This window comes from Hylobates moloch, unplaced genomic scaffold (genome assembly GCF_009828535.3).
Source record: "Hylobates moloch isolate HMO894 unplaced genomic scaffold, HMol_V3 SCAFFOLD_13, whole genome shotgun sequence".
Lineage (NCBI taxonomy): Eukaryota > Metazoa > Chordata > Mammalia > Primates > Hylobatidae > Hylobates > Hylobates moloch.
The window spans coordinates 9,351,811-9,470,840 of record NW_026652288.1 but is presented as its reverse complement, the minus strand read 5'-3'; the positions used below and the strand labels follow the sequence as shown (position 1 = coordinate 9,470,840).

At 40.2% G+C, this 119,030-nt stretch overlaps 1 protein-coding gene across 3 annotated transcripts; it reads right to left on the bottom strand.

The window, feature by feature from the left end:
• Positions 1-7,318: 7,318 nt before the first annotated feature.
• On the bottom strand, positions 7,319-100,566 carry TAF1B (TATA-box binding protein associated factor, RNA polymerase I subunit B). Of its 3 annotated transcripts, XR_009209366.1 has the most exons (16): positions 100,467-100,546; positions 98,703-98,801; positions 94,543-94,630; positions 92,374-92,471; positions 89,620-89,715; positions 75,317-75,470; positions 67,398-67,551; positions 60,599-60,698; positions 38,078-38,225; positions 32,120-32,297; positions 31,476-31,522; positions 29,352-29,442; positions 23,795-23,865; positions 23,086-23,308; positions 11,901-12,063; positions 7,837-7,923 (listed from the first exon to the last, which is right to left on the bottom strand). XR_009209366.1 is itself a non-coding variant. In XM_032172193.2 (15 exons), the coding sequence occupies exons 1-15, from the start codon at positions 100,482-100,484 to the stop codon at positions 7,722-7,724; spliced, it is 1,767 nt and encodes a 588-aa protein (XP_032028084.1). In that variant the 5' UTR covers positions 100,485-100,566; the 3' UTR covers positions 7,319-7,721. The 3 variants fall into 3 exon arrangements, 2 of the variants coding, with proteins under 2 accessions (XP_032028084.1, XP_058282653.1); XM_032172193.2 differs by lacking the exon at positions 11,901-12,063 and having other exon boundaries at positions 7,319-7,923; positions 100,467-100,566; XM_058426670.1 differs by lacking the exons at positions 11,901-12,063; positions 100,467-100,546 and adding an exon at positions 100,330-100,436 and having other exon boundaries at positions 7,319-7,923.
• Between the last annotated feature and the right edge of the window lie 18,464 nt (positions 100,567-119,030).

The following is a 119,030-nucleotide window of genomic DNA, read 5'->3' as shown; positions in this document are numbered from 1 at the left end:
TGCTAGTTGTAAATGCTCTAGTTTTCTTCCGAGCAGCTTTTGGGCTCCTTAGGTTCCAAACTGACATCACCAGGGGTTGAGTCTTGGTGAGGCAGCACAGTAGGCTGGCCAAGCCCACAGACTTCAGCCAACAGCCTGGAATCAGAGCCCGGCTCCATGCTTGCCAACACGGCCCTAAGCATGTAACTGAACCTCTCTGTGTCTCCACGTCCTCCTTTGTACAATATTACAGGACCATAGGGCTGCTAAAAGTATGGATAAAAGAGTCCATACATGTGAAGTGCCTGGCCCACTCTAAGCACTATATAAATATTTGATATGGCCACAGGAATGCCAGGGGCGAAACTTAGGCCCATTTCCTCCTTCTGTCTTCAAATAACTTCAGTTTGACTCAAAACCAACATTTGTAGGCAGACAAGTGAGCCCATTCACAGAAAACAGTACAGCAGTAGCTGATCAGAAAGTGGGAAGCTTTTTGTAATTTTCCCCTTTCTCCTCACTACTTTCATCAAAGCATTTACTGAATATCTGTTGGATTTAGGGTTCTGTAGGAGCCGTGTCTCATGAAAGCCTGTCTAGTTAGTAAACCAGGACACACATAAGCAGGCTATGATAATGTCAAAAATAGGCTGTGCTGTAGGTGCGGAGGAACTGAAGAAAGTGAGTGGAGACACAGAATGATCTGAGGGGTGCAGGAGCCTGGGTCCCTACCCTTCCTGGGCAGCAGCAGGAGATGGGAGGGCGTGATAGAGCTGGGTTCTAAGAGGCCATTCCACAGCTCTGCCCCTCGGGCTGTGGTGAGGAGGGGCAGGAGAAACCAACATTCCTGACTTTACTACCTGATTCCCATTCCACATGAGGGCCGTGGGCTGCACTTAGCATGGGGGCAATTGCAACAAAACAAAACCACAGCAAAAAACAAAACCAGTTTTAGAGCGGAAGAGCTGACCCTGCAAACTGCTGTGGCAGGATGGACAGTGGAGGGGGAAGAGGCACAGAGCCCACCTCCCTACCCCCGGGGGCTCTGAGGCCCGAGCAGGTGACCGCTTGGGACCAGAGGAACCTTTCCAGGGAGATTTTTATTCTGGTGTCAATTGCTAAGGAGAGAAAGGTAAAAATAAGTATTCATGTTTTACAACATTTTCTTATCCTCGAACATGGCAAAGAATACATTTTTTTCCTACTTTAAACCTTGGGGGGGGGTTTCAAAATTCAGAGACCACCTTTTTCATTGTAGGTAATGTTTTACTTACTTAATTTAAATTAATGTGGACAACAATGGTGACAAAAGGCAACTGCGTTTAAGTGGTATTCTAACTAAAAATTCCTTTGGGAGTGTCTGCAAGTCACCCAGTTCAACGCAAATATCCATAAAACATGTACTAATTGTCCCAGAAGGGAATGATTGTTTCAGAAGGGCAGAAGGCCAACTGAGCTGAAATACCAGGTTCTTAATTTATAAAGTCAATAAAAGCACTCTTTTGTAAGCTCTCTGAAGTCATAGCATATTATCAGGTAAGTCTGGCACTAAAGCCCTTTATGCTTAAATACTTCACAAGGGCACAAAACAAGGGAACATACACTTAGAGCTGCTTGAGTTCGTTTTGTGAGAGACTTAATACTGTGTGAATTTACTCAGCTTTCAGGAACACAGAGGCATTTTAATTTTTTTAAAAAGTCACCAGCTACATACTCAAGATAAAAACACACACTCTTAACTATCTGCAGTTTACAATAATCCACAGACCTTTTACGGCAGGCATACTTTGGAAACTCTATTCAAGGTCTTGCTGAAGATTCAGGAAATCATGCTTCTTTCTTATTTAAACAATATGTCTTCTCGTGTGAATAGAGGGATGAATTAATACTCCTTTTTTTTTTCTAGGTGGCTTTGCGCCAATGGAGGGAAAAAGAAAGATAACAAAGAACTAGACACTGTGGGTGAACTCCCGGCCTCCTGCTGCGAGGCGCCTGAGGACCCTGGGCTCTCCCTCCTCGGTTTGGGCTTCAGACGGTGGCTCCACTTCTGGGTGGCAGTGACAGGCAGACCTGGTGAGAGCCCAGAGAGAAATGCTACCCTGCAGGGAGATAAGGTCATCAACCTGCCACCATTGGTATATTCCCATAATAATGTCCACTGGTCCCAGTCGAGAGGCACCCACTCCTTTTCCTCTTAAGTCTAACACAGGAGTCTCAAGCTGCCTAAGGAAACCCATTTTTGGGAAGAAGATTAAAAACAAACAAACAAACAACAAAACTGTGCTCCAAATTTATATAACCCTGTAGATTAATGAATATTTGGGCCAAAGTTCTGTATTCTCATAGGCAAAGACTCTCATAGTATTAATATATTCACTGATTTTAACATTATTTTTAACTTAAAGGTTTTGTTTTAATCTGCTATGACCAAATCTTGGATCACTATAGCTGTAAATGAGTAGATTTATCTAGACATGTTAAATGAACAAACGTAAAATGTTCAATACAGCACAGGTGCTTAATAAGTGGGCTTCAGAGCCATGTTTTTCTGACATGTTCTGATGATCCAAGTTTGATACTTAAGACAATTAAAAACAAGAAATTTAACTTAGTTTCAGCACATGTATGGTATATATATTTGTATGGCTATGAGCTTAGGCTGGTCACAGACACAAGACAATTGAAGCACTTTTTTCCACAGGTATCGACCGCATTCTGTTTCACTCCCTTATAAGCATTTGATTTTGCACTACAGGTATTACAGTAGTTACTAAATCTGAGACCATGTGGAATCTTAGTTTTATTTCCCTTTAGGGTAGTTGCCTAAATCATAAAATTATGCTTCACTGTAGTGGTAAGAAATCTTATTTATTTATTTATTTATAAGATGGAGTCTCATTCTGTTGCCCAGGCTAGAGTGCAGTGGCATGATCTCGGCTCTCTGCAACCTCTGCCTCCCGGGTTCAAGCGATTCTCCTGCCTCAGCCTCCCAAGTAGCTGGGATTACAGACACCTGCCACAACACTCAGCGAATTTTTGTATTTTTAGTAGAGATGGGGTTTCACCATGTTGGCCAGGCTGATCTTGAATTCCTGACCTCAAGTGATGCACCCATCTTGGCCTCCCAAATTGCTGGGATAACAGGCGTGAGCCACCCTGTGCCCACACCTGGCCAAGGAATAATATAATTTTTTTAAAAAAAACATAGAATGTGTTCATGAAAGAGATTCCACCCAAATCAACACATAAATCACTCTAGTGGCAAAGTAGTTTATTTATTATGTTTCCTTAAAAGAGATTAAGACTCGACTCCTCTCCCAGCCGGGGCAGCCTGGGAACTGAGTGCCTCCCTCCAGTGGCCCCCAGAGCCTCCCAGCGCCATGTCCATCTCTCTTCCTCTTGGCATCCATTGTGGCACTCAGCCCACCTCTGCCTCATTTCATGATTGTGTGCTTTTGTAGTTTAGAAACAGCTGAGGAAAGCATTTAGGTAGAGGCCTCAAGCAGACAACCTACAGGGTGCTCCATGTCAGTGCAGGTGCCTGGGCAGAGGAGCTGCGGCGCGGCTGCAGAGGTGGCCCTGGGGGTGGCGGGGACCTCTGCTATCAGGAGGATGTGGAAGGCCACTGTGGGGCAGCCCTGCAGGGGACGGAGGGCTTTTGGGACCATGGGAACTGAGAGGAGCCGTTAGGAGGGGGTCACGGGCTGCAAGTTCCACAGTGGGGCCCTGTTGTCCCAGTTGGCAGAAGCACCAGTGACTGTCCCACCCTGGAGCCTGGAGCAAACCAGAGGACTTGTTAAAACAGATTGTTGGACCCACACTGCGTTTCTGGATTGGGAGTCAGGAGTAGGCCTGAGAATGTGCATTTCTAACAAGTGCCCAGGTAATGCTGATGTCACTGGTCCAGGGACCACACTTTGAGAACCAATGTGATAAATAATCAAGAAATGTCTTTTGAATCAAATTTACTAAAATATTCATAAACCTTTCTCCACCCGAAGGATGCGAATGAAAGGGAGACATAGAGACTGTCAAAGCTATAGGCAGTCTGCAGGTGATGATTTTTTTTTTTTAAACGTGGTATGGAATCTGGAGTCTGAGACCTGGATCCAAATCTCACCACAGCTTTGTGCTGGCTGAGCACCCTGGGAAGGAAGGTTACTTCACAGCGGAACCCCTAGCTCCACACCTATTATCTAAGGACGATTGCATGGCCCCCAGAGCAGTGGAGACTGAATTTCGTATGGCAGGACCTCATCTGAATATACAGTAGGTGCTCAATACGTGCTATTACCCTCTTCCCTTTTTGGCAGTAGACAGATAAGCTTTTTCTATGACTGATACTATTTTTAGATGTGAAAACACTGACTCCTAGAGAGTAATATTTCATCACTAGCCTTCAATGGTAATTCATACAATTTGAAATGCATGGAAAGCCATATTTTTCACTTCCTTCTCCTCCCTTGTTAATCTTATCTCATATTCATGGGTGGCCCAAAACTTTTCATAGCTTTGAGTGCTCTGTCCCAATATTTTTAAGTACATGGAACTTGTTAGCAACTTCGATTTTTTTATTCAAATGAAGTGTCATAACACTTCAAATCATGTCAATTCCATGACACTCATCTTCAAAAAAGATCTTTCAGTTCAAATCTTAGAAAGCAAGTTTTTAAATTATAGAAGATACGCTTCTTAGATCCTCCTCCAAATCCTGCTCCTCAGTAGGGTTATTGTTTTCAACAGTTTGTTCCTTTTTCACAGCTAAATAGTGTTTCATTGTATGGATATACCATCATGTGTTTATCCATTCACCTGCTGATGGCTGTTTGGGTTGTTTTCCCTTTTTTTTGCTATTCCAAATAAAGTTGCTATGAATATTTCTATACAAGTCTTTGTGTGGAAACATGCTTTTATTTTTCTTGGGTAGATACCTAGTAGTGGAATGGCTGGATCACATGGTAGGTCTAATTTTCACTTTTAAAAAACTACCAGACCAGGCTGGGCACAGTGGCTCACATCTGTAATTCCAGCACTTTGGGAGACAGAGGTGGGAGGATCACTTGAGGTCAGGAGTTCAAGACCAGCCTGAGCAGCACAGCAAGACCCTATCATCTTTACAAAAAAATGTCTATTGAATCAAATTTACTAAATATTCACAAACTTTTCTCCACCATAAGGATGTGAATGAAGGGGACACAGAGACTGTTAAAGCTATAGGCAGTCCGCAGGTGATTTTTTTTTTTTAATGTGGTTTGGAATCTGGAGTTGGAGACCTGGGCCCAAATCTCACCACAGCTTTCTGCTGGCTGAGTACCCTGTATATAATTTAAATCATTCTATAAGTCTCATTATAAAAAGTTACAAAAATTAGGCCAGGCACGGTGGCTTATGCCTGTAATCCCAGCACTTTGGGAGGCCGAGGTGGGTGGATCATGAGGTCAGGAGATAAGAGACCATCCTGGCTAACATGGTGAAACCCCGTCTCTACTAAAAATTCAAAAATTAGCCGGTGTGGTGGTGGGCTCCTGTAGTCCCAGCTACTGGGGAGGCTGAGGCAGGAGAATGGCGTGAAGCTGGGAGGCAGAGCTTGCAGTGAGCCGAGATCGCGCCACTGCACTCCAGCCTGAGCGAAAGAGCGAGACTCTGTCTCAAAAAAAAAAAAAAAAAAAAGTTACAAAAATTAAAAAATATTAAAAGTTGTAGTCAGCCAGGCGTGGTGGCTCATACCTGTAATCCCAGCACTTTGGGAGGCTGAGGCGGGAGGATCACTTGAGCCGAGAATTTCAAGACTAGCCTAGGCAACACAGTGAGACCTCTGTCTCTACGAAAAATAAAAAATTTAGCTGGATATGACGGCACATGCCTGTGGCCTCAGCTACTTAGCCTCAGGAGGAGCATTTGAGCCGGGGAGTCAAAGCTGCAGTGAGCCAAGGTCACACCACTGCACTCCAGCCTGGGCGACACAGTGAGACCCTGTCTCCAAAAAAAAAAAAAAAAAAAAAAAGAAAAGAAAAAAGAAAACCTTACAATAAGTGAAACAAGTAGAGAGTAACAAAATATATTCAATTCAAAATGAGCTCTCTAACCACTGCCCACATCCCCACTACAGTGTACTCATCAGAGTAGTCAGTGATACTTTTATGATATACATTGGATCACATCATTCTTTTGTTTAAAAATTTCCAGTGGCTTCCTGTGACATTTGAGATAAAAGTCAACCATGGTAAGGTCATCCTTACCATGACCTCAGAGCAACCTCTACCATCCCATCTGCCCATCTGCTCTCCCTCTCTCCTTTAACCACAGCGCTCCAGCCACTCTGGACACCTTGCCAGTCCTTGACTGCATCCAGCATGCCCCTGCTCAGAGCCTCTGCACGTCTTTCCTCTGCCTGGGCTGATCTCCCCCTGGATGGCTGCATGGCTGCTCATGCTACTGTGTTCCAGGCAAGTTGGTCTCTGCTCGAACGCCACTACCCCAGAGGATCCTCCCTCAGCCGCCCTTTATAAAATGGCCTACCTTGCCATTTATCTTTTCCTGCTTTTTCTTCATTGTACTTAATTCCCCCCAAAATTATATATATTTTTACTATCAGCTTCCACCCAGTTGGAACCTACGATCTTTAAAGGTGGGGGTCTTGTTCAGTGCTGTATCCCCAGTGCTCAGAATATGCCTGAGTTGCTATCTGTTGCATGCATAAATGAACTCAGAACAAGGATGCCTGATTTTCCAATGTCCATACCAGGTTTTATACATCTTTATAATCTTTGCCAATCCAATATGTGGGCAACAGTATTCATTTCAATTTGTATTTCTTGAGTATAAGTGAGGTCGAGTATCCTATCATGTTTTTTGGCTTGGCCTTCAGAAAACTAATTTTTCTCTTTTTGTTTTTTTTTTTTTGAGACGGAGCCTTGCTCTGTCACCCAGGCTGGAGTGCAGTGGCGCAATCTTGGCTCACTGCAAGCTCCACCTCCCGGGTTCACGCCATTCTCCTGCCTCAGCCGCCCGAGTAGCTGGGACTACAGGCGCCCGCCACCGTGCCCGGCTAATTTTTTGTATTTTTTTTTTTTTAGTAGAGACAGGGTTTCACCATGTTAGCCAGGATGGCCTCGATCTCCTGACCTCATGATCTGCCCGTCTCGGCCTCCCAAAGTGCTGGGATTACAAGCGTGAGCCACCGCGCCCGGACAGAAAACTAATTTTTCATATTCCTTACTCAGTTTGCTTTTTTCCTTTGCTTTGCAAGAGCTATTGATACATTAAAGAAATTATTCCTTTGTCCACCATATGCTGCAAAAATTGACTTTGCCATTCCAAGATCATCAAAGCATTCATATTTGTTTTCTACTAATACTTTTATATTTTTACATATGAAAGATTATGTTTAGATCTTTGATCCATCTGGGATTTACTCTGGGGTATAAAGAATAAGGAAGGGATCTAGTTTCAAAAATAAATTTAGCTTTAAAATACAATGAGTATACATTTCTGCATACAATTATACAATTTACTATTGTTTTAACTTTCTCTTAGAATATTCATACTCTGAAAAATAAAATGAAAGCTCACTTGCTTTACAATATACATTTTTCTAAGCACACTTGATATATATGTAAATATGTGTCAGAGTCTATACATATATATGCAGTATTTTCCACAATTCTCTGGAATGTTACATTAAAATCTGACGTTACTATCACTATTAAAATATTTTTCCGGAAAGTTTCTATTTCATTTTCTCAATGTCGTCTCACTTTCTTGGATCTTGATTTCTTTTTTGTTACACTGTATTTTTTCTCAAAAAGTTTCTTCTCAACTAAGCTCACTTCTTCATGGAGAAGGGAAGTCTTTATTCTGAGCAGGAAGGAGAAGAGACTTAGTATAAACTGATAACTCAGAGAATAATTTGATTCTTCATAAGTTGTCACGTGTGTACAATAGCTAGAAGGGAAAAAGAAAAAAGAATTTCTCTTTAGATGGTAACCAAGAAATGCACACACTAACCCCTGAACATCCCCCCAAATAACTTAGCAAATATATATGGTTAGGCTTAAAACAGGACCCTGAGCTGGAAGGAAACTTAGAATAATTTGTTAACTCCTTAACTGCACAAAGGAAAGCATGTTCACACTGTCCATGGCCACCACACAAGGGCCACATGTGGTGCTAGGAGCTGGTCCTTCAACTCTCTGCTCAAAGTTTCTTCACTCCAGACGGGCCACCACTCCACCTTCTTACCATGGTCAAGGCAAACAAAAGCACACAGGGAGAGATTCTGAACATATTTCTAAAACAAACTAAAGAAAACAAATAATCCCCGACTTCCACCCAAAATAAGACACTAGACTTTATAATGTAGCTTGCAATACTATATGTATTGTGAAAGAAGAGTTTACCAAGCCATTTCCATTATTTTAAAATAGTAAAGGCTTCCGTTACAAGATGGCTGAACAGGAACAGTTCTGGTCTGCAGCTCCCAGCATGATCGATGCAGAAGATGGGCAATTTCTGCATTTCCAACTGAGGTACCTGGTTCATCTCATTGGGACTGGTTGGACAGTGGGTGCAGCACATGGAGGGCAAGCCAAAGCAGGGCGGGGCATTGCCTCACCTGGGAAGGGATTTCCCTTTCCTAGCCAAGGGAAGCCGTGACAGACTGTACCTGGAAAATTGGGACGCTCTTGCCCAAATACTGCGCTTTTTCAACGGTCTTAGCAAACGGCACACCAGGAGATTATATCCCAAGCCTGGCTCAGCTGGTCCCTCGCCCACAGAGCCTTGCTCACTGCTAGTGCAGCAGTCTGAGATCAACCTGGGAGGCAGCAGCCTGGCAGGGGGAGGGGCATCCGCCATTGCTGAGGCTTAGGTAGGTAAACAAAGTGGCCAGGAAGCTTGAACTGGGCAGATCCCACTGCAGCTCAGCAAGGCCTGCTGCCTCTGTAAACTCCACCTCTGGGGGCAGTGCATAGCTGAACAAAAGGCAGCAGAAACTTCTGCAGACTTAAATGTCCCTGTCTGACAGCTCTGAAGAAAGCAGTGGTTCTCCCAGCATGGTGTTTGAGCTCTGAGAACGGACAGACTGCCTCCTCAGGTGGGTCCTTGACCCCTGTGTAGCCTAACTGGGAGACACCTCCCAGTAGGGGCTGACACCTCATATAGGTAGGTGCCCCCTGGGACAAAGCTTCCAGAGGAAGGATCAGACAGCCGTATTTGCTGCTCTGGCAATATTTGCTGCTCTGCAATATTTGCTGTTCTGCAGCCTCCACTGGTGACACCCAGGCAAACAGAGTCTGGAGTGGACCTCCAGCAAACTCCAACAGACCTGCAGCTCAGGGACCTGACTGTTAGAAGGAAAACTAACAAACAGAAAGGAGTAGCATCAACATCAACAAAAAGGACATCCACACCAAAACCTCATCTGTAGGTCACCAACATCAAAGACCAAAGGTAGATAAAACCACAAAGGTGGGGAGAAACCAGAGCAGAAAAGCTGAAAATTCTAAAAACTGGAGCACTTCTTCTCCTCCAAAGGATTACAGCTCCTCGCCAGCAACGGAACAAAGCTGGATGGAGAATGACTTTGATGAGCTGACAGAAGTAGGCTTCAGAAGGTCGGTAATAAACTTTTCTGAGCTAAAGGAAGATGTTCGAACCCATCGCAGGGAAGCTAAAAACCTTGAAAAAAGATTAGATGAATGGCTAACTAGCATAAACAGTGTAGAGAAGACCTTAAATGACCAGATGGAGCTGAAAACCATGGCACGAGAACTACGTGACGCATGCACAAGCTTCAAAAGCCGATTCGATCAAGTGCAAGAAAGGGTATCAGTGATTGAAGATCAAATTAATGAAATAAAGTGAGAAGAGAAGTTTAGAGAAAAAAGAGTAAAAAGAAACAAAGCCTCCAAGAAATATAGGACTATGTGAAAAGACCAAATCTACATTTGATTAGTGTACCTGAAAGTGACAGGGAGAATGGAACCAAGTTGGAAAACACTCTGCAGGATATTATCCAGGAGAACTTCCCCAACCTAGCAAGGCAGGCCAACATTCAACTTCAGGAAATACAGAGAACACCACAAAGATACTCCTCGAGAAGAGCAACCCCAAGACACAAAATTGTCAGATTCACCAAAGTTGAAATGAAGGAAAAAATGTTAAGGGCAGTCAGAGAGAAAGGTTGGGTTACCCACAAAGGGAAGCCCATCACACTAATAGTGGATCTCTCAGCAGAAACTCTACAAGCCAGAAGACAGTGGGGGCCAATATTCAACATTCTTAAAGAATTTTCAACCCAGAATTTCATATCCAGCCAAACTAAGCTTCGTAAGTGAAGGAGAAATAAAATCCTTTACAGACAAGCAAATGCTGAGAGATTTTGTCACCACCAGGCCTGCCCTACAAGAGCTCCTGAAGGAAGCACTAAACATGGAAAGGAACAACCGGTACCAGCCACTGCAAAAACATGCCAAATTGTAAAGACCATCAATGCTAGGAAGAAACTGCATCAACTAATAGGCAAAATAACCAGCTAACATCATAATGGCAGGATCAAATTCACACATAACAATATTAACCTTAAATGTAAATGGGCTAAATGCCCCAATTAAAAGATAAAGACTGGCAAATTGGATAAAGAGTCAAGACCCATCAGTGTGCTGTGTTCAGGAGACCCATCTCACGTGCAGAGACACACATGGGCTCAAAAAAAAGGGATGGAGGAAGATCTACCAAGCAAATGGAAGGCAAAAATAGCATGGGTTGCAATCCTAGTCTCTGATAAAACAGACTTTAAACCAACAAAGATCAAAAGAGACAAAGAAGGCCATTACACAATGGTAAAGGGATCAATTCAACAAGAAGAGCTAACTATCCTAAATATATATACCCAATACAGGAGCACCCAGATTCATAAAGCAAGTCCTTAATGACCTACAAAGACTTAGACAATAATAATGGGAGACTTTAACACCCCACTGTCAATATTAGATTAACAAGACAGAAGGTTAACAAGGATAGATATCCAGGACTTGTACTCAGCTCTGCACCAAGTGGACCTAATAGACATCTACAGAACTCTCCACCCCAAATCAACAGAATATACATTCTTCTCAGCACCACATCACACTTACTCCAAAATTGATCACATAGTTGGAAGTAAAGCACTCCTCAGCAAATGTAAAAGAACAGAAATGAAAACAAACTGTCTCTCAGACCACAGTGCAATCAAATTAGAACTCAGGATTAAGAAACTCACTCAAAACCGCACAACTACTTGGAAATTGAACAACCTGCTCCTGAATGACTACTGGGTAAATAACGAAATGAAGGCAGAAATAAAGATGTTCTTTGAAACCAATGAGAACAAAGACACAACATACCAGAATCTCTGGGACACATTTAAAGCAGTGTGTAGAGGTAAGTTTACAGTACTAAATGCCCACAAGAGAAAGCAGGAAAGACCTAAAATCGACATCTTAACATCACAATTAAAAGAATTAGAGAAGCAAGAGCAAACAAATTCAAAAGCTAGCAGAAGGCAAGACATAACTAAGATCAGAGCAGAACTGAAGGAGATAAAGACACAAAAAAACCCTTAAAAAAATCAATGAATCCGGGAGCTGGTTTTTTGAAAAGATGAGCAAAATTGATAGACCACTAACAAGACTAATAAAGAAGAAAAGAGAAGAATCAAATAGATGCAACGATAAAGGGGATATCACCACCGATCCCACAGAAATACAAACTACCATCAGAGAATACTATAAACAACTCTATGCAAATAAACTAGAAAATCTAGAAGAAATGGATAAATTCCTAGACACATACACCCTTCCAAGACTAAACCAGGAAGAAGTTGAATCTCTGAATAGACCAATTAACAGGCTCTGAAATTGAGGCAATAATTAATAGCTTACCAACCAAAAAAAGTCCAGGACCAGACGGATTCACAGCTGAATTCTACCACAGGTACAAAGAGGAGCTGGTACCATTCCTTCTGAAACTATTCCAATCAATAGAAAAAGAGGGAATCCTCTCTAACTCATTTTTATGAGGCCAGCATCATCCTGATACCAAAGCCTGGCAGAGACACAACGAAAAAAGAGAATTTTAGATCAATATCCTTGAGGAACATCGATGCAAAAATCCTCAATTAAAATACTGGCAAACCGAATCCAGCAGCACATCAAAAAGCTTATCCACCATGATCAAGTTGGCTTCAACCCTGGGATGCAAGGCTGGTTCAACATACGCAAATCAATAAACGTAATCCATCATATAAACAGAACCAAAGGCCGGGCATGGTGGCTCATGCCTGTAAACCCAGCACTTTGGGAGACTGACGTGGGTGGATCACGAGGTCAGGAGATCGAGATCATCCTGGCTAACATGGTGAAACTCCGTCTCTACTAAAAACACAAAAAATTAGCTGGGTGTGGTGGTGGGCGCCTGTAGTCCCAGCTACTCAGGAGGCTGAGGCCGGAGAATGGCGTGAACCCGGGAGGTGGAGGCTGCAGTCAGCCGAGATCATGCCACTGCACTCCAGCCTAGGCGACAGAGCGAGACTCCATCTCAAAAAAAACAAAAAACAAACAACAACAACAACAACAACAACAACAACAACATCAAAAAACAGAACCAATGACAAAACCATATGATTATCTCAACAGATGCAGAAAAGGCCTTCGACAAAATTCAACAGCCCTTCATGCTAAAAAATCCGAATAAACTAGGTACTGATGGAACATATCTCAAAACAATAAGAGCTATTTATGAGAAACCCACAGCCAATATCATACCAAATGGGCAAAAACTGGAAACATTCCCTTTGAAAACTGGCACAAGACAGGGATGCCCTCTCTCATCACTCTTATTCAACATAGTGTTGGAAGTTCTGGCCAGGGCAATCGGGCAGGAGAAAGAAATAAAAGGTATTCAATTAGGAAAAGAGGAAGTCAAATTGTCCCTGTTTGCAGATGACATGATTGTATATTCAGAAAACCCCATCATCTCAGCCCAAAATCTCCTTAAGCTGATAAGCAACTTCAGCAAAGTCTCAGGATACAAAATCAATGTGCAAAAATCACAAGCACTCCTTTACACCAATAGCAGACAAACAGAGAGCTAAATCATGAGTGAACTCCCATTCACAATTGCTACAAAAAGAATAAAACACCTAGGAATCCAACTTACAAGAGATGTGAAGGACCTCTTCAAGGAGAACTACAAACCACTGCTCAACGAAATAAAAGAGGACACAAACAAATGGAAGAACATTCCATGGTCATGTATAGGAACAATCAATATCGTGAAAATGGCCATGCTGCTTAAGGTAATTTATAGATTCAACGCCAATGACTTTCTTCACAGAATTGGAAAAAATTAAAGTTCATATGGAACCAAAAAAGAGCCCGCATTGCCAAAACAATTCTAAGCAAAAAGAACAAAGCTGGAGGCATTACACTACCTGACTTCAAATTATACTACAAGGCTACAGGAACCAAAACAGCATGGTACTGGTACCAAAACAGAGATACAGACCAATGGAACAAAACAGAGCCCTCAGAAATAACACCACACATCTACAACCATCTGATCTTTGACAAACCTGACAAAAACAAGAAATGGAGAAAGGAGTCCCTATTTAATAAACGGTGCTGGAAAAACTGGCTATCCATATGTAGAAAGCTGAAACTGGATTCCTTCCTTACACCTTATACAAAAATTAATTCAAGATGGGTTAAAGACTTAAATGTTAGACCTAAAACCATAAAAACCCTAGAAGAAAGCCTAGGCAATACCATTCAGGACATAGAGGCATGGGCAAGGACTTCATGTCTAAAACACGAAAAGCAATAGCAATGAAAGCCAAAATAGACAAATGAGATCTAATTAAACTAATGAGCTTCTGCACAGCAAAAGAAACTACCATCAGAGTGAACAACCTACAGAATGGGAGAAAATTTTTTCAATCTACCTATCTGACAAAGGGCTAATATCCAGAATCTACAAAGAACTTAAACAAATTTACAAGAAAAAAAACAACCCCATCAAAAAGTGAGCAAAGGATATGAACAGACACTTCTCAAAAGAAGACATTTATGCAGCCAAGAGACACATGAAAAAATGCTCATCATCACTGGTCATCAGAGAAATGCAAATCAAAACCACAATGAGATACCACCTCACACCAGTTAGAATGGCAATCATTAAAAAGTCAGGGAACAACAGGTGCTGGAGAGGATGTGAAAAAACAGGAACGCTTTTACACTGTTGGTGGGAGTGTAAACTAGTTCAACCATTGTGAAAGTCAGTGTGGCAATTCCTCAAGGATCTAGAACTAGAAATACTGTTTGACCCAGTGACCCCCTTACTGAGTGTATACCCATAGGATTATAAATCATGCTACTATAGAGACATACACACACATATGTTTGCTGTGGCACTATTCACAATAGCAAAGACTTGGAACCAACCCAAATGTCCATCAATGATAGACTGGATTAAGAAAATGTGGCACATATACACCATGGAATACTATGCAGCTATAAAAAAGGATGAGTTCATGTCCTTTGCAGGGACATGGATGAAGCTAGAAACCATCATTCTGAGCAAACTATCACAAGGACAGAAAACCAAACACCATATGTTCTCACTCATAAGTGGGAATTGAACAACGAGAACACTTGGACACAGGGCAGGGAACATCACACACTGGGGCCTGTCGTGGGGTGGGGGGCAGGGGGAGCAACGACATTAGGAGAAATACCTAAATGACCAGTTGATGGGTACAGCAAACCAACATGGCACATGTATCTATGTAACAAGCCTGTACGTTGTGGACATGTACCCTAGAACTTAAAGTATATAAAAAAATAAGTTAAACCTGAATCTGATCAAATCTCTAATGCTAACTGCCAATCTCTTTTTTTTTTTTTGAGACAGAATCTCACCCTGCTGACTGCAACCTCCGCCTCCCAGGTTCAAGCGATTCTCCTGCTCAGCCTCCCAAGTAGCTGGGACTACAGTCATGCACCACCATGCCCAGCCAATTTTTGTATTTTTAGTAGAGATGGGGTTTCACCATGTTGGCCAGTCTGGTCTCGAACTCCTGACCCCAGGTGATCCACCCACCTCGGCCTCCCAAAGTGTTCAGATTACAGGCATGAGCCATTGTGCCCGGCCATAACTGCCAATCTCAAACTAACTACGTCAACATATAGGCTATCCAGGGATAGAAGAAGAGGTTAGATGGCATCATATGGCACTGTCTATATGCAAAATCCGGACTACAAGAAATTGTATGGGACACATGACCAGGATTACTCAATAAGTACATTGTAAGAAGAAAAAAGAGAGAGAGATAAAGAGGGGGGGGGCCTTAAGAACTGAAACACTTACGAGCCATGTCAACCACTTGCAATATATGGGCCTGATTTGGATTCTGAGTTAAACTTGTTTAAGAAATTACATGACAATTGGGAAAATCTAATCACTGACTGCATATTGGATAATATTAAGAAATTACTATTCATTTTTTATATCTGATTAATGGTATTACAGTTTTACTTTAAAAAATATGATGTTTGAGATCTGCTTCCAAATAATGGGGGGCAGAGGGGTAGAGTAAGCTGGAGCCTGGGTGAAGCAAGTCTTGCCATGTCACAGTTGCTGAGGTTGAGGGACAGAGGCGGGGGGGTTCTTTATACTACTCTACTTCTGAGTATACCAGAAATTTCCCATTATAAACTTTAAAAAGCAAGTAAAGAAGTAACATATAGAAGCTATAAACATTGAGATATTATGACTTACATAACATATATGGTCCTAAATTCCTGAATGTCTATGTTTGCACCATAAAACTCTGCCACTTGGTTGGGCACAGTGGTTCATGCCTGTAATCCCAGCACTTGAGAAGGCCGAGGCGGGCGGATCATGAGGTCAGGAGTTCGAGACCAGCCTGAGTAACATGATGAAACCCCGTCTCTACTAAAAATACAAAAATTAGCCAGGGGTGGCAGCGCATGTCTGTAGCAGCAGCCACTTGGGAGGCTGAAGCACAAGAATCACTTGAACCGGGGGAGGTCGGAGTGAGCCAAGATTGTGTCACTGCACTCCAGCCTGTGCGACAGAACGAGCTTCTGTCTCAAAAACCAAACAAACAAACAAACACCCCAAAACAAAAAAACCCAAAACCAATCAACCAACCAAACAAAACCCTCTGCCACCCATCAGCTGCGACTATGGATAACTACTCTTGGTTCTCTCATCTGTAAAATGGAAAAAAATAACAGTACTTACACTGTTTTTTTTTTTTTTTTTGAGACGGAGTCTCACTCTGTCACCCAGGCTGGAGTGCAGTGGCACAATCTCGGCTCACTGCAAGCTCCGCCTCCCAGGTTCATGCCATTCTCCTGCCTCAGCCTCCTGAGTAGCTGGGACTACAGGCGCCCATGCCCGGCTAATTTTTTGTATTTTTAGTAGAGACGGGGTTTCACCATGTTAGCCAGGATGGTCTCGATCTCCTGACCTCATGATCTACCCGCCTCGGCCTCCCAAAGTGCTGGGATTACAGGTGTGAGCCACTGTTCCCAGCCAACAGTACTCACACTTGACAGAGTTGACAAGATTAAATAAGAATGTATATTAAACACTTAACCCAATTCTTGGTACACAGCAAGGGCTCAAAAATGTTCACTTCCTCTACAGTCGTTTAAAATTAATTTTTTTGTATTCACTTAAAATCTTAAGGCTATTTTAATACTACACACAGTAAACCCAATGCCCTATTACTAGTAGGAAATATAAAAGCCTCAAATGTTTGTTCATTGATTGGTTTAATAAAGATAAAAAATAAGCCATTTACAGTAATTCTTGCAAAAATGGCCTCTTGCTTTTATATATATATATATATATATATATTTTTTTTTTTTTTTTTTTTTTTTTTGAGATGGAGTCTCACTCTGTCACCCAGGCTGGAGTGCAGTGATGCGATCTCAGCTCACTGCAACTTCCGTCTCCCAGGTTCAAGCGATTCTTGTGCCTTAGTCTCCCAAGTAGCTGGGTCCCAGGTTCAAGCGATTCTTGTGCCTTAGTCTCCCAAGTAGCTGGGAGGTGTGCACCTCCACACCAGGCTAATTTTTGTATTTTTAGTAGAGATGGTGATTCGCCATGTTGGCCAGGCCGGTCTTGAATTCCTGACTTCAACTGATCTGCCCGCCTCGGCCTCCCAAAGTGCTGGGATTACAGGCGTGAGCCACTGCGCCCGGCTTAGAGATATGTATTTTTAAGAGACAGGGTCTCACTATGCCCAGGCTGGAGTGCTGTGGCTATACACAGTCACAGTCATTGCACATCACAGACTCAAACTCCTGGCCTCAAGTGATTCTCCCACCTCAGACTTTCAAGTCGCCGGGACTACAGACATGTTCCACCACACCTGCCTAAGCTAAGCATATGACATATTTGAGTACTTTTTATTTATTTATTTATTTTTGAGACTGAGTCTCGCTCTGTCACCAGGCTGGGGTGCAGTGCTGCAATCTCGGCTGATGGCAACCTCCAACTCCCGAGTTCAAGTGATTGCCCTGCCTCAGCCTCCTGAGTAGCTGGGACTACAGGCATGCACCACCACGCCCGGCTAATTTTTTGTATTTTAGTAGAGACGGGGTTTCACCATGTTGGCCAGGATGGTCTCGATCTCCTGACCTCGTAATCCACCCATCTCGGCCTCCCAAAGTGCTGGGATTACAGGTGTGAGCCACCCTGCCCGGCCTGAGTACTGTTTTTTCACTAAAGTTTAAAAAAATAGTTAAAAATAAGTTTTTAAAAATTAAAATCACATTTTTGTGGGGCAGCCAAAGCACCTCCATTTCCTGTGGAATACAACTAAAGACCACTGCTCTGCCTCATCTGTGGGACTCCCAGGGAGGTCACGGCCACCACCTACAGGAAGTCAGGTCTTCTGACCTAGCCAACTGTTACAACAATTGGAGGAATAGTAAGGGCATTTCAATTCATTGAAATCGTTAACTCTGCCTCAGCTAGGAAGAATAAACAGCCTCCCATACCTGAAGTACTCTTGTGGCCTTTCTCTGCTTAGTTCCCAAGCTCTGAGTGTTCTCACAATTTTACAGCAAATGTTTTGTTTCTTCTGAACCCTCAGAAATGGGTCCTTCTGCCTAACAAAATTCTCTACATAGCTAAATATTTGCTCTCATAAGCATCACTTTTCATTGTAACCATTTTCAATGGTTGTCTTAGAGCATATTCAGCATATTTTAGCCTTTACAATGATATTATTACAGTTGCCTGTTTTTATTGTAGAAACATTAGAAAACATGCTAATAAAACCCACCACGAAGGCACACAGCCTTCGTGTCTTGGGACACGTGCTGTGCTGAAGCAGGGATGTGGTCCCCTTATTTAGTGGCATGGAGCCATGAACTTCAGGCTCTGCGACTGGAGCTGTCTGCTTTGGATTCTGATGCTGGCTCCCCTATTGTTGTCAAAGGGTGTCATTTATGTTTGCCGTCAAGATGCCTATCAGCAGAGAGCTTCTCAGACCTCTCCTTTTGTTTCTTTGATGATGAGGAGTTTGGAAATCAGAAAACTCAGCCTAAGGGCAGAATCAGGGGCTCTGAGCAGGGGCTAAGGGGCTCTCTGAGAAAAAAGGCCGAGTTTTAGTCACGGTCTCTGTGGCATTTTTACTGCCCAGCTGAAGCCTTTTTTGCTTCCTCTGCAGTTCTAGGCTCTGGTCTTGAACAGGTAAGGTTGACAGATAAGTTTGGTGCCTAAAGTCATGGTATCACTGAAACTTCATACAGTTAGAATTCAGTTTTATACTTCATGCAGAGAAAAAAATCTCAGCAGTTGCATCGCTGACTATACTAAACTCTGTGTAAAACTCACTGCATTATACTGCAGTATTAAATCTGAGATAATCCACAATCCACCCTCATGCCCTGTGAAAAAGCACAAAGGTAGGGATCACGACATAAGCTGCTCAGGACCAACTCTGCAGCTGGAGGAGGCAGGGCGTCGCACACCATGTCTTCACTTGGAGTTGTGGGCAAGCATTCTTCACTGGGGACTACAACTCTTTCTTCTCTTCAGGATAAAATCTGAAAATCATTGACATGACCAATGCAAAGTAATCGATTACCTCAGACATGCAGCTGACCCTGGGTTGGGGTTCTGGCCTTTCCCTGTGGCTGCTATTAAGCAGTGCCACTCTTAAATCAATTTTTTTTTTTTTTTTTGAGACAGAGTTTCGCTCTTGTTGCCCAGGCTGGAGTGCAATGGCGTGATCTCGGCTCACTGCAACCTCCACCTCCTGGGTTCAAGTGATTGTCCTGCCTCAGCCTGCCAAGTAGCTGGGATTATAGGCATGTGCCACCACATCCGGCTAATTTTGTATTTTTAGTAGAGACGGGGGTTTCTCCATGTTGGTCAGGCTGGTCTCGAACTCCAGACCTCAGGTGATCTGCCCGCCTTGGCCTCCAAAAGTGCTGGGATTACAAGTGTGAGCCACCATGCCCGGCCAACAGTGCCACTCCTTAATCACTGTAGATGCAGCTCAACTTTTTTTTAAAGCAGCAAATCTTAATATAGACAACTTCATTTTATCATCTCACTGTATTTTCTACAGTTCAATGATCTTTGATTGATACCAACTTAAGAAATAATTTTTTTTTTTTTTTGAGATGGGGTCTTTCTCTGTCGCCCAGGCTAGAGTGCAGTGGTGTGCTCTCAGCTCACTGCAACCAATGCCTCCCGGGTTCAAGTGATTCTCATGCCTCAGCCTCCTGAGTAGATTATAGATGTGCACCACCACATCCGGCTAATTTTGTATTTTTAGTAGAGGCAGGGTTTTGCCATGTTGGCTAGGTTGGTCTCGAACTCCTGGCCTCAAGTGATCCGCCTGCCTCAGCCTCCGTAAGTGCTAGGATTACAGGTGGAGCCACCAAGCCCAGACCAGGAAACAACATTTGTTAACAGAAAATTAACTTTGTTTAAAATAATAATGGTCATACTTATGTTTGAGTACTTATTGTGTGACACACATCAAATACCTCATTCAATTCTCACAAGAACTTGGGGCAGGCCCTATTTTCCATTCATTCATTCAATAAATACTTGGTGGGCACCTAGTCTGTGCTAGGCCCTGGTCTAGCCGCTGGGATTTTTCATTAAATAAAACAGAGTCCTTACATTCTAGTAGTCCTTACATTCTCAAGGCCCTTACATTCTAGTGTGGGGAGATGGATGAATAAGCAAAATAAATATATAATAATATATTCCATTAAATAGTGATGAAAACTACAAAGAAAAATGAAATAGGCCAGGGGACACAGAATAATGAGGGGTGTTGGGGGAATGACTGGAGCTATTTTAGGCAGAATGGCTAAGAAAAACCTCTCCAAGGAAGTGAAATTTGAGCAAAACCCTGAAAGAAGTGAGCCCATGTGGACACAAGGGGGAAAAAGCATTCTAGGCAGGAGGCACAGCAGGTACAAAGGCCCATGTGGGGAGTGTCTGGTAAGTTCAAGGAGCAGCTGGGAGGTCACTCTGAACACAGGGTGACAGCAGGGAGGTCAGGGGACAGCAGAGGGAAGGTCAAGAGGGCCGTGGTGGCTCCACAATGTTTTTTGGGTCTTCCTTTCAATGAGATGGGAGCCACTGAAGGTTTTGAGAAGAGGAAAAGATCAGTATTATCCCCACATATACAACTGGGTCAGCACAGTTGTAGAGAAGTGAGTAACTTTCCTACAATTAGCAAGTGGCAGACTTAGGATAGAAACAGCCCGATTCTATGATTCTATAGCAAGGCCTCTTAGCTACTAGAAAATTTCCTCGTGGACAATTTCTATGTCAATATGGGGATGAGATTACTTTAAATATAGTCACAATGAGAAAAGCCTTTATGCTTTTATTTTTCACACGTTAATTACTGAGAACTTTAGTGAGGGAATATTAGTCTAGTCTTTTTATTTTTAACAGGAAGACACTGAAAGATAAAGTAACTTAAGAGTCACAGAACTATTTTATTGAATGGCCTTTTCGCTATTATTATATAAAACAGAACTAAAAGTTAAAATAGGCAAGGAGGAAAAAAATTTATGGCATAGCCTGAATCTCTTTAGTTTTTCTCTTCAACTTTATTATAAAAAATTTCAATCATGCAGCAAAGTTGAAAGAATTTTATAGTAAACACCTGTATACCCCACTGATTATCTCTGTAATTTTTAATCCATATACTCCTCTCTACAGCTATTAAGACACTACAGAAGGAAAGTGGGGAAAACATACTCTTATTAAAAAAGTCTTCTCTTCAAGTGGACTTGGAAAACAAACTTCCTGAGTTACCTTTGTATCTATCTAGGACTTAGGATAATGACTTATTTTTTTCAAGTACTCAAAAAATACTTTTGGAGTTGATTTTCAGTACAATTAAAGAAAAACGAATGTGCTCTGGGGAGTAATATGTTCTTCACTATCTATTGCCTGAGGAAATTTTCTGAGTCATATGAAAATAGATGGCTGGGCGCAGTGGCTCACACCTGTAATCCCAGCACTTTGGGAGGCTGGGGCAGGAGGACTGCTTGAGCTCAGGCATTTGAGACCAACTTGGGCAGCACAGGGAGACCCTCGTCTCTGCAAAAAATAAAAAATTAGCTGGGTGTGGTGGTGCACACCTGTAGTTCCAGCTACTTGGAAGGCTGAGGTGGGAGGATTGCTCGAGCCCAGAAGTTGAGGCTGCGGTGAGCCATTATCGTGCCACTGCACTCCAGCCTGGGTGACACAGCAAGACCTCATAAATTACTTAAACAAGAATTTACACTGTATTATTCCAATATCTACCTTTCATAGGGAATATATAACTCTTCTGAAAAAATAAAGCAAAAATAAGAAGGCAGCCTATCACTAAGCCAGAAGTCTAAGAGCCAGTATGCCAGAGAGCCGATCATTAATTAAACCTGATGAAGTCAAAAGCCTGTGTCTTACTATTTAGACACACAAGTTTTCCACTATGTCCTACACAGATTCCTCTCCTTAATGCAGCTTCCCATCTTTAGTCCTACTTTATCCAGACCCAATAACGATAAAAGCGCGTGTTGTTTTCTAGACTTCACATGCCCACACTCGACAGATACGAGGACAGAACATAAAACATGAAATCAAGGGGACAATGTTGAATGAAGATCAGAGTATTTCACTGGCCCAGTATCTCCCTGCAGATTTTTTATTAGTTGTAAGGGGAAACATAGTAACTACACTGTGGAAGAACCACACAGCACCTTGACTGGGTGATCACTATTAACACCTGAGGGGCAAATGGATCCCCAGTCTCCAGACGCCATACCCTGAGAAATGATACCCTGAGGAGGACACAGCACTTGTTTTGGCCAGAGATGCAGAACCTGAATCTAAACATGAGGAACCATCACAACCATACTCAGAAACATTGTGTAACATCACTGACATTTCTAAAAAATACAGGCCAATGTCATGAAAGACAAAGAAAGGCTGAGGGACAATCAGATTAAAGGAGACCAAAGAGATAAAATCAATCAATGCCATACCTATTCCTGAACTTGATCCTGCTATAAAAGGACACTGGGGGTCTAATGAGAAAATTGGAATATGGACTGTGGGTGAGATAAAGGTATCGTATCAATATTAAGTTTCCTGAGTTTGATAACTGTACTGTGGTCACTTAAGAGAATATCCTTATTTTTAGGAAATACTTAAGGAAGTATTAAGAGGTAGAAAGACATGATAAAGGTAACTGACTCAGAGAAGTGACATGTACTAAAAAATACAGCACATTCTCCTGATCAGCATTTACAGCCGCTTCTATTGCCTGCCTGCCACACTGCAGGTTAATTTAGCTAGAGGGGATAGTTTGTGCTAATTGCCCTGCATCCTCTTTCTTGATTTTTACCAGCTTTCCTAGAACTCTTACACAAGACTCAATGTATAATTCCGATTTTCGTGACTTTAAGCTCACCAGCTTCTAATTCCAACAAAAAACCTATCTGGCTCTTATACAGTCAACTACTTCAATTATATGTGACTTTTTCTAAAAGCATTGATTACCATCTGCAGAATTTCTGTGTACTAAGCCAATATAATGAATTCTTAGTTAGCAGTGATTGGCCTTTCTCTTTCAGGACTCCCTGAAGGCTGTGTCCATGGAAACACGTTCTATCAGTGTCTTCTTCAGTCCAGTTGAACTGAAAACTTGAAGGGTTTTTTTTTCCAGCAGTTGCTGTTGAATCAACCAGTGTGCTAAATTGTTTCTGTAGATTCACCACCATTTCTGGAAATGGAGAAAAAAAAGGAAACAAAATAACAAGTAATGTTAAATCACAAATAAAGCCTGGAATTTACTTGATAGGAATGTACCAATATTGGTTCCTTAGTTTTGGCAGATGTACCACGGTAATGTAACATGATAACGTTAAGGGAAAATGAAACTGGATGAGGTGCATGGGGGAACCCTACTTCAAAAAGAATGTACAGTCTAAAAGGAATTCTATAAGCAAAGAATTCCCAAAATCGTAACAATTTAGGATTTTAGATTTTGGCAGGAACTGAGGCTCTGTTTTGAAGAATGGCATGTTCCTGAAGTAGATTCCTGCAGAGATTTCTTGCAGAGCATGATGCTCCTTTGGATGTACATGTGCCCTGGAACATTTGTTTAAAAAAAGTAAAAAACTTAAGCATTCAACATTTCAAGTCCAGATATTTACTTTTTCTACAACTGTGTTGCTACTTGGTATTAACAAGACAAAATTTGACTTACCTCTTTTTTTATATGCTACTGGTTTGTCAACAAATGAGTAGTAGAGTGGCTTTTCACTTTTCCACAGGTACCTGTACAAGGTAAAGAAACAGCTGGAGCAGGATGGAGATGAAACGGACATAAACACATTGTCTGAAGCACTATCTGAGATTTCTGATATTTCGTGATAGTTCTGGGTTAGAATGGCCTATTGGCACATGTCTATATTGTCTATTGAACTGAGGCCCTAGAAGGAACCACTGACCAAGAGCCCAGCCAAGAGAATGGTGTGCTCCTCTCAAAAGCCACCCAGATGCTGTGACATCTTGAAGATGCTATTAATTATACAAGAAACATAGAAACGGTTTCCTTCACCATAAATTTCCCTTGCTGCTCATTCTCATAAAGTGAAGCCACCTCAGAAATGACTGTTCCTCATTGCCTTTGTCCCAATGCCTTTTTACTGAGAGTTGTTAGTAGTACTTCTGATTCTGATAACTTACACAGAGTGAACAGTAAATGCGTCTCTCTGGCACCTAATGCCAGGAAATCTATTCTATTCCTGGTGTAAAGGAGAGGAAAAGACTGGATTCCAGGATGACACAGTCCCAGTAGTCCCTGTCCCGACTCAGCCTATTCTTGCCAAGAGAAGGGCGGCCAGGGAGTTTCCACTGTAAAATGGGGATCCTGGATTGCTCTGGCTCTTGAGGTTTCCTCCAGGACAAACACTAAGAGCCATCTAAGGTTCCTACAGATTAGGGTGATCAGTTCCAGAATCCAAAAGGAAGTGACATGTTCTATTTCTGGTTCTAGTGGCTGTTGCTAAACTTTGCCAAGCAGACACTGCTGCTCTGGAACAAAGACAACAATGTTCATTCTTAGTCTCATTTTCATTATTTCTGTGTTCCCTAGAGCAGAGGACTTTCACAACTTATAATAATTTTAAAAATCCACCTTCTTCTTGATCCCAGGCCGTTTTCTTATTTTGAAAGACATTGTGGCAACAAGAAAGAGTATTGAATCAGAAGACCTGGCTCCACCACTTTCTGGTGGTATGACCTTGAATGACAAATTATGGAGGTTCTCAAAGGCAGAGACTGTCTCAGCCATCCTTAGGCCCCTAGTGTTGTTAGGGAGTGGTAGATAGTAGGAACTCACTTAAACATTTGTTGAAGAATAATTGGATGAATAAATGAACAAAGAAATGAATTTAGCATCTCTAAACTTATCCTCTACTTTCACAGGGTTATTCTGAGAATCAGATAATGTATGTACTGGTTCTTTAAACCCTATACAATAATTAGAATTATTATTTAGTACTTGACAAAGTGCCTCGCTAGTACATACTCAAGAAATATCTGTGAACTTTCCAGAAAAACAGATTAAAAATAGGAAGCCAGAAATACAAATATTTTTAAAATCTGTAGTACCTATAATAATTTCTCACCATTTATTTTTAATACTAGGAAGTAATACGTATATAAAAGCACACATTTTTAACAATATTTTAGTATATCATTTAGCAAGTAATCATTTTAACCGATTTAAGAACTGAGTTTTTCAAGAATTTTAAAAAATACTTGATCAAGTCAGTAAAATCATGACTATACATAAAACAGACATTGACTTTTTATTTTGAATTTCTGCAATGATATTAAATGTTAAGAACAGAAAGGAGTCGGGCACGGTGACTCATGCCTGTAATCCCAGCAGTTTGGGAGGCTGAGGCGGGAGGATCACCTGAGGTTGGGAGTTTGAGACCAGCCTGACCAACATGGAGAAACCCCGTCTCTTTAGTAAATACAAAATTAGTCAGGCATGGTGGCACATGCCTGTAATCTCAGCTACCTGGGAGGCTGAGGCAGAACTGCTTGAACCCGGGAGGCGGAAGTTGCGGTGAGCCGAGATTGTGTCATTGCACTCCAGCACTCCAGCCTGGGCAACAAGAGCAAAAATCCATCTCAAAAAAAAAAAAAAAAAAAAAAAAAAAGAAAAAAAGGAAATTTTTCTAATCATTAGGTAGCAGTAGAGATGTAATTAATGTTATACAGGAGACGGTTTCCTGAAAATCATGTGAAACTAAACTTTAGTGAACCATACATACCACATTTAAAATATATCAGAGAGTTTGTCATTTAATGTTATGGTAAATGAGTTAGCGATTCTTTAAAATATATTTTTTTGCTATTAATTTTCTTAAATAATAAAATCTCAAAGGATAAAGAAGTTCCCTAAACAGTCTAATCCCAATCCCTGGGCACACTCACTGTTAAACATTCCTTGTGAATACCTAATCTAAATAGAAGTTTCTTATGCGTTTACAGTAAATGCCTATACAAGTGGCAATCATGCCACAGATCAAGAAAGCACTATGATGTCCTTGGGGTGATACACCCCAAGAATGGGAAAGGTGATCCAAAATAAAAATACTCTAAGTGTTTAGATACCTGAAATGAAAGCTTCTTCCAAAATTGACTTTACCTTGCCTGCCTTTTCTCATTACATAAAACTACAAAAAGAGACACATCACAAACCATGTTTTCCAGCTAGATGTTATCCATATACTTCTCTCTTGTCTGTCTGCATGTTTCCTCGTTTTTAAAAATTAAGCTATAATTTACATTCAGTAAAATTTACTCTTTTCAGTTAGTTCTGCTAGCACTGACAAACACATACAGTGTTGCATGTGTGTACTCATCACGATTACTATGCAGGACAGTTCCATTACTCCAAAATATCTCCCACATCCTTTGACAGTCAACCCTTGATCTCAGGCAACTACTGGTCTGTTTTTCTGTCCTTATAGTTTAGCTTTTTCCAGAATGTCATATAAATGGAATCATAGCATAAGTAACCTTTTGAGTCTTTCACGTAGCATAATGCATTTAAGATTCACTCATATTGCTGGATGCATCAGAAGTCTGTACTGCTAAATGGTATTCCACTGTACGGATATAACAGTTTAGCCAGTCACCAGTTGAAGAACATGTGGTTTGTTGCTAGTTTTTGGCAATTATGAATGAAACCATTAGAAACATTCCTATGCAGATTTTTGTGTGAGCTTGTTTCCATTTCACTAGGGTAAATATCTAGGAGTGAAAAACACTGGATAACATAATAAATGTATGTTTAACTTTGAGAAACTGCCAACTTTTCAAACTAGCTGCACCATTTTGAATTCCCACACTTGGAATGATCAGTTTTTGTTTTTGTTTTGTTTTGAACCATTCTAATTGGTATATAATGATATGTCATTGTCGTTTTAATTTGCATTTCCCTATTAATGATGTTAAACATCTTTTCGCATGTCATCTTGATATCATCTTTGATAAAACGTCTTTTCAAATATTTTGCCCATTTAAAAAAATGGAGGTTTTTCTTATTGCCTAAGAATTCTTTATATACTCTAGATACAAATCGTTTAATGGATATGTGATTTGCATTTAATTTCTCCTAGTCTGTAGCTTCTTATTCTTTTAAGTTCTTTTGTGGAGCAGAGGTTCTTACTTCTGATGAAATCCAATTTACCAATTTTTTTTCTCTTATAGATCATGCTTTTGGTGTCACATGTAAGAAATTTCTGCCTAACCCAAAAGGGAAGGCAAAAATTAGCAGTGAACTCAAATTAAAACCACAATGAGATATCACTATACACCAATTAGGGCATAGGGATTTTCTGCACAGGCTTAAATTTTTCTCCATGTTCTTCTTAACATCTTCTATAACAGCTAGAAGTCATCAAAGTAGCCTCTTATGCTGTTTTAGGTTTTCAACTATTGTTTATTAGTGGTTTTCATAATCTCATGCATAGGAACTCATGCTTAGATACAGAAAATGTTTTAATAATCTTCATCTGACAACATGGATGATAATATTCAGAGAAACAAAGAGAAAAATTAGAAATTATGTCAACATGGGGGTAGGGAAGGGTGAAACCGACAGGTGACCATCACACACCGGAGCTCTGTGCCTCAGCAGCAGTTGGTAGTGCTTCACATATTACTCAGCAGTGACTCACATTGCACGTGTGTGTCAGCCCTCAGCACATACTCTAGGAAGAAGGACCTTGGAAAGGGGTCCCCTCGACAGCCTCCACCTTGGGGCCCGGTACCTCCCTGGAAAGTGCCATTTTATAACCAGACTTACTTTCTTTGGCTGATAAATTATTCCCTAAAGTAGCTAAAAGCTGGTAAGTCTTAAATGTGCAACTGATACAACACTGCAATAATGAACTGGGCCTCCAAGAGCTATGTTTAAAGCGTAGGCTGGTGTCTGGCTTGGGGTAAGGAAAGCCCTGTCACCACTGAGACACCAGGGTGGAATGGCCCCTAGGCACCCAGTCCTCAGGATCCATCAGGACTAACCCCAGCTAGCACCACAGAAAGGAAGGCTGATTCTCCAAGATGACCTAAGACACATAACAAACTCTTATTGCTGCTGCTATTCTTGTGCCCACTGAGAGCCACTGACTGAAGAGCCACTCCTTCTCTGATGAGGAGGAGGGGGGCCTGGTTCCCTGGGAATCCATGGGCTGTTGGGATAAATTGACCTCCACCCCTCTTTTTCATTGTGCATCAATCCTGCCTACTGAGAGGGAATCTGTCACACTTCCCTGCTTTGGAAAGGATCATCTCCACAGTGCCTTTTCCACCCCAAGAGTCTGTTTTTCTATTTAAAAGCCGTCTGAAATTTAGAGGAAAAATAATCTAGTTCTACTTTCATACTGGAAAATTGGGTCTTAATTACAGTATATAAGTGGGCATTATTATGTCTATTTTACTGATGAAGAAATAGGAGCTGAACAAATTCTCATTTCAACTAATTTGGGGAACCTTGATTTTTCTCAAAGGATATAAAATTACTGAGTTGACTTAGTATTACTGTAAATTTACATTAAATACAGAGATGTCACCTTTTTCTTCAAACCCTCAAAGAGACTCAGACTCAACAAAAGGTTAAGTAACTGGCCCACGGGCACACAGCTAGCTTGTAATGCAGACAGGATTCAAACTTAGCACTGCTTATGCTCTCTCTACTCTACCACAATGAGCCCACATCAGAATGACAGTTCAAAGAAAGGCAGTGACACTGGCTGAATCAAATGGACGTGCTATTTGCTTTCCTGTGTTTTAATTTTCACAGGGATCTTTGTTTTGGGGGAACATTCCAATTACATATGTTGCAAGGTAACATTTGTAATCTTTCTAATATTGGGAAGCACAGATGAGAAATGACTAAATTTGAGAAAGGGAAAGAGGGAGGAGTATTAGAAATACAGGCAAGTCTCATGCAAATTATAAAAAGTTAAATTATAAAAAGTATACTGTGGTATACTGCATTGGATCATGGAACAGAAAGAGGACATTAATAAAAACACTGGTGAAATCCACATCAAATCTAAACTTTGATTAATAGTAATGTAAAAAAGAGAAAAGTTAATTAGAGTGTAGGGCTAATATTTCCAGAAAAAAAAGTCCCAATGCAGATCAGTGTATACTGATGAAGCTTCAGCTTTCAAATGTAAAGTAACAGACACAGAAGTAAAGCAGGTGCATCTAAACCAGAAAAGAGAACATACTTGGCCCTTGCTTCTTCCCATTTTTGTTTTTTCTCATCAAAAGCTTTCTTCATAATTTGGTACCACTTTCTGAAATCAAACCATGGCTTATCTGAAAGAAATAAAATCCAAGATTATTAACCAAATAAACCACACTATAATAATACACATTGCTCATTTGAGTTTCATTAATTGACATAGCTAAACATTTATATACTAGCTCTTGGAATCTATGGATGGAGTCATTGTCTCTCTACTCTAACAGGACTCTCCTGAGGAATCTGTCAATCCCTCCTCCAAGATCCTACCTATATTGTAGCCCCAACTAAATTATACTGAAATCATCTTTTTACATGTCTGCTTTTCCTAGACTTGACTATTACCTCCTTGAGAACAGAACACATATTTTGTTTGCCACTACAAAGAAGGCCTGCTCCTCCTCTCAAACCCAACACCCAGCACAGTGCCTGGCACACGGTGGTGTTCCAATATGATGAATACATTTATAAAGGAACAAATGATGGATAAATGTGTAAAATGGTACTATAGTAGCTGAACCCAGACTTCCAGTTTCACCAGCTCCTATTCCCATTCTTCATAATCTTAATTCAAAGAATCTAGAGACAAGTAAGAAAGTGGACTGCATTGGACAGTTGGTGTGAGTGTGTGATCAAGATGTAGACGTCAGAGAGACAACAGAACTGAATGCAGTAAAGTATAAAAACTCACTCCTCACTCTTTCACTCCATATAGGGATTATTCTCCATCATTTGCTGGCCAAGGCAGTCTTTCCATGCCTAACTAAAAATCTTTTCAACTGGTCAATATAATAATTGTTTAATCCAATATGACCTTGTAGACCATACAGCCACAGAGGAGAGGAAACTACCGAAAGAATTATAAGAATAGAGGAAAACTATAGTAATCAATAGAACTCATGGTTCTTTGACCTGGAGTAAATCACAACTTTTCTAAACCTCAATCTCCCCATCAACAATGCTGGGGGCAGGGGACGGTGATTAGCACACAGAGCAGAGAGAAATGACAGTGATCTTTGCCCTGCCGACAGCATGGATTTATTTTGAGGCTTACAGGGAGACAGGTCAAAGTGCTCTGTTTATTCTACATGTCTACATAGTAAATTATCACCTTTTAGCATTAGAGGGGATATTAGAAGACAGCTAGTTCAACCTTTCACTCTACATAGAAGCCAACATCAGCAATGTACAGAAAGTAGTATTTTATTTTGCACATATTCTGGAAAGAACACCCAAACTGATTGCTTCCAATAAATTCAAGCCTCTAAAACCAATGAACATAAATCCTAATGAGAACATTAAGAAACTGGAATTGAATTTAATAATTCACATATTCACCACACTTCACTGAGTTGCTCTTAGGCTAGTCACTATGTTAGGCACTAAAGATACAGTAAAAGAAAAAAAAAAGATATGATCCCTCCCTCCAGAAGCTCACACTTCACTTATCTGTATATCACTTATAAAATACTTATTAGATGCCAGATACTCTTCTAAGCACTTTACAAATATTGGCAATCTAATAGGGACAGATGTACTTAGGCCATTAGTTACACCTCAATGCACTAAACATCTAGAAGAAGTCTGAACAAGAGTGACTGTGGCAGGAGTTATTAGTTCTGATTTGGGAAGAGGTGAAGCATTGTGAAGTGGATAGGTGTGAAGACCAGACAGAAGAGTGGTGTTTATGCTGCATCTTCAAGAATAAAGAGGCATTTGCCAGGGACTGAACAGGAGTTGGGGATAAGAAGGAAAGAGCATTTGAAATAGAGGGACCAGCAAGAGCAAAGGCTGAAAGCATCAGAATAGACAGGATGGTCACAAAGCTTCCTATATATTCATGATCTAGCATGGCTGGTGAGTAGAAGTTGGGAATACAAAGCAGGCTGGTCTTACATATAATACGGACTCACTGATATTTTTTAGTATCCTAGAGATACAAGTAGGTAATTATGAAAAAACAATACTGGTACAATATACAATTTGTATACATGTGTTTGTTTATGTGTATATGTATATTTTTCAAAGTTGTTTGCCTACGTTTATTCCATCTTTTAATCTATCATCTATAACCACTTTGAATTTGAATGATAAAAAATTAAAATACCTTTTTTGTTCTTTTCATTATGTTTTTCAGCAAGATTAGACAAAGACCTGGAGATAACAATAAACAAATCAATTTATTTAGAAGTCATGTATTTGGAAAGATAAATTCTGAATTCTTCTGAGAGAAAAGTATAGAACAGTATTTGAAATTGATACCAAGTTTTAATGGAGAAGCCAACACTGAAACAGAGGAGGAGACACTATAAATACTGTCACTCTTTGTTGGCATCTGGGAGGGGTGACATATTAAGATTCCTTTACTTTCTAAAATAATCTTTGAGAACACATATTGCCAGGAGCCTAAAGGGATATACATAGAGATTTATGAAGATACTTTAAAACTAGGAAATCAGTGGAGCAATGAGGAACATTGCTACCTAAAGAATAACAGGTATAAAACATGATCAAACAACTGACAACCAGCTGAGTCAAAGTACTGTGTAAGAAATAATTGTGACTACTAGTCAAGGTTCTGTAACAATTGAGAGTCTCCATTTTTTGAGATAACATAGAATTAGGTAAATACAGTACAAATTTTTTCTTTAGCTCTTTTTTTAAAGTGTCTTCATGACATTTAAAGCTTCCTTAAAAAACTAAGATCAGCACCATAAAATGTTACTTGTCATAAAATTGATGTACACTTACCACTCTAAATTGTCATCCAATAGAAAGAGCAGTTTCAATACCACCACAATGATAGCTACAGCTTGTACATCGTACTTAACAGTTTTTGCCATTTTAGCTATAGGATCAAATGTCAGAAAATCCACTTCTCCCATTCCAGTCATTTTTACCACGTGGCAAGTTAAGCTATGCATTTCATCTGAAAAACAAAACAGTAAAATGTAAAATAAATTATTTGGCAACTAGACCATCCCCAATGTATATATCCATAAAATAACCTTTATCTTAAAACATGACACTATGCAAGAACTCAGAGACACACATTTTGTGAATAAAACATCAAAACATGGCATCCGTACAGAAAAATGAATGGTAGAATCTTAAAACGGCGTATCATTCCCTATTCCGACTTCCTAAAACATCAACTATTTCTAGGACACATCCTGGCATCTGGCAGCCACATACCAGTTGTTTCATCTACGTCTCTTGTCTGTGTTTCTACAGCAGTGTTTGCTCACCTAAAACTAACTCCCTTTAAGACCAAAAGCTTCTCTAGCAATGGATGTGCACTGGCTGGCATCCTGGCTAGCACACTGGAAGCCCTCAACAACTGTTTAACTAGATATATTGCTTTCCTAAAGAAATTACATGTTCAGCATAGACTACACCTATTACTCAAGACTGAATAATGTGGGACTTGGAACCAGAAAACCTAGGACCTATATTTAAGCTTTCCAATCATTAGTTTTGTGACTCTTGGATCAGAGTCACTTAGCCTCAGTTTCTTCACTTGTAAAATGGGTTATAATGAGAATAAACTGAGGTTATGCTCAAGTGAATAGACTTTGAAAACTAAACAAAAAATTTCTGTACTTCCCAATCTAAGTATGTAAGCTGTGACCACACCCTACTCTAATCAATTTCAAGTATGATAGCCATTTTTTATAAGAGATAATGAGCTTGCATGGAACTGAACTGAATCTCCTACATGCATTCAGTTACCATGTCCTGTTAATTCCATTCTCTCAATGTGGCATATGGTACCATGGTTGAGAAGAGGCTACGGAACCAAACTGCTGGGACTACAGTCCCTGCTCCATCACTTACTAGCTCTGTGACCGTGGACATGTTATACAACCTTTCTGTGCCTCAGTTTTTAAACAATCTATCTAAAATAGGAATAAGAATAGTAACTGCTTCATAGCTATTGTGAAGACTGAATTAATGAATACACCTAAGGCACTTGGATCAGCGCTGACTGCATTCCAATCCATCCCCTTTCTTTCCTTCACTGTTGCTCCTTAGGCCACCCTTATAACTGCTCTCCCTCTCTATAGTCTTACTCTCCTGTGGCCCAATCATCGTATTCCCCTGCTCTCATGAACTCACTAAAGCTTTTAGCTCCCAGACTAATCTCCATAGTTCCCCCAAACAAGCCATATTCTCACTTGCCTCTCTGCTTTGCACAGCTACTTTTGCCCCTTTGCCTAGAAAGCCAGTTTCTTTCCCCCATTCCTCATCTTAGGCTCTGCCTGGCTGACGCTCACTCATCTTAGAGAACTTAGTTACACCAGTGACTTCCTCTAAGAACAGACATGGTACCACAGCCTCCTGTGACTGGCCCTCTTCTGAGTGCTAAAGCAGATGTCCTGACATGTACCCTTCTACTGCACACAGTTAAGGGTTTATCTTTCTGTTTCCCTCTTAAACTTGAGGGTGACTCAATCTTGTTTTATTTGTCTTCCTAACTGCTACAACCCACACATAATTCATACTAATTACATGTTTATGATAAAGAATAAATAAAACACAAAATTAATTTCTTTCTTGAAACATTTAAGTAAAAAAATTTGGTTGATTAAAAAATGCTTTGTTAACATAGAAACAGAACACATATAACAATGATAATTCAAAATATTGCATCAAAGTATTTTTATGTCTCCAGATTCTGATAGCTTGGCTCAAGTTTTCACTTGGCTTTTATTCTTCCAACAAACATTTATTGAGCAACTAGTGTGTTCTAGGTACTTAAGACACAGACACAGTCCTTTTCCTCAAGTCCTTTTCCTAATGATAATGCAGTATGGTACAGGCTATGACAAAGATGGGATGGTGCTTTCAGGAAATGCAAATAGTCCAACAAGGCTTTAGTGTTGAATGTGAAGAGGCTGGCACGGCCAGACAGTGAAGGTCTTTGTGAGGCAGAGAATTTGGACTATTATACTATTAGGATAATTACAATTTACAGGTTTCACCTGAATTTACTCCTGGGTTCATTCAGATGCAAAAAGATTAGGAGACAGAAAATTAAGCTCAATTCAACAAGCATTTACTGAGTGTCCACTAGGTACAAGACATTGTGCATTAATATAACGGAGGAAATTAGAGAAATGAATGATAGGACTCTTGCACTCAAACATGTACACTTCAAACATAGAAAAGATTAATTTTAAAATACATTCACTAAAATTTTAACCATTATCTATATTGGGTTGTAGAAGCTATAGTCTCTTCTCAGATAATTTAAAAATCAAAACCATATTAGTATTATTATTCTAAAAAATGACATTTCTTGAAATATTTCTCTTCTTTTAAAATTAATATCTTGGCCAGGCGTGGTGGCTCATGCCTGTAATCCCAGCACTTTGGGAGGCCAAGGTGGGCAGATCACCTGAGGTCAGGAGATCCAGACCATCCTGGCTAACACAGTGAAACCCTGTCTCTACTAAAGATACAAAAAATTAGCCCGGCGTGGTGGTGGGCGCCTGTAGTCCCAGCTACACTGGAGGCTGAGGCAGGAGAATGGCGTGAACCCGGGAGGCGGAGCTTGCAGTGAGTGGAGATCACGCCACTGCACTCTAGCCTGGGTGACAGAGTGAGACTTCGTCTCAAAAAAAAAAAAAAAAAAAAAAAAAGAAGATCTTGAACTGCTCCCCTTATGCCAAAAGTACAGACTAATAAAAAAAGCAACTGGAAGAAATAATGAGAATGGTAGCAAGGGCAGTATAGGTCTTGGAAGGGAGCAGAGGGTGGGAAGACCACAGGCTTTGGAAGGGGAAGACTGGGTTGTAGGAATCTACTCTGCCATCTACCAGCTGGGTGTCCCTGAACTGCCCTAAGTCTCATCTGTCAAGGGGAAGCCTGCTTGCCCTCCCTTTCCACCTTCACAAAGGAGAGAATTTATATATGGGCACTTTGGAAACTTCAGAAATTACATATATGAAACAGAAATTACATAAATGATCACGAACGCCGTCAGAAACTCTATCCAGCAGGCTCGTGGGTGACAATGGGAGGAACCACAGTAGAGGGTGGAGAGTGCATCTGAGCTCATTCATGGCCATCAAAGGGGCAGTGCTTACTCAGGCAGCGTGTGTGTGACATACTTGCCCAAACCTTTCCCTGAGCCCCAGAGGCTACCTGGTCACCTTTAAAGGCGTTGAGGAGGGGCAGCTATTGTCCCAGCATGTTTAAAACCACTTTTAGCTTTCTGGGAACCCTAAACCCTCTCTTTGTAAAAGTACCACATACATATATCTCTTCTTTTTGATCAATGGCACCACACAACTGATGGCATTACCGGGAGCAATATTTGTAATTACAAATGGCACATTCTGGAAATACTCTTATAATCTTATGTATGGGTGGTTTGCAAACCAACTGTAAACATTTTAGAATCTACATCCTAAGGTATAGGGACTATCATAACTTAATTTGTAGATCTATTTTTTGTTTTAAAAAAAATAGGCCAGGCTTGGTGGCTTATGCCTGTAATCCCAGCACTTTGGGAGGTCAAGGCAGGAAGATGGCTTGAGCCTGGAGGTTCAAGACCAGCCTGGGGAACATGGCAAGACCTCGTCTCTATTAAAAATAATAACAATAAAAAAAACTAGCCAGGTATGGTGGTATGTGCCTGTAGTCTCAGCTACTCGGGAGGCTGAGGTGGGAGGATCACTTAAGCCCAGGAGTTCAAGGTTGTAATAAGCTACGATCACGCCACTGCACTTCAGCCTGGTCAACAGAGCAAGATCTTGTCTTCAAGAAAAAAGAAAAAGCTTATTGCACTCCCCGTGCCCACTAATAAGTAATACAACTCAATATAGGATATTTGTAAGATACATAAAGGTAGGAGAAGAAAAAAATAACATGTGTTACCCTAACGTAGAAATAGCCACTTTAACATTTTGGTATATTTACTTCTAATCTTTCCACGAATGTCTTCATTTTCTGTAGCTGTGGTTATGTTATACATAATTTTGTAATTTGGCTTGTTTGACTTTTTATTATAACAAACATTTTCCATGCTTTTATGAACTCTTCATAAACATTATTTTAAAAGCTACATACCTAATGTTCCACTGAATGTACACACCACTGTTTACATAACCCTTCCCTTTCTTTTGGATATTTAAGTTGTTTCTGATTTTTCAATATTATAAATAAAGAGACTAATGACATTTATGTGTAATTTTTTTCTATATTTCACATTATTTCTATTGAACAGACTGTGAGAAGTGAAATTTTTCTACCTCCATTTTTTATAATACTGCCTCCAAAAAGTCACTTAATAAATATCAAATGACAATAATGTCTCTCTGCATATTATAACAGATTTATTTCTACTCCTTACAGGAAATGTTAGGCAAGAAATACAGTTAAACTATGATATCAGACAGAAAACCTATCATCCCCTCTCTGTCCAATAATAAACACGTGAGATAGATGATTGCTTGCTATTAACCAGGCTGCATCAGTTACAGACGCTTGCTTGCTATTAACCAGGATGCATCAGTTATATTTTGATAATCCCTGGTATTCCTTCCATAACCCAGTATTCTCTCTATAAACTCAGGATTTAGAACATAAGACAGCATACAGGAACTTTCCGCACTTCAGAGACCCATCAAAGAAGCAGAAAGAAAAAAAAATCCAAAATAGTAATTCTGATCTATACAACATATCCAAATGCAGAAATAAGATCTTCCAAATTCTGGAATCTTAAATAACTACTGATTTCTGGAATCTCAATAAGAGCCATGTTCCTTAGCTTTAAAAATGTTACATTTGAAAAATTTAAATTATTTTTGTTCCTGTTTTAAAAAATATTTTTAAATTATGACAATACTTACATTTTTATACGTTACTACATATTTCTATTCATATTTATAGTTACTGTACATACAATTTTGTATATTGCTTTTTTCACATAACACATGTATTTTACTCTCCTATTAACAATACATTCAATCACATTTTTTACATTGCTTCAGCAATGGTATGGTCACACCATGTTTGTATTTTCTCTTAAGAATATAAGTCCAAAATTTCTCACATTTCTAGTCTAACAAGAAATTCAGGACTGGATTCCACCAGCAGATTCCATTGAGGTTGCCTGTGTGTTGGTATACTATGAACCAGGTATAGTGAGGCTCTTTTTACATTCTATGTTTCACTGCCTTAAAGAGTTCAATATGATCTGACCAGATTTTGATCTCCATTTGTTTTATGCACTGGATATATTATCAAACAACAAAAATGTTACCATAGATTAGCTTCTAGGATTTTTTTAAAAATTAGAATTCATTATGTAATAATAATGCCTCATGCAAATTAAAAAGTGCCATTTTGGGATGGGGGACAGGTCATTAAAAACATATACTGAAACATTTGGTACTTTACTTGCACTTAGCAAACTTACCATAAAAATCAAACATATTCTCTCAAGCATAAATCCCTCACACCAAAACAGAACTCTCATTTCTGAAAACTCTATTTCTGAAAACTCTATTTCTGAATATTGACCCTTTAATGATTTTAAAAGGTCTGAATTATTTTAAGAAAGGATTCTGACATTAAGTTTCATGTTACCATGGACCTTTTCAGGTGGTTCTAATAGTCTGTGATTTGAAAAGATTCTATACTCTGCTTATTATAACTCTACTAGTTAAAGTGTCCCCACAATATATGCCACACACTTACCAGGGAGGTTGACTTCCATCAAGTATTTCATACACAGTATGTTGGGATGAAGATAGCAGTCTTCAGTTATGTCTGGAAAACGAGGCAAATCTAAAAATGTGCCAACTTCTATTGTTTTTTTATAGATATCCTCGTAGTCAGGCCAAGACTGAAATAAAAGAGAGACCATTGTAGTTGCGATTTCTGCAACAAAAATTATTTTTAAAAGTATGTTCTGATTTAGAATGGCGATTATTAAAAAGTAAAAAAATAACAGATGCTAGCTAGTGAAGTTGTGCAGAAAAAGGAACACTTATGCACTGCTGGCAGGAATGTAAATTAGTTCAGCCACTGTAGAAAGCAGTTTGGAGATTTCTCAAATAACTTAAAACAGAGCTGCCATTCAAGCCAGCAAACCTATTACTGGATATACACCCAAAGGAATATAAGTCATTGACACATGCATGTGTGTGTTCATCACAGCACTATTTACAATAGCAAAGACATGGAATCAACCTAAATGCCTCCCAACAGTGGACCAGATGAAGAAATTGTCGTCTATATACACCATGGAATATTACACAGTCCTAAGAACAAGATCATGTCCTTTGCAGTGACATGGATGGAGCTGGAGGCCATTATCCTAAGCAAATTAATGCAGTAACAAAAATCCAAATACTGCATTTCTCACTTATAAGTGGGAGCTAAACACTGAGTACACATGGACACAAAGAAGGGAACAACAGACACAAGGGCCTACTTCAGGGTGGAGAGTGGAGGATCAAAAAACTACCTTTACCATGCTTATTACCTGGGTGACAAAATAATCTGTACACCAAACCCCCATGACACGCAATTTACCCATGTAACAAACCTGAATGTGTGCCCCTTGAACCTAAAATCAAAGTTGGAAAGAAAAAAAAAATTTCTGATTTAGCAAGTAATATGTTCCAAGCCAGAGTATTTGGAATGCTTAAGAAAGAAAAACGAACAGGTAAAACTAATATGCACTCACTGAATAAAATTTGGAATTTGGAGAAAAGCATGAAGGGAGAAAACCCCCATAAATCCTTAATATTTTAACTCAGCAATTTTAAATCATAAATACTAAATGTTAAAAGCCACTAAAATTCTATTTGGCTCTTAAAACTCTTACTGGGTTTTCCCATGATATGGTAAAATCACTGCTTCTTGCCTTAGAAGAATCTGGAGAAAGGATGAAAGCTACAACCCAGAGTTATAATGTTGTCATGACTGCTCTGATACACAACTTCCCTCTCACCTTTCCCACCTGCACTCTCTCATTACTCTTCAAATTCATAGCTAACAAATGCGGCTCATTGTTACATAATATTCAGGTGTTTCCATATGGGAGTAACGCCAGGCTTTAAGTCTAGTAGTTAAAAATCCACAATTCAACTTTATACTAAATTCGCACATATAAAAGTATGTAAGATTCTCTTACAAAGTTCAGAAAAGCTATGAACAAACATGAATATATTAATTCTGTCTAGCACTTACTTTAAGAACTCAAAGTTTTTGCATATACCATTTGCATTTTTGCAATTTATAAACATTCCTAATATTAATACTGCATGTAATTTTTCACTTACTCATCTATTCACATAAAAAATTTAGTTTAGAGTGGCCAGGTACGGTGGCCCACGCCTGTAATCCTAGCACTTTGGGAGGCCGAGCTGGGCGGATCATGAGGTCAGGAGATTGAGACCATCCTGGCTAACACAGTGAAACCCCATCTGCACTAAAAATACAAAAAATGAACTGGGCATGGTGGCGGGCACCTGTAGTCCCAGCTACTTGGGAGGCTGAGGCAGGAGAATGGCGTGAACCCAGGAGGCGGAGCTTACAGTGAGCCGAGATCGCACCACTGCACTCCAGCCTGGGTGACAGAGCCAGACTCCGTCTCAAAAAAAAAATAAAATAAAATAAAATTTAGTTTAGAGCCTATTCTATGCAAGGAATTGTGCAAAGTACTTTGGGAAATAAAACATGAATAAGATAATCTCAAAAATAAAAAGATGAATAAGACAATCTCCTTAAGGAGTTGACAATTGAGAAAGGAGATAAGGCTTGGATAAATAACTATAGTACAACACACATGCGCATGTGGGATTTCAGAAAACTAACATTTCTGATATGGTAGAACACTATTAAAATTGAGCCTAATACAAAAATTCTGAAAATCCATTTTGCAGTATCTATTAAAGTTGAGCATATGTACCTCCTAGGTCAAGGGAATTCTACTCCTAGCTATGTATACCCAGCAGAAATGTGTACACATGCCCATAAAAGACATGTACTAGGATGTTCATAACAACACTATTTGTGAAAACTCTAAGCTGGAAATTACTCAAATGTCCATAAATTACTTATCCAGAATAGATAAGTGAATTGTGATATAATCTCACAATGGAACAGTATTCAGTAAGTGAATGTGCTACATGCAACAATGAATCAATCTTCAAAACATAATGTTCAAAGAAAAAAGCCAGATGCAAAAGAGAATGATTCCATTTACATAAAATATAAAACTCAGTAACTCTGTCCCCAGCTTCTGTACTGTCAGAAGTCAGGATTTGATTACTCTAAGGGTGGGCAGGACATGACTGGAAGGGAGCACCCAGCAGAGCTCCTGGGGCGCTAGTAACGCTTCTCCATGAAGCTGGGTGCTGTGACTGTGTTCAGGTTGTGAAAATTCATCACACTGTATATACATTTATGATGTGTAGAATTTCCTATGTGTCTATTTTACCTCAATAAAAAGTAAAAAAAAAAATGCTTCATACATCACCTTTGTGAGAGAAATCATTGCTCAAATACAAAGGTGGAAAGACCTTAATGGTACAGGGGTATATGCTTATACAGAGACAATTATACTGTTAATTTTTAGAATTTATAACTATGCTTGATTTTACTTTGCCTGAAGCTAAAATCTTCTCTGTATTATATTTAGTTTGGTACAACTATTTCAATAGCTAAACTCTTACATTTCCTTAGGAAAAATGCCTTCAGTTTATGTTATATTATCAACATATGATTGATCTGTAGCTCAAGAATACAAAGTAATTTTCTGTTAATCCAAAGTAGCAATGTGGCATTTTAAGGTTTTTTTTTAATGTTGGGATACAGTTATTCTACTTGTACACTAAAATACTATTAATTGTATTTTAATCTGTGAATTTTAAAGAGAGAAAAGAAAAACATAAGTTCTCAGCGACCTTTGAAAAGAAAGTATCTTCCTTTTTATTTATAAAATTCATTAATTCAGACCTCTGGTTCGTTCTGCACAGAATTTGAAGCATCTTTTCAAGCTGAGACAATTTAACATTACTAATAAGAGTTATGGCAATCTTAATCCTTTTAAATAATGCAGGTAAGAGATGCAATTAAGTACTTTTATCTGCAAACAAAACACTAGAGCAGTAAATGTTCCCCTTAGAAAAAAAATCATCTACAAAATGATTTAATGGATGATAAATTCATGACAAGTATGTGTAAGGTCATTAATGAAAAGCAATTTGGTAGGCTAAAAGGATTTAGCATATTTTCAAAACTTCCACAGTAAAAGCTGATACATGAAACTCAACATCTGGTGACAAAGAGGCCACTATTCTTTCAAATATGAATTGAGGAGAAAATAATTATTAAGTGTGCATATCTGCCTATTTATCCTATAGATTAGATTCTAGATTCTGCTAGTCTCAATTCAGTATTATAGATTTCACTTCTTAAAATTTCTTTTATTTTTAAACAGAACTAACTTTTCCTTTTTGAGTAACACTCAAAATATTTTTTTAAAGGTGGCTAAAGGGTTTTCAATCCTATCCCATTTTCTTTTAACCATTGTCTCATTGTTATGCATTTAGGTCACTTCCCATTTTTAAACTAGTATAAATAATGCCACGATGAATATGTTAGCAACATTTCAATTTGATTATAAAAATAACACACCAACATTATAGAAAATTAAGGAAATATAAAATTCTATATTAAAAGATAATAAAAATCTCCGACAACTTAGGGAAACCCTCTGTTAGGATCTGGGTGGACTTTTCTCTCAGCTCATTTGGGCACATCCATATTTATAACACTGGGATTTAAATTCAACAGCCTATTTGACATCTCTACTTGGATTATCTCTCTAGTATGTCAAACTTATATATCCCAACATCTTCCATATCCCTAAATTTTAATCCCTCCAGCAGTGTTCCTTACCCAGTCGCAAAAAGCAACATTTAGGAACATCCTTGACACCTCCCTTTCCTCACACACCACGTTCATTCCATTGCACAGACTGTTTACTCCATCTCCAAGCCTGGCCTTCAGTGACAGTCTTTCTCATCACTTTAACAACTCTACCCCAGGCCCGAACTATCAAAAACCTCCTGACAGCCCTATATCTGCTTCTAGCTCTTTGCAACTGGGAGCCAGGGTAAGATTTTATTTTATTTTATTTTTTTTTTGAGACAGGGGCTCACTCTATTGCCCAGGCTGGAGTGCTGTGGCATGATCACAGCTCACTACAGCCTTGACCTCCCGGCCTCAGCCTTCTGGGTAGGCTGGGACTACAGGCATGCGCCACCACACCCAGCTAATTTTTTGTATTTTTTGTAGAGATGGAGTTTTGTCATATTGCCCAGGCTGGTCTTGAACTCCTAGGGTCAAGCAATCTGCCTGCCTTGGCCTCCCAAAGTGTTGGGATTACAGGCATGAGCCACTGCACCCAGCCCAGGGTAAGATTATAAAATGAAAATCTGGTATGTCATTCCCCTACTAAAATCCCTCCAATAGTTTACACTGCTCTTAGGCTAAGCTCCTGCCTGTCTGAGAGCTTTTGTACAAACTGGATTAGGAATATAGTTTTGTCTCCTGAATTTTGACCTAACATTATGTTTTGTGAGAATTTTCTAATGCCATGAGACAGCCTGTGAGAACATAATTTTGAGTGACTGGAAAACATTCTTCTTTATGAATCCATCATTTCCTTATTACTGGATATTTATGTTAGATATACATATCATGCATCATATTAAGCAGCTAAGAAAACGTGCTTTGATAGGCTGTTTTATGATTTAGGAAAATTCCCATAGTACAATACTCAATTTTTAATATGCAGGAGACAAATTTGTATACATACTTCAATCCTAATTTTGCAAATATGTTTATGTATGTTAAACAAGACAATCAAAAATAGCAAATGTTAATGGCATTCATGAGAAATCAGACTGTGATTTTCATCTCCTTCTTCATCCTTCTCATTATTTTCTACATTCCTTCTAATTCTGAATACATTACTTTTGTAATAAGAAAAAAATAACATTCAAAAATATATTATGGTTGTCTAAAAAATTAAATATAGACTTATTATATGATCCACTAATTGCACTTCTGGAACTGAAAGCAGGGACGCGAACAAATATTTGTATACCAATGTTCCTACTGGCACTGCTCACAATAGCCAAAAGGTAGAAACGACCCAAATGTACACCAATGAGTGGATGAACAAAATGTAGTATGTATGTACGTAAACGTATATATATTTTATGTAAGACAAAGCTGGATATTAGCAAGTAGTACAGATTTTGAATGTTTTATATATATATCATAGAATATTATCCAGCCTGAAAAGGAATGAAATTCTGACACGAACTACAATATAGGTGATCCTTAAAGATATTATGCTAAGTGAAATAAGCCAGACACCAGACACAAAAGGTCAAATGTTGTATGATTCCACACGTTATGAGATACCTAGAGAAGTCAAATTCCTAGAGACAGAAAGTAGAATGGTGGTTACCAGAGGCTGGAACAAGTGGGGAATGGGAAGTTGGTGTTTAATGGGTATGAGTTTCAACGTGGGAAGATGAAACAATTCTAGAGATGGATGGTGGTGATGGATGCACAAAAATGTAAATACATTTAATACCACTGAGCTGCACACTTACAAATGGCTAAAACAGTAACTTTTATGTACATTTTGCCACCAAAAAAAGTATAAAATGGAACCTAAGTTCTCAGACAAGGTGGCAGGTGAAAAAAAAAAAGAAAAAAGGAATGTAAGTAATGTCTGTCTAAAGGAAAAAAAAAAACACAACATGTTAAAGAGGTCATAATTAGAAGTGTAATAAAGCTGAAAATTTAAAAAATTCAGCATTTCAGATATGAAATCTACAGACATTCAAAATCTATACCACTTGCTAATATCTACTTTTATCTTACACAAAACCTCTTATAAACAGAAATATACTTTTGGGGAAATATGGAGTTATTAAACTATAATTATTAAAAATGTAACACCAAGATACGTGTCCACATTTCCCAGAATAAGAAGCCTGCCTGAATCTTCTCCATTAGATACAATGTACTCTGTCAATGACTTACAGAGAGAGTAGGGGGGATACTTCTATCTTTTCAGCCTTGATTTTCACTATTTTCATATATGTTAAACTCATAGACCAGTTTCTCAATAGATATAGTTCCCAAACAGTTTTAAACAGAATCCTGTTTAAAACAACACATACTTAATAAGGTATAACAGCATTTTGTTTTATACTGACCCTTTGGTTATCTGCTAATTCTACCTCAAATCTTCTGTGGAAGAAGGTGGAATAACAAAAGACAGACATAGAGATAAGGCTTATATAATGCACTGCTCAAAGCACAATCTCCATCAGAATCACTTGCAAGATGCTTACAAAAAGCATCTTCTTAGAGCCCACACTATACTTACTGAATCAATTTCTGACACTGGGTCTAAGAATCTGCAGTTTACCAAGCTCTCCAGGATATTCTTATGCATACTAAAGCCTGAGAGCCTCTAGAGATTAATGAAATTGCTATGGATCCCCAGAAAACAGAATATGCCGGTTGTAGGAAACAAAAAATAAAACATGCAGAGGCTATTTTTCTTGTAGACAGGAGGAAGTGCTCAGATAGTTTTACTCTCCAAGTTTGGAAAGAGAAGCACACATACATACACATTCCAGTGAGGCTGAGATGATGGTAGCCAGGGGCGGGGCGGGGGGTGGGGGGAAGTGGGCCAGGAACACAAGAAAACACCAGCTGGCTTCTCTCCCTCATGCTGTCTGGGAGGGAAGAGTAGAAATGAGGGAACCTGATCATTATGCTCACCTCAACTTCCCTCAAGTAGATTTGAAACCTGTCAGGTTATTATTCTAACAAAGATTGTACAAAAAATCCCAAGCATTACATGTGGCCTACAGAGTAAGAAGGTGAACAAATCTAGAGTCAGGTTTGAAGACTCTGGGCAGATCAAAACAATCCAATAAGGCCTTCATTTGAAGGTGCTTAAGAAGTGACTGACAGCTCTGGAGGAGTCTTTTTCTTCCTTCAACCAAAAGAAACCCAGTTTCACAAAGGGTGTAAGATTGCTCCAAGGCAAAATGAATCATTCTGGCTAAGTGCCACGCAGTGGGTTTGGCTGACCCAGTATTACATCTTTTCTTTTTACTCATTCAGGGAGAAGATCAGAATGCTGTTGATCAACATTCAAAATATTGGAGATGTACTTCAGAATAAATTTCCAGTTTCCTCTTTATCCCTTCTTGCTGAGTCTAGTGAGGGATGATGAAATGACTAATTATTGAGAGGATTGAGAAACACTGCCAAGGACTGTGGTAGAATAGCATCTATGTTACATATTATCTATTTTTAAACTGATCTGTAGGTTTAAAATATATAAAGAAAATCAAGGCTGAAAAGATAGAAGTAGCCCTATTTTAAGTCACTGACAGAATAAATTGTATCTAATATAGACAAGTATATCTAGACCCAGTACTTTGGTTCAATCAATGATCTGATTATTTGGTATGCTGTGAAGAGATGGTGCCCCTGAAAGATACTAGATTTTCAGTTTATTCTACCAGGTAAACTGAAAGATTTTTGCTAGAAGTAAATAGGGCTTCAAGTCAGCACCATACTCCAGAAAGTTGAGTCACAAATGAAGTAGCAGAAGAGACAGAGGCAGAAAAAGGAGAAGAGGGTTAACTCCAAATTAATTTAAGTAAATGAAATGAACTAGCTATCTACCTGGGCTCAGGAATCACAACTCAGAAAAAGGAGATGGCTGGAAAGACTAAAATTTAATTTGCACACCTATCTCCTCTCCTGAGCTCTGCTCTTAAGTCAGGGTAATGGGAGGAAGACTCAGACTCTCACCGCCTGCTTAGAACAAGAAAACAAACCACATCAACACTCTGCATTCCATGTCCCTCTGCTTTAAGTGAGTTTTGCCAGATTTGTTGTTACTAAGACAGAGGGGCCACTGAAATACTAACAGAACAACTTAATGGAAAGAAACAGCTCAGCTGGGATAAAGGTTTGAAAAGGTTTTTAAAACTTTTTTTTTTGTTGTTGTTTTTAGATGTGCTCTCAACTTTCTGGAATAACAAAAATAAAACAAAACCAAACACAGAAGGAAAACCGTCCCCAGCAGCCCACACACAAAACCCCACTGGCATATCTTCATCGCCATCTCCTAGCACAATTGCACCTTTTGTCATTTCTGGTGGAGGTACAGCTGCTGAAGAAGCCAAGACTTAGTGGAGAAAGCTAAGGCATGGAAGGGGGGAAGAAAATGCTTCCTTTGTTAATGAAAAGCCGTTTCCATTTAAAAGTTTCAACATACTATAGAATTGTGAATGCACTTTTGTGAGCAAAAGCAAAAAGCACACAATGAAGAAAAGCTGCCTGTCAATTAAATCAACAGTCATCTCAAGGCAACACAAACCTCCTCTTCTTGAAAAAAGAGGGAAGGAAGGGAGGGAAGTAGGGAGGGAGTGTGGACATTTACTACACTTGGCTGAGGATGTGTCTAAAAGGTATAATAAATGTGACATACAGGGCTTCTAGAGTGATACAGGTCCATTTCATTACAATAGTAAGAAATCACAAGTTTAACATGTTTTTTAAAAGACCACAAAGCTACAATAAATTGTTCCAGCATGCATTAAAAACGAAGTGCTTGGGAAAGCATTTTATTGAATTTCACAAATATTACAGCGAGTTTATTTTCCTTCGTGAAGCAATACTTTAAGACAGGTAAGGACAGGCTAGAGTTTCTGTTACACAACAGCAGGCTCCTGTGATAAACCTGATTACAATACCCTGTCAGAGGCAAACTTCCTGCTCAGCTATTTAAAAAAAAAAAAAGAGTGCAGTGCCTCACCCTTACTTATTCTTATTGTTGTTTTGAGGCAGATTCAGCTGAGAAAAAGCTAATGCTAAGTGCACCTGTTAATCCAAACTGATATCAAGACTCTCCATAACAAAGGAAAATTAACAAGGAATAAAACTATCAGAAGCAATGACAAAGCACTGTACTTATGGAAAAAGAATAAAATGAATTCCACATGTATCATGATGCATAAATAGTTCACCTTGCATTTTTAATCTGCTAGACTTTTGTTAATGACAGTAAACCTACCATGTAGTAGAAAAAAATACTTTTTTTATTTTGAGAGAGGATCTCACTCTTGTCGCCCAGGCTGTAGTGCAGTGGCACAATCACAGCTCACTGCGGCTTCCACTTTCTGGGCTCAAGTGATCCTCCCACCTCAGCCTCCTGAGTAGCTGGGACCACAGGCAGGTGCTGCCACACCCAGCTAATTTTTGTATTTTTTGTAGATCCAGGGTTTCACCATGTTGCCCAGGCTGGTCTCAAACTCCAGGGCTTAAGGGATACTCCCGCCTCAGCTTCCCAAAGTGCTGGGATTATAGGCGTAAGCCACCATGCCTAACCACAAAAAATATTTTTTTGTGTTCAAAATCTAGTCTTCTGGGAGTTTGTGGTGAACATATTGCTTTATGTGAAATATAGTCTTGGTCCTGAGGATGAGGCCTTTTTAGAAACGTGTTGTCAACTTGTACAGACAAACACAAACCTTATGAACAAACACAAAATTATGAACTGCTGACCAATGAGGATTTGCCAACTGAACAGGAGATAATAATTTGTTTTGGCCCCAGGATCAGAGCTGGTAAAAACCTATTGGAGTCCTCCTTAATATGTGTCTGTTCTCCAAACACTCTGCTGATTGTTGCATAGCCATGTTCCAATTTCACATATCTGTAGTAATGAAGTTTAAAAGATGGTATCGAGAAGAGCAGATAATCTCAAAATAATTTCTATTTTATTTTGGAAGGGTTATGTGATTACTGTTGCAGCAGATTTACCTTTGCCGTTACTCGGTTTAGTTTAGGCTAGTGTAAAACCAGGTTCCCATTCTCTCCTCCTGGGAGGGAAGCCCCAGGTATACTGGGTACTGGGGCATACTGGCCCAGGATGAAACAAAATCACAGGTAATCCACACAAAATTATCAGCTTCACTTAGCAAACATGAGGTATGATTCTAAAAGAAATATAAATGTAGCCTCAAATACATTTTCTAGCCTGAGTAATTCACTGTTGGTTTCAGCATACTGGTAAGAATATGAACTGGTAACTTTTTCATATGAATGATACTGACACATCCATAACTCTTATTTTTAAATGTCCTTGCTAACAAGCAGAAGTTATATCCCTTATATATTTACCACTAAAATTTAATACAATTTTTTTTTCTTTAAATTTCTCTTAACCAAATGCCACTATTTAGTGGCCTTCTGATATATTGTGTAATAAATATATCAGAAGCAGTCTGGAAATTTCCTACCTATGTGAGAAAAACTCCCCAACAGATCAATTTGAATTTTTCTGAAAATAAAGTGTTTAAACTTACTGTTTTATAGCTATTTCAAATCATGTAATCAATAAACACAGACTGAGTCCTTATTTTGTAGACAGAATTATAGTAGGTCTTATAGAATCTATAATATAGATAATAAAATAGAAGCATTAAATACAGTCTTTATGCTCAATTAATTTACACTTTTAGTTAGGGATGTAAGACATATACAAACAAATCATGCATGACATACTATCTTTTACTCCTCTCTTTTATAAATTCTATTTAGACAATATCCTTTAGCCGCCTTTAAAATTTTGAAAAATGCAAAAGAATACATATACTATATCTGTAAGCTATGAAGCCTGGTAATAATAAATGCCTATGAATCCACTACCCAACTTAAGAACTAAAACATTATCAATATTGTTGTATCTACTAGTATACTTCTTCCCTATCCCATCCCTCTGTCTCCACCTCCAGAGGTAACTAGTTTACTGAATTTTGCTCATTGTTAACTTGCCTTTTAAAAAGACAGTATTATACCATAGTATGTCGTTTTCTGAGCTTTGCCTTTTTTTTAAAGTTATGATTATTATTTGAGACAGGGTCTTGCTCTGTCATCCAGGCTGGAGTGCAGTGGCATGATCATAGCTCACTGCAGCCTCGACCTCCCCAGGCTCAAGCAATCTTCCCACTTTAGCCTCTCTAGTAGCTGACACTACAGGTCGAGCCACCACGTCTAGCCTAAGCTTTGCCTTTCACACTCTATATAATGTTTCTTAGGTTCATTCACGTTGCTTGTAGCTGCAGTTCATGAATTTTCATAGTGGTTTAATGTACCATTATATAACCGTATCACATTTTTTCCATTTTCCTGTTGATAGACATTTAGATTGTTTCTGGTTTTGTTTGGCTTATGTTTTCATTACTTAGCTACCTTGTTTTAGTCTTTTAAAGTACTTAGGAGTAATGGGTCAGGATGGATATAACTTATAATCAATGATTCAGAAATAAAATTACACAGATACACAAGTAGGTAGGTAGACAGGGAAAACGGCACAAATGATCAAACAATGGCATAAAATGCTAACAACAGTTAAATCTGGACACAGGATATATGCGCATTCTTTGTACTATTCTTAGTTTTGCAACTTTTCTATAAATCTAAAATTATTCCAAAATAATTTTTTAAGTGCTCTCCAAGATGTAAGTGAAAAAAAGCAAAGTGCAATGGTTGCTACCAAGATGTAATTTCATATTATTTTCTATGCTTATATCTTCCACCAAAATCTCTAAGAAGTCTCTCTGCTTTTTTACCCTGTCCCTTTACTCAAAATTAATTTAAAAAGATGAAAGGTAAGTGTTGGCAAGGATGCAAAGAAAAGGGAACTCCTGTATATTGTTGGTGGGAATGTAAATCACTACAGCCATCATGGAAATGAAATGGAGGTTACTCAAAAAACTTAAAACAGAACTACCATATGACCCAGCAATCCTACGGCTGCATATATATCCAAAAAAATCAAAATCAATATGTTGACGGGGTTCACTGCAGCATAATTCACAAAAGCCAAGATATGGACTCAACCTAAGTGTCCATCAATGGATGAATGTAAGAAAACGTAGTACTGATATAGAATGGGAAACTATTCAGCCTTAAATTCAGAGGGAAATTCTGTCATTTGCGACAACATGGGTGAACCTGGAGGGCCCATAAGTAAAATAAGCCAGGCACAGAAAGACAAATACTGCATGATCTCACTTATATGAAGAATCTAAGGCTGGGTGAAGCTGAGGAGGGAGGGAATGGGGAGTTGTTGGTCAAAGGGTACAAAGTTTCAGAAGACAGAAGGAACAAGTTTTGAGATCTACTGCACAGCAGAGTGACTATAGTCAACAATAATGTATAGTCATGCGTAGCTTAATGACAGAGATACTTTCTGAGAAATGCATCATTGGGTAATTTCATTGTGTGAAGAGTGTACTTACACAAACCTAGATGGTACAGCCCACTACACACCTAGGCTATACGAGATAGCCTATTACTCCCAGGCTACAAACATGTATTGCATGTTATATACTGCTGAATGCTGTAGGCAACTGTAACACAACGGTAAGTATTTACGTATCTACACATAGAAAAGGTACAGTAAAAATACAGTATAAACAAACTGTACACCTCTATAGGGCACTTACCATGAATGAAGCCTTCAAGACTGAAAGTTGCTCTGGGTGAGCCAGTGAGTGAGTGGTGAGTGAATGTGAAGGCTTACAATATTACTGCACACTACATAAATGCTGTACACTTAGGCTACACAAAATTTATAAAAACGATGCTTCTTTCTTCAGTAATAAATTAACCTTAGCTTACTGTATCTTTTCTACATAAACTTAAAAATAATTTTAACTTTTTGACTCTTGTAATAAAACTTGGTTTAAAACACATACTGTACAGCTATACAAAAATGTTTTCTTTATATCCTTATTTCGTAATAAGCTTTTTTCTATGCTTAAAATTTTTATTTTTTGTTTTTTTACTCTTTAAACTTTTTTGTTAAAAACTAAAACACAAACATACACATTAGCCCAGGCCTATATGGGGTTAGGGGCAATAACATGCATGGAGCTGTCATCTCCTGTGGTAACAATGCCTTCTTCTGGAATATCTCCTGAGGAACCTGACTGAGGCTGTTAACTTTTTTTTAATAGGTAGAAGAAATACACTTTAAAGTAATGATTACAAGTATAGTAAATACATAAACCAGTAACAGTTATTATCAAGTATTATGTACTCCAAATTATATAAATGTATTATCACATGTACCCCAGAAACAGGTACATATATCAGGCATCAGTTAAAAAAATTAAACATACCAAAAAAATTCTTACACCTTATAGGGAAATAAAGTTGGGGAATAAAAGAAACAGGACAGTAATTTTAAAAAAGTATTCTGTATCATACATAATTATATATGCTATACTTCTCTACCACTGGCAGTACAGGTCTGTTTATAGCAGCATCACCACAAACACACAAGTAACGTGTTGTGCTAAGAGGTTATGAAGTCTACAACTTCACTAGGTGACAGGAATTTTTCAGCTCCATTACAATCTTATCAGACCACCGTTGTATATGTGATCCATTGTTGACTGAAACAGTTACACAGCACATGACTATATTGTATAATTTAAAGTAAGAGAGTAGGCCAGGTGCAGTAGCTCACACCTGTAATCCCAGCACTTGGGGAGGCCGAGGCGGGCGGATCACCTGAGTTCGGGAGTTCGAGACCAGCCTGACCAACATGGAGAAACCCCATCTCTACTAAAAATACAAAAAGTTGGCCAGGCATGGTGGCGCATGCCTGTAATCCCAGCTACTCGGGAGGCTGAGGCAGGAGAATCACTTGAACCTGGGAGGTGGAGGTTGTGGTGAGCATAGATTGCGCAATTGCACTCCAGCCTGGGCAACAAGAGGGAAACTCCGTCCCCCAAAAAAAATAAAATAAGAGAGTAAATTTCAAATATCTCACCATAAAAATGATAGGTGAGGTGACAGATATGTTAATTAGCTTGATGTAATCATTTCATATGGTAAACATATCTCAAAATATCACTGTACCCCATACATGTATATAATTATAATTTGTCAATTAAAAACAATATTACTTCAAAAAAGAAAAAAAACAGATCAACAAAAGGGATTATTACTAGGGCAGGTATTTAGGGGAAAAGATTTAAGTAAAGATCAGATTAGTGACAATATTCATGAACAGAGACTACAATTTTTTTTAAAGAAAATCCAAGAATGAGTGAGCAACAAGATGCTTTTAGGCATCTGAGAAAGAACTGTTTAGGTAATACCTAAAAAGCATCTGAATACTGACCCTATTTCTAAATGTCTAAAAATTAGTATTTGGAACACTTCTGTTTCTGCCCACGAAGGATTACCAACCATGGGAACTGAGCTTCCACCATATCCAACGGAGAACTGGAAAAAAATATATGAAAGAACAGGTTCAAGCATTGGACAACAGACAGCATGGGACACTAATCCCTTAGAGAAGAGAAACAAATGTCCCAGCTTACTGCCTGGAGGCAGTTTCCAAACTGCAGTGCAGTGCAGTGCAAGGGTGGGAAGTGAAACAGAGCTCAGTGGTCTTGATGAGCTGAGGAGACAGAGACTGGAGTTTCTGGAAGCCGAGGTGGCTAAAATTTGCAAGCTTACTACCACAAAGGACAAAACTGCATAGACAGAGAGATCCAGAGACCTGCAAAGGGGCCCTCTCATGTGTTTTGCTGAGTATCAATATGTGCATGTATGAGAAAATATCTGAGGCCATGGGAAAAAATAACAGAAAAGCAGTAGAGCAAACAATTTCCAAAGCTCATGGAAGGCAAACAGCCAAAGTGTAGAGACTTCGTAATACCAGGGGCATTGGGTAGAGTCTTTAGTAGGGATATGCCTTAGTAGTGAGGCTAAAATAGTCCCAGAAAAAAGGGACTATTAATAACAAACCACATACAACAAAACTTAAAAACAAGCTTCTAAAGGATTAAACTGTTCAAGTTACTTAATTATACACTAGAACAAAAAATCTAGCACCCAACAACATAAAAATTACAATGATTGCATCTAATAAAAAATTACCAGTCATGCAAAGAGGCAGGAAAATATGATACATAACCAATCAATAAAACAGACAATAAAACAGACCCAGAAATAACAAAGACAATGGAATTGGTAGACAAGGGTTTTAAAACATCTATTACAAATATTGTCAATATAGTTAAGAATATCAAAGAAAACAAGAACAAAATGAGAAGAGAAAGAGAAGAAGTAAGACTAAAATGGAAGTTCCAGAAATGAAAAATGTAGTGTCTGAAATGAAAAACACATTGAATGGGTTTAACGACACATGAGAAGATACTCAAGTAAAGATCACTGAATTTGAAGACATAACAATAGAAATTATCAAAAAAAAAAAAAACATAGTAAGCAGAAAGGCCAGAAAAATAAAAAGGAAAAGCCTCAGGGAGCTACGGTACCATATCAAGTGGTCTAGCATGTAATTAGTATCCCAGAAAAATGCAAGGGGAGGCCAAAAAAATTTAAACAAATAATGGATGAAAACGTCCAAGTTTGATGAGAACTGCACACCCATAAATCGAAGGTAAATAAAACCCAAGCAGAAGGCTGGGTGCAGTGGTTCCCCACCTGTAATCCCAGCACTCTGGGAGGCTGAGGCGGGTGGATCACCTGAGGTCAGGAGTTCGAGACCAGCCTGGCCCACATGGTGAAACCCCATCTCTACTAACAATACCAAATTAGCTGGGTGTGGTGGCGCATGTCTGTAATCCCAGGTACTCAGGAGGCTGAGGCAAGAGAATCGCTTGAACCCAGGAAGCGAAGGTTGCAGTGAGCCGAGATCGTGCCACTGCACTCCAGCCTGGGCAACAAAAGCAAAACTTTGTCTTAAAAAAAAAAAAAAAAACCCAAGCAGAAGAAACATAAAGAAAACTGTGACAAGGCACATAATAATCTAATTGGTGAGATCCAGTGATAAAGAGAAAATCTTAAAAAGCAGCTAAAGGAAAAAAGGCACATTATATAAAGAACAGTAAAGATAAGAATTATAGCAGACTGACATCAGAAATTAGGCAGGCCTGAAGACAATGGAATGACATCTTTAAAATACTGAAAAAAAGGTATGAAACCAGAATTCTATACCTACTGAAAATATCTTTCAAAAATTAAGGTAAAGTTAGGACTTTTTTTTAGAACAAGAAAAGCAACAATAATTCACTGCCAGCAGATCTGTACTACAAGAAATGTTAAAGGATATTTTTTAGGCAGAAATTGGGATCTAAATAAAAAGATTACCAGAAATGGCAAATACATAGGTAAATATAAAATGATTTTTCTCATTTTAAATCTCTTGAAAAGATAAATGATTGCTTACAGAAAAAAAAAAAAAAAAATCCCAGTGCAGGACATTAAGGTAGAAGTGAAATATTTGACACTAAAGGATGGGAGGAGGGAAGTGGAAATACTCTGTTGTAAGGGTCTTACTCTGTACAAGTAATGGTATATTATTAGTTGAGGTAGACTGAGAAAAGGTAAAGATGAATACTGTAAACCCTAGAGCAACCACAAAAAAAAGAAAACAAAGAGGTATAGTTAATAAACCAACAGTGGAGATAAAATGAAATTATTAAAAAATTCTTAATTAAGCCTGGGCATCACTGCAAGACCATGTCTCTAAAAAAAATTTTTTTTAATTAGTTGGCTGTGATGGTATGTGCTTGTAGTCCTAGCTACTAGGGAGGCTGAGGCAAAAGGATTGCTTAAGCCCAGGAGTTTGAGGTTACAGTGAGCTATAATCATGCCACTGTACTCCAGTCTGGGTGACAGAATAAGACCCTATGCCTTAAAAAAAAAAAAAAAAAAAAAAGGAAACATAAAACAAACAACAACAACAACAAAAAATTCTTAATTAATCCAAAAGAAGGCAGGAAAAGAAGAAAAAAAGAAAAAAGAGAGATGAGACAAGTAATAGCAAGACGGTAGATTCAAACTCAACTATATTGATAATTATGTCAAATATAAATGGCTTAAACACACGAATTAAAAGGCAGAGATTATCAATTAGATGTTTAAAAATCAACACCCAATGACATACTAACTACCAGAAAACACTTTAATTATAAAGACACAGACAGGTCAAAAATAAAAAATTGGAAAAAGATATGCTGTGCAAACATCAATGAAAAAAACTTGGAGTGGCTATATTAATATCAGACAAGTAGAAACAGCACCAGGAGAAAAAAGTAACATTAGATAATGATAAAGGAGTCAATTTGTCAAGAAGACAAAATACCGTAAATGTTACACACCTAGTAATAGAGCTCCAGTAACAGAAGCAAAAACTGATAGGATGTGAAACAAAAGTTGCAATCATAGTTGGAGATTTCAAAACTCTTCTCTCAGTAATTGATAGGATGAGTAAAAATTAGTATTTGAATGGTTTCAGATCAAAGAACAAGTAAACATAACTCGTTTCACCTCTTAATTTACAAAACTTGTCTCAAATTGTTAAAACTTAAAAGAGGAAAGAAACAGTTTAGATGTGATATGATATTGAGAAAATAACATTTCAGGTTGAAACCATGAATTGCTGTCAGAAATAAATGCGACTATTATAGCTGTAGGTACTTCTTACCACACTGTCCATAGGTGGGCAATGTAAATCTTTTTTTTGAGATGGAGTCTCGCTCTGTTGCCTGGCTGGAGTGCAGTGGCACGATCTCGGCTCACTGCAACCTCCACTTCCCGGGTTCAAGTGATTCTCTTGCCTCAGCCTCCCGAGTAGCTGGGACTAACGGTGTGCGCCACCACGCTCAGCTAGTTTTTGTATTTTTAGTAGAGACAGGGTTTCACCATGTTGGCAAGGATGGTCTCCATCCCCTGACCTCGTGATCCGCCTGCCTCGGCCTCCCAAAGTGCTGGGATTACAGGCGTGAGCCACCACGCCTGGCCGGCAACGTAAATCTTAACTGAAGGAATGAGCTAGGCTTCTGGGAAATGTAAGCCACAATGGCTATTACAGAAACAGTCTCTTAATTTGGTGTATTATATCTCTCTCTTGCAGTCCCCTAAACATTTAGTAATAATGGGATCTATTACTATTTGAAAGAACACATAGAATAAATTTTTGAAAATAATTACTTTTAAATAGTGAAATTTGAGTGTCTATGTGAATATATTTAAAATGAAACTAAACCTCTTAAAAAGGAAATTACTGGTTAGATACCATTTCCAAGCATATAAACTCAGCGCAGGAGGCAATATCCTTTACAAAATGTTGAATACATGGTAACTGAAATTAGAAAATACCATCATGAGAAACAAGATACATTATCCTTTCCCATAGCCATGGGCTTCCTGGAACCTAACTTGAGAAAACCTAGACATGAAGGAGGGGGTATAGCTCAGAAGTAGAGCACTGGACTGCAGATCAAGAGAAAATCTAGAAATGAACACATTCAAAAGTTAACAGAATCTTAAAATGGAAACTTTATTTTCCAAAATGGTACTTTTTTTTTTTTTTGATCCAAACAGCTTGATTACCCTCTTAATCCCTATCTTGGGCGAAAAGTTTTTCCAGTCTGGAAGGGAGCCTATTGCCATTTGAATATCTGCGATAAGTCTGCATTTTGAATATACTGTCTCAAATAATCCTCATGAAAAATCCTAATGAAGAACAGGATTACTTATTCCCAAGTCATATTTCTTCCTAGGTTTGTTTCCTTATTGGAAAAATAAGAAAAGTGGACTAAATGATTTCCAAATTTCCCTCCAGCTTTAATAATCCATGATTCTACATAAAGTATTCTGATGTCTGTTCCTGAGGAGCTTATAATTTGGTTTGTGAGTTAAAGATAACAACATGATGATTTCAGGCACTAGCAAAATATACAAATAACTAAGCAAAAATTGTCAATATAACTTGAGTAGTGAATAGCTCTGAGAATTGTTGGAGGTTAAGGGAGAGAAGGAGAAAGTGGAGGGGGGGTGGGAAGAAAGAAAGGAGACATACAGAAGAAAGACATTTTTATTAACTAAGACAAAGCTCATAGCTAATGCAAAAGTAATAACTTAGTTCTACTAGTCGCTCTAGGAAAACTGAATAACCATGAAGACATAAAGATACACACCTAGAATGAGGGAACCAAATGTCCAAGCTTGCTCTCTGCTCTCCAAATCTATCGGAATTGCTCCCACTCAAGTTGTTCTAAGGGTGAAATCAGTTTTGCTTTAAAAATCTAATGTTTCTACAAATCACTCATAATGACCCACATTCAAAATACACCATGAATTAATTACATTTATACAATATCCTTTACAGTTTTTCATGTGGAGGATCAATTATTCTTTCTGTACCAGTGTCACCTTCTATTTGTGTCATGCATAGTTACAAAGTTCTTTGACATCTGTAATCTCATGTGATCCCTGCTAAACCTCTGCATGATAATCAGTTCAGCTGATATCCCAATTTTACATATAAAGCAGATACCTCAGATAGACAGAATGCCTCGCCAAGGTCACACAGATGGTAGTCTGACTCAGAACTACAGTATTTAGGCTTTTTACTCATTGTATCACCTTTTAGCCTATTTGTCTACTTTTCTGCCCTTCTCACTATCCTAGTTCTCCAAAACACTTAAATAGGTTCTACGAAGATACACTAAGAATTTGTTACACTATACTTCTATAAAGTACTAATTTTGGAGCATTGAGCCAGAAGGAAATGGATGACTAGAAATATAGCTGAATATGCATGGAACATACCATAACATTTTATATCTCAGATTATTAAATATTGGCAGAATTTGCACTGAGTTAGAATGTAGGTCACTATGAGTGATTTAGAGTGGGAAGCTCCTCTCTGCGGGCAGGTCGTCCTGAGAGCACAAGGATGCCCACGTCCATAGCTGTGGCTTGCGTGGCTGCAGCAGCACCCGGGGAGCTCCCACCCCAACTCAGAAGGGATGACCAGCTTTAGAGAGAAGCAACCCACTCCAGGGCCTCCTCTCTGCTGAGAGCTGGGAAGACCATGGGATGCAGAGAGGAACAACCTACTCCAGGGCCTCCTCTCTGCTGAGAGAGCTCCAAAGACAATAGGACGACTTGTCTGCAGAGAGGAGCTTCCCATTCCAGAGTGTCCTTTCTGCTAGGAGCTGAACACTCATCAGGACACCCCGGCTGCGGAAAGGAGCTGCCTGCTGTGGGAGACTTAGCTGTTCTATCGCTCAATAAAGCTCTTCTTCATCTCGCTCACCCTCCACTTATCTGTGTACCTCATTCTTCCTGGTTGCAAGACACGAACTCAGGACCCACAGAATGGCAAGGCTAAAACAGCTGTAACACAAACAGGTCTGAGACATGCCCCTTGCTCACCATGTTGTGGGCAAAGAGAAGGAAAGAAGAGCTGCGGTCCTTCAGGGAGTCCAGACCTGGGAGCTCCCTGAGCCAGGGCTGTGACTCCCTCTTTGAGGCCCTGTGGTTCCTGGCATCTCCAAGCTCCCAGACACCACCGTGTTCCCCAATGCCAGCTGCGGAAACTGCTTACAGTGCGACTGGTCCCGTCGCAGCCTCGCGGAGAGCTGGCAATCATGCTGGCACCTGGAGCTGCCTGCCCCGCAGCAGCAGGTGGCATATCTGACCGTGTGCAGTGGCCAGACCCCATGCTTGCTCACACATCCATCACCACTCCACGCCTGACTTGCCCTTGGCAGGCATGAGACCCAGGCCGGTAGCGTGAGCCAAGCACAGCCTGCCAGACGGAGTGGGCGAAATGAGCCTAGTGCAAAACTCAGGCAAAGACGCCACTGGCCACAAAGGTTTTCCAGCCAGAAAAACGGCACCCCAAAGATCCTGCAACAGTATGACATCCTTCCTATTGCCTTTGATATTATAGCATAACTACAAAGAGAATTATTTTACAAAATATTCAGGGGCTCTATCAGCTTTGCCAGGGAGTACTCTTAATCCTTTGACATTCAAATTTTCCCTTTGGAAGCACCTATTGTGCCATCCTCATTATTGGTTTTCTCTTCTTCAACTTCAAATTCTCTATCAGCTCTGTGTTTGTCAATGGATTTGCAAGCAGTTCTCCTACATTAATTTCAAAGATCACATGAAATGCTGAAACTTCCATAAAATTTGCAAATTCACTTTATGTCTGCATTTATTAACACTGACAGGCTGGAAAGGGATAAACCTCAACATTAAGTTGAACATCAAAGGGTATGTGAACAGAGGTTACCCTTCATCAAAGTCAGGCCACTATTAAACAGCATTTAACAAATGACTCTTACACCGCCAACAATGTCAGGGTCATGAAGTTCTATGAAAATGATTCCTTAAGTAGGTGAATGGAGGAAAATATTTAACATTTAGTACATCAAAAAAACTTCTGATGAGAACCAAGGGGAAATAACCTTTGAGTACCACCAATAGCGACACAAACTCATAATCAAAGGACAGAAACCCTTCCATTGGAGACATCTGAAAACAGATCTAGAAAAAGACAAACTAACATAAGAACTTAAAGTAGTACCTTTAGAAACACGGTAATAACTTTCTTCTCTTTCTTCTATAGCAATATAGCGTGCAAATAACAACAACAAAACACATATTTTATTTTTTAAAAAACTGAAATTACCTAAAGGTCTCTAGATAAAAGTTCTCAAGTTTAGTCTCAACAATATACCTGGCCGGGCGCGGTGGCTCACGCCTGTAATCCCAGCACTTTGGGAGGCCGAGGCGGGCGGATCACGAGGTCAGGAGATCGAGACCATCCTGGCTAACACGGTGAAACCCCGTCTCCACTAAAAAATACAAAAAAATTAGCCGGGCGAGGTGGCGGGCGCCTGTAGTCCCAGCTACGCAGAAGGCTGAGGCAGAAGAATGGCGTGAACCCCGGGGGACGGAGCCTGCAGTGAGCCGAGATCGCGCCACTGCACTCCAGCCTGGGTGAAAGAGCGAGACTCCTTCTCAAAAAAAAAAAAAAAAAAAAAAAAAAAAATACCTATCTGCAATGCACACACATCACAGTACAGCTATATTTTGAGGATAACCTAAAGGATTAGAGGAATCCACATAAGGAAAGTAAAAAATAATAATTCTACTATTCACTAAAGTATGACTGATGTTCCATACATACTGGGATAAAACACAAAACACCAAATAATAAGTCAAGCAAGAAATAGAAATTATCATACCACTCTTGTGTCTTATCAGAGACTAAAAGTAAAAAAGAAAGTAACTTACCTCTATACCAAAGATCCCTCTGTCACGTCCATATAATTTCATCTGTTCTGGAAAATGCTGAAAAGCATTTATGTAAGGAATATGGTCCTCTTCAACAAATCTGTATTTTTAAAAAGAAACAGGTTTAATGAGAGCTATATACTGATATAGCAGAGTAAATGCTTTAAGAAAAATCTCTTAATTCAAAGACAAGGTAAGAATTAGTGAAGCATATTCTGTTTCCCACATTTTTAAGGATAATAAATCTAATCATATCTATTATTCTCTTTACCCATATGTTGGCCTATTTAGCCAATTACTGAATGATTCTCTTAAGTTCTTGTCTAAATAAATATGTCTAGGAAGGACTGGACACAGTGGCACATGCTTGTACCCCTAGCTATTTGGGAGGCAGCGGCAGTAAGACTGCTTGAGCCCTAGAGTTTGAGCACTGTAATCCCAGCACTTTGGGAGGCTGAGGCGGGCAGATCACGAGGTCAGGAGTTCGAGACCAGCCTGGCCAATACAGTGAAACCCTGTCTCTATTAAAAATACAAAAATTAGCTAGGCATGGTGGCGTGTGCCTGTAGTCCCAGCTACTTGGGAGGCTGAGGCAGAAGAATCGCTTGAACCTGGGAGGCGGAAGTTGCAGTGAGCTAACGCCACTGCACTCCTGCCTGGGCGACAGAGCAAGACTCAGTCTCAAAAAAAAAAAAAAAAAAAAAAAAGTGTCCAAGAAGTGTGTATCCTACTTGTTAATTCGCCACTAGGCTTTGCAACATGGCATTCCCTGTATCCCTAGCTCCCCTCATGTGATAGGCTCCTACTCATAAGTCACTCCTTCAAGGAGGTCTACCTTGATCCCCATTTTCTGTGACGGCCTACCTCCCTTGTCCACCCTTCTGTCTGCAATACCTATAATAGTACATGTTAGATGTTTGTTGCTGAAAGAACCATTAGGGAGTGGGACCTTGCCTGTTTGCTCACCACTCCACCTCAATGCCTGGTACACAGTGGATCAAATATTTTGAGTCAATATTGAGTTTGAAGAAAATAATACATATACATAAATAGACAAATACATTTATTTACGATTCATTAATTTAACAACAATTTATTGGATACTATATACCTAGTCCTATTCTAGGCTGCAGGGAAAGAGCAGTGAACAAAACAGAAAAACATTCTTGTTCCTATGGAGTTTACATTCTAGTGAGAAAAGAAAGATACAAAACAGATAAGTAAAATCTACAGTATGTTAGGTAGAGTGAAATGTTAAGGAGGAAAATAAAGGAGAACTGAGAATGAGAAATGGGGGTCTTGCAACCATGTCAGATATATACATATATCTATATATATTTAAAATAAGAAAATTAAGGAAAGTGAGCTAAAGACAGGAATAAGTATACAAAATGCATTGCCTTGAAGACTTTGCTGTTGCTAGAGCTGGGCTGACATTTGGCTTTTAGCTTTGTAGCACTTGAAGGACAAAACTGATTCAACTTTTTTTTTTTTAAAACAGAGTCTCACTATCGACCAGGCTGGAGTGCAGTGGCATGATCTCAGCTCACTACAGCCTCCACCTTGCGGGTTCAAGTGATTTTCCTGCCTCATCCTCCCAAGTAGCTGGAATTACTTACAGGCACCCACCACCATGCCTGGCTAATTTTTGTATTTCTAGTAGAGACAGGGCTTTACCATGTTGGCCAGGCTGTTCTTCAACTCCTGACCTCAAGTGATCTGCCTGCCTTAGCCTCCCACAGTGCTGGAATTACAGAAGTAAGCCACCAGGCCCAGCCTCAACTTTAATTTCAAATTAAAAATGTGCTTTCTTTAATTTTTACTCTACTGAAAGCTGAGAAATATTTATATAAAAATGGTGTTAAAGCTTCCCCAGCTAAGTTTTTATTATATGAAAGCATTTATGTGCAGTAATTAGCATTATTTTGAAATTATATTTTTGGTTTAATATTATTTTATATATAAGATGTAATGCATATCTGTCACTTTTTAAACTACCTAGTATTCCAGTATGTTAATGTGCTCATTATTTATGCAGTCTTCACACCTATGTGATAATACATGCATGCCAGCACTGTGTGCAGTGTTGAGTCTGCAGATATAAGCAAGAGATGAAGGGTCCTCCGCACTCCCACCCTAATAGGTCAGACAAACAGCCTGTACATGAGTCAGTGGAGACACTGTCTCAAGCAGCACAACAGAGGCACAGTCAGTTCTGGAGGAGCAGAGGAAGAAATGACAGACCTGCCTAGGGGAAGCAGAAATGTCCGCAAAGAGCAGGTCTTCGGCATCTGGAGTTCTAACAGTTTTTCACCATTTATAAATAGTTCTGCTCTTAGCCTCATTCAAAGTTTTTTTTCTTTTCAACTTTGAATTTCCTTTTAGAAAAGTATTTGTTTTTAAAAAAAAAAAAAAAAAAAAAAAGCTGCTCACTCAAAGTTCTGAACAATCTATTTTCCTTCCTAGGTATTATCAGCTGGTTCAATCCAGGAAGTTGACAGAAAAACTGGTATAGACTAAAAGCATCTCATATGCCTCTCCTGACCAACAGACTTTAGCCATGTCCCCTGGAAACAGTGTCTCTACTTATAATTATGCAATTTTCCAAAGTTTCAATCTATGATGGGTTAGAAATTTAATAAACTCATCCTTTGTCTCAGATCACTGAAAAAAAGCACTGCATTAGAATTAAGTCGTGTCTACCTGTAAAACAGATCCTGAACCCAGTCACCACTAACACTGCCATAATCCAAGCCACCATCTCTTGCCTGGAGGATAGCAAAAGACCATCTGGTCTCCGTACTTCCACGCTTCCCTTCCTAGAACTCATTTTCCACAGCTGCCTGAATGATCTTGGAAAAACATCAATCAGATCATATCTCTCCTGCTGCAACCTTCCAGGGGCTTACTCTCACACTGAAAACCCACAGTCCCCCTGGGTATGAGGTTTCCTTCCAGAGTGATGTGTCCTGAAAATACAGACTGCACAGCTTTGTAAATTTGAAAACATATTGAAAACCACTGAATTGTATATTTTTAAAGGGTGAATTTTATTATATATAAATTATACCTCAATTTTTAAAAATTCAAATTCCTAATTTGGTTTACAACGACAGATATCTGCCTCTGATGATCTGTTCACCCTCATCCTCCTACCCCGCCCTAGAATTCTCTGACTCCAGTCACACTAACTCTCCTCTGCTCCATCACACAGCTCTTGCTTTAGGGCTTGGCACTAGCAACCTCCTTCTACCTGGAATGCCAGTACAGCAGTCCCTACTCATCCGCTTTTTTTGTGTTGCATGGTTTCAGCTACCTGTGGTCTGAAAATATACAATGGACAATTCCAGAAATAAACAAGTCATAAGTGTTAAATTGTATGCCATTCTAAAGAACATGATGAAATATCATGCCATCTCTCTCTGACCCATGTGAGATGCGAATCCTGTCTTTGTCCAGCACCGCCAAGCTGTAGCGCCACCCAGCCATGAGTTACTTGTAATTCACTGGCTCATTCTCAGATCTACTGTCAGAGTGTTGCAGTGCTTGCATTCAAGTACCCCTTATATTTTACTTAATAACAGCCTCAAAGCTCAATAGTAGTACCAGTACACTGTAGTAATTATTCTATTTTATTATTAGGTGTTGTTGTTAATCTCTTACTATGCCTAACTTATAAATTAAACTTTATCATAGGAATGTACACATAGGAAAAAACATAGTGTATATAGGGTTCCATGCTATCTACATTCTCAGGCATCCAATGTCTTGGAACATATCCTCTGTGGTAAGTGAGGTCTATTGTACTCTTGATATTCACACTGGCTCTATTTTCCTTTAAGGTGCACAGTAAATGCCACCTTCTTGGTGAGGCCTTCCCGAATAACCAATCTAGAGTAGCCATCTAGTCATTTTCTATCACACCATCCTATTTCAATCTTCTGAATAGCCTTTCCCTGTCTGATCCTTTTCTTATTTATCAGGTTAGTGCAAAAGCAATTGTGGTTTTTGCCATTAACTGCAATGACCTTTGCACCAACCATACTTATGTGTTTGTTTTTTCCTCCTCTGGTCTCGAAATTCGTGAGAGCAAGGACTTGACCTATATGATTCACAACTGCATCGCAAGGGTCTAGATGCCAGAACAACACCTGCATATAGTAGATATTCAATACAAATTTACAGAATGAATAAATGCTGGCTATTTTTATTCATTAATGCCATTATTGCTAGGTAGGCAGGGTCCCTTACAGGCTATTTGCAGGGTAATGAATTTATCCTAAGGACTATGGATGCTGCTTGAGGACCTAAAAAGCGAGTGACATGCACAGTGTTAAGGTATGTGGGTACTTTGGCCATGCTAATAACGTACTCCCTTAAAACTGTGTTCTTTAAATATTTTTTCAAAGTTTGGCAGTGGTTCTCAAACTTTACCATCCATAAGAATCCTCTGGGCCAGGCATGGTGGCTCATGCCATAATCCCAACATTTTGGGAGGCCAAGGCAGGAGGCCAAGGTAGGAGGCTTGCTTGAGGCCAGAAGTTTGAGACCAACTTGGGCAACATCACAAGACCCCATCTCTACAAAAAAATAAAAATAAACAACTTTAAAAAAAAGAATAATCCCCTGAAGAGCTTATTTTAAAGCAGAGATTATCAGGTCCTACCCCAGAGTTTCTGATTCAGGTGTAGGATAGGTCTAATTCACATTTCTAACCAGTTCCCAGGTGATACTGAAGCTGTAAGTCAGGAGGCCACATTTTGAGAACTTATGACTTAGAGCTCTTTCTGGGAGAAAAGCAAAGGAAGAATATCAATGGTGACAGTCTCTTCTCCTATAGCCCCAAGCAACTAAGCTCTGTTCCCAAACTTGTATATTCCACAGGGCAAAACAAAAGCCCCCCAGCTAAGTAGATTTAATCTCCTTGAAGGCATTTTAGAATTCCCTTTGGTGGGGGAGGAGAAGGAAAGAGAGAGAGAGGAGAAAAGAGGGAGGGAGAGAAGAGGGGTGGGTAGTATCTTACCCCTATTCTTCCGACCACATATAATATTCTCCCTGAGAAGAATTCCAGGTAAATACGACTTTCTCCGCCTTGTTAGATTTCTAGGAGAGTTCTGTTAGCCCCTTATAGATTGTCCTGGGTAGGATGGCTAGCCCCTTTATCCAGCTCTAATGACATGATTAGATTATGTTTTTGTAAGATCCTTCTGGTTATCAGGAGGAAAATGGATAGAAATGACACAAGATTACAGACACAGAGCTCATCTGGGAGACTGTTAAGCAATCCGAATGAGGGTAGAGAGGACAGAGAGAGAGAGGGAATACAGAGAAGAATGGTTCTGTGAGTTTTTGGACATATAACTGAGTGGACACAATGACCAACAGTGTACGTGGAGGGGAAAGAGTCAAGGATGATTCCTAGGCTTCTGGATAGGGTGTAACAGGGTGGATGGCATTTACTAAGAAAGAGAACACTGGAGAAGGAGCTGGATCAAGGAGACAGGTGATGAACCTCTAGTCATGCTGATTCTGAGATACCATAAAGACATCTAAGTAGCCGTGTGAAGCAGACAGCTGTATATACGAATCTACGGGTCTGGCCCTCAGTAGACAAGTCTGGGCTAGAGATATAAATTTGAGAGTCATCAGTATAGTGGTAATTAAAGCGTTGGGAAAAGATGAGATCACCCAATGGGGGCATACAAAGCAAGATCAGGTTTTTAAATTAATAGTAAAATTCACTGAATCATGGGCTATCTGCTTGTAGAGTTAATCAGACCTGAGGAAAGCGTTTTTATTTGGTTGATGTGGCCAAATTCAAAGGCACTATCATCATTTACTGGAGGCGTTACATTTAATCAAAGGGGCTGTGCCAATAATGATGATGATGGTGGTGATGATGAAAACAAAAACAATAATGAGTAGCACTGAGGTCTTATTATGTGCCAGACACTGCTCTAAGTGCTTTCCATGTAGCACTAATTATTCAAAGTAGTTACAACCCTGTGAGGTAGTTATTATTATTAGCCCCATTTTACAATGAGGAAACAAAAGCAGAGAGAAATTAAATGACTTACTCAAGGTCATATAATAAATAAGTGGCAAAGCCAGGATTCAAACCCAGCAGTTTGGTTCCTAATTTGTGCTGTTAAAAGCACCCTACACATTGATAAACCCAAATACTACTATTCAGAACACATATAAAGCAAGGAGAAAAAAATTAGCACATAAGAATTTTGGCATATCTATTAAGTGAGAAATTCTTACACATAAAACTGTAATTTATTCATTAACCAAAACACTGTAGATTATCCTGAAAAATATAAATGCTTACTATCTGGATAACACATCCTTTCAACAGTTTTGTCTTCAACTTTTCCTTATAGACAAGCTACATTTTAGCTCTTAACACCAATATATGCTTTTGTATAACTACGAATAACCATTCTGCTAATGTAAAGATCACCTGTTTATCTTTTCTTAGTAATGAAAAATATTTACTAATATTACTCAGATACTTAAATGTCACTTTCCTCTTCAAAAGATTACATTAGATAATTAAATTTCCAGTAGCCCATGTGTGGTAAGTACTATAATTTCTACTACATAAATAAGAAAATCAAGAAGATGAATTACTAGCCCGGGGGATTACATTTCAGAATTAGAATTCAGGCTACTCAACCTTTCCAGTTCCTTCCTCAAGTTAAGCCTTCTTATAAAAATCAAAATATCCAAAGTTTGTCTACTTAGTTCATGTAGTAACCAGCAAAAATATTATCATACAAGAGGTCTAGCTAACCTCAAAAGATCTGAAAGTGTTATTGCTTCTCTCTGCCAAAGTAAGGACAGATAACAGAAGGCAAGTGTCTGTGGCACGGTCATCTTCACGATTCCCTTCTCCTTCCGTTGTGAGTATTCAACTCCATCCAGAGATCCAGAGCAGACAGACGTTTCTTAGGAGATAAATGGAGATTTTTAAAAATCCAGGTTAACTATTTGGATAACAAAAGAAAAACAACAAAAAATCTAAACAGACATTTTAAATATTGACATGGTTTGGCTGTGTCCCCACCCAAATCTCATCTTGAACTGTAGTTCTCATAATTCCCACGTGTCATGGGAGGGACCTGGTGGGAAGTAATTGAATCATGGGGGCGGGTTTTTTCCGTGCTGTTCTCATGAGAGTGAATAAATCTCACGAGATCTGATAGTTTTATAAAGGGTAGTTTCCCTGCACACGCTCATCTTGCCTGCTGCCACGTAAGACGTGCCTTTGCTCCTCCTTCACCTTCTACCATGGTTGTGAGGCATTCCCAGCCATGTGGAACTGTGAGTCTGTTAAACCTCTTTTGCCATATAAATGACCCAGTCTTAGGTATTTCTTCATAGCAGTAAGAAAATGGACTAATACAAATATCTTAAAACTAGTTATAAAACCTTTACAAAGAGCATTTGGCAATAAAGAGTAATGAAGGACTAGAATAAAATCAGCCAAAAACGTAATCATGGGATATCTGTGGGAGTGAGATGGGACAGGATCCTAAAGAGGGATTTGAGCCAGGCACAGTGGCTCCCGCCTGTAATCCTAGCACTTTGGGAGGACAAGGTGGGTGGATCACTTGAGGTCAGGAGTTCGAAACCAGCCTGGTCAACATGGTGAAACCTCACCTCTATTAAAAAATACAAAAAATTAGCCGGATGTGGTGGTGGATGCCTGTAATCCCAGCTACTTGGGAAGCTGGGACAGGAGAATTGCTTGAACCTGGGAGGTGGAGGCTGCAGTGAGCCGAGATCGTGCCATTGCACTCCAACCTGGGTAACAGAGCAAGACTCTTGTCTCCAAAAAAAAAAGGATTTGAACTGTTTGAATTTTTTAATAGTAACATAAACAATTTTTTAAATAAAGGAAAGGATACACAATTACAATGCACAACAAAAGATGTGTAACTGCTTTGACTCTGACCTCAACTCCCATGTCACCTTCTCTACAAGGCCTCTCCAAAACTCCGAAACTTAGTTAAAGCAGCACCTCCTCCTATCCCCATCCTCCAGGTATCCCCTGCCATATGACATTATGGTATCTTCATTCATTCACCAGATGCTTATTCATCTCATTCTTTGTGCCACTCTTCTATGTCTCAGGAAATGACAAGTGAACAATGACTCATCTCTCTTAGAACTTATATTCTAGTAATGGGAGACAGACCAATAAACAAACAAACAAGAAATACAATTGGCAGAGCCAGGTGCCATGGTGTGCACCTGTAATCCCAGCTACTATGGAGGATGAGACAGGAGGATCACTTGAGCCCAAGAATGTGAGACTAGCCCAGGCAACACAGAGAGACTCTATCTAAAAAAAGAAAAAGAAAATTACAATTGACAGATAGTGATGCTACATAGAAAAATAGCAATGTAGAGTCATACTAAGTGATGGGAAGGGAAGACAGATGCGCTATTTTACATGGATGTCAGAGAAACCTCATTGAGAAGGTGATATTTGAGCAGAGACCTGAATTAATTCAGAAAGTAAGTCTTAAGGATGTTGGGAAGAATACCAAGTATATTAGCAGGAGTGAACTGCAGGAACAGCAAAAAGGCCAGTGTAGTGAAAGCATCATGGGATGCAACATAATATAGTTTCTACACAAATCTGCCATGATTGTGAGGCCTCCCCAGCCATGTGGAACTATGAGTCCATTAAACCTCTTTCTCTTTATAAGAACAGAAATTTCTGAGGGAAAGTGGTGGGAATAATACTGAAGAGAGATTAAGAACTATATTATGTAGAATTTTGTAGGTCATTATTTGTACTTTGGATTTTATTCCAAGTATAAGAAGTTTCTGGAGAGTTTTAAAACATGGAAGCAACAGGACCTCATTTATGTATTTAAAAAGGTCACTCCAGCTGCTGTGGGAAGAATGGAGTTATGGGAGGGCAGGAGTAGAAACAGAAGACCACTCTTTCAGGAAAGCCATGACTGGTACTTGGACTGGAGTGGTAGCATTGCAGCTGGTGAGAAATGGTTGGATTCTAGATAGATTTTAAAGGCAGAGTCAAAGGATTTGCTGATAGATTGGATGTAAAGCATGAGAGAAAAGGAGAAAACAAGTATGATTCTAAGGTTGTTGGCCTGAGCAACAAGTAGAATGCATTGCCATTTACCAAGACAAGGAAGATGGCAAAAAAAAAAAAAAAAAAATCAGGTTTGATGAGCGAAATCACAATGTTAGAATTATATGCGTTAAGTGTGAATCTTATTAAATACACCAGTAGAAATGTTTAGTCAGCAGCTGAATATAAGAATCTATACTTTGAAGGAGAGGTGGGACTAGAGATAGGAATTTTAGTTTCAGCATATAGTTGGTGGTTAGTTAAAGCTATGGTATTAGGTGAAGTCACATAAGGAGTAAGGGTAGATAAAGCAGCAGGACTAGGAATGACCCTGAGAAGCTACACTTTCTTAAACATAAACTCTCAGAATAACTCCTCAAAATCCCTTTCTCCAAATTCTATAAGTCCTTTCTTCATAGCACTTATCAGTGACTAAAATGTTCTTTATTTGGTCATTTATTGCCTATCCCCTGCTACTACAATATAAACACCTTGAAGGCGGACAGTCTTGCCACCATTATGTCCCAGTGCCCTGAACAGTCTCTAGCACAGAGTAGAAACCTGGTGTGCAAATAGGCCCAACAGTTCTACTTTGAAGATTTCATCCCAGTGAAATGATTTGAAAGCCATGCAAAGGTTTCGGGTCAAGGAATGTTGTGGCAGCACTGTTTATAATATAAAAAAAATTTAGAACAACCTAAATGCCAGGAATAGAAGTTTAATTAAGTAATTCCATGCAATGGTATACTACAAAACAATGTCCATAATACTTTTAGATCAGTGGTTCTCAAAGTATACTCCTGGACCAGCAGTATTAGTATCACCTGAGAACGTAATGGAAATGCAAATTACTGAGGTTTAACAAGCTCTTCAGGTGATTCTGATGGATGCTAAAGTTTAAGGACCATCGGTTTTAAATGAATATATAAAGTCACGGATTTCCATAAAACAAATGTGTGTTGTGTACACACACACACAATTTTTCGTATATTCCTTATAATACGTAAGGACTTCCAGTTAAGGTGGCAAATTGAAAACACATGTTAGCCTCTGCTCTCTCCTGCTACAACAATTAGAAAGAGAATTTTTTAAACATGTAAACCTGAGGACAAATAACATGAAAAAGGTGACAAGAACAAAAAAATTTTAGAAGTTGGAAAGCATACAGATAGGTGATTATTGGCTTGGCAGTCCTGAGAAAGCTAGATCCAAAGCCAGCAGTGGGGAATATGCCAAAAAGCAGTTTTCACTGGGGATCCCTAAAGAAGGCTCAGGAATTGGAGAAACTCATACCACTAGAAACTGGATGAAGGCAGGCCTAACACCAGGATGACTGCTTAAAATCCAGATTAAGAAGCAGTTAGACATCCAGATTCTTTTTTTTTTTTTTTTTTTTTAGATGGAGTCTCGCCATCTGTTGCCCAGACTGGAGTGCAGTGGTGTGATCTCAGCTCACCACAACCTCCAACTCCCGGGTTCAAGCCACTCTCCTGCCTCAGCCTCCTGAGTAGCTGGGACTACAGGCGTGCACCACCACACCCATCTAATTTTTTGTATTTTAGGAGAGACGGAGTTTCACTACATTGGCCAGGATGGTCTCAATCTCCTGCCCTCGTGATCTGCCTGCCTCGGCCTCCCAAAGTGCTGGGATTACAGGCGTGAGCCACCACACCCGGCCAGACATCCAGATTCTTATCCCGAATCCATGCAGCCAAGTGATGCCCCTCCCTAGTCTTGGCCAAAAACTGGAAATTTCTTCTCCAGAGAGAAGGGTCCCTAGAATAAGGCATGCAACTCACATGCACTGTTGAGAAGTGAAAACAGGAGGCTTAAGTGAAAGTTTACATACTGAATACTAAAACAATCCCCCACTCCCCTCCGGTCTTCTTCTTCCTACCCAGTTCCCAGAACAGTGACAGCCAAGATTACAAACCTGCCAAACAGAAGACTCAAAGAGATTTCTCTGAGGAATCTGATCAGCTCGGGGGGAAAAGATTTAAAGATGATAACGCTGGGGTTCACTGAGAAAATAACCTTGCATGCAGAGCAGAGCTGACAAGACTACCCGCGGAAAGAAAGCCTTCTATCAACTTTTTAGTCTCCATGTTTAAGTAAGAATAGCTATCTTAGGCTCACGAAACATTTGAAGGCTTTCATGTAGAAAGCAGAGGCCAAAACAATCAAGTCAGGGGTGAAATATCATTAATATTCTCTGTGAAATGAAAGATGCTCCACAAAAATGAGAGGGTAATCCAGGAAAGAAGAAATGGGAGGCAGAAAATAAAAAATTCCAACAAAAGAAAAATGACAGAATCTCAGGATGGTGGTAAAGAGAGATCCTGGCTGGGCACAGTGGCTCACGTCTATAATCCCAGCACTTTGAGAGCCGAGGCGGGCAGATCACAAGGTCAGGAGATCGAGACCATCCTGGCTAACACGATGAAACCCCATCTCTACTAAAAATACAAAAAAAAAATTAGCTGGGCGTGGTGGTGGGCGCCCGTAGTCCCAGCTACTCGGGAGGATGAGGCAGGAGAATGGCATGAACCCAGGAGGCAGAGCTTGCAGTGAGCCAAGATCGCGCCACTGCACTCCAGCCTGGGCGACAGAGCAAGACTCTATCTCAAAAAAAAAAAGGAGAGATCCTGAAGTCAGCCAGGCCACAGGCCTACAGATAACATTCTAGACCAGAGCAGATCAGACGCTCCAGGGAGACTTCTTCCAGAAGATGAAACTGATAGAATACATAAGATATTAACAGATTGTAAGAACTGGGAGGAAGTGTGGAGATACATTAGTAATAAATTTTACAGATTAGTAATAAACAGAAAACTAAATAAATAACAATTATCAACTCCAAGAAAACCACAGGATATACAGAAAAAGTAATCATAGTAAGCTATACTGCTCAGTCTAAATAATGTGTATACATTTATAATAATTTAAGCAATGTAATCCCAGGACTATGGGAGGCTGAGACGAGCAGATCTAGTAAATAATTATCTAGTAATACTGATCTAGTAAAAAATTACAGCAATTATATTGAGAAGAGAGAGAATAAGAAATGCACATGCATGTACTGGTGACCATGTGTTAAGGGACAGTGAGGAATGTGTGAAAGAACTAAAACGGAATTCAATAGCTAATGTCCCAAACCAGAAATCAAGATGTAACACTAGAAGCATGTGATACAGAAATACGGAAGTTACAAAAGAGTTGAAAATGAATGCCTCTTGGGAATAGGATATTAGCTGAAGGTAGACTACAAATTTTATTTTTTTTAAGACAGGGTTTTGCTCCATCGACCAGGCTAGAGTGCAGTGGCATGATCACGACACACTACAGCCTTGACCTCCTGGTTCAAGCACTCCTGCAACCTCAGCTACCTGAGTAGCTGGGACTATAGGCATGCACCACCCTGCCTAGCTAATTTTTATTTTTTGAGAGATAGAGGTCTCACTATGTTGCCCAGGCTGGTTTTGAACTCCTGGGTTCAACTGATCCTCCCTCCTTGGCCTCCCAAAATGCTGGGATTACAATAGGTACAGTCCACCACCGTGACTGGTGGACTACAACTTTTTTTTTTTTTTTTGAGACGGAGTCTTGCTCTGTCACCCAGGCTGGAGTGCAGTGGCGCAATCTCGGCTCACTGCAAGCTCCGTCTCCTGGGTTCACGCCATTCTCCTGCCTCAGCCTCTCCGAGTAGCTGGGACTACAGGCGCCCGCCACCGCGCCCGGCTAATTTTTTGTATTTTTAGTAGAGACGGGGTTTCACCATGGTCTCGATCTCCTGACCTCGTGATCCGCCCGCCTCGGCCTCCCAAAGTGCTGGGATTACAAGCGTGAGCCACCGCGCCCGGCCTGGTGGACTACAACTTTAAACAATTTTTTATTTTTGCGATTTTTTTATAACAAGACTTATAGAATGATCTGTAGAATTTTGATTTAAAAATTTAAAGAATGAAGCAATAATTCAAATTTTTACAAAAACAAAATAAATTCTTTCCCTATACATACATGAAGAAAAACTTTCTGGAATGATCTACAATAGCAGTAGCAGTAATTTCTAGTTGGTACAATAACTGGTGATTTTTTCTTTGTGACTATCTGCATTTTATAGTTTTATATTAAGTTTCACTAATAATTACTTCTTTTTTTTTTTGAGATGGAGTCTTGCTCTGTCACCTACACTGGAGTGCAGTGGTGTGATCTTGGCTCACTGAAACCTCTGCCTCCTGGTTCAAGCAATTCTGCCTCAGCCTCCCAAGAAGCTGGGACTACAGGTGCGTACCACCACGCCTAGCTAATTTTTGTATTTTTAGTAGAGATGGGGTTTCACCATGTTGGCCAGGCTGGTCTTGAACTCCTGACCTCAAGTGATCTGCTCGTCTCAGCCTCCCATAGTCCTGGGATTACAGGTGTGTGCCACTGTGCCTGGCCATTGATTACTTTTAATGTAAAAACTAAAAGAAAGCTCTAGGGAATCATCATTTACTAAAAAACAAGCAGGCCGAGCACGGTGGCTCACACCTGTAATCCAGGCACTTTGGGAGGCTGAGGCAGGCCGATCACAAGGTCAGGAGTTTAAGACTAGCCTGACCAACATGGTGAAACCCCGTCTTTACTAAAAATACAAAAATTAGCCGGGCGTGGTGGCACATGCTTGTAATCCCAGCTACTCAGGAGGTTGAGGCAGGAGAATCGCGTGAACCTGGGAGGCGGAGGTTGCAGTGAGCTGAGATTGTGCAACTGCACTCCAGCCTGGGTGACAGAACTAGATTCCATCTCAAAAACAAACAAACAAACAAACAAAAACAAATAAGCAAACAAAAGTGTTACACACAGGTAAACAAAACAATCATGATGCTTTAAAAGGAGCTAATATCTTTTTTTAAAAAGGTTCGATGGTTTTACAGTCACGGCCTTCTGGGACTATTTGAGCTCAGGCTTGTCTGAAAAGGTGGAGAAGAAAACTCCAGAAATTCCTTGTTGCCCCATTAGTCAATGATCCTAACACTTTACACCAAAAGTAACTTATTTGATATCCGTGTCACTGTGCAGTCCAGCAAGAGATGTGGATACACTGATAAAGGAATGAAGGCCTATATTTTAATCTTAAATATATTCCTTATTTATTTCAAGTTATGGAATTATATCAGAAAGTAAAACACACATGTAACAAGGTAAATTTTACTCAGCTTGCTTTAGTCTATGCTTAGAAACTGGACATATCATCTTTGTCTATTTTACTATATGGCCACATGGTAACATTTTTCTGCTACAACTTTTCTTTGAAGATGCTGAGCCCACACATATAGATCTTTTTGAAGTAACCTCCTTCTTTCTGGATCCACTTGAACTTTATGTCCCTTTAAAGTCACACACAAAAAACTCACATGGAGACAATGTGCCTTTTAAAAAATTGCGCTAAGATTTCACTTAGTTTGTCTTAGCCATTATGATTGAGCAAGTCATTCTTCCTTGCTAGATTCTTCCTTGCTAAACCAAGTTCCCTTTCCTTGGATTATCAGAAGATTAGACTAAATTATTTTTAAGGGGCATAACAGCTTTAAAATTCTAAATGGTTTGGTTCTCATTTTTACCTGATTGTGATGCTTTGCTGATGGGGAAAGGTTTTCGAGTGTGGACGTCAGACTGAGACTCCGCTCCACTTTCAAGAAAAGGAGGACAGCTGACATCACTTAGCAGCTCAGGCTCACTAGCCCAGTCTGAATGACTTAGATTATCTTCTAATACCTGTTTGCAAAACAATATAAATAAAATTATTGCGTAACAGTTTTAAACAGTTAATTTCTGGGAACTTAAACAACTCCTATCACAAACACCCTGAAAGAAACCACTCTAGAAAATTGCAACTGTCTGCCAAGTCCCTTTACTTCTGAAACATGCTCCTGACAGCTCCCAGCAGTGCTTCTTGGAGAGGAGTCACAGACAAGGATGGGTGAGGAAACCGGCTGCCAGCCCTGCCATCAGGTCTCCTTCTTCCATGAACATCTCTCTTACAGCGCTAATATCTTCACCACTGAAAACAACATGCATCAATGACTCCACATATGCTGGCTGGCTTCTTTTTACCAAACCTACCTGGGGAATTTTTGCTTTGTATCTTTGTTAATTCTGGTTCTCCTGCCTGAACTATGCCTTTTCCTCCCTCTCTCTAACTCATTACTTACTCATCATGCCATTTTTTCCAACCCAGTCTTCAGAGATTTCTCCTTTCCTTGAAATCCTATAGCACATATGATTTGTAACATGTAATCAACAAGGACATACTATCACATACTACTGTTACCTGTTCACACATGTACTGTTGAAATGACAGTGTCCCTAAAAAGGTCAGCTGGTTGGCTACCTAAAGACCTCATTAGCTGACATTACCTAGGCAAACCAATCACAGTCAAAAAGTCATGGTTTCAACCCTGCAGGCCAAGAAACTTGATCTTATTACAGGAAGATAAGACTTAAGACTCCTGATAAAGAGGCTCACAAGACAATGAAGCAAAAAAAAAAAAACAAAAAACAAAAAACTCAAGAGAATGAAATAAGGTGCTTGTGTCCTCTGTCAAGCATATCCCCTCCCTATAGGGAAGCCCCGTGAGAAGGCGGCTAACCAGAAAGCTGGCTGATGAGCATGAACACACTGAGAAAACTTCCACAGGTTCCCACAGGTTACCACTGCCAGCAACTCTACCACATACTCTGCCTCTGCCTGATTCTTCTGGACGATTCAAACTCCTGTTTAAAGCCAGGTTCTCTATTTGTGCACTTGATCCTACCTCTCTGTATATTCAAAGATATCTGTTCAAAGATTCACATCTACTCTTTCTCTCCATTGCAAATTGTTCTTCTCTCCTGCATCATTCATATCACTACACAAATATGCTACCATTTATCCTATTTTTAAAAAAGAATTTTTATTATTATACTTCAAGTTTTAGGGTACATGTGCACAACGTGCAGTTTTGTTGCATATGTATACATGTGCCATGTTGGTGTGCTGCACCCATTACCTCGTCATTTAGCATTAGGTATATCTCCTAATGCTATCCCTCCCCCCTCCCCCAACCCCACAACAGTCCACAGTGTGTTCTCATTGTTCAAGTCCCACCTATGAGTGAGAATATGCAGTGTTTGGTTTTTTGTCCTTGCGATAGTTTGCTGAGAATGATGGTTTCCAGCTTCATCCATGTCCCTACAAAGGACATGAATTCATCATTTTTTATGGCTGCATAGTGCTCCATGGTGTATATGTGCCACATTTTCTTAATCCAGTCTATCATTGTTGGAAATTTGGGTTTGTTCCAAGTCTTTGCTATTGTGAATAGTGCCGCAATACACATACCTGTGCATGTGTCTTTATAGCAGCATGATTTATAATCCTTTGGGTATATACCCAGTAATGGGATGGCTGGGTCAAATGGTATTTCTAGTTCTAGATCCCTGAGGAATCGCCACACTGACTTCCACAATGGCTGAACTAGTTTACACTCCCACCAAAAGTGTAAAAGTGTTCCTATTTCTCCACAGCCTCTCCAGCACCTGTTGTTTCCTGACTTTAATGATCGCCATTCTAACTGGTGTGAGATGGTATCTCATTGTGGTTTTGATTTGCATTTCTCTGATGACCAGTGATGATGAGCATTTTTTCATGTGTTTTTTGGCTGCATAAATGTCTTCTTTTGAGAAGTGTCTGTTCATATCCTTCGACCACATTTGATGGGGTTGTTTTTTTTCTTGTAAATTTGTTTGAGTTCATTGTAGATTCTGGATATTTGCCCTCTGCCAGATGAGTAGGTTGCAAAAATTTTCTCCCATTCTGTAGGTTGCCTGTTCACTCTGATGGTAGTTTCTTTTGCTGTGCAGAAGCTCTTTAGTTTAATTAGATCCGATTTGTCAATTTTGGCTTTTGTTGCCATTGCTTTTGGTGTTTAAGACATGAAGTCCTTGCCCATGCCTATGTCCTGAATGGTATTGCCTAGGTTTTCTTCTAGGGTTTTTATGGTTTTAGGTCTAACATGTAAGTCTTTAATCCATCTTGAATTAATTTTTGTATAAGGTGTAATGAAGGGATCCAGTTTCAGCTTTCATATGGCTAGCCAGTTTTCCCAGCACCATTTATTAAATAGGGAATCCTTTTCCCATTTCTTGTTTTTGTCAGGTTTGTCAAAGATCAGATAGTTGTAGACATGCGGCATTATTTCTAAGGGCTCTGTTCTGTTCCATTGGTCTATATCTCTGTTTTGGTACCAGTACCATGCTGTTTTGGTTACTGTAGCCTTGTAGTATAGTTTGAAGTCAGGTAGCGTGATGCCTCCAGCTTTGTTCTTTTGGCTTAGGATTGACTTGGCAATGTGGGCTCTTTTTTGGTTCCATATGAACTTTAAAGTAGTTTTTTCCAGTTCTGTGAAGACAGTCATTGGTAGCTTGATGGGGATGGCACTGAATCTATAAATTACCTTGGGCAGTATGGCCATTTTCATGATATTGATTCTTCCTATCTATGAGCATGGAAGGTTCTTCCATTTGTTTGAATCCTCTTTATTTCATTGAGCAGTGGTTTGTAGTTCTCCTTGAAGAGGTCCTTCACATCCCTTTTAAGTTGGATTCCTAGGTATTTTATTCTCTTTGAAGCAACTGTGAATGGGAGTTCACTCATCATTTGGCTCTCTGTCTGTTATTGGTGTATAAGAATGCTTGTGATTTTTGTACATTGATTTTGTATTGTGAGACTTTGCTGAAGTTGCTTATCAGCTTAAGGAGATTTTGGGCTGAGACGATGGGGCTTTCTAGATATACAATCATGTCATCTGCAAACAGGCACAATTTGACTTCCTCTTTTCCTAATTGAATGCCCTTTATTTCCTTCTCCTGCCTAATTGCCCTGGCCAGAACTTCCAACACTATGTTGAATAGGAGTGGTGAGAGAGGGCATCCCTGTCTTGTGCCAGTTTTCAAAGGGAATGCTTCCAGTTTTTGTCCATTCAGTATGATATTGGCTGTGGGTTTGTATAAATAGCTCTTATTATTTTGAGATATGTCCCATCAATACCTAATTTATTGAGAGTTTTTAGCATGAAGGGTTGTTGAATTTTGTCAAAGGCCTTTTCTGCATCTATTGAGATAATCACGTGGTTTCTGTCTTTGGTTCTGTTAATATGCTGGATTACGTTTATTGATTTGCGTATGTTGAACCAGCCTTGCATCCCAGGGATGAAGCCCACTTGATCATGGTGGATAAGCTTTTTGATGGGCTGCTGGATTCAGTTTGCCAGTATTTTATTGAGGATTTTTGCATCGATGTTCATCAGGGATATTGGTCTAAAATTCTCTTTTTTTGTTGTCTCTGCCAGGCTTTGGTATCAGGATGATGCTGGCCTCATCAAATGAGTTACGGAGGATTCTCTCTTTTTGTATTGACTGGAATAGTTTCAGAAGGAATGGTACCAGCTCCTCCTTGTACCTCTGGTAGAATTCGGCTGTGAATCCGTCTGGTCCTGGACTTTTTTTGGTTGGTAAGCTATTAATTATTGCCTCAATTTCAGAGCCTGTTATTGGTCTATTCAGAGATTCAACTTCTTCCTGGTTTAGTCTTGGGAGGGTGTATGTGTCGAGGAACTTATCCATTTCTTCTAGATTTTCTAGTTTATTTGCGTAGAGGTGTTTACAGTATTCTCTGATGGTAGTTTGTATTTCTGTGGGATCAGTGGTGATATCCCCTTTATCATTTTTTATTGTGTCTATTTGATTCTTTTCTCTTTTCTTCTTTATTTAGTCTTGCTAGCGGTCTATCAATTTTGTTGATCTTTTCAAAAAACCAGCTCCTGGATTGATTTTTTGAAGGGTTTTTTGTGTCTCTATTTCCTTCAGTTCTGCTCTGATCTTAGTTATTTCTTGTCTTCTGCTAGCTTTTGAATGTGTTTGCTCTTGCTTCTCTAGTTCTTTTAATTGTGATGTTAGGGTGTCAATTTTAGATCTTTCCTGCTTTCTCTTGGGGGCATTTAGTGCTATAAATTTCCCTCTACACACTGCTTTAAATGTGTCCCAGAGATTCTGGTATGTTGTGTCTTTGTTCTCGTTGGTTTCAAAGAACATCTTTATTTCTGCCTTCATTTCATTATGTACCCAGTAGTCATTCAGGAGCAAGTTGCTCAGTTTCCATGTAGTTGAGCGGTTTTGAGTGAGTTTCTTAATCTTGAGTTCTAGTTTGATTGCACTGTGGTCTGACAGACAGTTTGTTATAATTTCTGTTCTTTTACATTTGCTGAGGAGTGCTTTACTTCCAACTATGTGGTCAATTTTGGAATAGGTGTGGTGTGGTGCTGAAAAGAATGTATATTCTGTTGATTTGGGGTGGTGAGTTCTGTAGATGTCTATTAGATCCGCTTGGTGCAGAGCTGAGTTCAGTTCCTGGATATCCTTGTTAACTTTCTGTCTTGTTGATCTGTCTAATGTTGACAGTGGGGTGTTAAAGTCTCCCATTATTATTGTGTGGGAGTCTAAGTCTCTTTGTAGGTCACTAAAGACTTGCTTTATGAACCTGGGTGCTCCTGTATTGGGTGCATATATATTTAGGACAGTTAGCTCTTCTTGTTGAAGTGATCCCTTTACCATTATGTAATGGCCTTGTCTCTTTTGATCTTTGTTGGTTTAAAGTCTGTTTTATCCGAGACTAGGATTGCAACCCCTGCCTTTTTTTGTTTTCCATTTGCTTGGTAGATCTTCCTCCATCCCTTTATTTTGAGCCTATGTGTGTCTCTGCACATGAGATGGATTTCCTGAATACAGCACACTGATGGGTCTTGATTCTTTATCCAATTTGCCAGTCTATGTCTTTTAATTGGAACATTTAGCCCATTTACATTTAAGGTTAATATTGTTATGTGTGAATTTGATCCTGTCATTATGATGTTAGCTGGTTATTTTGCTCGTTAGTTGATGCAGTTTCTTCCTAGCCTTGATGGTCTTTACAATTTGGCATGTTTTTGCAGTGGCTGGTACCAGTTGTTCCTTTCCATGTTTAGTGCTTCCTTCAGGAGCTCTCGTAGGGCAGGCCTGATGGTGACAAAATCTCTCAGCATTTGCTTGTCTGTAAAGGATTTTATTTCTCCTTCACTTATGAAGCTTAGTTTGGCCGGATATGAAATTATGGGTTGAAAATTCTTTTCTTTAAGAATGTTGAATATTGGCCCCCACTCTCTTCTGGCTTGTAGAGTTTCTGCCGAGAGATCCGCTGTTAGTCTGATGGGCTTCCCTTTGTGGGTAACCCGACCTTTCTCTCTGGCTGTCCTTAACATTTTTTCCTTCATTTCAACTTTGGTGAATCTGACAATTACGTGTCTTGGAGTTGCTCTTCTCGAGGAGTATATTTGTGGCATTTTCTGTATTTCCTGAATTTGAATGTTGGCCTGCCTTGCTAGACTGGGGAAGTTCTCCTGGATAATATCCTGCAGAGTGTTTTCCAACTTGGTTCCATTCTCCCCGTCACTTTCGGGTACACCAATCAGACATAGATTTGGTCTTTTCACATTGTCCCATATTTCTTGGAGGCTTGTTAGTTTCTTTTTATTCTTTTTTCTCTAAACTTCTCTTCTCGCTTCATTTCATTCATTTCGTCTTCCATCATTGATACCCTTTCTTCCAGTTGATTGCATCGGCTACTGAGGCTTGTGCATTCGTCACGTAGTTCTTGTGCCGTGGTTTTCAGCTCCATCAGGTCCTTTAAAGACTTCTCTGCATTGGTTATTCTAGTTAGCCATTCATCAAATTTTCTTTCAAGGTTTTTAACCTCTTTGCCATTCGTTTGAACTTCCTCCTTTAGCTCGGAGTAGTTAGATCTTCTGAAGCCTTCTTCTCTCAGCTCGTCAAAGTCATTCTCTGTCCAGCTTTGTTCCATTGCTGGTGAGGAGCTGTGTTCCTTTGGAGGAGGAGAGGCACTCTGATTTTTAGAGTTTCCAGTTTTTCTGCTCTGTTTTTTCCCCATCTTTGTGGTTTTACCTACCTTTGGTCTTTGATGATGGTGATGTACAGATGGGTTTTTGGTGTGGATGTCCTTTCTGTTTGTTAGTTTTCCTTCTAACAGTCAGGACCCTCAGTTGCAGGTCTGTTGGTCTGTTGGAGTTTGCTGGAGGTCTTCTCCAGACCCTGTCTGCCTGGGTATCAGCAGCGATGGCTGCAGAACAGCAGATATTGGTGAACCCGAATGCTGCTGCCTGATCGTTCCTCTGGAAGTTTTTCTCAGAGGAGTACCCGGCCGTGTGAGGTGTCAGACCACCCCTACTGGGGGGTGCCTCCCAGTTAGGCTACTCGGGGGTCAGGGACCCACTTGAGGAGGCAGTCTGCCCATTCTCAGATCTCAAGCTGCATGCTAGGAGAACCACTACTCTCTTCAAAGCTGTCAGACAAGGACATTTAAGTCTGCAGAGGTTACTGCTGCCTTTTGTTTGTCTGTGCCCTGCCCCCAGAGGTGGATCCTACAGAGGCAGGCAGGCCTCCTTGAGCTGTGGTGGGCTCCACCCAGTTCGAGCTTCCTGGCTGCTTTGTTTACCTACTCAAGCCTAGGCAATGGCGGGCACCCCTCCCACAGCCTCGCTGCCGCCTTGCAGTTTGATCTCAGACTGCTGTGCTAGCAATGAGCGAGGCTCTGTGGGCATAGGACCCTCTGAGCCAGGTGCAGGATATAATCTCCTGGTGTGCCATTTGTTAAGCCTGTTGGAAAAGCGCAGTATTAGGGTGGGAGTGACCTGATTTTCCAGGTGCCGTCTGTCACCCCTTTCTTTGACTAGGAAAGGGAATTCCCTGACCCCTTGCACTTCCCGGGTGAGGTGATGCCTTGCCCTGCTTCAGCTCATGCACGGGGCGCTGCACCCACTGTCCTGCACCCACTGTCTGGGACTCCCCAGTGAGATGAACCCGGTACCTCAGTTGGAAATGCAGAAATCACCTGTATTCTGCATCGCTCACGCTGGGACCTGTAGACTGAAGCTGTTCCTATTCAGCCATCTTGGCTCCACCCTTCTATCCCACTTTTTAAAAGCTCGCCCTTCACCCCAGCAACCATGCAATTTCTTTGTACTTGTTGCAGCAAAATGCCTTGAAAAAATCCAGATTTGTTGTCTCCAAATTCTCTCCTCTCAATCTACCTTTTTTTTTTTTTTTTTTTTTTGAGACGGAGTCTTGCTCTGTCGCCCAGGCTGGAGTGCAGTGGCGCGATCTCGGCTCACTGCAAGCTCCTCCTCCCGGGTTCACGCCATTCTCCTGCCTCAGCCTCTCCGAGTAGCTGGGACTACAGGCGCCTGCCACCACGCCCGGCTAATTTTTTGTATTTTTAGTAGAGACGGGGTTTCACCGTGGTCTCGATCTCCTGACCTCGTGATCTGCCCGCCTCAGCCTCCCAAAGTGCTGGGATTACAAGCGTGAGCCACCGCGCCCGGCTCAATCTACCTTATATTCCATTCCAATCAAGGTTTTGATCCCACTGCTCCACTAACCACTTTGCAGCCCTCTTCCTTCTTGACCTAGTGACAGCATTTATCACAGCTGATCACTGCCCTCTTCTTGAAACACTTTGTTTCCTTGGTTTCCAGAGTGCTCATTCTCTCAGATGTCCTCTTACTTCACATTGTTCCCAATAATTTTTTTGCCAGTTCCTCTTTTATCCCAAACATCTTAACCCTAGAACGACCCAGAGCTAAGTTATTGGTCCTCTCTCTATCTTCACACTTTGGTGATGTCATCTGGTCTTACGGTTTTAAATACTAGCTACTATCTTCAAATTGTAAAATGTCTCCCCCGCCCCCTTACCCATTTTAACATCCTAGAAATCGAGATTTATCTTACAATCACTGGCATGTCGAAATTGAATTTGCAGCACTCTTTTCTTTCTTAGCGGTACTTAAAATAATGGTGTATCTTACAAACAACAGCATGTTAATTTTCGTGATGATAATATAAACTAACAGCTTCGAAATTTATGTCTCCAGCCCAGATCTCTCTCCTGAACTGCAGACTTTTATATCTAACTGCAAACTTGAAATTTCCTCTTAGATGCTGATATGGTTTGGCTCTGTGTCCCCACCCAAATCTCATCTTGAATTGTAATCCCCATGTCTGGAGGGACCGACCTAGTGGGAGGTGACTGGATCATGGGGGCAGTTTCCCCCATGCTGTTCTTGTGATAGTGAGGGAGTTCTCATGAGATCTGACTGTTTTAAAAGTGGCAGTTCCCCCTGCACACTCTCTCTCTCCTGCTGCCATGGAAGACATGCTTTGCTTCACCTTTGCTTTCCACCATGATTTAAGTTTCCTGAGGCCTTGCAGCCATGCAGAACTCTGAGCCCATTAAACCTCTTTTGTTTATAAATTACCCAGTCTCAGGTAGTGTCTTTATAGGAGTGTGGAAACAAACTAATACAGGAAATTGGTACCAGGAGTGGAATAGCACCATAAAGATACTGGAAAATGTGGAAGCAACTTTGGAACTGGGTAACAGGCAGGGGTTGGAACAGTTTGGAGGGCTCAGAAGAAGACAGGAAGATGAAAGAAAGTTTGGAAATTCCTAGAAACTTGTTGAATGATTGTGATCAAAATGCTGTTAGTGGCCAGGTGTGATGGCTCACGCCTATAATCTCAGCACTTTGAGAGGTGGAGGTGGGCCTGACCTGAGGTCAGGAGTTCAAGACCAGCCTGACCAACACAGTGAAACCCCATCTCTACTAAAAATACAAAAAAGTAGTTGGGCATGGTGGCGTGCATCTGTAGTCCCAGCTACTCGGGAGGCTAAGCCACAAAAATCGCTTGAATCCAGGAGGCAGAGGTTGCAATAAGCCAAGATGGTGCCACTGCACTCCAGCCTGGGCAACAAAGCAACACTCTATCTAAAAAAAAAAAAAAAAAAATGCTGATAGTGATATGGACAATGAAGTCCAGGCTGAGGTGGTTTCAGATGGAGATGAGGAACTTATTGGGAACTGGAGTAAAGGTTACTCTTGGTTTTAGCAAAGAGACTGGTGGCATTTTGCCCCTGCCCTAGAGATCTGTAGAACTTTGAAGTTGAGAAAGATGATTCAGGGTATCTGGCAGAAGAAATTTCTAAGCAGCAAAGCATTCAAGAGGTAACCTGGCTGATCCTGAAAGCACTCAGTCATGTGCATTCACAAAGAGATTATCTGAAACTGGAACTTTTATTTAAAAGGGAAGCAGAGCATAAAAGTTTGGAATATTTCCAGCTGGACGACGAGGTGGAAAAGAAAAACCCATTTTCTGGGAGAAAATTCAAGCCGGCTACAGAAATTTGCATTAGTAATGAGGAGTGAATGTTAATAGTCAAGACAATGGGGAAAATGTCTCCAGGGCATGTCAGAGACATGTCAGAGATCTTCGAGACAGCCCCTCCCATCACAGGCCCAGAGGCCTTGGAGGGAAAAATGGTTTTACGGGCCAGGTCCAGGGCTCAGTTACTTTGCGCAGCCTCAGGATATGGTGCCCTGCATCTCAGCCACTCCAGCTCCAGCCGTGGCTAAAAGGCACCAAAGTATAGCTCAGGCCATGGCTTCAGAGGGTGCAAGCCCCAAGCTCTGGCAGCTTCCATGTGGTGATGGGCCTGTGGGTGCATAGAAGACAAGAGCTGAGGTTTAGGAACCTCTGCCTAGATTACAGAGGATGTATGGAAATGCCTGGATGTCCAGGCAGAAGTCTGCTGCAGGGGCAGAGCCCTCATGGAGAACCTCTTCTAGGGCAATGCAGAGGAGAAATGAGGGGTTGGAGCCCCAACACAGATTCCCCACTGGAGCACTGCCTGGTGGAGCTGTGAGAAGAGGGCCATCGTCTTGCAGATCCCTGAATGGTAGATCCACTGACAACTTGCACCATGTGCTTGGAAAGCCAGACACTCAACTCTGTTCCATGAAAGCAGCCTTGGGGGCTGTACCCTGCAGAGCCACAGGAGCAGAGCTGCCCAAGACCTTGTGAAACCACCCATTGCATCAGCATGCCTGGATGTGAGACATGGAGTCAAAGCTTATTTTGAAGCTTTAAGATTTAGTGAATGCCCTGCTGGGTTTCGGACTTGTATTGGCCCTTTGTTTTGGACAATTTATCCCATGTGGATTGGAAATATTTACCCAATGCCTATAACCTCATTTCATCTTGGAAGTAACTAACTTGTTTTTGATTTTACAGGTTCATAGGCGGAAGGACTTGCCTTGTCTCAGATGAGACTTTGGACTTGGACTTTTGAGTTAATAAGTTAATGCTGGAATGAGTTAAGACTTTGGTAGACTGTTGGGAAGGCATGGCTGATTTTGCAACGTGAGAAGGATATGAGATTTGGCAGGGGCCAGGGGTGGAATGATATGGTTTGGCTCTGTCCCCATCCAAATCTCTCATCTTGAATTGTAATCCCCACATGTCACGAGAGGGACCTGGTGAGAGGTGACTGGATCATGGGGGTGGTTTCCCCCATGCTGTTCTCATGATAGTGAGGGAGTTCTCATGCAATCTGATGGTTTTAAAAGTGGCAGTTTCCCCCTGCACGTGCTTGCTCACACGCACGCATTCTCTCTCTCTCTCTCCTGCTGCCATGTAAGACATGCCTTACTTCCCCTCTCCTTCGGCCATGATTACACGTTTTCTAGGGCCTCCCCAACCACGTGGAACTGTGAGTCAATTAAACTTCTTTTGTTTAGAAATTGCCCTGTCTCAGGTAGTATTTTTATAGCAGTGTGAAAATGGACCAATAGATGCTAACAGCTGTCAAAAACTTAACATGTCCAAAATGGAACCCCTGACTTTCCTGGCTCACTTACCCTTCAGTTGATGGCAACTCCTTCCTTCCAGCTGCTCAGGTCAAAAACCTTAGAGTCATCATTGACTCCTATTCCTCTCTTTCTCTCAAATCCAATCCACCAGGAAATTCTGTTGGCTCTATCTTCAGACTTTATATAGAATCCTATCACTTATCACCTCCAGTTCTACCACCTGGTACCAGCCACCATCACTTCTCATCTACACCAGTGCTTCTCAAACTTTAGTGTACTGTGTATAGGAAGCATCTACAGACTTCTTAAAATGCATATCTGCATTCAACTGGTCTTGGTAAGACCTGAAATTCTGCATTTCTTGCCCTAGATATCCCATGGTTTACTCTCTCACTTTCTTCATCACTTCAGCTCCCACATCAGCAAGGGCCTCCATGACCACCTTTTATTAAATAGCACCCTTCCCCACTGTCCCCCTCTATATATTTGCTTGTTAATTTGCTTCTTCTGCACATTTTCAGTAATTTACCTCACCCAAGGTAATACAGCTCAAAAGTAGGGACCAGGATTCAGATGCAGGCCTCTTACTGTTCTCAAAACAGTTATATCCAAAGCACTAAGGAAATATTTAATGGATATACTTGAGAAAACTATGCTTCTAATTAAAAGTAATTGTTTCCATTTCCTTTCAAAATAGAGTATAGCTATACTCTTGAAGTAGAAATTACCTTACCAATTCACATATCAGCTTAATATTTTACTTATTGCTTATTTATTCACCAAGATTTTAGCGTGATGCTAATATTGCTTTACATAAGAATTTACTCAACTCTAGCAAAATCTTTTTTTAAAAAAAAATCTTAAGTTAACCCAAAAATATTTAAATGTCAGAGAATCCCAGGTTCTGATGCATATTTTCTATGTGCTAGGCAAAGTCCCAGGGCATAAATACAATCAACAAATACCTTAGATATGAAATTTTAAAGATCAAATTCTTAGTAGTTTAGGTAATTCTTTCCTCTCTTTCTCAAAGTGTTACCTTAGAACCATATAGCATCTTTCGATTTTCTTGGGAAGTATCTCTCTCACGTATCAAGACAGTATAATGTTTCATAGTTCTATGATTATAAAATATTATCTTTTCTAGTAAATTCAAGTTATTTCTTGAGTTTATTTAAATTCATTATCTCATATTTTAAAACATTCCCCAAACGAACTCCTCAGGTTACTCCCCCGCCTTTTTTTTTTTTCAGTTAGCTTTCTCAGGTTGGCCCCCACAACTGCCCCCCAGGATAACATTTAACCATCATTATCCTGTATGACTTGACTACTCTAAACTTCTCATTCTTAGGATTGGTATCACATGAGGATACTGAAGGAGCTCAGAGGTTATCTCTTTTGCTCATCTCTGTAACCTACTCTTCACCCTGACCTGGGTTTCTCAGTACTGGGTCTCTCAACTCTGGATGTGAAACCTATGAGAACCCAAGCAAACATGGAAACACTGGGCCAAATTCCCAAGGCCTTAACAAATGTGTATCAAACAGATTCAGAATCTCTTCTAGCCATATGAAGAGTAACTACAGATGGTCCCTTACTTGTGATGTTTTGACTTTACTATGGTGCAAGCAATATGTACAAAGTCAAAACTATACTTCAAGCACCCATACAACCATACTGTTTTTTACTTTCAATAAAGTATTCAATAAATTACATGAGATATTCAACCCTTTATTATAAAACAGGTTTTGTATTTGATGACTTTTGCCCAACTGTAGTCTAATGTAAGTGTCCTGAGCATGTTCAAAGTGGGCCAGACTAAGGTATCATGTTCGGTAGGCTGGGTATATTAAATGCATTTTCTTTTTTTCTGAGACAAGTCTCACTCTGTTGCCCAGGCTGGAGTGCAGTGGTGTGATCACAGCTCACTGCAGCCTCAACCTCCTAAGCTCAAGCAATCCACCCACCTCAGCCTCCCAAGTAGCTGGGACTATATAGGGCATGTGTCACCATGCCCGGTATGTATTTTTTAATTTTTTGTAGAGTTGGGATCTCGTTATGTTACCCAGGCTGGTCTCGAACTTCTGGGCTCAAGCAATCCTCTTGCCCTAGCCTCTCAAAGTGTTGGGATTACAGGTATGAGTCATAACAGCCTGCATTTTCAACTTAATGATAGTTTCAGCTTACAATGGGTTTATCGGGATGTGACCCCATGGCAAGGGGCATCTGTACCACACATCAAAAATTATCCAACTGGCTGGGCGCAGTGGCTCATGCCTGTAATCCCAGCACTTTGGGAGGCCGAGAAGGGTGGATCACCCGTGGTCAGGAGCTCGAGATCAGCCTGGCCAACATGGTGAAACCACGTCTCTGCTAAAAATACAAAAATGAGCCAGATGTGGTGGCGGGCGCCTGTAATCCCAGCTACTCAGGAGGCTGAGGCAGAAGAATTGCTTGAACCAGGAAGGCAGAGGTTGCAGTGAGCCAAGATGGCGCCATTGCACTCCAGCCTGGGCAACAAGAGCGAAACTCCGTCTCAAAAAAAACCAAACAAATGAACAAAAAAAAATTATCAAACTTCCTTTTCTTAGAAGTAGAACCATCCTCGACCCTAAATAAAATGTTACATGGCACATTTATAAAGCAGTTAGAAAGAAACTGCTAAAAACAGCTGATGGATGTGGGAGAATACCCAGATTTTATTTTTCTTCACATAAAGGCTTCTGAGAAGATATGATAACTGAACTGAATCTTGAAATGTAACATAAAGTAAGTAGGTATTCCAAGCAAACAGAATAAATACATTATTAAATTAAAAATTATTTTAATAGTACAATGATAGAAACTCTATCTTCTATCTAGAAAATCAACCACAAATTCCTTTATGTTTCAACCAGTCTGATAAGATTTCAAAATTAATTCCATACTGCAGGAAAAAAGTGAAGAAAAAACTTTATTCCAATGTTTAAATCAGTGACCCTGTCCTTGGGACTATAACAGAAGCCTCTCAACTGAAAATCCACTGACAAGCATCATAATCTCAGATACTCAAACTGGTCCATGAACCCATCTTCATCTCTACATCTCAACAGACATGTTTTTTAATCCAACTTTTCAGACTTGTGACTTACCGTAGGTTTCCTTCCAGTGGTATAAACTGGGTTCTGACAATATGCCTGCTTGCTCTTCTGAAGGTAGCGCTTCCAAAAATTATGTAAAACGTCATTCTAAGGTGGAAGGGAAATGAGTGGTGGGTGATTCAGGTTATGATGACAAATGTACAGGCACATCTATACCATACCTCTCTTGTACTTTAAATATTAACTTACATATAAATTTCCAGTAAATGTTTTATGCGGTATTCACAAGTTGAGGACAAAATCTTTGGGGTCTGTATGTAGCATCTATCAGAACATGAGCTCCACAAAATGCACACTGGGGATTAATATGTTGAACCAGTAGTTCTCAAGCTTAAGTGTGCATCAGAATCACCTGTAGGGCTGGTTAAGTCTTCCATCTAAATGTATTCTTACCTGCCTTTCCTTAAAAAGAATTATAATATCATCATAGTATTAGGTACATGAGAAATGCTGAAAAAATCTTTCTTAATTTTAGATAGAGAAAGACATTAAAATCACCGAGTTGAGTCCTTTTCTTTTGCATATTAAGTAAATTAAGGATCAGAGTAACAAAGCAACTGATACATGACTACACTTTTAGTTAGGGGCGAGGCTGTTACCAGGTTTACTAACCAGTCCCAAGTGAGTAAAACTAAACAAAAAACTTTTCCGGCTGGGCACAGTCGCTCACTACTGTAATCCCCAGACTTCAAGGCAGGAGAAACTGCTTGAGCCCAGGAGTTCGAAACCAGCCTAGGCAACGTGGTGAGACCTCATCTCTACAAAAAATCAAAAAGTTAGCCAGGTATGGTGGCACACGCCTGTAGTCCCAGCTACTTGGGAGGCTGAGGTGGGAGGATCACTCGAGTCTAGGAGGTTGGGGCTGCAGTGAGCCATGATCAGGTCACTGTACTCCAGTCTGGGCGAAAGAGCAAGACTCTGTCTCAAAAAGAAAAAAAAAAAAAAAAAAGACTTTTCCATTTATTCGTCATCTACTAGGTACCAGGCATCCCTTACCTCCAACACAATATTGTAAGACAGCTATTAGCTTCATTTTATCACTGAAGAAACTGAGTAACTTGTCCAAGATTACCCAGCCAGTAAGTAGAAAAGCTATCAATAGGATTTGGAGTCAGTTCTGATTCTGGAGCCTGTGTACATGGCATAATGCCACTCAACTGATCAGGTCTAAACAGTTATGCTCATTGGCTAATTTCAGAAAAATTGTTTTCAGAATTAACCCCTAATGAGGTGAGCATAAAGCTACATAGGAATAAACCCTGCTACAGCTATATAGTGTAACTATATAAAACTGTTGCTAAACATTTATACATAGAATGACTATGTAAGCAGAAATCAGATCACAACCCCCCCCACTATCAGCTATCATACCTAATGCAATGACTAGTATGGGTTAGCCTCTGTTGGTTCATGCTTTGTAGGCCCAGCATCCATTTAGGCCATGCATTGGAATCGCGGTTGTTCTGTTTGGGCTTGCCCCAACCACCAGTTTGAACAGCAAAGGCTCCTCTACAAATCTTTCCTTGGTAACTGCAGTCCATGTTGATCTTTCTCTGTTCTTTTTTTGCCTTTAATATCACTTATGAGGGCCAGGTGCGGTGGTTCATGCCTGTAATCCTAGCACTTTGAGAGACCGAGGTGGGCAGATTGCCTGAGGTCAGAAGTTTGAGCCCAGCCTGGGCAACATGGTGAAACCCCATCTATAATAAAATATAAAAAATTAGCCGGGTATAGCAGCATGCACCTGTAGTCCCAGCTACTTGGGAGGCTGAGACAGGAGAATTGCTTGAACACGGGAGGCAGAGGTTGCAGTGAGCCAAGATTGCACCACTGCACTCCAGCCTGGGCAACAGAGCGAGACTCCATCTCTTAAAAAAAAAAATCACTTATGAGTATATCACCATATAAATTCATGTCTATTCATTTCACATATGCATAAATCCCTCTCCCCAACTAGGCTGGACCTCTCAACACTTGGTTTCCAATGAGGCATATGAAGCAAGTGAACAACTTGTTGCTAAATAACTGGTTTTTTAAAGCATTCCTTAAATGACTTTTACTAGATGAAGGAATATGAAATTCAAGTAATTGCAGAAATACTATGTTGCTCCAGGAAGGCAGCAAAGTCAAAGACTGGGTCCCCAGATCGGAAGCATGGGTGTCCCATAAGAACTTGTTAGAAACGCACATCCTTGGGCCCTACTCCAGACATACTAACTCAGAAATTCAGGGATTAAGGTCCAGTGATTGGTGTTTTTTCAAGCACTTCAGGTGATTCTGATGCACACTCAGGTGAACGACTGGTTTAGCATATCAATGTCCAAAGTGCATTCTGTGGAACTCAAGTCCTGATAGACGTTATGTACGTACACCAAACAATTTTGTTCTCAAATTTTGAATAACACACAGGACATTCCCTGGAAATTAAACAAGCTCATTAACACACAAAAGGTACTAATAAACCCCAAAGTTATTGGAGTTTCACTTTGTTTAACCTGTTGCTTCCTAAGTATCTGAAGACTAAAATCTTTAAATTTTTCTTTTGGATGTATTGCTTATTTACATCCTGTAGAACACACTTCCAGAACTGCTAACCTACTAAAAGGATTAAAGCAAAAACATCAGAAAAATTATTCTTCCAGTAGCCCTAGTGTTATTACTGATTTCTCCTTAGTTCCACTCTAAGTCTTACTGTTCTTTAAACAACAATATGTAAAGCTAACATCTAGTCACAAATGTACTTACCTTTAACTCTGGGCCTACTCCAAGGTTCTTTAAGGCTTCTGCTTGTTGATAAAGAATGTACTGGAAACCTTCACACACATACCAATCCCAGCCTTTTTCTAAATGACAAATAGCATGTTTTAGCATATACATTCCTAATTTACTAACCTTAATGCTACTACAGTTACAATTTGTGTTTTACACATTGCAACTTGAATTTTTCTTTTTTTTTTTTAATTAACCCAGAACTTAAGAACCTAGCAACTTGAATTTTTTTGTACCATTCAAGAGGGCTTCCATTCTTATATTCTCTTGTTTCCAACCTGGCAAACGTGTACACAAATGCTGAAACTAAATATTTTGTATAATTTCCAATTTCAAATGTTTTCCATTAACTGTATTTTTCTGAAATATTAACCTAAGAGGCAGAAAAATGAATAGTCATCATGTTAAAAAAAAGTAAAACAAGTTTTAAAAATGTCTGTTTTCCCGAACGATGCCTGGCAGAATCCTAAATGATGAACGATGCCCAGCGGAATCCTAAATGAAAGTACTAAGTCAGTGCTTCCACCACTTTTCTGTTCCAACTCACAAGGGAACAGTGAACTTTTAGTGAATGAGTGAACGAATGTCAAGATCTCATGATACAGGAATGTAGAAAAGGGCAGTAAGAACATTCAAAGAAAATAAACTGCTCAATGGCATTCTGCTTTTCCTGAAATGGTTCTAGGTTACAGGGAGAAAATGAAAGCAAGGTACTAATACTGATCTCAGCCTAGGTGCCAAGTGTGTGCCAGGTATTTTAAGTGGGTTATTTTCTGGAATACTCAAAACTACCCTATGAGATTGTGAAGAAACCTGCCACCACAATAGACAGAGTTACGTGTTTAATGACAACTATGAGTTGAAGGAAAAGTCTATGAAGACCCTTATGTTTTGCCCCTCACCGCTGGACAAATACTGTAACTCTTCCAAAAGCTTGTTATTAGTACTTTTTACATAGAGCTTCTGAGGTGTGTTACTGACTTCAAGATCTCTTCTCTGCAGAATGCCAGAGGACTTCAACTCTTCTCCCTTACCTGAATGTCACAAAGTCTCCCCACCTCTGCTGACCCAATTCCTTCCCAGAAAGGGTCTCAAATTGTAAGAGTAAAACAGAAAAGCCAATAATTTTGATGGGTCCATAAGTCGAGGAAGTTTAAACTCTTCAAGCTATATGCATACACTCCCTCTTCCTGCATACTGTTCTTAGAAACTGATAAAGTTGTATTTTAAATTTTGAGTCTGTGTTCCTATTTTCCATAATGGATGGCATTTTATTCTCATTTTACAAATGAAGAAATTAAGGGTGATGAGGTCGACTATAAGATACTTAACACCTAATATAAAGCACCTGAAGTTCCTTAAGAAATGCATGTTTAAACTACACATTTTAAGTATTTAAGTAGGTCAAGGCAAAATTAATCAGGTTTTACTCCAATAAAATTTAAAAGTTAATCAGGTTTTAGCCTAATAAAAAGTCACTACTAAAGGCTAAACAGAAACATGAGATAGCATTTAGGCATTCACTGTGATGCATCTAAGAATGTCAATGTATTTCATATATTTCATAAACACACACACACAAATATATATTTTTTAATGTGTGTGTATCCTTAAAGCTATCTCATGTAGAAGAGTCCCCATTATCATCAGCCTGGTTTCAAACTTGGGGATTTGGTCCTAGCTACCTAGCCACAAAAATAAAAACCATCAGTTAGACTTTACCTAAGATCCTTCTCAACAATGGTTAATTATATGTACTCACTGGATTAATGAAATACTTTGCCTTGCAAAGCACACTCATGCTGAGGCCATTTTAAGGGAAAATAATTTTCCCAATTTTAAAAGGGTGTGTTCAAAATTCAATACGAGAAATGGATTTCTAGAAGTTGAATATCGTATTTAACTCACCTAACCTAACAATTCCATGGTTGAATTATTTCAGAAAATAAGCATTTTTTCTATAAAAGCACAGGAAATAATATTCACCCACAATGAATAACAGACATAGGATAGAAGAACGTATGCCAGTAGATAAAATCTGGCATTTTCTCGAGAATCTACTTAAAATTCCATTCCATGTCCTCACATCATGAAGGTGAAAGATGTGAATAAAGAATGTTAAGCACATGTGAAGAAAGAACTTACCAGTGTTGTTTTTTTTTTTAAGCCCCCGGTTGAGGGCTTTTATTTGGGTATTAGGAATAAGATCAGTGTTTGTAACTTCCTGATATCTCTGCAGGAAACAGAAAAAGACCATTAAAAAAGATCGTTTTACATCCCCCAAGCATATTTCCAGGTATTTTCTGGAAAGTATAATGAACCAAATTGTGAGTGCCAGGACCAAGAATGGTAAAATCTTGGGAAAATTATAAGCATTTAACATTCTAGTTAACGTTGATGTTGTTTTTTCATTCAAAATTTCTTGGTAACTAAAACAGTGCCTGGAATACAGTAACCATAAAGCGTTTGTTAAATGAATAACTTTTATTTTACATCACTTTTTAACTTTTACAAACCAAGCCAAACCAAAAGTTAAATGTACTCACTTTTTTCTCCATGCAAAATACATTTTGCTATTAAAACAGTTATATGTATTTTTTGTAACTGGTAATGCCTAAACTACAGACAGATTAGTTTTGGCCTACTTTTCCATGTCTTTAAATAATACTCTAAAACTGCTTTCATTTCTGAAATTATAAAAGTATGTATTACATTTTATTTTTAATCAAACTTAGAGAATTTTAGAATGACTAAAATGGTTAGTATAATTGCATATCAGAGTCTTCAATCCTAACTGCTCTCAAGGGCAAGTATCAAAGATTCTGGCTCTCCCACAACTAAAAATAAAGTGTTGAGTCTTTTTTTTCAAATGGGGCCACACTTTATTCCATAAAGGAGAATAAATGTTCCCATTATTGAGTCTTTTTTTTGAGAGAGAGTTTCGCTCTTGTTGCCCAGGCTGGAGTGCAATGGCGCGATCTCTGCTCACTGCAACCTTCGCCTCCTGGGTTCAAGCAATTCTCCAGCCTCAGCCTCCTGAGCAGCTGGGATTACAGGCATGTGCCACCACGCCCGGCTAATTTTGTATTTTTAGTAGAGACAGGGTTTCTCCATGTTGGTCAGGCTGGTCTCAAACTCCCAACCTCAGGTGATCCGCCTACCTCGGTCTCCCAAAGTGCTGGGATTACAGGCATGAGCCACCGCGCCCAGCCCCCATTATCGAGTCTTAATGCCACAAGAAAGGTGAGGATTTTTAACCAACAGAGGACATTACTGTTTTTCTAAATTTAGAGATTTGGAATGAAATTTATCTTTAACCCTCCATAAGAATAAAAGAAATGTCTCTACCAACAGGATTTTTGGAACGTAGTCTCTCTAAATCACAGAAACCATATTCAAAGCAATTTTGGTATACTGGGTTGGCCACAATGAAAACATAAGACACGTCAAAATAAATACAAAAGCCATTATCTAGCAAAGACAGTAAAACTTACAAAGGGTAGCCAGGAAAAAAAAGACTTAAAATCTGTACTAGACAAAACGTGAAAGAGCAAAAAACCTGAAAAAGTGAAACATCCAAAACTAGAGCTATAATTAATTAAATTACCGAATGGCCATTATGGAATATTTACAGTCTATAAAAAATGTTTGCAAATGTTTAGATAAAGTATTTTTCCAAATTGTTACGGCAAAAGATTGAACAGTACTCAAACATCCCTTTCTCCATTTCATACACAGGAAAAAACAGACAAATGTAAAGATTACTGGTGATTTTAGCTTTCATCTTCACAATTTCCAAATTTTCTATAGTAAACATGCATTGCTCTTATGATCATAAAAATCTATTACATTCACACAAGTCTAGCCTACACCTTTTTAAATATCCGTGAAACTCTTGCAAAAATATAAACTCTTGCAAAAATATCTATTGTCTAAATTGAACAGATTTATGACCTTCCATTTTTTTTTTCCTGGATAAAACATACTAGGATAACATTTTGGTTCCTTTATCAATTCGGAAGGCCTTTTCCAGATTGCAGAAGGTGTCTGGAGCTTGAGAGTTACATGCTGGAGAAGGGGGGGGCAATAAAAGGGGCAGAAAAATAGGGCAAGTTGCACCATGACTTCCATTCTTCACAGCTGTAACTGTCTCGCCTGCCATTCCCCACCCACTGTATTTCAACATCACCATCACCACACTGCTCAGTTCCAGGGAGCCCCAAACACATCATATTCTCACAGTCCATGTGAAGAACATGCCTGGATCGCCATAAAGCCAAGAACAACTACTGAAGTTGTGCAACACATAACTTTTTTTTTTCCTTTAAGCCTGTTGTCTGAAAGGAAGGCACTGAGCTAGGTTCTTGGTCTTTATAAAGATGTTGTCCACCTTCATGAACTCTACATTCCTGACAAATTACTCCACAGGAGTTGACAGTCTTTCAAATGTGGAGCTAGGTAGAGGTATTAGGATCCTTCAAACTAAAAAATGACTACAGCAGATTTGATCAAACAGAATCAAACGGAAACGGTATCAAAATCAAAAATAGAAAAGCAATTAGTTAATGTAGTTCAATTTCTATAAAAATAATATGCTGACTTCATCTACTAATGGCAAATACTCCATTAGACATAATCTTTCTTCACTGTGTTTACACCTGCACTATAGTACAAAAGCAACAGTGAGTAAAACTGCTAGCTCCTTACTACACAATGAGGGTGAGGACCAAACTGCACATCTGTCAGGTGCACAAACTGACATACACAGACACACACACAAAATATATCTCCAGGAAACCATCACTATAATCAAGATAATAAATATCTCCATCACCCCAACAATTTCATCAAGTGAACACATATCCTTTTAATATTCTGTGTGACTAAACAGGAAGCAGAGATAAGCATTCCAGCTGCAGACTCAAGAACACTGTCTCAAGGAAAAGCACTTGTGTGACACACCTGCAAGCTCAATTCACCAGTTTTGTCAAGGGAAAATTTTTTTCCTTTTACTCGTTTAATATATTTTGTCCAGGTTTTTCATTGTTTAGGGGACAAAGGTTAAGTCTGGTCTCTGTTAGTCCATCTTAGCCAGAAGCAGAAGTCTACACAGTTACTTTTAATGTCCCAAATTTGCCTTTCTTAAGCCTGTATGGTGAAGGTAACATTTGTTCCTTCCTGGCTCTGTAGACTTTGAGGAAATCCTTTTCCACTGAGGAGAGTCCTGGCACATTTAGCCTGTCCAGCAGCAGACTCTCTACACCCTTGATCATTTTGATGACGCTGGCCCGCATGTGTGTTCACCACAATAGGACCTAGCACTCACAGTGTGAAGGTAGCCTCGTTTACCAAGGTTACACAGGACAGTATGACAATCTCTACTTTAAGAGGCAGGTGTGATGGGTAAAATGAACACTGAAGTCAGAAGACTCACATTCAAGTCCTGGTACTTGGGTAACTTTTGGCAAATGCACTCAACTTGTGAGCCCTATCAATAGGCTCTCACAGTTTGTGTTGAGGAGGAAATGAGATAATGGATCCAAAAACACTTTGTAATCTGTAAGGTACTATACAAAGATAAAAGGATAACGAAGAGTAATTCCAATATTCCCAACAGTCCTCAAGCTTTCTTTCTTTTTTTTAGACAGAGTCTTGCTCTGTTGCCCAGGCTGGAGTACAGTGGCATGATCTCGTCTCACTGCAATCTCCGCCTCCTGGGTCCAAGCCATTCTCCTGCCTCAGCCTCCCAAGTAGCTGGGACTACATGCGCATGCTACCACGTCTGGCTAACTGTCGTATTTTTAGTAGAGACAGAGTTTCCCATTGTTGGCCAGGCTGGTCTCGAACTCCTGACCTCAGGTGATCCACCTGCCTCAGCCTCCCAAAGTGCTGGGATTACACGCGTGAGCCACCACGCCCAGCCCAGCCCTCAAGTTTTCTAACATTCCATCTTCCAAACCTATAAGCCACCATGACACATTTTAAAAAATGTAAATAAGTACTAACTAATAAAAAGAAATGCATCATCTTCTAAGTACAATTTTAATTATTTCCCTCAACCATATACTCTAAATAAGAAATCATTTATAAATGTGGCCCAACATAATTTCAAAAACTCATCCTCAATCTAATTCACAAATCCCTTAACCTACGTGTAAGTACCTAAGACCACATGCATCCTTGGAACGTTGGCATTGCATGAGTGACAAAAATCAACCCAATTCTTTGGGACTTAGACTACATATCAGGCTGAAATGGCAATTTTTAAAACATAAGCAAATTCATAAATGATATTTGTTACTTACCTCTGTAACATTGTGGCAAGAAGTACAATAATATTTGCCTTCATCAGTAAGACCCCATGAGACAGCAGCACACTGAGTACAGCGTTCTTTAAACTCTTCCTACGGGAGAAGAGGACAGAAAAGGTGTTCCCATAAAGCCACATTCAATACACTGTACCTAAACCATGCAGTTCTACTTAGTGGGTTCCTAGCAACTTTATAAATAAAAAATCATAGACAATAGAAAATATATCAGAGAGATTATCCACAAACAAGGAGAGGAGCGGTATGAAACCGAATTAAACTACTGGAGAAAATTTATTGAAATATGCAGTGTGAGAGGAAAAAAAAAAAGAAAAGGAGGTAGTAGGGGTAAACTGGAACCAAGGATGAGTAAACAAAGCTCCTTGAAAATGCTGTGAGAAAGAAGATGACAAACAAGTATAGAGAAGACTTTTAAAAAATGCAAATACCATTTGGAACTCCTCCAGGACACTAAAAGCGCATACCACAGAGGAACTACATTTGTATTGGTTTCAAGTTTCGATTTATTCACTCGGCAGCATAAGGGGTATCAACGATGTGTGTACCAGGCTTTTTACTAGGTGCTGGGGATTCAATGTTGAGCAAAACAGACCAGACATGGTCCCTAGTCTGGGTATACGCTAGCTAATGGTGAGTTACAATTACTAATTTCATCAGCCTAGCATTTACAGAAGTTAGCCAACCATCATTCAATAAACATTTTTTAAGCCTCTACTATAAGACCGTACTGCTTCTGTATATACAGGCCTAATTCTCTGATCCCCAACTCTTTGGAGTTTGACTTGTTGTTAGCGTTGATCTAATTATCGAGTATCACTTAATACCATCAAAGTGTGTGCCATTTGACCGGATGCGGGGGCTCACCCCTATAATCCCAGCACTTTTCGAGGCTGAGGCAGGAAGATCGCCTGACCCCAGGAGTTCAATACCAGTCTGGACAACATAGCGAGACCCCTGCCCCTACAAAAATTAAAAAAAAAAAAAAAATTAGCCGGGCGTGGTAGTGCACATCTGTAGTACTAGCTCATTGGAAGGCTGAGGCGGGAGAATCTCTCAAGCCCAGGAGGTCGAGGCTGCAGTGAGCCGTGATCGTGCCACTGCACTCCAGCCTGGGGGACAAAATGAGATCTTGTCTCAAAAAGAAAAAACAAAAATGTGCCATTTTACGTAGTACCTAAAACAAAATAAAATGCATGCCAAATTAATTTTGGCAACTTGGTAAAGTGTTCAGTGACCCTGTACTAACACTACGATGAATGACAGCTGGACAATTTAGGGAGTTCCCAAACCCGAATTTAGAATCCCTGCAGGAGACAGTGGCGAGGATTCCCGGAGAAACAGACAGGGGTTACTCAGAGGCATCTCAAGTTCCAACCCCTGCCCCTCCCTCACCCACCCCAGCATTAAAGGGAACTTGTGGGTGGTCCAGTCTCGAGGATGAGCCCTGTGGGTGGCCACCCCACAAAACCCACAACTGCATCCTTAAACACACCCATAACGACAAACACCACACCCTCCCTCACCCACAACCTCGCCGAGCCAGAAACTCCAGCCTCTTTACCAAAGTCGCGCGCGCATGCGGCCGGCCAGCCCCAGTCCTCACCCCGCCCTGCAGCCCTCCGCCCCGCCTTCCTCCAGCCGGTGGCCGCCCCAACCCGCGGCGTCTTCCGCCGCTCCTCCTCAGCTTCTCTGCCCTCCGGCCCCGGCGGTCGGGGCCCGCCAGGCGCACCGCCTCCTTACCGCCTCCTCGAGGTCCATCGTGGCGCCGCGGGAGCTTCCACAGCCGGGACCCGTTACCCGGGTAGCGAGCGCAGCTTCCGGGAGAGACAGGAGAAGCCCTCCGGCCGGAAACGCGAGATCCGCGCCTAGGATTCCGTGCGCCTGCGCGGCAGTGAAACCGCGCGCTCGCGGACGAGGCTCCGCAAAGTCCGCAGCCCTCTCGCGGACTACCTAACTTTCCTACTCTTGAGAACCAAAACCAACCAATAAGAAAGTGGGCGACGCCTACTGCTGAGTAGTTAGATCAAGCTCCGTTCCGACGGTCATTCATTCCAAGACCAACTTGCTCGTCCGGCGTTAGGGGGCCACACCAAGGCCTTGCTCGCGAGCGCCGGCTCTGTCCTCCGTGTGTTCCGCCCTCCGTGGGTTCTGCCCTCCGAGTCTCGCCCCTCGCTGGCTTTTTTAAGGGGAAGCTTCGGGGCTTGGAGGAAAGCTCACGGGCTATGAGTTAGACCTAGATTTCTAATCACAGCTCTCCTGCTTACTTGTGCCTCAGTTTCCTCCTCCGTAAGAATTAGATGTTATCTGTGAGCCCCTTATAATTGAGTCTCCCCCGGGCGTGGTGGTTGACGCCTGTAATCCTGGGGAGGCTGAGCCGGGAGGATTGTTTGAGGCCAGGAGTTGTAGACCAGCCAGGGCAACAAAGCGAGACCCCTTCTCTACATAAGTAAATAACTGAATAAATAAATGCATGAGTGAATATAATTGAGTCTCAGATAGTAAGTGCTCAATAAATTTAGCTCTTATTGTTTCTTCATTTAACACATTCATTTCTTGTTTTATTTATTAAGCAGGAGCTGGTTTGTGTCCTGGGGATTCAGCAGTGAACAAAGTAAACAAAAGTCCTTTCCTTCATGGAGATTCTATTCTGATGGGGAGAGACAAAAATAAATAAGGAAAATATGTGGTATGTTAAATGGTGGTGAGTTCCAAGGAGAAAAAGAGGAGAGGAGAATGGGAACAACAAGGTGGTTTCAGTCTGAAATGGGATGTTCAAGAAAGATCTCATTGAGAAGAGGATTTTTGATATAATCATATATCTCAAGAAGTTAGAAAAAAGGTTAAACAAAAATAATGGGATGAAGGAAATGTTTAAAAAAGAGAAATTAATAAAAGAGAAAGCAAGCTTCGATAGAGAGGCTCCACGAAGGCTTGCTGTTGTGGCTGGTGCCTGTAATCCCATCACTTTGGGAGGCGAAGGTAGGCGGATTGCTGGAGGGGAGGAGTTGGAGACCAGCCTGGCCAACATATTGAGTCCTCATCTCTACAGGCTGGAGTGCAGTGGTGCAATCTCAGCTCACTGCAACCTCCACCTCCCAGGTTCAAGCAATTCTCCTGCCTCAGCCTCCCAAGTAGCTGGGATTATAGGCATATGCCACGATGCCTGGCTAATTTTTGTATTTTTAGTAGAGACGGGGTTTCACTATGTTGGCCAGGCTGATCTCGAACTCCTGACCTCAAGTGATCTGCCCACCTCGGCCTTCCAAAGTGCTAGGATTACAGGCGTGAGCCACCACGCCCAGCCTAAAAGATATTTTTTAAGAAGAGAGTCTCAACAAACTAACATTAGCTCTTTGAAAATACTAATACATTCGATAAACTCTGGAAAGATTGATCAAAAAGAAAAGAGCCCAGCTTGGTGATGCACACTTGCAGTCCTAGCTACTTGGGAGGATGAGACAGGAGGTTTGCTTGAGCTCAAGGCTGCAATGAGCTATAATCGGGCCACTGTGCTCCAGTCTGAGCAACAGAGCAAAGAAAATCAAAATAAACTGATATCAGTGGCATCACTAACCAATATGTACGGGCACCACTACAAATACCACAGACATTAAAAAGATCATAAGGGGATATTCTGAACAACTCTAGGCCAATAAATGTGAAAATTCCACCAATTTTTTTTTTTTAAGATAGAGTCTCACTCTTTCGCCCAGGCTGGAGTGCAGGGGCGCCATCTCAGCCCACTGCAACCTCCGCTTCCCGGGTTCGAGTAATTCTCCTGCCTCAGCCTCCTAAATAGCTGGGACTACTGGCGCCTGCCACCATGCCTGGGTAAGTTTTGTATTTTTAGTAGAGATGGAGTTTCACCATATTGGCCAGGCTGATCTCAAACTGATCTGTCCACCTCGGCCTCTCAAAGTACTGGGATTACAGGCGTGAGCCACCACGCCTGGCCAAATTCTACCAAATTTTTAAGAAAGAAATAGGCCAGTCATGGTGACTCGCGCCTGTAATCCCAGCACTTTAGGAGGCTGAGGCAGGAGAATATTTGAGGCCAGGAGTTCGAGACCAGCCTGACCAACATGACAAAACCTCGTCCCTACTAAAAATACAAAAATAAGCTGGGCGTGGTGTTGCACGCCTGTAATCCCAGCTACGTGGGAGGCTGAGGCACAAGAATTGCTTGAACCTGGGAGGCGGAAGTTGCAGTGGGCCAAGATCGTGCCATTGCACTCCAACCTGGTTGACAGAGCGAGACTCTGTCTCAATAATAATTTTAAAAAGGAAGAAATAACACCCATCTTATACAGATGCTTCCAAATAAAGAAAAAAGAAGAGCATTTACCAACACATTTTAGGAGACAAGCATGACCTTGACACCAAAACTTGACGAGGATATTTCAAGAGAAGTCAAAATTAAAGACCAATTCCTCTCAAAAACATACATGCAAAAGTTCCAAACAAAACATCAGTAAATTGAATGTAAATCCTGTTGTATTCAGCAATATATGAATAGGATAATAAATCACAGCCAAGTTAGGTTTATTCTAGAAATGCAAGGTTAGTTTAACATCAAGCCTGTAATCTCAGCATTTTGGGTTGCCAAGGTGGACAGAACACTTAAGCTCAGGAGTTTGAGATCAGCCTGGGCAATATAATAAGACCTCATTTCTGCAAAAAATTAAAAAATTAGCTGGGTGTGGTGGCGCAGTCCTATAGTCCCAGGTACTCAGAAGACTGAGGTGGGAGGATCGGTTGAGGCTGCAGTGGCTATGGTCACGCCACTGCATTCCAGCCTAGGTGACAAAGCAAGACCTTTTCTCAAAATTAAAAAATATTAAAAGGAAAATTAGAGAAAAAAGAATAAAGATTTAAAAAATAAAAGAGAAAAAGTAAATCATACAGTAATCTAGTGTGATGCAAGGATAGACCAAAAAATCAACAGAACTGAATAGAAAGTCCAGAAACAGACTCATAAGTACATATAAAATAATCTGATTTACAACAAAACCGCTACTAAAATTCAGTGAGGAAAGAATAGCTTTTCTCCTTTTTCTTTGATTCTTTTTTGAGATAGAGTCTCGCTCTGTTGCCCAGGCTGGAGTGCAATGGCACAATCTCGGCTCACTGCAATCTCTGCCACTCAGGTTCAAGCAATTCTTGGGCCTTAGCTTCCCAAGTAGAGGTAGCTGGGACTACAGGCATGTGCCACCACACCTGGCTAATTTTTGTATTTTTTAGTAGAGACAGAATTTCACCATGTTGGCCAGGCTGGTCTCGAACTCATAGCCTCTAGTGATCCACCCACCTTGGCCTCCCAAAGTGCTGGGATTATAGGTGTAAGCTGAAAGAATAGTTTTTCAATAAATGGTTCTGAATCAATCAGACATGCATATGAGAAAATTATTGACCCCTTTCTCACGCGGTACACAAAAATTAATTCAAATGGATCCTACAGGTGATAGGTAAAACCATAAAGCTTCTAGAAAAAAAAATTGGTAAATATCTTTATGATTTGGGGTGGAATAGACTTCATCAACAGGGCCCAAAAAGCACTACCCCTAAGAGAAAAGATCATTACACTGGACTTCATTAAATTAAGAACTTCGATTCATCAAAAGACATTGTTAGGCTGGGCGCAGTGGCTCATGCCTGGAACCTAGCACTTTCAGAGGCCGAGGTGGGAGGATTGCTTCAGCCCAGGAGTTCAAGATCAGCCTGGGCAACATAGAAAGATCCTATCTCTACAAAATTTTTTTAAAACTTAAGTTTCGTGTGGTGGTGCATGCCTGTAGTCCCAGCTACTCAGGAGGCTGGGGCAGGGGGATTGCTTCAGCCCGGGAAGTTGAGCCTGCAGTGAGCTGTGATCATGACACTACACTCCAGCCTGGGTGACAGAGACCATGTCTTTAAAAAAAACAAGAAAAAGACATAATTAAAGCAAACTAAAAACTGAGAGAAGAATTTCATAATACACATTCGACAAGACATGAAACAAAGGTTTCCTACCAATCAATTAAGAAATAATATACAATCCAGTTAAAAATAGGCAAAAAGATTTGAACAGGTATTTCATAAAAGATAACATCGAAATGTTCAATAAATATATGAAAATGTACTCAACATCATTACTTATCAGACAAGTACAAATTAGATCAGGCTTGCTGGCTCATGCCTGTAATCCCAGGATTTTAGGAGGTCGAGGCCTTGCCTTCTGCCATGATTGTGAGGCTTCCCCAGCCACATGAGTAAGTCCATTTGAACTGAGTAAGTCCATTTGAACTGAGTAAGTCCATTTGAACCTCTTCCTTTTGTAAATTGCCCAGTCTCAGGTATGTCTTTATCAGCAGTGTGAAAACAGACTAATACAGTGTGTGAGAGGGGACAGGATCTGCAGCACCACGAAGGGGTCAGCCATAACACAGGGGGTTCATCTGCTGCAGAACCACGAAAGAAGGGAGAGTACGTGGCACAGCGCAGGTGCACGAGGTGGAAGGTCTGTTCTCTGAGCTTCATTGAAATGGAAGCAAGTCATCACTTGAGAGTGGGGGTGGGGAGGGCTGTGGGAAGTCTGAGAGGAGACCAGAGGTGTAATAACTCTTGGAAATGGGAGAATGGAATCAGGAATCTAGCAAAAATTTCCAGCAGCATGAGGGCCTACTTGACATTTACAATCATAAATATAAAGATAAGGCAGTCAAGACACCCAGCCATTCTGATGCTCACTTTGTTAAAACATTCCCTTTACCCTGAAGGGACAAATTAAGTGTATTCCCCATTTCAAAAATATCTACCAATACTACTGACAACTACTTGTCATCCCAGAATACTTACTTTCCTGTTTTTAAAAAAAGAAGATAACTAGCTCATATGTAGATCTGGCAGGTCTTTGAAATGTTTTGCCATGAGGTATCCAAAAGCCTTCTGTGGGGACACAGGACTTTTGTGGATATTCACGCTCAGTCCAGATGACGGTGATGCCGCACTATATCTGCACAGTCTTGTCTTCATAAAATTGACTACATCCTGACACCCTCCAGCAATGTGCACCTTCTGCCTTTAACTTCTGCTGCCACTTGCTGCTGGTGGATGAGGCAGTGGGTGAATTGCCCCCATGGTGCTGTCAATGTCTTCTCTCAGAGCTCTTCTAGTATTCTAGGTTCTTTCATGGTTACACAGAGACAATTTTACCACGAAGTGTTGTTTATAAAAAGAAATAGTTTATTGTCTAGAATAGGTGTTTCCTGGTGCATCTTCCCGTTACAAGTGTTTTTTTTTTCTGTGTTCCATTGTGGAAATAGAATCTAGCAACTCTCGTGCAGAGACATGTTTGAAACACCTGCATCTCATCCAGCAGCATTGCAAAGCTTCGAATGGCAGACCAGTGTAATTTGTTCTAAGATTTGTCTCTTCTAAATTCTCCGCACTGTTTTCTACACCTTCCAGTGGTATTTGTGACAGTATTTGTCATCTTGTCTTTTGGCCATAGTTATCATGGCAGGAAGATAGAAAACAGATACAAATAAAAAATAATTTTAGAGAGGACCAAAAACATTGTAAGAAAAAACACCACACAGCAAGGTATATACATATATAGGGTGACTGGGGTGGAAGATAGTGAAGAGAATTTTTACAGGGTCATCAGAGAGACCTCTCTGAAGAAGGGCCAGTTGAGCAGAAACAGGAATGGAGAGCTGGGTGCGGTGGCTCACGCCTGTAATCCCAACACTTTGGGAGGCTGAGGCGGGTGGGTCACTTGAGGTCAGGAGTTCATGACCAGCCTGGCCAACATTGTGAAACCCCATCTCTACTAAAAATACAAAAATTAGCTGGGCATGGTGGCACATGCCTGTAATCCCAGCTACTCGGGAAGCTGAGGCCGGAGAATTGCTGGAACCCAGGAGGCAGAGGTTGCAGTGAGCCGAGATCGCACCACTGCATTCCAGCCTGGGTGACAGAGGGAGACTCTGTCTCAAAAAAAAGAAATGGGAATGGAGTGAGAGACTTGCAAGAATATGAGGGAATGAGTCTTATGGAGACGAAAATGCCAGCTAGATGAGGACCCAATGGCCAAAGGTCTCCTGGGCCTACAGGGCTGATGTTCAGCCAATGCACCCACAGTGCCTGTTCCATTTGTTAAAATATTTACACCAGGTGTCCCCTGAAAGTCTCACCTCCTGGCCACCATCATTGGCTCCCACCAGGGAAGAGAGGACAGACTCCTGGTGAGCCAATTGGTGGCCAGCCAGCCGGCAATGACTGCCTTGGACTGCCCACTTACCTCATATTTGGGTGTGGAGATTGCAGCCTTCATGGGATCGGGCTTAGAGACAGCCAGGGAGAGAATTTCCTCAGTAGGGGCCCTACCCAGGCCCCAGCCAGGCATTGAGGGCTTCATTGGAATAGTGGATGCTCCATGACAGGAGGGAGGCTATGGGGGAAGGAAGGGACCAAGGGGATGATTTGGGGCCTGAGGACACCAGGCTGCACGGGACTCCCTCTTTTCACTGTTCTTATTTAACCTCACCTCCGTTTAAGGGGACATGGTCGTTAAAACCCACCACACACCTTTGAGTCAAGGGTATTGACATTAATTTAATTAATAAAGTGAGAGCTAATGCATGTTTAGCATTTTGTGAGCCAAGTACCAATCTAAGTGTATTTTGCTCATTTGAAGTTATCATCATCATCATCATCACCCCGTTTTACAGATGAGAAAACTGAAACAAAGAGAAGTCATTTAAAATTTATGTAAGCAGCTGAGCCAGTGAACAAAAGAAAATAGTCTGGTGGGGACACACACCCAATTTGAGCCACCATACTATGACCCTCTCAGGAAGGATTAGGCTCAACCTAACTAAATATAACATTTCACAAAAGACTTTTGTGACTTAGCCAATAAAAAGATGTTGAATAGCAAGCTCAGATGAAACTGGATAAGGATCCAAAAAAAAATTTTAATACAATTGCTCTTAGTCCACCAGAAGCTCAGGAACAATTCTTTATCATAAAAATCTTGTTATTTAGAGAAATTCTCTATTTTGAGACTCTTAGTTACCTAGAAACCACTGATTTGAAGGGAACTTACTGGAGGATTTTGGAGCATTTCCCACTGTCAAATCGTAACTCTGATTAAGTCATCATCTCGTTAGTGAGAATGTATCAAACAAAAGATCATACTCGTTTTTCTTTTTTTAACTTTTAAAAACTTTTTCGATTTTTAATTTTTGTGGGTACATAGTAAGTGTACGTAGTTATGGGGCCCATGAGATGTTTTGTACAGGCACACAATGCATAATCCATCATGGAAAATGAAGTATCCATCCTCCCAAGCGTTTATCCTTTCTTACAATCCTATCTTCCAATTACACTCTCTTAGTTATTTTAAAATGCACAAGTAAATTATTATTGACTATAGTCACCCCGTTGTGCTAGCAAATACTAGGTCTTATTCATTCTTTCTATTACTTTTGTATTCATTAACCATCCCCACCTCCCTCTTCACCATTCCCTGCTCCGACCGACTACCCTGCCCAGCCTCTGATAACCAATCTTCTACTTTCTGTCTCCATAAAGTGAATTGTTTTGATTTTTAGATCTCACAAGTAAGTGAGAGCATGTGATGTTTGTCTTTCTGCACCTGGCTTACTTCACTTAACATAATGACTTCCAGTTCCATTCATGTTATTACAAATGACAGGATTTCATTCTTTTGCATGGCTAAACAGTACTCCATCGTGAATATGTACAACACTTTCTTTATCCATTCATCTGGTGACTGATACTTAGGTGGCTTCTAAATCTTGGCTATTGTAAACAGTGCTGCAATAAACATGGGAGTGCAGTTATCTCTTCAATATATTGATTTCCTTTCTTTTGAGTATATACCCAGCAATGGGATTGTTGGATCATATGGTAACTCTATTTTTAGTTTTTTGAGCAACCTCCAAACTGTAATTTGCATCCCTACCGACAGTGTTTGAGGGTTCTCTTTTCTCTGCATCCTCACCAGTGTTTGTTATTGCCTGTCTTTTGGATATAAACCATTTTAACTGGGATGAGATTGTAGATTTTTGTTGTTGCTGTTGTTGTTGTTGTTTGTTTGTTTGTTTCGAAACAGAGTCTTGCTCTGTTGCCCAGGCTGGAGTGCAGTGGTGCGATCTCAGCTCACTGCAACCTCCGCCTCCCAGGTTCAAGGGATTCTCCTGCCTCAGCCTCCCGAGTAGCTGGGACTACAGGCACGTGCCACCACACCCAGCTAATTTTTGTATTTTTTTAGTAGAGATGGAGTTTCACCATGTTGGCCAGGATGGTCTCAATCTCTTGACCTCACGATCTGCCTGCCTCGGCCTACAAAGTACTGAGATTACAGGCGTGAGCCACAGCGCCCAGCCGAGATTGTAGTTTTGATTTTCATTTCTCTGATGATCGATGATATTGCATACCTTTTCATATACCTGTTTGCCATTTGTATGTTTTCTTTTGAGAAATGTCTATTAAAATATTTTGCCAATTTCTTTATTGGATTATTAGAGTTTTTTTCCTATAGAGTTGTTTGAGCTCCTTGTATATTCTGGCTAATAATCACTTGTCAGATGGATAGTTTGCAAATATTTTCTCCCATTCTGTGGGTTGTGTCTTCACTTTGTTGATTGTTTCCTTTGCTGTGCAGAAGCTTTTTACTTTGATGTGATCCAATTTGTCCATTTTTGCTTTGGTTGCCTGTGCTTGTAGGGTATTAATCAAGAAATTTTTGCCCAGACCAACGTCCTGGAGAGTTTCCCCAATGTTTTCTTTTAGTAGTTTCATAGTATGAAGTCTTAGATTTAAGTCTTTAATCCATTTCAATTTGATTTTTGTATGTGGTGAGAGATGGGGGTCTACTTTTGTTCTTTATTGAAGAGAGACTGTCTTTTCCTCAGTTTATGCTCTTGGCCCCTTTGTCAAAAATTAGTTTGCTGTAGGTGTGTGGATTTGTTTCTGGATTCTCTATTCTGTTCTGTTGGGCTATGTGAGTGTTTTTATGCTAATAGCGTGCTATTTTGATTACTATAGCTCTGTAGTATAATTTGAAGTCAGTTAATGTGATTCCTCCAGCTTTGTTTTTGCTTAGGATAGCTTTGGCATTCTGGGTCTTTTGTGGTTCCATATAAATTTTAGGACAGTTATTTCTATTTCTGTGAAGAATGTCATTGGTATTTTCATAGGGATTGCATTGAATCTGTAGATTGCTTTGGGTAGTATGGACATTTTAACAATATTAATTCTTCCAATCCATGAACATAGTGTATGTCTCCATTTTTTGGTGTCCTCTTCAATTCCTTTCATCAGTGTTTTATAGTTTACATTATAGAGATCTTTTACTTCTTCGGTTAATTCCTAGGTATTTAATTTTGTTTGGCTATTGTAAATAGGATTAGTTTTTTAAATTTCTTTTTCAGATTGTTCCCTGTTCACACCAATTATTTCTGAAAACCAATAAATGACTTAGCATATTAGGCTGATTTGATGCATGTTCTGTGTTATATTAATATCATTTTATAAGCAGATTTTTTTTTTTTTTTTTTTTTGAGATGGAATCTTGCTCTGTCACCCAGGCTGGAGTGCAATGGCACAATCTCGACTTACCGCAACCTCTGCCTCCTGAGTTCCAGCGATACTCCTGCCTCAGCCTTCCGAGTAGCTGGGATTACAGGCTTGTGCCACCACGCCCAGCTAATTTTTGTATTTTTAGTAGAGATGGGGTTTCCCCATGTTGGCCAGGCTGGCCTTGAACTCCTGACCTCAAGTGATCCTCCTGCTTCGACCTCCCAAGGTGCTGGGATTACAGGTGTGAGCCACCACACCCGGCCAGCAGTTTTATTATATAGATAAATATAGTTTGGTTCATTTGGAAAATAGAAGATAATGTATTTAAAATTTTTGATTTATGTAGAAACTTATATATGACTATGCATTCCTCTACCAGTTGTTAAATATGGGTATTTTGAGTATTCTGTCTGGGACCATGGTTAGGTATTTTGATCTAATTCTAAGTCAGTGGAAAAGTCATTGAAGGATTTTGAGCAGCGGAATGATGCAGCCTGATTTGCACCTTGAAGTCTTACTCAGGCTGACTATAAAGGATAAGGGCACAATGGAGATGACTAATTGGGAGGCTGCACCAGGAATCCAGCCTAAAGATGTATGTGGTGCCTGTTAGGACACTAGAGAAGGGCAATGAGAAACAGATGTGTTTTGAAGGTAGAGCCAACAATGGACTGGATGTAGTTGTGAGCAAAAGAGAGGAATCAAGGATGCCATACTGTAGTGAGTGGAGGAGACTACGAGATGATTGTGAGCAGATATTGGGGTGAAAACTCAAGATTTGGGACAAAATTTGACATGTCTATTGGAAATACAAAAGAAAATATTGAGGAGGAAGTCAACACATGAGTTTGGAATTCCAAGGAGGTGTTCTGGCTGGAGATATGAATTTGGAAGTCATCAGTGTCTATGGGGGATATAAAGCCATGGACAAAGTGAAGACACCTAGGAAGTGAGGGTAGATGGCAGGTGGGAGAAGAGAGCCCAGGGCTAAGTCGCAGGACACCGTAGCATTAGAAGTCAGGGACAGCAGAAGCATCCAGCAAAGATGATGGAGAAGGAAGAGAACCAGAGGAGTGTGGTGACCGGAAGCCACATGAAGCAAGTTTCAAGAAGAAAGAAATGTCAAATGCTATTAAGAGTTTGAGTGAGTTCAGCATAGGACTTAGCAAGATACACAGCATTGACACGGTGATTTCAGGAAAGTGATAAGGATAAAAGTTTAATTGGAGCAGGTTTAAGGCAGAATGGGAGGAGGGAAAGGGGACACAAATGGTGACAACTCGCTGAAAGGGGGAGCAGAAACTTGGGCAAGAGCCAAAGGGAGCTGAAGGGAATATGAACGACTGTAGCATTTTGTATGCTAACGGAAATCAATTGTGGGTTGCGTAGGAGAGAGGCAGAATTATAGGAGTGAGCCCTTGAGTGGTGAGACGGACAGATCTGGCTCTGATGAGACCACCCCAGGGGCTGCATTATTCTTCTGTGACGAGGTCACGGGAATTCAAGGAATGTGGCCACAACTCAGCTAGGCTGCGGCCCGGATATTCAGGGTGTGGCCACATTGGAGCTGGTCCCACTGCCTCCTCCTCACTCCCTGATACTGCCAACATCCCAGGACTTAGAACTCAGGACAAGTCAGCTAAAAGTTTAGCTAAAGAGGTGTGGCAATAGCTAAATACTACCTTGAGGCAGCAGAGCAGGGTCTCTGGACTCAAGAGAGTAGATTTAAGTCCTGGCCCTCCTACTTCCCTGCTAGCTATGTGGCCTGGACAAATCGCTTCAGTGAGTCTCAGTTTTCTCATCTGCAGTATGGGGGTGATAACTTTATCAAATCACCTTATGGGGCTTGAAGGCACGAATGGGATGATGGATATACAAGGGCTTTGTCAAAACTTTGTACACAGAAAAGTGAGGTACAAAGACCATAAATTGTCATTAGGCTTATTTTACCATATCATCCCCTGTTCATTCCCACAAAACAGCTTTGTGGAGGAGGCATTTCTGAAGACAAATTCCTATGCCACTCCATTGTGGGCTGAGTTTTCACTAGACTTTAAGTTTTTGAAAGCTAAAGAGCAACTCTTGGCTCATTGCAAGAGCCTCCCAATTTCCTCACTGACATAAGTGTATATCACGTCAAGATCATCAGTCAAAGGGGAGGGTTAGACATACGATTATCTTCAAAGCTTTCTGGGAGCCTATTAAATGTTAATCACAAGGCACAGGGATGATCCAGAAAGCAAACATCCTTGCTGCTTCTCATCCACCCTCCATGTTCCTGCTGGAGAGAAGACTGTATCCAGCACTTGCCCTCTGAGTGGATCCTCCAGGCGCTCCAAGGCCTGCTGGTAGCCTGGTCTGCCCATAACTGAAACTGAAACCACTTGCAGTTTGCATAGCCCTGGGGAAGGATAAGGAGTGAGTATTTGCTAGGCACAGACTCTGTCAGGCACTGTACCAGGCCCATTACCCAAATGATCTGTTAACTGTTGTCATTAAAGGAAACTGAGGCTCAGGAGGACTAATCAGATCACCCAACCAGCAAGAGGCCAAGAGGGAACTTAACTCAGTTCTGCCTGTTCCAAAGAGCCTACTTTTTCTGCTAACAGACCAAGTGCTTAATAAAGGTTTCTTTAGTGAATGAATGGATGAATGAAGTACTCTGGATGCAAAATCACTTTGTCAAAGGAACTCAACAGCCATAAGGCACAGCCCCAATTAAACAGAAGCAAAACAACCTTCTAAGAGTGTGGCTTAAATAATTCAAGAGTTTCCCAAACTCATGAGCGATAAGATCTCAGGCAAGTTGCAGAACCTGTTGGGGACTGGTTTATCCATTTATAGGCTTGGGGCAAACCGGTCTTGCTCCTCCCTCCCTTCCAGGAAGGAGAGTAACAGAGCCACAGAAGTTATGTGTCTGGCCATGAACGTTAAGATCTTTGAAAGGTGACTTCTGGCTTGTGACTATCCCATGGCCAGGACTGGCTACCTAATCTGTGGGAACCAACACAAAATGAAAATGTGTAGCCCGTTGCTCAAAAATTAGTAAGAATTTCAAGACAGTGATAGCGGAAGATTAAACCAAGCATGAGACCCTCCTGAATGTGAGGTCTTGGGACTCTGTAGGCTATACACCCATGGAGCCAGCCCTGCTCAGTGATCCAATGATTCTGGAGGAAGGTAGAAGAGATCCAGAAAAGGAGGCTGGTGGCACATTTTGGGAGCACCAAAAATATGACAAATAAAATAGCCATGGAGACCAGGCCTGGTTTCTTGAAACATGCAATTTCAGAATAGAAAGAGTTCCTGAAATTTGGCTGGGTGCAGTGGCTCTCGCCTATAATCCCAACACTTTGGGAGGCTGAGGTGGGAAGATTGCTTGAGCCAGGAGTTCAAGACCAGCCTGGGAAGCATAGTGAGACCCGCCCCCCATCTCTAAAAAATTAAATAAAATAAAATTTATCGGCCAGGCCTGGTGGCTCACACCTGTAATCCCAGCACTTTGGGAGGCCGAGGCAGGCGGATAACTTGAGGCTAGGAGTTGGAGACCAGCCTGGCCAACATGGTGAAACCCCATCTCTGCTAAAAACACAAAAATTACCGGGCATGGTGGCATGCGCCTATAGTCCCAGCTACTCGGGAGGCTGAGGCAGAAGAATTGCTTGAACCCGGGGGGTGGAGGTTGCAGTGAGATGAGATCATGCCATTGCACTCCAGCCTGGGCGACAGAGTGAGACTCCGTGTCAAAAAATGACAATAATAAAACAAAATAAAATAAAATTTATCTATAGACATACCTCATTGTATTGTGCTTCACTTTATTGAGCTTCAGAGATATTACATTAAAAAAAAAAACAAAAAAACTTGAAGGTTTGTGACGACCCTGTTGAGCAGGTTTACCTGTGCCGTTTTCCTAATAGCACGTGCTCACTCCAGGTCTGTGTCACATATGAGTAATTCTCACAATATTTCAAACTTTTCCATTATTATTATATCTGTTATGGTGATCAGTGATCTTTGATGTCACTACTGTAACTTTTGAGGGTGCCACAAACCCCACCCATGTAAGATGGCAAACTTAATGGATAAATGTGATGTGTGTTCTGACTGTTCCACCAACTGGCCATTCCCTTGTCTCTCTCCCTCTCCTGAGGCCTCCCTATCTCCTGAGACACACAATATTGAAATTAAGCCAATTATTAACCCTACGATGGCCTCTAAGTGTTCAAATGAAAGGAAGAGTTGCAGGTCTCTCATTTTAAATAAAAATCTAGGGCTGGCACGGTGACTCACGCCTGTAATCCCAGCACTTTGGGAGACCGAGGTGGGTGGATCACAAGGTCAGGAGTTCAAGACCAGCCTGGTCAACATGGTGAAACCCCATCTCTAATAAAAATACAAAAATTAGCTGGGCATGGTGGCACGTGCCTGTAGTCCCAGCTACTCAGGAGGCTAAGGCAGGAGAATCGCTTGAACCCAGGAGGTGGAGGTTGCAGTGAGCTGAGATTGCGCCTCTGTACTCTAGTCTGTTGACAGAGTGAGACTCCATCTCAAACAAACAAACAAAACAAAAAACAAACAAACAAAAAACAAGGGAGTAACCAAGAAAAGAACACATGGAACAAGATATCAGGAAGCGAGAGATCCAAAATATACAAGGCAACGTGAACCCCTAGGATGACAGGGACTAGAAACCAGGATGACATCCACCCAGCATCCACTCTCAACAGAATGCATGGAAGGAAGGCTGGCTCTGAGAAAGAGGTCTCCAGGAATTAGAGGAATATACGATGTTTGAGATTATGGAAAACATTACTGACGGGATTGAGGCTGACTTGTTGGGGCATTAGGAAAAATGAATGGTGGGTGTGTAGAAAATCAGAGAAATGAAAAAAAGGTGGCGGATGAACAACTCTAGTAAAAATGAAGAACTGAGTAGGAAAGGTGTTATGGGCATTAAGTTACTGGTTTTCTAGTGAATGACATTTGCACAATCATAATAAAGTATATCCTAACTACTGATATAACTAACACTGTTTTATAACTATATTGGGGGGTTGGTGCAGAGGAAGTGGAGAGATATGGGAGATCTGAGACCTTATTCATCATTGTGGGAACTCATTCGTAGTCTCAAAATGTACATGAATATGCGAAGGAATAGGGATAACTCCAGCCCCACGACTTTGACTAACATCTATAGGACTTCCAAATTTAAGATGATGAGGGAAAAATGTTCCCACTTAATTACCCCAAAATAAGAAAAGTAACTAAACGGAAACACAAACACTATCCTTGTAACAGCAGACATGGCAGTCCTGAAACTTTAAATGTGCAGCGACTAAGTGGCTAGAGGAATGACAAAAAAGTAAACAAAGAGGAATTCAAATGTCAGTAGAAGTAGAATTTATATACAACAACATTGACCGATTTTAAATGTACAATGATGAGTTCTGACATCTGTATACAGCAGTGCAACCAGTACCAAAAATGTAATTTTAAATTCTATCCCCAAATCCCCTAACTGCTAGCAACTACTGATCTGCCATCACTATAGGTTTGCCTTTTCTAGAACTTCATGTGGATGCATACAGGGAGTTGTCTTTTTTGCCTTAGTAATGCTTTGTAATTCATCTATTTTGCTGCATGTATCAGCTCATACCTACGAATTGCTGAGTAGTATTCCGCTCAGTAATTTTTCTTTATCTGTTTACCAACTGATGGACATTTGGATCACTTCCAGTGGCTACTCTGAACAAAGCTGCTGTGAAAACTCAGGCACAAATCTCTGTGCAGACATGTTTTCACTACACCTGAGAAAATATTTAAGAATAGAATTTCTAAGTCATATGGTAAGTGAATAGTTACCTTTATAAGTGAATGCTAAGCTTCTCTCCTTTCCTTTCCTGTCCTGTCCTGTCCTGTCCTGTCCTGTCCTGTCCCGTCCCGTCCCATCCTGTCCCCTCCCCTCCCCTCCCCTCCTCTCCTTTCCTTTCTTTTCTTTTTTTTTCCTTACTTTTTTTTTTTTTTTTTGAGACAGGGTCTCACTCTGTCCACCCAGGCTGGAGTGCAGTGGTGCAATCACGGCTCACTGCAGCTTAGACCTCCTGGCTTCAAGCGATCCTCCTACCTCAGCCTCCTGAGTAGCTAAGACTTCAGGCATGTGCCACCATGACCGGCTAATTTTTTATTTTACTTTTTTTTTTTTTTGTAGAGACAGGGTCTTTCTATGTTGCCTATGCTGGTCTTGAACTCCTGGGCTCAAGCGATCCTCCTGCCTCGGCTTCCCAAATGCTGAGATTACAGGCATGAGCCCTTGTGCCAGCCTAGGCTAAGCTGTTTTCTAAAATGATTGTACAATTTTGTATTCAGCAGTGTATCAGAGTTCAAGTTGTTCCATTCTAATGCTTGGCATTATCAATCTTTTAAATTTCATCCATTTCAGTGTGTATGTAGTGGTTATCTCCTTTTGGTTTAAATTTACATTTCCCTAATGACTAATGATGTTCAGCATTTTTTTCATGTGCTTGTTTGACATCTGTGGTTTTTTTGATAACATGTCTGCTGAAATCTCCTACATAATTTTAATTGTCTTTTGTCATGACTGAGTTGTGAGAATTCTTTTTTTTTTTTTTTTTGAGACAGTCTCACTTTGTTGCCTAGGCTGGAGTGCAGTGGTGTGATCTTGGCTCACTGCAACCTCTGCCTCCCGGGTTCAAGTGATTCTCCCGCCTCAGCCTCTCAAGTAGCTGGGATTACATGCAAGCACCACCACACCCAGCTAATTTTTGTATTTTTAGTAGAGACGGGGTTTCACCATGTTGGCCAGGCTGGTCTCAAACTCCTGACCTCAGGTGATCCACTCACCTCAGCCTCCCAAAGTGCTGGGATTATGGGCATGAGCCACCATGTTCGGCCATGAGAATTCTTTATATATTCTGGTACAAGTCATTTATATAGTCTGGTACAAGCCAGTGAGGCTTGCCTTTTCATTTTCCTAATGGTGGTTTCAAAGAGCAGACATTTTAATTTCTGATGAAGTCCAAATTTGATGTAGTTTTGTATTTTCTTTTGTAGTTTTTGCTTTTTGTGCCCTATTTTAAAAATATTTACCTTGCCCAGGATCACTAACATTTTCTTCTGTTTTTTTAAAGGTTTATAATTTTAGCTCTTACATATAGTTTATGATCTGCTTCAAGTTAATTTTTGAATTGGTGTGAGGTAAGGTTAAGATTCATTTTTGTACATAGAGTCAACCAATGATTTCATTACCTTTTATTGAAAAGATTGTCTTTCCCCCCATTTAATTGTCTTGACACCTTTGCTGAAAATCAATTGACCATATGTGTGGGTGGGTCTATTTCTGAATTTTCTGTTCTGTTTTATTGATCTATATGTCAAAATTTACCTGAATACCAAACTATCTTGATTACTACTAGCTTCATAGTAAGTTTTGAAACCGGAGAGCATAACTCTTCCAATTTTTTTCCTTTCACAATTGTTTTGGCTATTCTATGTATAAAATTTTTTTAATTTCTTATTAAATTTCTTTCTTTCTTTTATTAATATTGAGATGGGGTCTTGCTATGTTGGCCAGGCTGGTCCCAAACCTTTGGGCTCAAACAACCTTCCATCTTGGCCTCTTAAAGTGCTGGGATTACAAGTGTGAGCCACCACACCTGGTCTGCTTATTAAATCTTTTTTTTTTTTTTAAAAAGGCCTGCTAAGATATTGAATATTATTGTGTTGAATATAGAGAATCAATTTTAGGGAGAACTGGCATTTAAAGAATATTGAGTCTTTCAATCCATGAGTGTGGTATATCTTACTATTTATACTCACCTTCCTTCATTTCTCTCAGTAGTGTTTTATAGTTTTCAGAGTATACCTATTGCACATATTTATTAAATTTATTCCTATTTCATAACTCTGCGTGTGTGTGTGTGTGTGAGAGAGAGAGAGAGAGAAAGAGAGACAGAGAGGTTCCTTTATGTTCCGAAAGTTGAGCAAAAGAAAATTTGTTAATTAAGGGTTGCGGTTAGCTGAATTCCAGTTAGGTAAGATTTTACCATATTTGGTACTCACAATAATACCTTCAAATTATATCACACCCCATGTTCAAAAAACTTTATTGGGAAATAATCAATTTACAAAGGGAATAACTGGAAACAACAGAATGGGCTGATTAAATAAGTGATGCTCTATTCTTGCGGTGCAGTCATACAAATCACATTACGCAACAATGATTTTCAGATGGAGTCAGGGTGTCTTACCAGGTCAGGCAGGCGTCACGTCTCCTGCTTCTGCTCTGATCCCAGGAGCTCTATTTTTACCCATTTTGGCTCTTGAGGTCCCTAGTAAATTTTTATTTCAAACAGAGCTCCAATGAAGAAAATTTTTAAAGACCATTATTGAAAAAGAATTTTTAATGACTGAGAAAGATGATAATAGAATTATAAGCAGATTACAAAAGAATGTCTTTTATGTCCCTTTTGGGGGAAAAAAGAAGAAATACGTGTATAGAAAACAATCAGGGCTGGGTGCGGTGGCTCACGCCTGTAATCCCAGCGCGTTGGGAGGCCAAGGTAGGTGGATCACAAGGTCAGGAGTTCGAGAACAGCCTGGCCAATATGGTGAAACCCCATCTCTACTAAAAATACAAAAATTAGCCAGGCGTGGTGGTGGGTACCTGTAGTCCCAGCTACTCAGGAGGCTGAG

What these genes read in the sequence shown, in the direction of transcription:
- TAF1B (XM_032172193.2), bottom strand. An exon ending in CCACTGGAAGGAAACCTACG is followed by an intron (nt 75,471 to 89,619) that starts GTAAGTCACAAG and finishes TTTTGCAAACAG; the next exon opens with GTATTAGAAGATAATCTAAG. An exon ending in ACACTTTCAGATCTTTTGAG is followed by an intron (nt 60,699 to 67,397) that starts GTTAGCTAGACC and finishes TTAAAAATACAG; the next exon opens with ATTTGTTGAAGAGGACCATA.